Genomic DNA, 144,179 nt, shown 5'->3' on the forward strand with positions numbered 1-144,179 from the left:
ACTAAAGGAAATGGTGCCTGCAAAAAGAAAATTGACAAAATTTTGCAGAGCGCTGTTACAAAATGAATGGTTTGTATTGTGTTGCCCCTGCTACTTATCTAGACATCTGTACTGATGTTTTAGGACAAGCAAGTAAGCATAGTTCCAGGGTGCCTGCTAACCCGAGTAGGTGCATCTACCACCTTCACAGCTATAGCTTATGCATGTATTTTCAGAAATATGCCCAACTGAGGTTAGTGGTGCTTTCTTATGCATGCATAGGATTATGTCCTTCACCTGTCCCATCTGCAAGAGCCTTGAGGTTCATGGCCAATATTCTTGAGATTATATTTGGACAATAGCAAAGAGTCTTCCAACCCTTTGCTAGAAATGGGGTATTTTACTACTCCTGACCTTGGATACACTGGCTAAAGGAAACTGGTACTTGGAGAAAGGTGCTGGTGATTTCTCTGGAGGGACAGGGCCGTAGGAATTCACAAGTTCTTAAGCTCTGAAGTTCTCTTATAATAATTTCCCCTGAGTTTGCTATAGTTGGAGGCAGAAGTAATTGTCAGGAAATCCCCCCCTCCAAAAAACTAGCAGTGTAATCTTCAATGAAAATGGTGAGCAAGCTTTAGAGTTACCCAGAACTCTTCATCAAGCTGAATGTTAAGTATAATACAAAAAAAGTAGGGGGAAGATTCTTGGATAGAATGGAAAAGAATCTCTGCCTGTGATCAATAGATGAGACCCTGAAAATCAAGCCATGATAGGTGCAAAAAAAAAAAAGTCGTTTTGTTGCCCCTAGGCAACTGGAACAGAGAAACAATGGCAAGTCCCCGTTTCAAAAATGTCCCAAACAGCTGCATTAAATGCTGCCTTTGTAATGATTTGGACCAGTTGTCAAATAGCATGATGTCATTCCCTCCCAATCATAACCTGTTTTCAGTGAGCAGAAGGTTGACTCTCTGGGGAAGTATCCAGTGAATGACAGCAGCATCCCATGCAGCAGTTGCTAGGCAACAGAGCCAGCTTTCGACAAGACCTAATTTTAACGGGTTTAACTCTAGAAGAGCCAGGACTGATAGGGCCTGGAATTCTTTCTGGCCTTTCCTCATGGGTATTCTAATATTTTGAAGGGTTGATTTGAGAAAAGAATATGGATAATCTTCCAGTATTATACTGCAAGCTAGAAAAATGTTTGTCATTATATTCAGTAGGGGGATTACTGAGAGTACTGTTGCATGGACTCCTAGAAAAGCTCAGAATCTCTCTGGATTCTGCACTCTCCTTTGGAGTATCCTGGTGAATGAATACACTGGCTCAGAGGGTAGGAGGCAGGGGCCCAATTTACGCCCTTCCAGTCCCCTCACCATAGCACTTTATTGCTTCCCATAGGAGTAAATGGGAGCTGTTTACTTCTATGCAGGCATGCAGGCACAGATCAAAAACCAGTGGAAGGTTAATAGACCCACTTTCTGTAACTTTATTTTTTCAAATTTTCAGTTTTCCTTGAATACAAATAACCATGAAACAAGAAACAAACCTTGGAACAGTCAGAAACAACAATGCAGTCAATATAACAAAGTACAAGCTCCGTGCAAAGGGTCTAACAAACAAAATAGACTCATAATATAGCTAAGAAACTAAAGGTATTCATATCATTATTAGGTATTTGGTTAGTGTCATATAAAAAGTTCAAAAGCAGCCATTGTGTAAAGAATGACAATTGATATTGAGGCGTATCGATAGAATGAAGATGGTCTGCAATTTTTTCCATGGTGAAAATATCTCATACCTTCCGAAAGGGCACTGATGCAGCTTTGGAAGTCTATCTGATTTCCAGCAGGAAGCTAGAAGCATTTTTGCTGTGGTACGTAACATAAATATTAAATTTTTTCGAACCTTTGGTATGGCAGGGTCTACCCACAGGCCAAGTAAAATTGTTTCCGGAGTCTTAGGCAGTTCATAATCCGTGATTTCTTTAATTTTTCTCGATATTAAGTCCCAGAAAGATTGGATAGACCCACTTTCTAGTGGTGGTAATCCTAATGGGGCTCACTTCTGCCCTCCTATAGTTGCTTCCTGATTTGCAGTCCATCTACTTTATTCTACATCTACTGGCAGCCATTGAAAACGAAGGTCCCCTTCTGTTTCTTGGTTATAACAAGATGACAAAAGATGGAAATAACTAGACTCCAGGAACAGATAATGTTGCATCAGAACAGTCCAGCAAAGTGAGAATGTTGTTCCCCCTGAAAAGAGAGAGAGTGAAAGCAGGAACATAGATCCCTTTTATTATTTTATTTATGTTATTTATAATCTATTTTTCTCACTGAGACTCTAAGCGGATGACACAATGTATGTAAGTCAATAGGATTGTTTTCAGAAATTTGAAAAACAAGCATAAATCCAAATACAAAGTGGAAACAAAACTAGCAATTTTTAAAAAGTATATAACCGTATTCAAGAACTCTTTGTTTATAAGATAGTTTCAGGTGAGTTGCTGTGTTATAGTACTAGAACAAACTTTTGAGTCCAGTAGCATTTGAAAGACCAACACATTTTCCAGGGTGTGTATAAGCTTTCATGAGTTAAAGTTCACTTTGTCAGAAGTATCTGATGAAGCGAGCTTTGACTTGCAAAGCTTATACCTTGGAAAATTTTGTTGGTTTTTCTGGTGTAGTGTGCTTAAGTTTTGTTTATAAGAATATTACCAAAACAGGGCCTGCTCTAGTCCTTTCCAGGGTGCTTTTCTCATGCTTCCTTCCTAGAAAAGCAGACCAGAAGAAAACACAGGAAGATTATCATTAAGACTTAACAAAAAATGCTTTTCCTTATGGGAAATGAATGCTTGTAAATAATTCAGTGGGACACACCCTCCTGATTAACCTTACAAAAATATATGCCTATAACCTAAGTGATAGGAATATAGTCAATGACTCATCTGTGTGCATAATATCTCACACGTAGACCTTATTGACTCGCTGCTGAATCAAGGGGGGAGGGTTCATAGCTCAATGACAGACTCACAGGCTGAAAGTTCTGGGATCAGTTCCTGTAGTGGTGGTGAGGATAATAATAACTGTGCTTATATACTGCTCTTCTAGGCAGATTAGAGCCCCACTTAGAGTGGTGAATAAAGTCTAGGGAGCTGGGGCTGAGAGGAGTGGATTACCCAGGGCCACCTACTGAGCTCATGGCAGTCGTGGGATTTGAACCAGTAGAGTGCAGATATGCATTCCAACCACTTAACCGGTATGCTACAGCAGCAGCTCTCATGATAACATTTACATTTACAATTTGGAGACATTTACTTACATTTATTTACATTTTACAGTGTTAAGGAACTGGTCGTTTGTGGACTTGATCATATGACTGTCTAGAAGAAGGCTTAAAGATTGCTGTACAAGTTGTTTCAGTTGCTGTTTGTACTAAAGCTGTTTTAAGCCCTTCTGGATCCAGAAATATTACCTTGAAAAGACACCTAGGTTGGAGTTGACTGCACTCAACTGGATGGACTAATGGTGACTATAAAAGGCAGCTTCATATGAATGTGTGACATGCCTCCACAGAGCAGTATTGTGCTTGAGGTGATACTAAATCTTGCTTGGTGCTAGATCTACAATGGCCCATTCACACAAGGAAGCCAATAATAAACATAGTGTGAGAATTGACGGAGAGAGTTTGCATTAAAAGGAGTGATATATGTGAGCTTTTTCAGTGGACCTCTTGTTCAGTATTCGAACTTGAGGGCATCTAATGAAAGTGATAGACAAAAGGAAGTCCTTCCATAATTAACTTCACTGCCATGCACTGCAGTGCTGGCCACTAGCTTAGATGGCTTCAAAAGGGAATTAGACACATTCAGAGAGGATAAGCCAGTCAGTGGCTATTAGCTTGGAAGAGGTATCCATGTTCAGAAGCAGTGTACTTCTAAGTATCAGTTGCTGAGGGGTGGGGGGAGTGACGAGGGGAGCCTTTGGCCTCTGTGCCTACCGTGGGCCTTCCAAGTATCTCCGGATTGGGCAAGAGGATTCATTGGTCTGATCCAACAGGGCTCTTTTTATGTTCTTCAGATGATAAGATGGACCAACAAGTTGTTGACACCTGTTTTAGCCACATTAAGAGCTTGGATCCTAAACCTTGCCTCCATTTGGGCAGCACCCATTGCCAACACAGAGGCCACAGCAGGCATTTTGAGCAGGCAAAAAGTGCACAGTGCTGAACAGACACAGCCCACAGTGGAAGGCCATCTCTGCAATAGATGTAGAGGAGCATAAGGAGAATGAAGGCATAGTATCCAAGCCAAGCCTTTTGTGGCAAGAAAGGAAATGGGTTGAGCTTCTGTTTCTTCTCTCTCGTGAGTATTTAGCCTGGGCATGGGCAGAGATACCAGCCTCTGGCATGGGCTGAAGGACAAGAGCCAAGCAGCCCTTGCCCATGGCTTGCATGCTTTGGGTCTGAGTGAGCTGGCCCAGTGAATTGAAGTCCAGCCCAGGAGTGGGAATTCTTTTTTTTTCTCTAAATTATATTTGTCTGTGTCCCTGTAAACCACTTTGAGTCCCCAGTGGGGAGAAATGCAGGATGGAAATGCCTCAAAAAAAAAAAAGAGTAAAATTTGAAATATTAGAAATGGGCTTGCACTGCAACATACTGATGTCCAGAAACACTTTTCTGTCAATGAATCTTGTGGCTGTACTCTTTCTTATGACGCAGACATACCAATATTTCCTGCAGCTAATGCACAAAAGTACAGTGATATGGCCACTGGGTTCAGGTAGCTGACTCAAGGTTGACTCAGCCTTCCATCCTTTCGAGGTCGGTAAAATGAGTACCCAGTTTCCTGGGGGTAAAGTGTAGATGACTGGGGAAGGCAATGGCAAACCACCTCGTAACAAAAGTCTGCCAAGAAAACATCGTGATGCAACATCCCCCCATGGGTCAGTAATGACTTGGTGCTTGCATGGGGAGTGCCTTTACCTTTTTTAATGGCCACTATGGTCACATACCCATCCAAAGTTCCTAGGTGCACAGTGGATGTTTACACTGATAGGTTCTCCGCAATGAATACCCCTCCATAAAGGTAAAGGTAAAGGTAGTCCCCTGTGCAAACACCGAGTCATTACTGACCCATGGGGGGACGTCACATCACGATGTTTTCTTGGCAGACTTTTTACGGTGTGGTTTGCCATTGCCTTCCCCAGTCATCTACACTTTACCCCCAGGAAACTGGGTACTCATTTTACCAACCTCGTAAGGATGGAAGGCTGAGTCAACCTTGAGCTGGATACCTGAACCCAGCTTCCGCCGGGATCAAACTCAGGTCATGAGCAGAGCTTGGTTTGCAGTACTGCTGTTTACCACTCTGTGCCACGGGGCTCATGAACCCTCCATACCGCCCCCCAAATCTCTGCACACAGAAAATGAATGTCAGTGAAAAGGACTAATAAAAGTAATTCTCCTTGACACTTTTGTTTTCTATGGGTGAATCATTTTTTTCCAATGGATAGACAATCCTATCCTGTGAGTTCCCACAGCTGCAGTCTGATGTAGCACAGTCAGTCCAGAAATTGGTTTACAAAAGCATTTTCTGTTTGTAAGAACTAGCCTTCAACTTTTGTTGTACTGAGAACCATTATTCTGGCTTGCTTGTTCCTTGTGGACTGACTTTTTTTTACCTTATAGCCAACTATACAGGAGAATGTTGGAAAGGCTTTCTGATTTAGCTGCCTCAAGAATTTTGTGAATGAGCGATATAAATATTTTAAGTCAACAATAAATAAAACTTAGCTACAACAATGGTTCTCTTGTTAACAAAGCTGTACACAGCACTGGGGATGAAGAACTGTGTGCATGCAACACGTTGACATTTCTGTTGTACCTGCTTGCACTGTTAAGGAGGCAAGTTGCTTTTCACTTCCAATGTTAACATTTGCAGGAAATTGGCTTTCCTCTTCAGTATGTGAGGGGAAATCTCAAAAAGCCACCTCTGGCTTTTCAGCCTTTTCCTGCACAATTTTTGTTATAGCCTTGAAGCCTCAATCAAATTACAATTAAAATGAATGTGAAAAAATTAAAATTGGTATCTAGGGTACTGGGAGTTGAAATGATCCCAGCATAGTAAAACAAAACTAAACAATGTTTAACACCACAGCAGCTACTTTATGCTGTTGTTTGTGCTGGTTGCACTAATTATGATGAGGGAATGCTAACCCATATCATTTTATATTATTTATACTTCCTTGAAGTTTTTAGCTGAAAGAAAAAGTGCATGAGGCTGTGAAACCCATGAAGCCATCCATGCATAGTTGTGCCTTTGTATATAAACAATAACCCTACGTACATTTTCATATTTTTACATTAGATTCTTTGTCAAATACTTGTTTTCAGAAAAATGTGATGTAATTGGGATATCAGATTAGTTAAGTGCTTTTTACAAGCGTACAAGAATGTTAAAAGAAGCTTGGAAATGGACCTGTAGAACAGATAATACATTTGCCGTACCCAAGATATTGCTGACACAACATCAGCACATGGTGCTCTGATACCGCTATAATGTTTATCGATTATAACTGAAATGGTGCAACCAAGCACACGGCTACTTGTTCTGCTCCCATCCCCCTTCCTTCCAAGTACTTGGCCTGGTTTTGCAAGGGAAAAAAAATAACTAGGTTTGGAGAGATTAAAAAAGGCACTGCCCTACAAATGAGATTTGTCAGAACCATCATGGGAAAGCACGTACGTTTTCCTGTTCAACCTTGCTGTTGCTATGATAACAGAAACCAAACAGCAGTTCAGAACACTGCAATATCAGCATCTGTGGACATAGTTTTGGCTTTGCTGGGTGACTTTTGATGACTCACAATGGTTTGTTCCCAAAGATTTCTTAATATTTTTTTCAGTTTACAGAAACCTGCCGGTTGGGCTATCTCTAGAAATGTAAACATGACTGGCAAAAGAAAGCATTTCTTCACACAGCAGACAATGTATAGGAATTACCACAAAATGTGGTGGTCTTTAAAAAAATGAGATTGATTCACATGGGATAAGTTTCTCAGTAGCTATTAAATGATCATTAATTTGTACCTCCATGTACAGAGGCAATTAACCCTTATATTTGAGATGGTGGAAACAAACAGCAAAACGTCCATCAGTTTTTTAATGTGCTTGTGAGAGCCTTCCAGAGGCATCTTCCTGGCTGCTGTTAGGAACAGAATGTTTGACCTTTGGTCTGATCCAGCAGGACAACACTTACATGGCAGCAGCAAAATTGGTGGCTTATGCAGTGTGTGGAAAAATCATGAATTGCGCAAATATTATGCTTGAATAGGTACTTGTCTGTTTCTTGAGTACGGTTTCCTCCTTCCTTTCTATGATTTTGCTAAGCATGTGACTTTTCACCAACGAATATCAATTTATTTCTAGTTCGTTCAGAAACAGTCAACACTCAGAGCATGGAATGGCTTAAAGAGATAGACAGGGAACCCTCTTCCCCACCCAGGGGCAGCATTTTGTGCTGCAGCAGGAGGGGAAGGGAGAAAGTCATGCTCCTTTGATGGAAGTTCATGGAAAAGCGCATGGAAAAGATGGGCTGAACCCAACCCAACACTCATAATTTGTTGGTTTCTAACATAGTCATAGCAATCCTCTCTATTAAACAGGACCGCATGGATGACAACAGAGTGAAAATGGGGCAAAGAAGGCAGAACCAACAAACACCTTTCATATCAAGACAGTCCTGCCCTTGTGTGGCTGTCCTTTCAAATTGCCACACTTATAACAACAGTGTGCTTTAAAAACACACACACAAATCCTGAAAAAGCATGCCAGGGCTTTATCTAATGTGTGGCTTCACAGAAGTGTATGAGGATTTTGGTAGAATGTAATGTGATACAATAGAGGGGATCTGTTGGGTTTGGTGCTCTGGGCAAGGAGAGGCAAGGCAAAATTTTATCCCTCTCCTCCCCATAGACCAGCACCATGGCTCTGTTCTTAATCTGGCCTTGTGTGGGGTTTAACAAGTGGACATTATCCTCAAGGAAAATGGGTGACAGCTCCCCATTGTGTATTTATCTCTGTTATTCTCACAGTGGGTGAACAATACAACCACATCTTAAAGTCTTCCGGGCATGAATAATGTCAAAGGTAGGCCAGATAAATGTGTATTATCAGCACAGTCTGTCTGGCAAATGCTGTAGTGCTTTCTACTGTGGTGGCTTCTATGATAGTAAAAGGAACATGATGAACAGCTGCTCCTGATGTTGGTGTGCTGGGGATTAAGTTTCTAATTCCTCTAAGTATTATGTATTGGCTCTCCCATTCAATCCATTAGTAATTCTGTTGGGTTATTTGAAAACCAATGTGATTAGGAGACACAGTGAACTGGATGGAACTGTTTTGCATGCTGCCTTTCTGGCAAAAGACTGGTAAATTAAGCTAGTTCCTAATAAGAACATACTGTAAGAGACCTACTGAAGGCCAGTGGTCCAATCTAGTTCAGCATCCTGGCACTGATATTCAGAGGTTTGCTGCCTCTGAATGTGGAGGTTCTCTAATTTAGTCACCATAGCTAGAGTAGCCACTGACAAACCTATCCTCCATTAAACTGTCTGATCTCCTTTTAAAGCTGTCTATCCCTACAGTCATCAGTACATTTCCATATCTTAATCACTATGTGAAGAAGTGTTTTCTTTCGTCCATCCTGAATCTATTGCCCATCAGCTTCATTGGATGCGCTTGAGTTTTAGTATTTTGGGAGATAAAGTTCTGTCTTGTGCATAATTTTATAAACATCTATCATGTCCCCTCTTAGTAATCTCTTTTCTAAACTGGTTGTTTTATTTTCAGTCCCTTTTTTTAATAATCTCCAGCACAGTTTGCCATTTCCACTGTTGCAACACATTAGGCATTGGTTACAGTTTAAAGATGCTAGTTTCAGGTAGGCAGCTGTGTTGGTCTGCAGTAGAACAGAAGGATTCGAGTCCAGCAGCACCTTGGATATCAACAAGATTTCAGATACGAAGATTTCAGATATGGAGCTTTGATTCTTGAACGTGTATAACTTGAAAATCTTGATGATCTCTAAGGTGCCTCTGGACTCAAATCCTGCAGTTTAAAGATGAATGGTTGTTGTGACCCTGATTCCTCTAAAGTTGTGACTAAATACTACTGAAGGGAATTTACTTTAAGATCTCTCATATTTTTGTATTGGTTTCAAACCAACTACTGTAAATATGTTAAAAAAATGCCCCACAATCTAAGCCAAACATGACTTCCAAAACACTGGATGAGGGCCTCCGTTGGCCTTTATATCTTTATGCAGTTTCAGGAAAGTTTTATTCTATTCAGGAGAGATGACACTCTAAATGCAGATAAAAAGCTCCCCCTTGTGTATTTCAGAAGCAAATACACATACAAACAAGAGTTTCAATGTGACTTAAGTGACCAGAAACTTTTAAAAGTACAACTGAGAATTCAGAGACATCTGAAATGTCAATGTTTTAAGTCCTACACCAGCAACTTACACATTTCCATCTCTGTTGTATGCTTGTACACCATACTGTAATTTTCTCTCTTTTGTGATATTATTTACTTAAATTTATATTTTTCTCCCCTTTGAGGACCCAAATTGGCTTACAGTGTCCTCCCTTCCTCCATTTTATCATCACAACAATCCTGTGAGGTAGGTTAGGCTGAAAGTATGTGACTGGTCCAAGGTCAGCCTGCAAGTTTCTATGGCCGACTAGGTATTTGATCTTGTCAGATCCTAGTCTGACACTCTAACAACTACAGTGCGCTAGCTCTCTTTAAAAATGTACTGCTTCCTTCAGCTGTGCCACAGTTTCTCCTGCTTCTACATTTTCTGTCTCCTGTATTAGCAAAAAAAAAAAGAAATGCAATGGTTATTAAAATAAGTATTGCCCGATGGATGCTATTTACAAAATTCTGTTAACATGCCATTGTAAATTGTATATTGTTTTCATGAGAAACAGGTGTTAACAAATGATGGCACCTAATATTTTTTGACAAGTAGAAATCGTTAAATCTCCTATTGTCTCTTAGCTTGGCTGCCACTGTTCCTGTTAATCCTAAGAAACTGGATTTAGGATTGCATCCTCTGTTGTGTGTTTTTTAACACAAACCCTTACTTGTAGCTTGGCTGCTACTGCTCCCAACATGCCTTGTCTGTTCCTTTTACCCCTCCTCAGCCATAATTGCAGGACTCAGTCAGCTTTGGAAAAATCTGACTGACAGGGGACAGGTGGATATACGCTTGAAAAAGCGTAATGTAGTATTCGAATTGCATTCATGCACTTTAAATGGAAGTGGGAATCCTGACCCCTGACTGAAGAATGATTTCAATGCGATGATAACAGCTCCTTGTTCATATTTGTAAATTAACCCCCAGTTCTACTGGGTAAATATTTTACAGTTCTTTAAAAAAAAATCAGTGTATTATGTCTAGGTCTGAGGTTAGCTCTTTGTTATGGTGATAACAACCAAGGCTGCCCTGTATTTATTTATAAATTATGGCACTTTTGTCATAGTATTAAAAGAGTGTAAGAAACTGTTATGATTTGATTTTATGGAAACAATGAGAAAACGTAGTCATCAAAATATTTAATCCCATAAACTGAAAAATTACTGTGCCCCCAAAGCAAATTTGTCAAAGTCTATGAGAAAAGCCAGATTTTCATTTGAAAATGATCACATACATGGAATTTTAATTTCTAGCAGTCAAGTTTGTTGCAGCAAAAACAAGTCTTGTAGCACATAAAACATACGTTTAACAGGGCATAACCTTTTCGTAAGAGCCCCTAATTGCATTTGTTTGCACACTGTTCATTGACAATATTTTACTGTCTCAGATGCTCAGGGTAGGTAACACTATTCTAATTTTAAAAAGAAAAATGGTATTTGTCATTCACATACCTGACCAGTTAACTTATATGAATATATTTAACTTATCTGCCTTATAACAAGTCAGACCATTGGTCCATCTAGCTCAGCACTATTATACTCTTACTAGCTATCTAGTCCCAGGCATAGAACTGTCTTTCTCCACACCTATTTTAAGATCCTTTAACTAGAGATGGTAGGATTCAATCTGGGACCCTGAACATGCATTCTGTTACTGAATCTTGGGCCACAATGTTTGGGCTAGAGGTACAGAGAGCACTCCAAGGAACAGGAGCTGCTACTGCTGTCACCTCTGAAGGTATGACTGATGTTCAGACAGGGCACTAACAGCACTGTTTCCACAGTGCACTCAACCAATCAGAGACTGCAGTGAGATATGTGGGACGACCAAAAGGTGCCTATCAAGAATATTTACTACAGGTTACTTCCTTTTCCATTTTGCTATGGTCACAAATACAGCCATTATAGATCAGAATACTGATTTGAATGATTTTTCTTCCTTTTATATACTTATGAGTAAAGTTGGGGGTTATACTTGCATTAAAAACCAAGTCAAGAACCACAAGACATTTATTTCCTATTTTTAATACCCAACACCAAGGCATGAACTTTAGTACAGTGTTACTCTTAAGAAATTCCTTTATGAAAGACAGAAATCAGTGTTATTCATGTGTAAACTATAATATATTGTGTGTAAACAGGTACTTCCTTTGTGGTATAACTGTAAAGTGAAGTTGCAGTTGTCTACTTAGCAAATGTGTTACAGAGTTTTACATAAATATAAAATAATCTCACATTATGACCTACTAATAAAAAAATAAAGGCAGAACTGTTTTTCATAAAGGAATTTTGGAATGTGTGGGGTAGACCACTCCCTAAAGCTGTAAGCAGTCCAGAAAATATAAAACCAGCATCTAATTCTAGGTGTCACCAAATGTGTGACTTTGACCTACCTTGTTGTGGTATGTCTGGCATGAAAACTTTGCCCTCTCCCAAAAGTAGCTGTGTGTGTGGGGAGAATTAATTAAAAGCATTTAGAATTGATTTGATACTGCTGGTAGCAAAGAGCATTAGTAAAACTGTCTATCAGGGTTGCTCCTTCAATAACAATTACAACAGGGTGCTTATATACTGTCCTTCTGGACAGATGAGTGCCACACTTGGAGCAGTGAACAAAGTCAGTGTTATTATCCCCACAATACACTGGTGAACTGGGGCTGAAAGGAGTGGCTTACCCAAGGCCACCTGCAGAGTTCATGACAGTAGTGAAGTCAAACTAGCAGAGTGCCAATTTGCAACCCAGCCACTTAACCACTACGCCACAACAGCTCTCTAGAAGCTTAATGTATGAAAATTGGTAGTTGAAGCTTTTTATGGCAGAGGTAAACATCACCTGATAAACAATATCCCATTAAACGTCTGTTAAAAGCGTAAGACTTTATCTTCAAATTGTTAGCAACCATATTGCTTACAGATGGTTAGGTATCCTGCAGATCTGAAACATGCACAGCTCATCCTTATGCATGGTCTCAGAAGCAAGATTCAGTGTATTCAATGGGTTTACTCTTAATTTAGTGCGCATAAAATTGCACCCTTAGCTAATTGCTTAATAGGTCAAAAGCCTTCTTGTTGACTTAAAAAGCACTTCTAATTAATCAAGGGTTTTTTAAAAAAAAAAACTGCTAATTATTCATAAAAAAGGCAAAACTCGGTCTAACAGTGGAGTAGGAAGATATTTCAATTTAAACATCAAACCTATAAAACAACAGATCCATAATAAAAGAGGGTGGGTGGGAGGAGAACCGACCACATTGCAAAATTATTTGAATACATAGTCGAACTCAAACGGAGCCCAACGCAGGCGTGAATTTATGGGCTAGTCAGCCGAAACCTCCAGCGATTGATCGGTGAAAGCGCCTCTAATTTAGCCGCCCAGGGCGCTACGCGTCTCGAGGAAAGGAGCCGGGCCAGGGCTCCAAGGGGCTTCGCACAGCCACGCTAAAGCTACGGCGTGGCACTTTCAAAGCTGAGGCAACCCCTCCTGCTAGTCCGCGGGAAGCCCCGTAGCCACCCTCTCCGAAAAGAGACCGGCGAAGAACAGTTGGCTCAGAGGGTGTCGGTTACCACGGCAACGGCAGCGCCCGAGGGCCCAGTCAGAGAGAGTCACGTGTCTACCTCCGACTTCCGCCAAGAACGAGGAAGGGGACGTTATGAAGCACGCCCCCTCTTCCGTGTAAAGCTAGTTCCTTTGCTCCACAAGCTTTCTTATGGCCTCTCACCTTGCAGAATTCAAGATGGCGGCCTGGTTCCTACGGCCAGAGTGAGGCTGCGCGGCCACGCCAGCTCCGCCCAAACCCGGAAGTGCGTTTTTGCTGTGGGTTGAGCCGCGGTGCGGCCGCTCTCCAGATAGCGGGCTTTATACGCTGTGGGCTACCATGGCGGCAACCGCCGAGCTGCAGGGGAAATACCAGAAGCTGGCGCAGGAGTATTCCAAGGTATCGACTCACTCCGCTCCCCTTCTGCGTCGATGCCCCGCTCGTAGCGCTTCGCTCAAGTCATCTTCCGCCTCTACGCCGAGGGACCCTTCTTGGGGCAGTTTCCTTGTGTACGGAAGCCCCACGGGGTCAGGTATCGCGACCTGCTCAGTAGCGCCAGTGCTGTCTCAGCTGGTCCTCGGTTTGTGCCTGCTGCGAGAGGTCTCGCGTGTGGAGGCGCTTCCCTTTCTAGCCGGTGTTGCCGCCCACTGGAGCCTCATAGGGGTCCCTTAATTCTTGATCATAATAATTAAAAAAAATACGTCATTGTGGATTCCTTTCCTCCACCCTTTGTGGCTGAAGCTTTGGGCTGTCAAACCGACCTCAGGCATGCTTTTGTCTACTGTCTTGATGTCTTTAGTGTATTCACTGTATGTATCACCATTTTAACTTGGCGATTTCTAGTCAATGGAATGAAACGATACCTTGAAAATCAAATGGTGGCAAGCTAAAAACAGTAACTATAAAAATAAAAACAAAAAGGACGCTCGCAAAGTATCTTTCATGCACACATGTATTATCTCCAAGAGGTTTACATGGCAGCTGGAAGGAACTAGCTCAGAGCCTACTGGAGGTTTCTGAACCAAAACTGCCTTTTTGAGAGGGGCTGATACTCAGTGAAAGAGCCTCTGCTTTGCTTGAAGAGAAGGTCCCAGGTTTGGTCCCAAGGCTCTCCAGTTTGAAAGGACCAGGTACTAGGTGATGTGAAAGGCCTCTGTCCAAGACCCTGGAGAGCTGCTGCCTATCCGAGTAAACAATTGTGATCTATATGGACTGATGGTCTGATTCAGCATCTTCATTTGTGTTCATATGATGGGTAACACCTCTGCTCCCTTTTTTCAGTTGATAACACATTGGAAAGTGCTGGTTGAGGCACTGGTGTGTCTTCTATAGGAAATTTTAAAAAATTGCTAAAGCGCTATTTCTCCATCTTTTTTTCCATGGAGGCATCCCTAAATTATTTTTTTCAAAACCCCACAATTTGACAGTATTTACAGGCCAGAAAAGGTTGATGGTGCAGAGCGCAATTCAATTACTGCTGAGTTATTGCTAAGAAAATTTATTTGTAAAGAGCTGTGCTATAAGTGTGTGTGTGAGCTACATTGCCTTAATAAATGCAGTAATTTGAGGCATATTTGGAACTTTTCATGGTATTTTAGATCATTTCTTTATTCCATGATTTGTGTCAAGAACCCCTGATGATGTCCTGAGGAACCCTAGGGTTCCATGAAACCTTGGTTTGGGAACACTGTGCTAAAAGGGGAGTAGTACACCTGTAGTACATGCCTGTTTTATCATATTTGTTCTGGTAAGTATCCTGGGATTGGGGGCAGGGTCTTCCTTTGTTTCTGTTTGTGCATTTGAGTATTTGACCAGATGTACAGGATTCTGCTGTTCAGTAGTTTCTGGCAACATGTTCCAGTTCTGTTAGTAGGGATGCTAATGCTTCCTAAGAAGCAAAAATGTTCATAATAACTTGCCGGTTTTGATGTTCCCAGTAGCTTTGTTACACTAAACTAGCAGCTTCATCTGCTTTTAATAGTTAAAATCAATTGTTATCTCAGCTGTGGTTCCAGTACTTACTTTGATATATGTGCAAACACTGCAAGAGTTATGGCTTCTCTTTGAATTCTGACACCATTACTGTGTCCCTGTCACATAAACAACTACAATATTAATGCATTACATGCTATCATATCATTCTTACGGGATTTCTGTTAAGTGCTTTGAAAAAGAGCGAGAGCACCACACACACCTTTAGATATTAATACTTGTGTGAGATAACTGTCTCCGGTAAAATGCATGAGTACTGGAACCAGTGCTAATCCTCTGCTTTAGGGAAACAGTATATCTTTGAAAAGCTTCCCATCTATTTAATCAAATCCCCCTTCCCTATCCCTGATACTAGCATCTCATATGAATACTTATTCTGCCATATCAGTTCCTGCTATGCTGCTGCTGATTCAGCTATCATATTTCCCTTTCCTTGCTTCCCTCAGTCCACTAATATATGTAAAGCAGTATCACAGCATAGGGGAGAATGTATAATTACAATTTTATGTATGCAAAGTTGCATTTTTTTTCTTAATTTGCTTCCATTTGTTTCCAAGTGTCTAATCACAAATTAGAACTTCTTTGTTCTTTGAAAGGGTGGAAGATCTCCCAACCTTAAGTTTCCTCTTTGCCCTTGACAGTGATACAACCCCTCTTCTTTCAAGTGGTTCAGGAACTGAGACTTACCCATTGGAAGCTTTTGAGTCTCCTGTACTGAGATCCTAACTCATCTTGTGACATTGCCACTGACTGTTCAGTTGTTCTCTGTGTTTATCTCTGATTCTAGTGTTTGACCTGGTTCTGCCTTTGATCATGATACTCACTGTTTTTCGCACCCCCCCCCCCTTAGTTCTGATTTACTTCTAAATGTCCAGTTAATGTTTCTCTTATAGAACCCTTCAGAATCATGGCAGTGGACAGACAAAGAGAGATCAATAATGGCAGTGGTCTTAAGGTGCTTAATGAGAAGTGGTGGGGCTCAAGTCTGTCTGGAATTGGACTTTCTTCCTTGAGTATCCCAATTTGAAGTGTGTGCAGACTGGCTTCGGCTAGTCAATGATGAACACTCATCAGTACAGGGGATAACAAGCTACTTGCAGCAACATGTGACAGTACTTTCAAGGTGTTAAATTGTGCTAAGCTGTGTAGTAAGGAATAAAATAAAAACTATTACTAGTAAAAAGAAAATAATTGCTGGCTTGTTGCAGCCGATAGCCCTAGAACAAACAGTTGCAGTTGAAGAGCTTTGATGTCAGTACCATTAAAATCTTGCACTTGCAGGTCTGTCATTCTTAGCCCTTCTACCAATTGCACGTTGTACTAAATAGCTTGAAGCAGGACTTGGCTTTTCTTTTCTTGTCCTGCCCAGAAGGAGAGAGAATGCTTTCTTAAACGGCAGGGGCAGCTTGTTTAATGTAGATAAAGATGATGTTGGGTAAGATTTTAAATCCATAACTTCCCCCCTTCTGTGGAGTTGAAAATTCATTACACTGGTATCTTTCAAGCTTTCTACCCTTAACATGAACTTGCCTGCTGTAAAGTTTGAGACCTATGCTAGGGTGCACGCTTGGGCCATGTGTGGCACAGGTCAGGCCTGTTGAGCCTTGTGTGAATGTGTCTGAGGGTATTGCCCCAAATTTTCCCAGTGTTCTCCTGCATTTACTTGTTTCAGAGGAAGATCAGTAGTGTTGGGACAGCTATTTTTCAGCAGGGCATGTCTACTATTACTGATCTCATTGAGTATTTGGAACCTGAAATAAACATCTGACGAACCACACGGTTTCATGGAGTACGGTGAGAATATCTTAGGTTAGCTGGTTAATATTTTTGAGTCCGATAAGTCAAAAATACCCTTTTAATATAAAAATCACTGCATCACCAAGACTTTCTCTGGACAATACTGCCAAATTCTCAGTGAGGGTAAGAAAGAGGTTTTGCAAAAAAAAAAACCCCTAAAAAGTGTTTTACCAGCCACAATTGGGTTTGCGGTAGAACTGTGTTTCAGCTCAGCCATGTTCTTTCTCTTGTAGCTAACTCAATTGAATTTCCCAACACGTGAATTTAATTTACATTCTATGCTATATACTTATAATGGAACATTTATTATATTTTACAGGCTTATCTTGCTCTGGTGTCATAAAATTGTTAAATTTTTTCCTGAAGAGAGAGGCAGGGTTTTGTAGGTGACTAATTACCAGTTTGAAATCTTCATTTTTTCACAACTTATTTAATGATTTATCTGTCTCTTTTTCCCCTCAGCTTCGAGCTCAGAACCAGGTATTAAAAAAGGGTGTTGTGGATGAACAAGCAAACTCAACATCCCTGAAGGTGTGTCTTTAACATATGAAAGCGAAATAGAATTTGATCTTGACGTTGGTTCCTTGACTAGATCATGCATTTTGGTACGAGCCAGTACTATGCTTGCTTGGCAACATTTCCTTACTGAGTTTGTGTTCGGTGGTAAAATTCGTGCTGTGTCACTCCATAATGTCTAAAACAGTTGTTCATTTAGAAGTTATACACAGCATGCTTTTGGTGAAACCTTAAAATGAAATATCAGCTGCATATTTAGGTGCACTATATTTCTTGTCTGTTGCATTCTTACTGAATTGGAAACAAAGGTGGGGTATAAATGAAGTGTGTACTTTTCTGTGTGTACTTATAGACTACTGCTTCCCCCCTTACTTCCTCAGCCAGGTGCATTCTGCCTGGGTGGTCCAAGTACACTGCAAGAAGTGGCAGCACTGTGAAGGGTGTGTGTGTTGGGTTAGGACCGATATTTGGAACTGCCTGTTTTGTATAACTTGGTCCATGCCAGAGTCCAGTGTGTTAAAGCTTCTAATATTAAACTCAGGAACAGCTGAAGATGAAGGACCAATCACTCAGAAAACTGCAACAGGAAATGGACAGTTTGGCCTTTAGAAATCAACAGTTGGCCAAGAGGGTAGAGTTGCTTCAAGATGAACTTGCATTAAGTGAATTGAAAGGCAAGAAGAACAAGGTATGTATTAAGGTGAAACAATACCTGTAAACTTTTCTGTAAAGCAACAGTTCACAAGCTTCTGCTAGCTGAGATACTGTTTTTCTTGAATTATGATTGGATAATATTCACATTTTACTCTTATACCTTGAAGAAAGGTTACTTTCTGAGTTTCTGTGTGACCTATTGCTCTGGGCATGCCTCCTTGATAGAAGAAAAGACAGCAACTCATGCAGAGATATAATGGGCAACCTTTTCTGAAGGCAGGTTATTCCTCTGCATTCTGCATTGCATTGAATTCTGCGTTGGGAATGATGGATTGATGTAATAACACTTCATGCAGATATATGGTACAGTGATCAATGTAGATTGCAAAGAGATTAAATCAGAGCACTAAATCGTAAAGAGATGCAGCAGGCAGCTTCTGTGGCAAAGTAGATTGGGTTCCCAGGAAGGTTCAGTTAATTTTTCCCATGGTGCATTAGCATACAGCATACAGGTCTTAAAATATAAATTGCACAGACATGTTATCTACTTCTTGTTCTTTCAGTTACTGATTAAGAAATATTTCTTTTCTGGTGTTTGCATTTGTAGTCTCTGAAATTTTTCCTTTTGGGGTGTGTGCAGTGAAGGATATAAATTGTTCATCTTCAGTAAGATCTAAAATGCACTATTATAGCTGTATCCCGCTCTTTCTCTGATAGGATCTTGTCTATGTTTTGCTCATGGTCTCCATCCAGCTAGTGTCCAGGGCCAGACTCTTCTCTCTCCTCCTAGCCTAAGCAGCAAAACAGCATGGTGTGTTTTCTGTCCAGTCATTGAAATATTTAAAAAGTGATTCATTGCTTGCCAGGTTGGCTGGGGCTGGTCTGTACCACATTTGCTGCTGTTCAGAATGTTGCTCTTGTTGTCACGTTGCATAGAACCAGTGGATAACAAGTGAAAGAGGAAGTAGCTTCTCACTGCTGTATAATTCAGGAAGTGAAGTATGCGCAAGATCCTGACTTTGGTGAACCGAGGTTGAAGTATTTGAGGGAGCAATGCAGAGAGTGGAGTAAGAGGGAGCTTCTTCCTAATAACAGTGCCAGCTCTGATGCACAAGTGGGATTCGAGATCTGGGTTTAGATCTTTGTCGAATGAAGCTCAGTGGGAGGGGCTTGGGCAAATTATTCTTTCATCCTAACCTGCAGCACAGTTATGAAGATTAAAGGGATATCCCCCAACCCAAGATCATTTGAAGAAGTGTCAGGATACAAATGGGATGAATGAAAGATAAATAAATCTTGTCAGACTTCAGTAGAATTGTTGACATGATACAATAGGGTTCCCCAACATGGTGCCTACCAGTATGTTCCCCTGGTGTTCGCCAAGCTGTTCAGAAAGTAGGCATGACCTTTGTAAAGCAAGGCTTGTTATTGGCTGCCATCATTCTGATGAAAGGTTTTTCCATGACTGCAATACCAGCCACAGCCAGTGGACGATCATCCTCTCTTGTGGTTCCATTCCCCCTTCAGGCTTTCCTTCTTTTTATTCCCCTTCCCCTTTCTTGCGTCCTTCCTATGTGCTTTCCTTCATTCCACTTATTTCCCCTTCTTTTGCAAGTATTTGGCTCTGCCTCCTGTAACTGCAGTTTTGGGGTGGCGCTCACAACTTTCTCTCCAAATTTCAAATGTGCCTGCAGGCTCCAAAGGGTTGGGGACCCCTGCTACAATAGCATAGTCATGTGCTACTTCTATATAAGGTTGACTAACTGCCTGGGGGGGGCGGGGCGGGAATGTCCTGTCCCCTTAACAGAAGTTTACTGTGCTGTTGTTTATCAGGTGATATTATTTTCCTCCATGCCATGAAAAGTGTTTCCATGTATTAAGCCTTTATTAAAGCGTCTGGACATTTTTCTCCAGGCCTTTGGCTGTCTTGCTTTTGTGGGGCTTGAGAGAGCCTACATTTGGACTTTAGTTGGTATTTATGTAGGACTTTTGAGTGTTTGCATATATTATCTCTTTAAACATTACATCAGTCCTATAAAAGTGGTTACTGTTATCTCAGGAGATTAGATTGGAGGTGGGGAACTGAAGATGAGAGAATAACGGCTTGTCTAGTAATTTTATGGGTATGGTGAGATTTGAACTGGAGGACTGCACCAGCTCTGGAGTCTAAACTAGTAGCATTAACTATACATGATATCCAGTTATGAGAAGTGTAAGCAGATCTGATACTTGATTCTAACACTGACCCCCAGATGCTGCAGAACTGAAAACCCTCTAAGTGCATTTGTTTTATTACTAATAACCTGCTTTGTGCAGGTCTCTGGAGAGGTGTTGTAGGCAGACTGGACTGGCTCCAAGCCATGTGTAAGATAGGGTTGCACAGCAGGATGGGAGGCAGTTGCTGGCCCATGACACCTTCCACAAACTTTGCAGGCAGCAGGTGGCACGTAAACAACTTAGAGCATCTGGCTTGAGATATGGCATTGGCCAGATGATGCTCTTGTAGAGTTACTTCTTGCCATCCTTCGCACCTGCCAGTCCCGTGCCGCCTCCTTACTCTGGCTACCCCAGATTCCTCTGCACAACCCCATTTAGGGCCCTGCTCAACATCTGGACCCTCCTCTTTGGCTGGGGCCCACCCCTTGTTTGGTATTCCATGGCATGCTGCAGCCCTAAAAGAACGCTTTCTTCCCCATTAATAAATGCTGCTGTCAACCAGCCTCTCCTAACGGTGGTAGTCCTGCATTTCACCTGACCCACTGGCCTCCTCTGTGGTGCTAGTTCTGCAGCCCTGGTGTGCAGGTGGATGTTGGGCCACTCCCTGATTGGTTCCTCCATGCCTTGCTGTCCTTCTGGGCTGCCAATGGGCCAGGAGCTTGGCAGCAGCAGCCCTTCCTGGCCACAGGTGGCACTCACATTTTCTAAATTATAATAGCAAAAATGCTTTTCTTTTCTGCTAGAAAAGTGGTGAAGCTTCATCTCAGCTGAGTCAAGAACAGAAGAACGTATTTGATGAAGACCTTCAAAAGAAGATAGAAGAGAATGAACGACTGCATATTCAGGTGTGGGTTTTGCAGTGCTTGAATTTGGATAAGGCATAATATGCTTGGCAGGTGCTAACATTCCATGACTCAGATTTGGAAGGCTTGGAAATAACTTTCTGTGGGGATCTTGTCTAGAATGGCCCAGCTGGAACAGTTAGCCAGTGCTACTACCTTTGGCACAAGCAAATTTTTTCTATCACAGTGAACTTGGGTAGTCTGCAGGCAGCAGTGCTGTCTAGCATTGTGTAACTTCCAAGAAACATTAAACAGTTGAATGACCCATCTGTCTTTTGCCAGAGCACCTTTGGAATTTTGTTGTTGTTCTGACAATTTTCCAGATAATCAGCTTTTTGATCTTACAAATGCCAACCTGGGTGTAAGTTAATGGAAAACACGTGGTGGCTCAGAACTAGAGTGGATTCTATTGGTTGCCCAAGGCAATGGTCTTCTCTTCTGGACTTTTGAAATATCCTGGAAGAGAGGGAGAGAGTGAAGAAGATAACTACACTGTGTTGATAAGAAAGGAAAAGGGGAGCAATTTTGCCCATGTCTCCTCTATCCTGAGTTGTATGGCTGTTAGTCCATATGGGTCCTCTTGTCCTGGGCTTAACTTTCATGGAGTTGCAAAAGACTGCCATGGAGAGGGATAAGAGGGAAAGATCTATGATCCTTGTGTCTCTGGATTGTGGGATCCAGCTCTCTGTTTTCATGACCAGACATATTTACAGCCAATCTGGCCTTTCTTGTTTCTTCTGTTATAGCAGAAATTTTTCTGAAGTTGCTGTTCAGGAATCACTGTGCATTTGTATACTCTGTTTTGAGAATTCAAAGAGAGAACCATTGAACTCAAGAAAAAGAAAGAAAAGCAAGTCTCCCACACTTCATGGCTAAGACTACAGATAAACATAAATGTTGCAGGAGGGGGTGCATCTGGTGCCCTCTCTTCCTCAAACACACTTTTCTTTTTTGCTTCTGGCTATGATCAGACCAATTGTTCAGGTTTTCACTTAGCTTCAAGCTGAACCAGGGAAAACTGAGAAGGAATGTGAAAGCTGGTTGAAAAGTGTATCTAGTTCCTATTGCAGGCATCTAGAGGGTACTACTTTTGGCTTTAGTGGAGCTAGGAAATCTGCCCAGCCAGTAGTTCTGCCACTATTTTAAAGGTAGTTGTAGAGTGATTAGCGCGCACATACCTTTTGTAAAAGTAGGAAGAAAAAGAACAAAGTTAATTTCTTCTTGCCATTTTAGTTTATTGGGTTGGATCCTATGGTACTGTTACTGGCAAAGCCTTCCTCCAGCATAGCTCTGCTGGAGAGAGGCTCCTTATGCAGGGAGACAGTTCCACCATTAGCATTACGGAATCACTGGGCTCTGGACTAACTTTTCCAATCACACAAGGCACGCCTGTCAGTGGAACAGAAACTTGCTGCCCTCCCTACTGCAGTTCACTGATCTCCCCAAAATGCTGCTCCTGGTGTAATGGACTGATTTATCTATTTCTCATTAAAGCTTCCCAACTGTCTAGTTTGGAGATTATCTCTCAAATTCTGCATAAGCTCAGGAAGCTTCAGATAAGGTCTGAAAGCAGAAATCTCTCTCGTAGAGAACCTGCCTCTCTGTACAGATTTTGTGTGAGTTCCTGTTTAACTCTTTCCATCAAGGCATACACAGACATCCTTTAAACGTTATTCTTTATCTTTTTTATTAAGCAGGATACAAAAATATTAACATGAATCCAACAATTGATGAGCATATCCATGTAATAACATTTAAATCTTGTAACATTTCTCAGTTAAAACTATGAATGATCAAAATCAGACCATACGCAGTCTACTATGAAATACATACAGGTACATATATTTCTCACCTAACTAAATCTTCTGCATGAGATTTCCATGATTAAAATTCTAGTTTCTTATCTAGGTGAGATCTTTTATACTAATTGACATGTGCTGTCTGTAAAGAAGTCTCTAAGATCTTTTTACATGTTAACAATAAAATAAAAATACTATTGTCTGAGATTTAGCTGATTCTTCAGATTTTCAATCATGTGACATTTTGCTAAAGCCAAGTGTGACGTTTAAAAGTTGTCAAAAGCTAGATGAGCAGATTATTAGTAGTCCATTCTAACAATTAAGGAATCATTAATCTTTGTCCAACTACTTTTAATTAGTTGTCAAAAGGTAAAAGGAACACTTGTGCTTTTACACAGCCTTCTAACAAACTACATTAGAGGTCACACAAAGTTCACTAGAATGCAAGTGTATGATTAGGATATATGTGATTAAATTCATCTCTCTGTTCTTCTGGGGTTCAGGGGACCCTCAGGAATAGCATGAGAGGCCAATCAAGAGTCTACAGAAGGAAGAGGGAATTGGTAGAAATCACCCCCACCCCTTTTATAAGCAGAAAATTCAGTCTAGATTGAACCATTATTTATTAAATATAGGTAACAAAATTAAGAGTTTGACTTCTCATGACTGGGTGGATAACCGTACCCAAAGAGTATTTGTCAGTGGCATTACGTCTGATTGGAGGGAGGTATCCAGTAGAGTGTCACAGGGCTCGGTTCTGGGCTCAGTGCTTTTCAATATTTTTATGAATGATCTTGATGAGGGTGTGAAGGGATTACTCATTAAATTTGTGGATGATACCAAACTAGGAGAAGTAGCATTGAAGATAGGGATAGCATTCAATGGGATCTGAAAACACTGGGAAAGAGAGCAGATTTGAATAAGAAGCTATTTAACATGGATAAGTGCCAGGTATTCCACCTGGGTAGCAAAAATGCAAAGCATGCATTCTGAATGAGGGATATACTTCAGGGTAGCAGTGTGTATGAACAAGATATTGGGATACGGGTGGATGGGAACCTAAATATGAGCAGTCAGAGTGATGCAGTAGCAAAAAAGGCAAACTCAGTCTTGGGGGGTATATCAACAAAGGCATAGCATCTAAATCACAGGATGTCTTTGTCCCGCTGTATACCGCATTGGTCAGGCCCTACCTGTAGTATTGTGTGCAGTTCTGGAGGCCTCACTTCAAAAAGGATGTGGACAAATTGGAAGGGATGTGAGAGCAACCAAGATGGTCAGGGACCTGGAGACCAAGCCCTGCCAGGAAAGACTGAGGGACCTGGGAATGTTCAGTTGGGAGAAGAGGAGACCGAGAGGAGACATGATTGCTCTCTTAATGTACTTAAAAGGCTGTCACTTAGAGGAGGGAAAGGAGCTGTTCCTGTTAGCAACAGAGGAGAGGACTCAAAACAATGGGTTTAAATTACAGGAGGGATTGGCTGGTCATTTGGAAAAACTCCTTTACATTAAGAGTAATTCACCAGTGGAATCAGCTACCTAGAGATGTGGTGGTGGGTTCTCCCTCATTGGCAGTCTTCAAGGTGCGGCTGGACGAATACTTGTCAGGAATGTTTTTGGTTGTTCCTGCATTGGGAAGGGCATTGGACTAGATGGTCTGTAAGGCCCCTTCCAACTCTATGATTCTAAGACTTTTCTCTGTTTCAGAGCTGTGTTGACTCAGTTTTTTGCATTCAGGATAAAAAGTGCAACGTGTTAACAAAGCTGACTACCTGTGATGTGCAAAATTCAAATCCAGTAGCTCCTTAAAGACCAACAAGATTTCCAGAGTATAAGCTCCCTTTGTCCACTATTGGTTACTTATGTGCTACTTGGGCTGCTACTTGTGCTCTGCTGTATGCAAAGTCGCAGGATGGCTATCAAGGACCAATGTGCTCCTCAGTCTGGGTGGGAGCTTTTCAGGACTTGTTCTTCTCGTTTCAGTTCTTTGAGGCTGATGAGAAGCACAAGCGTTTGGAGTCAGAACTGCGGAGCAGACTGGAGGTCTTGGAGATGGAGACTGCACAACACCAGGCTGTAGTGGATGGCCTGACGCGGAAGTACATGGAAACAATAGAAAAACTGCAGAATGACAAAGCCAAATTAGAAGTAAGGTTTAGAGCTGGGCTTTCCCTATACTCTGCCCGCTGTCGCTATTCTTGTCCCTTAAATTGCTGGCCTGTCCCAGTGTTTGCTACCTGAGATACTGTGGGCTGCAACTGGTGATGCATGGGTGAAAAGTAAAATGTGCTTTACGCAGTTCTGCTTATGTAAGCAACAGTGTAGAGGCTTCAGCAATACATGGTGCATCAGTATAATTTTTACCGAAATAATCAAGTGCGTTCCCAGCAATGGAATGCAGACGGGTTGTGTGATTTTATTTTATTTGCTTGTGCTATGTTCCGTGCGCTCAGAAAAGATCGTGGGGGTGTAGCCTTTTTCACTTTGGTGCAAGTAAAAGGTGAGGAGTAACTTTAGTGCTTCTGCAGGGACTGTTGCACATATGGAAATCTTCTGTGGGATCCAGAGGTGCCAAGGGTTGAACCTGGAACATCCCTCATGCAAACCATATGCTCCACCATCGAATTATGGCCACTTCCCCAAACCCTGTTTTTTCAGCAAACGTTCCCTGCAGGTTGATTGAATGGTTTAATTGTGGATTGATTAAGTTTTGGGTTCTGGATTCTTTTTTTCTGGTTGTGTTAATACTTAGTGTTTTATTATTTGAATGGTGATGCTAGCTGACCTATTGGCATTTTTAGTTTTATGTATTGCTTTAGGTGACATTTTTGGTAGGACTGTTCTTAAAAATTATTATGGTGCTGTACAAATTGTTATTGAGAGTGTCCTCTTCTCCCTCTGTCTCTTTTTTTAAAGATCAAATCTCAAACTCTAGAGAGGGAAGCCAAGGATTGCAGGGTTCGAACAGAAGAATGGTACGCTTTGTTCACTTCTTTAAAAATGGAATTTGTTTCATTTTATTGACGTCTACCTGGTGAAAATATGGAATTTTAATCCTTACAAACTTTTTTCTTCTTTGTAAACTATCAGCTTATGATCTTCTAAGCTAGCAGGAAGAGCTACCTTATGCTGAGTCAGACCATGTTGCGGAGTAAAGTACTCTCTAGGTGTACAAGCCATGCAGAAATGTGTAGAAATAGTTCAGTACTTGGGTTCCTGGATGCATTAAGGATTTAGTGTGATGCAATACACCAATGTGTACATGCTACACTTAAAAAGATACTTTTACTGTATATCTATAGGGCATTATAACTGTTCCAGGTCCCCCTGCTGTGTATGCAGACTTGGAGGAAATTTTTGGTGCAGTTAACACACAGCGTTGTTGTAAGGTTCTCTTGCTTTTATTGCAGTCAGTTTGTAGGTTTTCAGGAAAAATTAGAATGAGAAAATATTTCCAGATTTATTTATTTTTTAGAACTCTGTCACATGCTTTAAATAGAGTATGAACTTATGTAGTATGGTTATTTTTATTTATCTAAAATTCATTTTTTTAAGTAACTCATTTTAATTTATGTCCCAATAGCAACAAATAATTGAACCAAAATATTTGGAAGAAAAAAAACAAATCAGGTGTGGTTTTAAATGTTATAGTAAAAGAAACTAAAAACTTGGAGATTATTTTATTGGAATAATGTTAAAATTTAAAGACAATAAAACGTGTACTTCTCTTATATTGTATAAACTGAAGGCACTGAAAAACTGCTGATACGCTAATTTTAGCACATCCAAGAAGAAGTATACATGGCATACCATGGCGTGAATGTGGTTGTTCACTCTTCTATTCCAACATCTTAACTTCATAATTCCTAGGGACAATCTCCTGAGAAACAATTATTATACTTTGAAACTGCCAAACTTGCCTAATTATGTTTTGGCAATGGCATCTATTCATTGCCTATGATATATTTCAGAAATAATTTTGATGCATTGTCTTGGCAATTGATATGTCATTAATACAAGTGGCTTAATACTGTTCTTGAACAGTATTCTTGAACATTCCAACTTCTGAGTTCATTTAGAACTTCGATGGTCATTATAGCAGTTGTGTAGTAATCAGTGTGGCATTGCTAGAATACAGTGCTAATAAAGCATTTCTACTGTAGACTGTTCTTACTCTTTGACCGTTCTGGTATCATGGAACTGCATGGCTGTATTGTTTAATGAGAACCATCTGCCTCTGGTGTTCTGGTTTTACATTTCTCAACACCCCTTACTCCAACAATAGTTAATTTGTTGTCTTTTCTTATGCAGCCAGCAGCAGCTAAAGAATCTCCATTCTGACTTGGGTAGCAAGTTGGATGAATCTCTACACATCATCCGTGAAAAAGTACCTTTCAATGACACAAGTAGGTATTGCCTCAATACTTTTGCTGTTACTAAAGTGAGGAAAAGTAAAACTGACTATCAGGGCAGTCTTCCTCTCCTTGATAGGCCTGGGATTAATAACTTTACTGTTTCGGGAACTTGAAGTGCAACAATGAATAATGATGTAGGTTAAGCCAATAGCACACTTGGGTTGTCTTTCTATTAGCTTTGGTTTAAGGGGCATTCTGTGTATTGCATAAGATTGAAAGGTTGCATTCCGCTAAGAGTGAAAGGTACTGTGATGCGGAGTGCTTTCTCTCAAGGAGCCTTGCTTGGGTGGAACAGGCATGTTCTTCTTGCAGAAGGCTCCTTGTTCATAGTTCTAAATTGCATGACATTCACTGCAAGTTTGCAGTGTGCTTGTTGCGTATCATGCACTTGTGTCTAGTTTCTGTTGCTTGCTTATCCACAGTGAAGCACTGAGAACAATAAAAAGTGCAACATAAACTCAAATTGGTAGTGTTTAAAGTGCCATCCCTTACTGACATATGCATCTACCACTTTCGTTTTTTTGCATTTGGGTTTGTAGGCTGTGCTATCTTGAGGGCTCAGGATGGGTAACAGTAGTTTTTCTTTAGTTCTGCCGAGAGCCAGTGCGGTGTGGTGAGAGCCCATGTAGTGGTGAGAACGTCAGACTAGGATCTGGGAGACCCAAGTTTGAATCCCTACACTGCTACGGAAGCTTGCTGGGTGACCTTGACCAGTTACACAGCCTAACCTACCTTACAGAACTGTTGTGAGAATAAAATGATGGAAGCTACTTTTGGTCCCCGTTGGGGAAAAGTCCGGATATAACTGAAGTAAATAAATACATTTTAAAAAGATATTTGCCTGTTATTAAATGTGAATTTATTAATTTAGTAAAAGAGGCGTGGTCCAGAGCAGAAAATGTTTTTTGTGATATTAAGGATGCTTTTTTCCTTTTATAGGATCTAGCCAGTTCAATGCTCTGAATGTGCCATTACACAACAGACGACGCCAGGTAAGAGAGCGACACTGTGAGAATCTGCAGCTCTAGGAGATTTCCCTGTTGATATGGCCAGCGCTTCTGTTGATTCCTTGGTTGACCTCTAGAATGAGACAATTACCTTGGTGGTTGACACAAGCACTCCCAGGTGCCCTCACCGAAGTGTTAGTGCCCAGGTAGCCCCTTGGTTTACTGGAGGGCTGCAGGTGATGAAAAGACGAGGTGGCTAAAGCAACAGGGGAGGAAGACTTGGGATGGCTCTGATAAGACACAGGCAAAAACTCATTTTAAAGCCTTTTCCGTGATGGTGATCATTTGGTGATCATGTTAAAGCATATTCCTGTTGCCTTTGCATCAGCGCAGTGTAAGCCAGCGGAGCTATTAAAAGTGGTCAGAGGCCTGTCCTGTCGGAGGAGGTTGACTGTTCGGTGGCCCGCTTTGACTGTTTTGCTCAGTAGCTTGCAGATAAAACCTTGCATCCATTGGACTCTTCATTAGCAGTGACAGGATCAGGTGGTGCCAAGGTGTCAGCTTGTCCAACTGTTTTTCCTCTCTGAGGATTTGGTCAGGATTCTTGGAGGTTTGAGGCCTACTACCTGGCTAATTAAATCTGTTAGGGGTGGTGGTGGTGGATGACTGGGTTCAAACGGTAGTTAATGTTCCCTTCAGAGAGGGAGTGGTTTCCACCCCAGCCTTGAATCAAGCTGTGTTGCATCTGCTTCTAAAAAAGCCTACTCTAGAAAAAGGAGATTTCGGTAACTATTGGCCAGTCTCAAGCATTCCATTCTTGAGTAAAGGGATTGAACAGTTGGTGGCTAGATGATTTCAAGCTTTCCTGGTTGAGATGAATTGCTGAGATCCTTTCCAACCTGGTCTGAGGCCTGGTTATGGGACTGAAGCAACCTTGGTCACACTGGTGAACGGCCTGTGCCAGAAGATGGACATAATGAGAGCAAATGTGTTGGTTCTCATGGACATCTAAGGGGCTTTCAATACCATCGATCACAGTATTCTTCTAGACTGCCTTTCTGGGTCAGGACTGGGAGGCACAGTTTTGTAGTGGTTCCAGTCCTACCCAGAGGGTGGGTTTCAGAAGGGGGTGTTGGGAGAGTGCTGCTCAGCCCCTTGGTATTTGGTCTGCACAGTCCCTCAAAGTTCCATCTTGTTCCTTATGCTCTTTAACCATCTACATGAAATCACTCGATGAGGTCATCCAGAAGTTTGGGTTGGGTTGTCACCAGTATGCTGATGATAGCTCTGTTTAGTACTTAACGGCTGATCCCGGGGAGCCTGTAGAAACCCTGAAACAGTGGCAGTTTTGGATGCAGGCTAATAAATGGAAGCTTAAACCTAACAAGATGGGAGTGCTACTGGTGAGTGGAAAGCCTGACCCAGGATTTCAGGTGCCACCCTTTCTGGCTGGGGTTGCACTCCCCTTGAAGGAACAGATCCGTTGTCTGGGGTGCTCTTGGACCCAGGCCTACTGCTGGAGAAGCAGGTGGCAGTTGTGGCTAGGGGTGCCTTTTACCAGCTTCAACTGGCTGGCCAGCTGTGGCCTTTCCTGGGCAGAGAAGATCTGACCACTGTGGTGCATACCCTGGCTATATTTAGATTAGATTACTGCAATGCGCTCTTCATGGGGCTGTCCTTGAAAAGTGTTGAGAACTTTCAGTTGGTGCAGAATGCTGCAGCCAGGTTGTTGACTGAAGTGTGTCATAGGGACTGTATGCACTGCAGTCTTGGTCCATCTGTAATGGCTCCCAGTCTTTTCTGGGCACAATTCAGAGTGCTGGTGCTGACCTTTAAAAGTCTGTATGATGGGGCTCAACATATCTGTGAAGTGTATTTCCCTGTAAGCAACAAAAAGATCTTTCTTCCTTTCATAAAATCCATTGTGGTTCTGCCATTGGAATGATATATAGGAAACTGCAAATTCCCTTTGCCACACTTGCGTTGCAGTGACTGAATGCTGCTCTTCTAGTAGTAGAGCCTTTATAATAGGGAGGGTGTCTGTTGTGTTCTTATTTTCTGTTTACTTAGGAACAGGGTTGTTGAAAGGCCTCCAGTAAAACAGTTTGCACTTTGTCATAAGAATGAGCCCGTCATGGTTCTTTGTCCCTTGCAGTTGAAGCTTCGTGACCTTGTTGGCCAGGCGCTGGCCTTTATTCAAGATCTGGTCATGGCACTTTTGAATTTCCACACCTACACAGAGCAGCGAGTCCAGATATTTCCAGTTGATTCTGCCACAGACACTATATCACCGTTAAACCAGAAGGTAAGCTGACTTGGGCTGAACTTACGAAGCATGGTAATGAAAGCGTGATCCAGTGTGCCATGTGCCAGCATGCCATGGCTCTTTACAGAGGAGGGAATGCTGCTGTGAAAACAACGTTTTGGTGCTTATGCAAAGCAACGTGGTACAGAATGGACTGAAACGTGTCCCAACAGATGTTTCTGTTCTGCTGTTGGAATAGCAATGGTTGCTTGGAAGCCTTCTCTGCCCACTTCTTACAAATACATTTATGAAGTGGTTTGAAATGTTCAAAATGCTTCTTGTATATTAGTGAAATCCTTGCATCGGCCTTGTTCAGTTTTATCGGCATATTGCTGATGGGTTTGGTTTGGGGAGTAGCTTGCTAAGAGCTATCTGGTGAATCCATGGCAGAAGAGAGATTTGAAGCAGGGACTTTCTGATTTGCACCTTGCCACTTTGCAGCTCACCGTGTAATGGGTTGGATCCAGCCAGCTTTTTCACTCAGTCACATCCAGTCTTTCTCCTTCCCACAGCCCCCGTTCTCCATGGCGTTTGGACATGTAGGCCTCATGGTTCGCAGCATGGCCACCTTAGATGGTCAGACGGCAACCTTCTTCCTTTTTTCTCCAGCAGAAAAATTGATTGGATCCAACTTTGTGTAAAACTTCTATAATGCTCATAGCTCTTGGTAGTACAGACTTTTAAGCCTGCACAGCACATTACTTTTATGCCTGGTGCTGAGGGGTAGAGTATGCCTTTCCCTCCCACCCCATTAATAATTGACTGGCGGTCTGAATGCCAAACCTTTTGCATTGACGCGGTTGCAGTTTTTTGCCAGCAGTGCTGGTTAGAGTCACTAACTGCTCTTTCTGCATTCAGTTCTCGCAGTATCTCCATGAAAATGCATCCTATGTTCGCCCTCTGGAGGAAGGCATGCTGCACTTCTTTGAGAGCATCACAGAGGACACTGTCACAGTGCTGGTAACATACTTACCTTCTTACCACGCTCCCCCTCCAAGACAGGCTAGTACAAAATACCTCAAAATACAGCTTATGCTGTTTTCTTTCTCTCCTTGTTTTGTAAGGAAACCACTGCGAAATTGAAATCCTTTTCTGACTACCTAAAGGCTTACGTCCACTTTCTCAGGAAGATTCTTCCTTACCAATTGAAAAGGTATTTTATTTTTTTAACCCGCCACCTGGGAACTGTAATTCAGTGTGCAGCTTATCACTTACATTGGATTTTTGAGCTGTTGGGCAACGTGCCTCTTCGCTCTTGAGTACTTTTCATAATGATTTCTGGCAATGTACATGTCTGGAACTGGGGGTTCTCGGTTTCACCACAGCAGCTGTCAGCTCTGGTGTTCCCCCTTAACATGAACCAGGAACTTTCTTATGCTTCAAGTGTATATGATGATCAGGTCTTATGGGTTGTATGAACACGTCTGAAGCTGCCTTATACTGAATCAGACCATTGGTCCATTAAGGTCAATATTGCCTACTTACACTGGCACCAGCTCTCCAGAGCCCCAGGTTGAGTTGGTTCACGTCACCTACTGGCTGCTCCTTTCAGCTGGAGATGCGAGGGGTTGAACCTGGGACTTTCTGCATGCCTTTGCAGAGAGGAGCCTTAAGCTCTGAGGAGGCTTGGCTTGGCTTCCTGGCCCTTCCCTGCCCACTTATTGCAGCCAAACAGTAGTAGTTGAGCTGCAGTTGTAGTGAGATTTTGCTGATACCCCAGCAGCGCAAGAGTTTGGGATAGACTCTGAGGATTCTAATGGGAGGCAGGAAAGGAGACTCACAGCAGACTGACTGGAGGCTACTATAGCCAGTGTTGTGCAGTGGTTAGACTGTTATGTTGGACTAGGACCAGGAAGATCTAGGTTCAAGTCCCAGTTTGCCATGAAACTTCCTCAGTTACTTTGGGCCATGGACTCTGTATCAACTTAGCCTACCTCACAGGGTTGTTGTGAGGTTAAAGTAGAGAAGGGAAGAACCATATACCAGTGCCCAAGCTCTTTGATGAAAGGCTGGGATAAAAATGTACTATATAAATAAAGTCAGCGTACTATGGACTAACCAGGAATTGTGCAACAAGTTGAGGTTTCAACAACCATTGTTTATCATGACATCTGAACAGAGCTAGGAAGATAGTAGCATCTGCTTCATGTTTGTGTGTATGTGTTTTTTTAAAAAATTGGTGCTTATCAGCCCTGAAGAATTCCCCCTCAAACTTCTCTTGCATAACTTTTTCAGATATTCAGGGAAGTGCCCTAAAATGTGTTTCTCATTTTTTTCTGAAAAACATGTCATTTAAACAAACAAACAAAATCACTATACTCACTCTTAAAAACATAAATTCATATGTTCCTAGTTTGGAAGAAGAGTGTGAATCTTCTCTTTGCACAGCTGCGTTAAGAGCCAGGAACATGGAGCTCCAACACGACATGAAGAGGCTGACGGCTGTCTTTGAGAAGCTGCACACGTATGTTAGTCTTCTTGCCTTACCAAGTAAGTATCTGATGGCAACTGCTGGGGAAGCATTTTAAGATGTTAAAACTTCAGGTTTCAGTGTTACCTTATCCAAGTACAGATTGAAGCTTTTTGCAGGGCAGAAGGCAGATGTTAAACTGTACACATGTCATTGGCGCTGTTACTGAATGAGAGAAACTAGATGCCTGGAGATGTGAAGGTCATGGGGAGGGGGTGGGGAGAGAGGGGAAGGAATGCATCTGTTATTCAGGCACTTCCAGAAATGAAACTGGAAGTTGGAGAGAATTGAAAGGAGCAAAGCTGAAATAAAGGCTGGTGTAAAACTACTGCAGTGACTTCTGAAATGGACTTAAAAAAAAATAGAAACAATAAAGTATTTCCATAAATTACAGTGATTTGTCTTCTAAAGCTGTTACATTTCTGCTTTAAACCTAGAAGCCCTCCTCTATTTGTTTAAAAACTAAGAAATTACGGGAAATATGTTTGTGGTGACCAACTCTAAAGCTCTGTGGTGGTGTGTCAGAAACTTTTAAAATGTAAAACGTTTCCCTTTTTTAAACAAAAGCTGCCAGTTAGTACAGCCCAAACAACCCAGTTGGGAGCAAAACAATTGCGGATGCATATGCTCCTTGTCAAATAAAATGTTAGGCTAGTTGCCAGTGTCATAAAGTGTGTGCAGTACACAAATTAGTTTAATTTTTTTAATGAAAGAGTTCCAGCACCTTTATCAACCATTCCTCTGTTGCAGGCAGTGCTGGACTCTTCCAGTTTTGTGCATATAATAGTCTCACTGCAGTAATCATATATAAGAATAGAATTCCATTACTTCTTTTCCACTGTATAGCCATCATTCCCAACAAAAAAGTCTCTGGTTTCAATTCTATTTTAATCCTTAAAATCTTCTGAATCGATAGTTGTATTTATGTCCATTTTTTTTGCTTTCTTACATGTCCACCATATGTGGTAAAAGATCCTTCATGTTGAGTACATTTCCAGCATATGTTCGAAGTACCCTTGTACTTTCTAGCCAGTTTCTCAGGAGTCATATACCAATGATACATCATTTTATAAAAATTCTCCTTGACACTGGAGCTTAATGTAAATTTTAACCCTTTTAACGACATATTTTCCCATTGTTCCATTAATATATTCAAAATTTTTAGACCATTTAATCAGACATTCTTCCACTTGCTCTTCTTCTGTCTCGAATTTCAACAAGAGTATACATTTTAGCAATAACATGTTCATCATTTATACAGAAATCTACTTCAAATTTAGTCTAGTGCTCAAAATCATAGTACCTTTTGTCTACTTTAAACCTTTCCAAGATTTGCATCTACGTAAACCATTGACAAGTTAGTCACTCTGTTGATAACTCTTCTCTTGATTTCATTTTAACTTCACCTTGTGAAAATTCTAAAATATATCGCTATGTTAACCAATTAGAGATATTTGCCATTTCTCTTCTAAAATTAGTTTCTTGTGGCAATAGCTACAAGGGTATTTTTGGACTGATCCTAAGTTTGTATTTATTTCATATTCTCAGAATGGCACATCTAACATAGGGTTATTAAATTCTGCATTAACCTTAGCTTTATCAAACCACAGATAACCATGCCACCCAAATCTTAAGTCATGACCTTCTAAATCCAGTAATCTTCTGTTTTTTAACAACATTCATTCTTTCATCCATACAAAACAGCTGGCAGCAAAATATAATTTCAAATCTGGTTGGCTCAATCCACCTCTTTCCTTTGCATTTTGCAATACCTTAAATTTCTGTTTTAAAGCTCTTGACGCTTTGACATACCATGTCTTGCTTTTTATTTTCAAAATATTGATTCCTCTTGGACTGATAAGGAGGCAAGAGGGAATTAACAGATCACTTGTATCCTGGAGTAGCCAACAGTTGATTTAAAATCCAAGTGCAGATTTCTTCATGCTTGAAAAGCTGATGTGTGAAACATTCTGTGTCCATGTATGTCCATGTATCTGCTGACTGATTACAGTGTGGGTAGAGTTTTAGGCTATTGAAGACTTTCCATTTAACAAGTAGCTGCAGATAACCTGCCTTTGGTTAACGGTTCATCCTCTCTCTGCTGTGAGAGACCACTGCTCCTCCTACAAAGATGTACTGCAGCAAAGACCTTGGGAAACAATTTTGGACAATTTCCAGGCTTTTTAGAAGCAATACTTTAACTTCATTAGGGTTTTGCAGGCCATTTTTTTCCTTGAAAGATCTTTAATGTAGAGGAGCTACATTTCTTCTTTAGACTGTATTTTAAAAGTTTAAAGCCTTGTTGTTTCCAAGTGCCCCCCCACCCAGGAGTTTTACTCTTAATAACTGAATTCCTAAATATTAATTTACTTCAGTTATAGTCTTCCTCTCTTACTGAGACTGGAGGTGGATTACATCTAAAAACCAATGCTATAAGAACAGTATAATACGTAACATACTTGAAGAACACACTAAAAATGCAGTGTAATGTAGATAATAATGAAGGATTGCAAGACTGGAGAACAAGGCACGTGAACCATTATATAATGTGCAGTAAGCAGAGTAAATAAAGTTGGATTACACACTTAAAGAGCAATGGAAAAAAAACAAACACAACAAAGGCCACGTCAAGTTCCAGAGACATTAACTACGCATTTGCTCTTTGATCTGTGCTGACATTATCAATGTCTTTGGGGCTCACCCCCAATTGACAGTTGCTGTTTAATTCCAGAGCAGATATTTCATTCCTAGAGACCCATGGCCAACATATGATAGGGCCGAGAGCATATATTTATAAAATCAAGGCTGAGATATATTGAGGGCCCAATTAAAAGCGAATTATTTCAAGGAAATCTCGGTTTTGATTATAGTATTTACATTTACATTTGGTCTCATTATGAGAAGACAAGATTCTCTGGAAAAGTCAATAATGCTAGGAAAAGTAGAAGGCAGTAGGAAAAGAGGAAGACCTAAAATGAGATGGCTTGACTCAATAAAAGATGCCACGCCCTCCAATTTGCAAGATCTGAGCAAGTCTGTTAATGATAGGACGTTTTGGAGGTCTTTCATTCATAGGGTCGCCATAGGTCAGAGGCGACTTGATGTAACATAATACACAACGTAACATTTACATGCTATTTTTCCTTCAGAACTGCCTGTTTGACCAGGGAATCTGAACCTGGTCCAAACTTCAGCATTAGCTAACATACCTGGGTTTCTTTTCTGCATTTGGATTGGAGAAGTTGAAACTCCACTGAGTGCATGTTGCTCCTTGATGGCCTTTTAAAACATGCTCTATAGCCAAGCTAGCCCCATGGGTCATTTTGAAGATCATTGTTTTTAAAATTTGTTTGTCTGGCGTTGTTCAGTTCTGGGATTTAAATAATAATTAAATTTAATTTTTTTTATCCACTTTGTGTAACTTCTAGGCATGAAGCCAGACAGGCTGCTTCGGACAAACTTCAGCTCAATTTTCACACACATTGCTTCAGCTCTTCATGGATTTCATGATATCATGAAAGGTGAGACCAACTGAAGCACAAGTTGCTTTCTAAATAAAATGGCTGAACAGCTCTGTAGCCAGTATCCCAAGAGGGCTGACAGCTTGTGGACGTCTACCTAGGTGGTTGCTGAGCAGGGGCGTACTGTAAGGCTTAAATGCCCCAGGAACTAGGCACGGAACGCCCTGCAGGTCAGCTCTGCAGGGGCACTGTGGTCAGTGGCACTGATGATGGATATCAGCCACCAGGGGTGTTTGTTTATGGGAAGTGGTCCACCAGAAGCTTTCCCAGTAGGTTAAAGGACCAATTTGCCCCTGTTGTTCAGTTGACTTAACTAGCAGCTGTTTCCTGACATCCCAAATGAAAATGTCTGAGGCTTTGTGTAGTTGCCAGAGGACAGTAGCTGTGTTCAGACATAACAGCAAACTGTGGTTTGTAGTTGCAAGAACAAGCTTGGAGTTCCTCAGGCTCCACCACCCTCCTTTCATTACACAAGGCTTTGAAATTGAGGACTTCACTTGTGGGCAGGCGACAAACCATACCTCTTGGTTCAGATATAACAACAAACTGTGGCTTATTGTGAACCTGGAAATGTTCAGGGTCCAAGCCCCATATAAGGAACAGGTTGTGGCTTGTCATTAGGCTGGTGCTTGCTTTGAGTTGCATTGCCTTGAAAATAGAGGTGTTTAATTAAATATTTAAAAGGCACAAAAACACATGGTGCTGGAGGCTTCTTTTAAGGAGCCACATTGTGTGCAGTCTAGTTATTGTTCTGATGGCAGCAGCTCTCTGTCTTGGACAGAGGTCTTTTCTAGCTCTGTCCAGTGAGTTCCTTAAACAAGAGAGGCTCATGATTGAGCCTGAAGCCTTAGGTAGGTACAGCTGTTATGGCACTAGATAATGGCTGTTATGGCTGGTTCTGATGCTGTTTGGTCTAGACAAATTGGTGAGTATCTCTTGGCCTCTTAAATGAAATGCAAGCATAATATCTATTAACATCCACAATAGTAGTAGTTGTTGGCCCTGACCAGCCTAAACTGAGGATCCGTGCATTGACAGATACGGATTCCGGTGGCTCAGCAGAGCAGCATGGTTCCTGATATTACAGAAGTTTTTGGGAGACGGGAATGAGAGAATCCGTACTGTGTGTCTTTGGGCACACAATTGAAAGCTGTTGTATAAATGTATAAAGGGGACTGAAGACTTTTTATATTTGTATCCCTCTTTACTTCCAGTGAGCTCAGAGCACTATGTATTGTTACCTTCTGTCTTTTTCCCTCCCCTTTTTTTAAAATGGTCACAACAGTCCTGTCAAGTTGGCTTGGCTGAGAGATGGTGTTTGACCCAAGGTCTCCAGGGAGCTTCATGGCTGAACAGAGTTTTGAACCTGTAACACTTAGTATTACCCCATGCTGATCCTCCAGGATACAGAAAGGAGTAACTTCTTTCCTTGATGATCAGGAATCATAGGGTTGGAAGGGTTCCTCTAGGGTTATCTAGTCCAACCCCCTGCACAATTCAGGAAATACACATCTACCTCTCCTCCCCCCCACACCCCCAGTGACCCCTGCTTCATGCCCAGAAGATGGCAAAACATCGTCAGGATCCCTAGCCAAACTGGCCTGGGGAAAATTATTACCTACGCTGGGCATTTAAGAAGGGGCCACGAGAACTAAGCACTGATGTAACCCTTTCTGCCCTCAGGATCTGCCTAGGTTCACAGAATAAGCATTGTTGTCAGATGGCCATCTAGCCTCTAGGCATTTAATTGTATTTCATTATCTTTCCAGAGAGAAAAAGTGAAACTGAATAATAGGAGGGAAGAGAGAATTTTCAAACTGGGTTTGAACAAGAGGTTCAGAGGGCATGGCAAGGTTGTGAGCATGGCTGATGCAACTATTAATCCCTTCTGGTTATAGATATTTCCAAGCATTATAGTCAAAAAGCTGCCTTGGAGCATGAGCTCCCAACATCCACGCAGAAGCTTATAACCACCAACGACTGCATCTTATCATCTGTGGTGGCATTAACAAATGGAGCAGGCAAGGTAATTTTCTCATCCGAAGCAATACTGGCAGCCTGACCCAGGACTGCAAAGCTACAGCTAGCTTGCTGGTTCTCTAGAGACGCCGCCGATTTGTGAAAAAGACCTGCGTCACCAGCAGAATTGAGGAACTTCTAGAAATGCTGCTGCTTTTGCAGTGCCTTCCTTTGGGATAAAACTTGGCGGAAAAAAATTCTTCAGCCAGGAAGTGTGTTCTTAAGTGGACTGAAAAACAATTATTTTATATATGTTTACCGGACATGTTGTGTTTCCTGAAAGTTTTTTTTGGGGAGGGATTAAAGAACTAGATCCCCCCCCCATTTCTTATAGGGGTCTAAAATGGTGTAAGGAAGGAAAGGTGGAAGACATATAATATTCCATGGAGAGAATAGGAGCCTGATCTGCTACAAGTGTTAATGGAGCAGAAGCAAAGCTGGAGATAAGTGGGCTGCCTTGTTCCCCCAAGTGGGCTGGCAAATCCCTCTACTCCTGCTGCCTGTCCCTCATCATATCTTTGAGTGGATTGGAAAGGGGGCAGACTTTCTGCAGCAGCCTCCACTTGTTGATTCCTAGAGACGGAGTTGGGGCGGGAGCTAGAAAAGAGTGCAGAGTGAAGAGTTTTCACTCCTAAATTAGCACTGTTTTTGGAGCCCCCAGCAAATGTACTGTCCACAGGTTATTACTGTGCTTTTCCTTCTGTGTCCACAAGACCTAGAAACTTGAACTTTAAAATTAATAACTACCGTTTGTTCCAGAAAATGAAACCCTACTGTGCTCTTAGGATAGCTTTAATTTGTAGCTTAGGTTTGCAACATTATATTTCTGTAAGAGAGGCCTACGTAAGTGTGGATGAAACCTCTCAAACTGTATTGTGCATTGGAATTGATGATGCATTTTGTTCCATCTGTGTGTGTGTGTTTGGCACATGTGGCCTTTTTCTCTCTCTACACAGGCTCTGTTTTAAATGTTTATCTCCCTATATCTAGGTTGCTTCATTTTTTAGCAACAATTTAGACTGCTTCACTGCCTCACTGAGCTATGGGCCTAAGGGGGGAATGGAGTTTATCAACCCCCTCTCAGCCGAATGCATGCTTCAGTACAAGAAGAAAGCAGCTGCCTACATGAAATTGCTGAAGAAGGTTTGTGCCCCTTCAAGTACAATAGCCGTAGCACAGAGTAACTCTGATCCCTTGGACACGCTCTAGAAATCTTTTTCATGTGGGCTTGGTTTCTTTCCCTCCCTGAAGAGGGCCTTTGTTGCGGATAGAACCGTTTTGTTCTCTGAGTTGTATATTTCCTTGGGGTGGAGCTGGGGGAAGAAAAAGACTGCCGAGCTGGATGACTGCTGGATAAAGATGAGAGCGGTCCCAGCCTTTCAGGGCAGCAGGAGGCAGGAAAGGATTCTCTGGGCAGCCACCTGTGAATGGCTGTTTGTTTAAGAGGTGCCCTGGCTGGTTTATTATTGCATGAGTGGCTGTAGGGAAACTAGAAGTCACATTGTTGTAAACAAGTTATTCTTTAATATGTTGTAGCCTTTGGGGATGGTGGTTTTAGCTGGGAAGGGAAGACAGACGGTAGAACTTGGCAGCTGCCTGTAGTGTGCTCAGAAGGATTCTTGAATGTTAGTTAAGGTCTGCTATAATCACTGGCTCCCCCTCTCATCCGAGTCCCTTCGTCATCCTGCTCAGCCCATTACCATTCATCCCTTTGTCCTGAATTATGGGTCTTCTCTGCCCCCAGCAGTTCCCTTCAACTCTTAGTGCCCCAATGCTCTGTGATGCAATTTCAGATTATTTTTCAGCCAACAAAAATCAACTATTGGCCCATCAAACTGATATTTTCATTCAGAGTTTGTGATACAGGCTGCTCACAGGATACACAAGCCCCCCCCCCCCCCAATTTGCCCAAGGCCACTGTAAGGCTTGCTAGAACAATGCCCCAACTGCGTGTTTTCTCTTCCCTCCCTTCTGCCCCCCCACTCCACTCCTTCAATGGCAATATAAATCATGCAGATCTTTACCACTAAGGGAATGGAAAGCATCACAGAAGACTTTCACAAGCAAGGAGAGGACAGTGAGGAAATTAACATTTCCCATCTGTAATCTGACTCACTGAAGTCCGTGTGTCTTTTGGCTCCAGCCGTGCTGCGATTCTGTGCCTTATGAAGAGGCCTTGGCCAACCGCAGAATTCTTCTGAGTTCCACTGAGAGCAGAGAAGGCCTCGCACAGCAGGTATTCCCTAATTTAACATGCAGCTGTTCTGAAGTGTAATGTGCTCATTGAATTTTTTTTTAAATTTTGGTAGTCACGCTGTATTAACTTTAATTAGTGCACATGTCTAAATATTGAAATCCACAATTAAGGGAGGATTATGCTTTGATCCAGAGTTTTGCATACAAGCCAAGCTTAACCTGAATGCAAAACAAGGGGCTAAAGCAGGAAGTTTCTCTGATTATTTGGCCCCCGAAGGATGTCGGCCCTGAAAGCCAAGCAGAGCTTTGACACACAGTTCTGCTTCTGCAGAGGTGTTGACATTGTACGTGTTGTAACTCTCTTTGCTTTCAAATTTATCAGCTCTGCATGAAGACATGGAAGGTCAAGTGTGTATTCAGTTGGTCATCCCCCCCGCCCCCCTTAAGCCCTAGCACAGGCAAAAACAAACAAAAATTTTGCTTTGGCATTTGTTGTTGGACTACTTACTTTCTCAAGATTGGGGTATGGGAGGATGAGATAAAATGACTTATATGTAAATGGGACTACAGTCTGGTTCATCTGCTACCCATCATACTGAAAATGTGAAGCCAGATTTCTGTGAACTAGGAAACCAGGCCAGTGCATGCGTTGTCTCTTACAACTTGCAAAACTTTATCTAGTCTGTCACTGCAAGCATCTGTTTCCTCCATTTTGCAGATGAATTTGACTCTTGTAAGCAGCTGTGCATTTTGCCTTTATCATGTGTTTACATTCTAAAATGATTGAAACGCTGTTTACTTTTATAAAACATCTAAAATATGTCACAGCCAGTCTCACATGTGTTCTCATTTCTGTACTGTTATTTTTGTGTGTCTTTTGTTTTAGCGTAAAGAGTCTGAATATTCATGAGGGAAACTGGTAGCCATTTGGCGATGTTTGTGTAATCATGGGTGCTAGAAACTTTTGAATGCTGACTGGATTTACCACAAGCCTTCAGTCCACCTGAAAGCATGCCAGAACCATGTGTTGGTGCCCTGTGCTGTCTTTCCTGGCCCCAGGTCCAAGCCTGCTGTATCAATGACTCCATTTGCTGCAGGCTTCTTTGGGTAGTCCTGCCTCTTTCATTCTCATCTGTTCCCATCCCTTCACCTGAAAGAGTACTGTCTTTCCTTGTTCTCAAGGTACAGCAAAGTTTGGAAAAGATCGCAAAACTGGAACAGGAGAAAGAACACTGGATGCTGGAGGCCCAGCTGGCCAAAATCAGGTTGGAGAAAGAGAATATAAAGGTGGCTGAGAAACTCAAGAACTCTGGTGGTGGCCAGTTGATTGAGGCAAGCCAGGAAAGCTCCCTCTTGCTTAATGCAGCTGAACAGGAGAAGGAGAATGGAACAGAGAAAGTTCTGAGCGAACCCATTAAAATCACAAGTTTGGTAGGTGTTGTCCCTTCCTTCCTGCAGCTGGGTGAGCTGGAGAAGTTTCTAGGAGATTATACTAGGGTGGGGTAGGGGAGAGAAAAGGGAACTACCATGTAATAAAATTGCCTTTTTGTGAAATGGATTTCCCTGAATCTGATATTTGGGGTTGACGAAGTATTAGTATGCATTTTACACAAATTTTCACTGTGTGTGCACTGGAGAGAGAGTTCTGGGTGCAAATCTTTTCAAGTTAATATATGTGTGGTTCTGGCCTTTGAAGAACTGGTATGTTTACAAATGTTCTTATTTTCAGAGTTTTTGCTCTGAAAATAAGTGTAGCAAAATATAGTGGAAACTTTAAAACAGAAATGGTAGATTTGAGATTAGTTTCTTCCAAAGTCATGACTTTACTGGGAATTATGCCCATCTTTAATATATAAATTTTCATAGTGCTCTCTCAGATTATAGCATCATACCAAATATATTATTCTGAAATATTACTGCAGTTATACAGTTAAACCCTTAGTGCTTAAGTATAAGACTTGTTCAGTGGGCTGGCTGGTTTTCCAATATGCATGTGAATTATCAAAAGTGACCTACTTGAAGATATTAGCTGGTGCAGCAATATTGACTGGTACATAAATAATGTATTCTCATTGGCAGTTTATGGCAGTGAAATTTGCTCTATGTGCTCTTAGAGCACTGTCTGCCATAGCTGTCAATAGAAAATGATGTGCAGAGCTGTGAATTGGAGCCAGTGAGCACACAAACTCTTAACGTCTTTGTGAGTTGCACCCACACAGGTGTCATGTCTGTCACCTATCCATGCCATTATTTTCAGCTGATGTGTTGCTATGAACCATTGTTCTAGCTGTGCTTTGATATCATATTGCTGATGCCATAACTTGCCTTGTATTCACAGGCCTGCTTTATCTGGAGTGTCTTATCTCTTGTGCTTTGAAGCTCACTGTCTCTGACCTTGCAAACCTGCTAGTTCTCAGGGGGAAGAAGAATACCATGTTTCATTTTAATCTGTTGCCTCTCTCCTGTCTAGACGAAGCTTGTAAACTTTTTAGGGAGTTCTCAGGACTGGTTCGCGCCAAAAGTTATGTTTTCCTGTTGGGAGGGGAAATGAGTACTTGGGTGTATATGAGCCATAGTTTTACAGATTTTGTTATTCCTGTCAACCTTCTGATCAGCCTGTGGACATATCTATGAACATGATTTGATTCCTTGAATAAAGCCTTATCAACCAAGACCATGGACTGCTTGCTGTGAGGGTACAGGGATCTATCTGCCATAGCCTGTCATCCATAGACCTGACAACAGGGGCCTCTATCTGCTTTTATCATGGCAGAGTGCTTTTAGTAGGGCATTCCTTGACACTTGGACCAAAACAATGTTACTCCTGCATGGAAGGTGCACCATGTGATCCTTGCAGTAATAAAGGTGTTCAGTGAAGGGTTTAAAGCAGAGAGAATAACTGCTTGCCTAAGGTCTCCTCCTGAAATTGTGCCCAAACGGAGATTATAACTGGGGATTCCTGGCTTTTGGGGCTCACTCATGGCTAGGGCTGTGCTATTCAGGTTTCGCTTCGGGTAAAGATACCCGAAGCAGACCCAATTTGGCAAGCTTCGTTTTGGAATACCGAAGCAAAGCTTTCCGAAGCATTTGGAAATGGTCAGAAAGCTTTGGGGCTTGTTTAAAGGGCCCCACCGCTGCTTACAGGCAGCGGTGGGGGGCTTTAAACAGCAACCCTCCACCTCCCCCCACCTACCTTGTGGTGGCTCCGGGCCGGCTCCTCTGCCGCTGCCCCGCCACCGCCTGTGCCTGCGGGGTGGTGGGGAAGGCCGGAGCCGCCGCCTTTGGCCCTTCCTGCCCCTCAAATGGCTGTGGCGCGGCGGCCATTTGAGGGGCCGGAGGAGGCCGCTCCGGCCTTCCCCACCACCCCGCAGGCTCGGGCGGCGGCGGGGGTGGCGGCAGAGGAGCCGGCTGGCTCCAGGCTGCGCTGCCTTGTGCTGCTGCCACCACAGCAGCAGCGATGGTGGCGGCCCGCTGCCCAGCTGATGACCCTCCCACCGCCAGGTAAGTAGTAGGGGTTGGAGGGGTCTCCCCATGGTTGGGTGGGGGTGGAGGGGTCTCCCCAGGGGGTTGGGGGGTCGAGGGGTTGCCCCAGGGAGGATGGTGGGTGGTGGTAGGGAGTTTCCTCCCCTCGCTTCAGTATGCTCCGAATCTTCACAGAGCATACCGAAGCAATTCCCAAAGCTGCTTCGGATTTGGAGGTATTCCGAATCGGTTTCCCGCTTTGGGTAAACCCGAAGCGGGAATACCGAATCTCTCCACCCATGCACAGCCCTACTCATGGCTATTATACCAGCTAAGCTTGATCTCTGACTTGGATCATGTTATATTTAGAAATGGCTTCTTTTGTTGCTTTGTTGGCTTTCGGTGGAGAAAATGACTGCCTGGCAACAAAACTGATTCACATGACCATGTCTCACCTGTGAAAGTTGTTACTGTCCCCTCTGAAATCCTGTACAGAACCTTTGTTACAAGAAGCTTCTTTTTTCCCCTGTGGCTATTTATCTGTGGTTGGCTCAGTTGCCTGAAATGTGTGTGTGTGTTAGGAGCATTTCCACAGTTGTAATTATACACTGATGTTTATATGGCCAGATCTCTCTGCCTACTAGATATGCTCTTCCAGTCCTTCAGTTCTCTCTGTATCATCTTTAATAAACTAGATCATAAGAGCTATCAAAGGATATTAGAAACCTAATTTCAGTTTCTCCCAATGGATTCTCTGATGAAATGAGGTGGTCCTTTTGGTCCTGCTAGCTCATAAATTAGGGCATACATTCTTGTTCTGGTAACAGCAGTTGGGCTACATCACAGACAAGATACTAAGTGTTTACTTCCCCTCATTCTTTGTGTTGAGAGAGTTATGCAGATGAGGTCAATAGCCAACAGTTCTCTTACCCCTTCCATATCCAGTGGTTTGTTGTAAATTCCAAGGGTTACACTATATACTGCTGTTATTCTTTGTATGTGGTTTTGACTGAAATGCTAGACATCTGCACTTTGTATAAGTGGAAAAAGTTCACTAGCCAAAAAGGATTTAATGAGTTCCATTCTGCTAGAACAAGGCACCTAATCCTAATACCAGTTTTGGCTGGGGCATGCCATCAGAGATGCCAACAGAACAGCTTCCAAAAAACTCAGTGTGTCTGTTCATTTTTACTTATCACATTTGTGCCCTATTGTTGTGAAACTCAGAAAAGCATCCATCAAGTTACCCATTCTGTTCTAGACTGAGAGTGCCTTTCCCAAGATTATTCGATGAACTTAATGGCTGAGTAGGGATTGGAAATTCAGATTCACTATCAATGATTCTATGCTGACCCTGCTGCATTAGGCAGCATTACAGCATCACCTTATGCACTTTCCTAGCACTTTGACATTTGCAGCTTGATTGGGAGCAGATCCAATTTCCTTTCCACAAACCCCTCTCATTTTAGCAAAGCATATGTAAGCATAGTTTAAGTTCCCCTTGTTACAGGGTTAAAATGCCATTTTAATTATCTTATAAAATAATTGATAAATATCAATAAAATGTTTGGGGTCTGATTTAGAAGTTTTGCAGACTACCAGTTCAAACATGGATTATGATTAAATATTGCATTGGCAGTGACACACTTCCAAGAAGGTCTCCTTGAGTGTGATCTCTGTTTATGGAGAAAAATGTCAATGGCATAATCTAGCTAAAGTTAAGCATGTATAAGCCTCAGCAGTTCCAATGGGAAACACTTTAGCATGTGTTCAACTTTCTCAAAAATTTAATCTTGTTAAACTAATAAGGCTAATTTCCAAATAAGTTTGAGTTGGCAAATGAGCTTCTGTGATCTTATCACTTGCTTCATCTTTTTTTTTTTTAAGGTTGGAATGCTAACAATGACCGCCTGCAATGAAAAGGTATATTTTTAATATGGTAGAATCATACTGGCATATTTTATTATGGTATGAGTTAGATCCAAAGAACTGAGTGGAATTCCATAGGCCGAATAGGTCATTACCACCACCACCTCCCTTCTGCAGCAAAAAGTCAAGGCTCCTTATAAACAAAGTGGGTTGCAGTATGGATGGCTGCAGCTATAGTGGAAAACTCAGCAAAAATTCTCAGATCCCTTCTTCCAAGAGCTGAAGTCCCTTCTGCTCCCAGAAGCGTGCCTTTGGATCCAACCCCCTCGATATAAATTAAAGCAAGCCTTTTACATCCAAGCATTCTTCGCTAGAATATAATGTAAAATGAACCTGCTGTTCAGTTTTAATTTACTTAATAGGACCACATGCACATTGACCTGTTGACGATAATATGTTGCATTACAAGCTACATGCAATGATTATGGAAACTTGCAATACTCCTGGAAAATAAGCAGCATTGTTATTACTGCTCCAGTATTCCTAAACCCTGCATGTTCTCCATCTAATAATCATTTTATTTATTTAAAAATATTTATATGCCTGCCTTTCTTTTGAGCATCTCAGGGCCACATTAGCGTGTAAGTTTTCTTGATGAACTACAACAGTATCTTTCTATTCCATCTTCACTTTTCCTATTTAGTTTGTGGTGGCTTTTTCATTTTGAGGTACTTGCCTGTTTTGCTATAAATTCCCTTAGCAGGTTCCAGAAGCTGATACCCGGGAAGATTTAATAAAGAACCACTATATGACCAGGATAGTGGAGCTTACATCTCAGTTGCAGCTAGCTGACAGCAAGTCAGTGCATTTCCATGCAGAGGTGAGTGTGTCATTCAATTACCTGTTCAAAAGATGGAACACTAGACTTACTATGAACCTTAATTTTGCTCAGATGGTAGAGGACATTTGGTAATAGATGATGTCTCTGATCTGCCAGCGGGGGCAAGGCTTGCAGAAGCTTAAAATTTCTGCCCAGAAGTTGACTTTTCAGTTTTGGAAATATAGCTAAGGAAGATAGGCTAGCTGAAGGCAATGGTGAAACTTACAGTGGTGCTGTTTGTTGAGCGCTTAAAACAGATAGAAAAGGTGGAGGTTCTGATACCTGCTGGATATTAAATTTGCCACGCAGCCTTGATCTCTCATCCTTGGGCTTTCCCATCTAAAACAGTGATAGCAAAATTATCTCTCAACTTCGGCTTGTTGGGAGGATTGATGAGAGACACATGGTAAATTGCACCATGCCTTGGAAGTGTCTGCATAAAAGACCAGCTAAAATAAGCTAACTTTTGATTTTTTTTAAAAAATGAGCTTGTTTCTCTTGTTTTTGATTTGACAGTGCCGAGCACTTGCAAAGCGACTTTCTCTGGCTGAGAAATCTAAAGAATCGTCAACAGAAGAGATGAGGCTGGCTAGACAGAGCATCACCAGATTACAGGCAAGTTTGTTTGGCTTTTGATATATAGGTAACTTTTTGTTCCTGTAAATGCATACAGAGCAGTGACATCCAGAAATGAGTGGTAGCAATAACTTTCAGAGCTATAGCAGTGCATTACGCCACTGAAATTGGCTATGGAAAGATGGCATTTTCAGATTCACATCACTCAAAAGGTTCTTATTCTGGGGTTTGTTTCTCCTTAGTGTTCAGTTTTCCATCTGTACTCACTGGATTCTGAGCTTGTTGGACAGAAAAAAGTTCCACGTAAGAACTGAATGGCATCTTAAATATGGAACATACACAGTATTGTGCAATATGTCCTATATTTCATTCCTCTATAAAATGTCTAATTCTTCCTGCCGGTACTAGCATATTTCTCAGCCTTTCAGCCAAAAGGGAGGAAATGTAAAAGCTCCCTGTCATATTGAATCTCCCACTAGGGTATCCAGTGCAGCTCTGTTGACAGAGGGTAGGGAGGTGCCACACAACTGTTTCCGTAGGATAAGCTGCCCTCTGAACCAGTTCTTGCAGGGAACACAGCGTGGGGGAGGGCTCAGTCATGCTGATCACTGCCAGTTGAAGTGTTTCTTCATTACTTGTCTCACCCTTGCTAGCTAGCTTTAAAACCCTGTGAGAAAGTCTATCCCTCAGCTTAGCCTATTTCAAAGGCTGGTTATGGGCCAAACAGTGGTCTGAAGGAAGAGTGGAGCTAAAATACAGCTGCAACTAGCAAACACAAGTTTTTAAAATTATTTGTACATTTGCCTCTTTTGTTAATATGCCAGTTTTCCTCTGAGGATCTCAGTAGTCTCTCATCCAGGTACAATATAAGCATATCAGGTTCTTTCCAGACCATTTCCAGTTTAATATCAAAAGTGATAAGAGGAGGTGGTTTCCTTCTGCTGAACTGGTCATTGCTGGAATTTTTTAAAAAAGAGCTACTACAAGTGGAACTCCAAGGTCCTGATTTATTTATTGCATTTTAGCCCATTCTTCTTCCAGGAAGCACAGAGCAGTGTATGCAATTCTCCCATTTTATCTTCACAAACAGGCTAGGCTGAGAGAGGGTGAGTCAAAGCTTAATTACTGAGTTTCATGGGTATGTGTGAGGAGTTTAAACCCCAGTCTCACCCATTCCTTTTTCAACCCCTACACCACACTGGCTCAAAAAACAGCTTTTCTTCCTTCCTCTTTCTCTGCAACCTTCTGTGCTCCCAGAAAGCTGCTCCTGTAGGTTGGGGAAACTGCTGAGAAAGAGCGTTTTATGCCAGGTTGGGGATGCTACAGCTCAAGGGGAAATATACTTATGCAACGGGCGGGGGGGGGGGGCGTGTAACGAGCTTTTGCCCGTGTCTGAAACTGAGAGCCGAAACAGACGTGACGAGTTACCTAAGTTCAACCTGGGTTTCCTTACCTCAAGGCTTGACGGGAAATGTAGGCGTCATTGCAGGTGCATTGCTGCATTTCTCCTTCCCCTGCTTGCGTGGCCCGGAGCTACATAGCCCCATGTGCTCTGCCCCCCCCCCCCGGTCGCACTGAGCGTCGCTTCATCTCCCCCCCCTCGCCTGGCCCAGCCCCCACAGAGCGACACCAGGCTGCTCCGGGAGAGTGGGAGGAAAGGCTCCCGGAGCATGCTGCATCTCCCCCTCACTCGCCCGGCCCCACCAGACTCGGCCAGATGAGGGGAGGGGGGGAGATGAAGTGACGCTCAGTGCGACGGGGGGGGGGGGAAGGCTTGCGTGGCCCAGACCTACATAGCCCCACTTGCTCTGCCTAATTAACCTTCTGCCTGAAGGTTAATTTGCGTTCTTCTGCTTTAAGGCCTCATCAGTCAGTCCTCTTCGCCCCCCTCCCCAACTCTCTCTCTCTCTCTCTCTCTCTCTCTCTCTCTTTTTGACTGGGTGCAATGCAAAAGAATGCAGCTCTCTTGCAAAGGAGAGAGGGAGGGGGAGAGAAACGTCAAAGCGGGCAAAGGGGTGCTCGAGGAACGGCTGGGCAAGCAGAGCCCTTTGCAACCGGAGCGAAGAAGCGCAGCGTAGCGCGAAAAGGCCACGGCATTAAACCGCCTGGTCATCTAATGTCACCGAGAACACGGCTGTGCTGAAACGGAGGCTTGCGTGGCCCGGAGCTACATAGCCCCACGTGCTCTGCCCCCCCCGCCGCACTGAGCATCACTTCATCTCCCCCCCTCCCCTCGTCTGGCCCAGTCCCCGCAGTTCTGGGCTGCGCGGCTTCTGGTGGGAGCCGGGCGAGTGAGAGGGAGATGCAGCATGCTCCGGGAGCCTTTCCTCCCGCTCTCCCGGTGCAGCCCAGTGTCGCTCTGTGGGGGCTGGGCCAGGCGAGGGGGGGGGAGATGAAGCCACGCTCAGTGTGACGGGGGGGGCAGAGCACATGGGGCTATGTAGCTCCGGGCCACGCAAGCAGGGGAAGGAGAAATGCAGTGATGCACCTGCAAGGACGCCTACATTTCCCATCAAACCTTGAGGTAAGGAAACCAGGTTGAACTTAGGTAACTTGTCACGTCTGTTTCGGGTCTAAGCTTCTACTAGCCAAGAGAAAGCTGTATCTCTCTCCTGGAAAGCTTTCAGCAATTAGTTCTCAGACCTGTCAAACAGATAAGTTCTTTGAACCAGCTGTTTATCAGTACATTTATTTATATAGGGTTCAATATTGCTTTGCAACTCTTTATCAAACACACAGACACTTGTCTAGAGTTTATTTCACTTTATTGAAAATACACCCTAGTTTTTTAATGAAGCAAGTAATCAAAATATAAATGGCTATTAATATAAATCCTATAAAAACAGAACACAGAAAGGCAATAAGAAATAAGTTTGCTAACATTTCTTAATAAATTCCAAGTTTAACATAATCAAAGTTTCTATGAAATGCATAGGTAAAAATAAGTTCTCACCTAAATTCTCTCAAGAGATTTCTTCCATCAGAGCTCTATCATTCTATCTGTGTTTGCAATTTTATACCTCATCATATGCAAATATTTAAGGTCTATTCACATGATAGCACAAACAAACGATGATTGGTTTGACGCTTCACTGAATATTCATAATTTCTATAGTACAACCTTCCAATTAGTAAAAAATTACGCCATACTCAGATCTGCAAAACAAAACTACAAATCTCTGAGAAGTGTCAGGAAAAGTTAAGTTGAGCGATCACCATTGGTTGAATCTCTGATAGAGGAACATTAATCTCGATAGAGTCCACTATTTTAATTAACTGTCAAAGGATGAAAGCACACCTGTTAGAATTATTTAACACATAGAAAAAATACACAGACAGTTCATGCAGAGTTTAAAAGTTCATCTAGAGAATACAAGAGTTTGGCCTGGTATTACTCAGTATTGATTATTGTCATGTGCTTTTATCTATATTGGTATAACAGGGGGGGGGGGATTTTCCATGATTCCTCAATGTTTCCATGATTTCTCAATGCTCCCACAATGGCCACTTTAGCTCCCAGGCCTTTGAACTGAGAATTGTTTCATTTTCTGTGCTCATCTGTCTTGCATTGTGTGGTACCACCATGACAGTACATCTCAGTGTTTTGTAATGCTGGGCAAAATTTACAGTGCCATCTTCTTGGTCTTTCAGGATGAGTTGACGACAACCAAGAGAAGCTATGAAGATCAGTTAAGTATGATGAGCGACCACCTCTGCAGCATGAACGAAACTTTATCCAAACAACGGGAAGAAATAGATACACTAAAGCTAGCAAGTAAGGTATGTATGTAGCTTATTGGTGTGAACTGCAGTTTGGATGTCTAGTATTGCCTCCCTTTTTGGTCATGTAGTGCAGGTTACAATAAATGAAAAACAATTCAGTCCAAAGCATTAAGTCTGGTTCTATGTCTCCCTCCCATCCCCCGAGTTTTAAATGAATTCATGACTTACGGAACTTCAGACTCAAAAAGAATCTATCAAAGAAAAAAGCCCAGATTTGAAGTTAGGAGTTTCTGAAAAGCTGAAACTGTAAAATAATAATAACAACATTCGATTTATATACCGCCCTTCAGGACAACTTAACACCCACGGTTTACAAAGTATGTTATTATTATTCTCATGACAATCACCCTGTGAGGTGGGTGGGGCTGAGAGAGCTCCAAGAAGCTGTGACTGACCCAAGGTCACCCAGCTGGCTTCAAGTGGAGGAGTGGGGAATCAAACCCCGCTCTCCAGATTAGAGTCCTGCCACTCTTAACCTCTACACCAAAACTGGCTCTCAGTGATGTGTATTTTTCTCACCATCCTTTGAGTCATACACTTCTTCAAGGATCATATGTGCAGGGTTAAGTCTGAACTTCACAGAGTCACTTGCTTCATGTTCCTTCATTAACAAAATGACCATCTAGATAAAGTGGGAGAAGGGAGAGGGCAGGTGAAAAAACCAAATGTTTGGCCTGTGGACCAAGGAAGATATTCCAAAGGTGGATTTGTCTTTGCAGTAAGGATACTGTCCCTCATCATTGCTGCTTAACAATGCCCAAATTGTGCAGAGAAGGGAGAACAGACAGCAGCCGGACTCAGAAGGTTGGGAACAGTATGGGAGACTTAGCTGATGGCAAACGGTATAGAAAAGGTGTTTGTGGTTAAGAGAAGCTTTTCACATGAAAAAAAGACTGGAGCAATTGGAGGTTGCCTGATGAACTGAGCAGTTGTTTTGAGCCTGTTCAAGTGTTTTGTATTATAATGCCATTCCTCTCGAAAAGAATGGTACAGATGGTTGTTGGGAAGCTTGTCATGTAGAACAATCAATTCCTGAGGCAAGACTGGTCACATGCGACTGTTGGGGGTGGGGTGTAGAGAGAGCGGCTGTATGAAGACCTTGCCTTTGGCTAGCTGGCCCAGTTAAAGAGAACTTGACAACAAATGGCAACGTAGTAAGTGGGAGCTTTGATTCTTGGTGAGGAAGTCATGAATGAAATTATGAAAACCCTATAAAATGTCCTACCTCTGTTGTGACAGTTCTTACACCCCTCCAAGCCTCTTTACTTAACCCTTTTAATTCACACTGCCCCCCACTCTGAACTATAACCTCATTTATTTTCTTCTGTCCTTGTTATCTTTCTTTCCCATCCTCTTACTGCTTCTCCTGCTTTTAAAGTTAAGATTAAGGGCTCCTTGTTGAAACAGGGAACTGTTTGTTTGATTAAGGACCTGTCTGTTTGAGAGCCAGTGTGGTGTAGTGGTTAGGACATCAGACTAGGATCTGGGAGACCCAGGTTCTAATCTCCACACTGGCATGGGAGCTTGCTGGGTGACCCTGGGCCAGTCATATACTCTCAGCCTAGCCTACCTCACATGGTTGTTGTGATGATAAAATGGAAGTGAGGAGGATGCAAGCCACTTTGAGTCCCCACTGGGGAAAAAGGCAGAGTATAAATGAAGTAAATAAATAATGTAACTTTGCCTAGTACTATGTAAACTGATGATGGGGTGTGTGGATGTATGATATGATAAACAGTAGACTCTAGACATCTATAATCCCCATGGTACAGTATTATTAAAGAATGCATTATTGCTTTCTGTATAGTTAAGGCATACTGTTTTGCTCAGTGATCCTGAGTATGCGCTGTTGTGCATTTGATACACATTAGTGAATTGTGTGGATTCTAGTAAAAGAGAATCTGTCTGCCGATGTAAGTCCCTTGCTTGATCAGGCTGAGTTCTGCCTAATCCAGCATTCTTCACCAAAGCCACACGCACATACAAAAGCAGGTTTTCTGAAAACTGGCCAACTGCGATATACCATCCAGTCATCCGGGGTGCATTTTACTTGTTAAACCGCAGTACTGATACATGAAATTCTTGGTGAAGTTAATCGAAAGATTTTTTTAGTAGTCTCTTTAAAAATGTATTCATAATAATAGATATAATACAGGTTTCTTACAATATACTTTTAAATAAAATTTGTTTTTTGAAAAAAAAATCAATATTTGATGTTATGGAAGGCCGGGGGTTGGATCTTACGAGCATTTTCATTGGCAAAAGGAGCTGAAACTCCTTTCAGCCATCAAAAAGGTTATTCAGAAAATAATGGGCCCCATGTAGTCTAAAGTTATATGGGATTGAGACTGCAGAGAGATGAGGAACTGGGTAACTGGAAAAGCTGGTAACATCTGACCCTAAATGTATAAATTGACTAAAGTGATGCATCAGCTGCCTTCCCAGCAGTTATAGTTGTATCTGAAATCTGGTATTCTCTGAGTGTTCATTCTGACTTCTGACTTTTAACCAGGACAGCATACTTGTGGTTTCTTAAGGCTGTGGAAGCTGTAAGAATTTCTTCCATAATATCTGTTTTGTGATGAAGTGGAAAGTTTTTGTGGAACTGGCAGGCAGAAGCTTTAATCACAAACATGGAGACAGTTATATGCTTGGAGCTTATCTACACTGAAACCTCACATAGTTCACATTTTCACTGTGATGTTTAGCAGGGCTTTTTTTTAATAAAAAAAATCAGTCTTCTTCTTCAAGCACTCTTCATTAGAAAGCAAGCCCTTTGTTGTTGTCCATATTTTCATAGCTGTTTGTCTATATCCAGCCTTATCTCCTTAGACTTGAGATGGCTAACATTGCAACAATGGGTTGCAAGGATCCAGCATGCAAATTAAAAATGCAGCCAAAGTAATAAATGATTAAGAACAACTATATACTGCTGAAGATCATTGTATCATAGAGCTTTTATTGGGCGAAAGGAAATGCAGTCAAATCTGCCAAAACTCTTCACCTTCTGCCAGATGTCTTTTGGAATAAAACCATCTTGCATGCCTTTCTAAATGCAATGAGTGAAGACAGTCTCCACAGTCGCTCTGGTAGGCCAGTCCAGAGAGCTGGGCCTAGCACAGAAGAAGCCCTGTTACCATATGGACAATTCTGAGAGAGGCCACTATAAGGAGGAGGCTGTCTGAAGATCATAGCTTAAAAAAAAAGAAAAATGCCCAGAATGGCAGTAACAGCCCATAAAGATTGTTCCAGTAGTTGGACACGAAGATGATGCTGATGATCCGTTGCATTTTTCTCCTTTTATTTTAGGGAAATTCCAAGAAGAATAAGAGTCGATAGTATCAGTCAGCTGGCTGTTTGTTGGATCTTGCTGCTGCATGGCAACACAGGTGCTGGAAGTGTTCAGTTGGCAGATGCCTTTTGACTGGATGTGGCTGTAGTGGTGGACTTAGACACTTGTAATTTGGTGTTGTGTATGGATTTGAGACCACACCCAATCTGGTAGTCAGTGTAAAGCAAACCAAACTTGGTATGGTCCGCAAAGTAGGTGGGAAATATGCACTCCATGGGTAACTTACATAGGAATTAACCAAAACTTTTTACCATAGTTTGTAACTAATTTTAATTTCTGTGTACAAACTTCCAAGTTTTTGTATCTTTGAGTGGATATTTAAACATCTGGCATCACCATGGTAATGGTCATTTTCTGCCTGTGAGGTCTCCATTCCAGCCCATTCATTCCTTTCTGTAAGTGTAAAGAAAAAGTCAGAGCTATAAGTATTATCAGCCATGTGAGCTGTGCAGTTATTGTAAAGTGTACTACTGATATTCTTCTCTTATAGACTAGCTTCAAATATTGCCTGAGAAAGGCAGTTCATGCAGCTGTGACTGATGCAAAATACACCTTAACTGTAATGAACAAATAAAAAGTGTACAGTTGTTGTAGTCCCTTCAAATCAAGCATAGAAAGTTGGCCAAAGAAGGAATTTGTATAAAATCATGGTGAAGAGAGATTTTATCAGGGTTTTGTTGTTGTTGCAAGTCATCCATACCTGTTGATAGAGAAGTGGATGGCAAGATGTCAACTAGAAAAAAAAGGCTGAACATTCTTGTAGGAAGATCTTCTATGTCACAAAAGTTGGGATGGTACTCACAATGGATCCTTAGTGTCTATTTCAAATGAAGGCTGCGTAGTGAAGCAGGCTAACAAAGTACCAAATTAAACAAAGCTGTGCACATGTTTAATTAAATCTTTGATGGGCCCAGAAAATTACTTCTATGCTGTGGAGCTGGGCTTCAGAGAGTATCGTGCTCACCTGCCATGGCAATGTATGAGTTATTTGCCTGATTGCCTTGATCCTTCTTCCTCTCCTTTTTGGCAGTAGAGATTGTGCATAGGGACGTATGCACACTTCGAACATCCAGCCAGGCTTTATCTCCACATGGATTATGTATATGTTTACTCCTCGAACTCTGAGACATGCCCTGCTGCCTGTAGCTTGTTTTGGACTGTTGGATGCCTGAACTGGCCCCAGGGCCTTTTGGAATTGTCCCACTGACATCCTGATGTTCTAAGAATTATTCCCATTCACACTTTCTGTAGGAATGTTGTCTGCACTAATCTAAGGTCTTCTCAACACATTTCTGGAAGGTTTTCCACCACTGATTTGTAAGATGTTCCTTCACTGAATTACTTCTGTTGCCCCCATAACAGATAGTCCTGTGTTCAAGGATTTATTCCATTGTATCAACCATGTCAATGTGTATTATGAATATAGAATAAATATACTGCCAAGTTAAATTGTTCTGCCTCAAGAGAATTTTTGTCTGTGTTTTCGTCTTAACAGCAGATGTGATTTTGAACAAAAATTGCCTTTGGGCATGTCTGTTCCTCAAGGATGTTTCATAGTCTCTAAATTTGCATGTGGAATAATATGACTAATGTCTTTGCTGTTGGGGGGGTATGTTAAAGGGCAGTGCATTTTGAAAGATTACCTCACCCTATGATTAATTTTAACTCTTGCTTTTAAAGGCAGGACCAGTTTTAAATTGCCTCAAACCACAAAGGTATCACATGTAGAATATAAATTCATGAGGTTTATTTTGGTCTCAGGGCAAGTCAAAATACAAGCCTCCTGAGGTAATATTTAAAAACTGGCAGATTTGTGCAAGTGTGCATTCATATTGTGTTGCAGACCCCCAAAATACTTTGTCATCTCTGCTAAAAGGTTGAGACGGTGATACAGCTGGTAAAATGTGTGTGTGTGGGGGGGGGAATGGGAGAGTTAAAAGCAAAACATCTGGTAGAACAGAATTTGTGAAGAGTGTATTATGTATGGAGACAAAGATTGATTGAGTTTTAGGATATCATATACTGGTTTACATTACAAAAGGAAATGGTATATTCTCTGTAGAATGTGAATGTTTCCCCAGGGCCATCTAAGGGCACATCTGCATGACGGTTTTGAAGAAGGGAGAAGTGCATTGAGACCACATGTGCCTGCAGTTTTCTCCCAGGCTAGTTTTGGCTGATCCACACCCCAAGACGTGCCTGTGGAACTAGTACTGGCCATTCAGCCTGTTATGTTAAGAGCCGTGATCTGAATCTGCAACAGGGTAACACTTTTCCCTCTTTCAGAAGCTTGCTTTGACCTACTCAGTCTGCAAACATTGAACATGGGAAGCTTCTATCTGGAGTAGTGATGCTTACAGTGGCTGATTTGAGCGACATGCATAGGCGCATGCACAGCCAGCCACTCCTTTATCTTTCCTAATTGACCTTCTCCCCTAGCCTGTTCACTAGAGCTTGTGTGCACATCAGCCTCAGGTGGTGGCCACGTATAGCCCCTTGTTTGGGTTTTTCCTTACATTTTTAGAAAGCTGCAGATACTTATTGGATGTATTGGTGGTAGAGGAGGGAGATGACCTGGTAAGAAATTGAGTCATGAGGCCTGTTTCAAACCTTTATCTCCATGTTATGATAAAAGTCCTACTTTACTGATAAAATATGAAAAAGACTGTAGAATTTATAGACCATCAGTGAGCCTCCCTAAAACCTTAAGAAATAACAGTCAGTGTTATATAATTCAGTATGTTATCATATCACACACAGAGATGTATTCTGAGATACTGTCACTGCAAACCTTAAACACTGCTTCAGTCAGTACATGTGAATTTAAAGCTACTTCATTTTAACCACTGAGTCTGTGCTTGCTGTAGCTGCTTTGGGATGATGCATTGTCTCTTGTTTTCATGCCTTCTTTCACATACTGTTTGAAAGAAATTCTGGGATCTAAATGCTTTGCTTTCTGATGCCTCTGTGTTTCTTTTACTCGAATGAAACTGCTGCTGTAAAATTGACTGCCTTGCAACTCCTCAGAAGTGTCTGAGCTGCTCTTATCAGGCCCAGAGGAGAGGAAGTGGCTGAAAATTCTTGTGTTAGGCGTGGAATGATGTTTGGGAGAAATCCACTGAGTCAAGACCTAAACCTGGATTTTCAGAGGCTGCAAATAGAAACAGAGACATTTTGCAACCGGCTTTCCTCATACTGGTTTTCCTTTGACCACCTCTCTGGTGAGAGAGACTATTGTTCACATGAATATAAATTTAATTAAGGCTGCAAGCTTTCATTAACGGTAAGGCCAAATTTTAATTTTGTAAGATGGCAAATTAAAGACACACAGTTTGGTTATTTTTTAATAGATTACTTTGTTTCCAAGTGTTGCTGTAACAGAAGACTGAAGGGGAAAAAAAGATGACAATTCCTTTTAATAAGGGATGGCAGCTTTTGTTCCACTCTGTTACACTATATTAATTCCAGCAGAGTAGATGTGTTAACTTGTTGCTGCCAAAACAACAAAAGGTATTTTAAAGAATAACAAAATTATTGTGGGAAAACCTTTTTGAGCCAGAGAGCACCATCTAGAAATGTAAATTAAGAATGTGATAATACACCAATTGTGAATGTTAACTAATTGATAAGTTAAAAGGCAGATAACCTCAAGAACTGTCTCCTTCTAAATATGACCTAAGCTTTCAAAGAGGTATTTTTGAATACACTGGCCCCTCTGAGGACCAATGTTGGATTTAAAGACATAAATACTTTAATTATATAAACTACAACCCTCCATCTGTTGATAGCCCTAATTAAAAGATATGCACATTTGATACTATGTTGTTCCAAATGTTCTGTGGCACGAGTTCCTTCATAGACATTGTAGTTAAAAGTGTTTCCTGTAGGTAAAACATTTGAAAAACAACTGCACTAGTCAATCACTGACATGGATTTGTGATCAAGTAACTGAAGAGTATTTGCCAATCAGCATAATATGCCTAATGGTTCTTTCTTTTATGGGAAACTCGCCAGTCTGGGTTCTGAGGCAGCATTCTTGGATTAAAATGTGCAGTAAACTTTCATAATTTCCATGCAATTTGTGAATCTGTTTCCTAGGATGAAGAATTTGTGAGATATCACATGGTTTCAGTGTGTCTCTTAGATAACACAGGCAGTTTCTCAAGTACTGTAAAGATGTTTTCAGCAAACAGCAATTCCATGTCTAATATGTAGGAGGGTCACATTCTTGAATCGAGACAATTTTTACAGGGACAGGTTGGTGTCCATGAAAATTTCTGCTTCCAAGAAAAATGCCAGCAGTAGGGAAATATTTTCCATGTATTGATGGCTTCAGAAGTTGCATTTTAAATGGAAAAAGATTGATTCATCTTTATCTTTCTCCAGCAGGGACATGTCCACACGCACTTTTATTGCTATCCCTGTCCAACTTATAGCATTTTTTCAGTTTTATTCCATTAACTGAGAAAGGGCTGTGATTCACTGGTAGAGCATCTACTCCACATTCTGGAATTGCCAAGTTCAGTCCTTAGCATCTCCAGTTAAAAGGATGTAGTACTGGGTGATGTGAATGACCTCTGAGACTGGAGAACTGCTGCTAGTGAGAGTAAATACTGACCTTAATAGACCAGTGGTTTGACATGATATAAAGCAGCTTCATGTGCTGGTCTAAGAAGGGGAATCCTATTGGTTGTCCCCAAGCCTTGGTACACGCACACACACACGATCAATACAGACATACTTAGTTATCAAGTCAACATTCTAGTGCCTTTTGTTCAAGATCACAATATTAAAGTTGGACTGATGGTCTTTGGTCATGCTTTACTACATTTTCTGCAGTTGTTTTAAGGCAGCTTTACAGTAGTTGCTAAATATACCATAATTACTTTTCCTTCTCCATGGTGGGGTAGAGAGTCTTGCATTGAGATAAGATGGTGATGTCTCTATTACTCAGTCAAACTGCTAAGGGGAAAGATTGGGGCAATGATTGCCCTGAAGCATGGAGGGGGCGGGAGTCAGTAGAACAGCATCTGCTAGGCATGAAGAAGGTCCCAGGTTCAGTTCCTGGCATTTCTGGCTGAAGGGATTGTATAGTAGGTGACATGAAGACATCTGCCTGAGAACCTGGAGAGCCACTGCCAGTCTGAATGGACAATATTGACCTTAATGGACCAAGGATCTGATTCAGTAAGGCATTGTCATGTGTTCATGTGATGGCCTAGAAAACTCAGTATGATTCTCATCAACTTCCTATCGAAGAACTGTTCTCCTAGGACCTGGAGTCCATGATTATAGTCACCAGAAGTGACCATAAAAGGGACCTGAGATGCTTGGGAGAAAGGTGGGTATACAAATATTTAAATGTTTAAAAAATAATTTTAATGATCAGCTGGGTAAGTCTCTTAATATATGCCATTATAAGTCTTCTCCCAATATAAATGCACACTTCACTTTGGAACAGTGCATTACATTTCAGTTTAACACACAAGTTGCTATAATTCTGCACTAAATGAGGCTAAATTTGGGGTACACATGACATAATACTTAATCCTTTTAATTAGAGATGCTGGGGACTGAATCTTGGACCTTCTGTGTGGGGAGAAAAACAAGATGCTCACCATTTTTAACATGCTGTTCGCGAGATAAAACGATGCCTTTTCAAAATGGTGCCATGGGTTGAAGTAGAGGTTTTGTCACACATGCTCAGGTTGCTGCTGCTCCTCTGTTAAAACACCATTGCTGGGCAGCAGTATAGGAGGGCTGCACTTTGCCTCTGTGGACCAGCAAGAAAAACAAAAACGTGAGCACAGCTTGCTACTAGTAACAATAGTCGACTGCCCACTCAGTCAATATTCGTGGTTTCCAGGCTAAGATCTCCCATTTTATTAAACATCTCAGTTTTCTCTCACACATTGAGAAACGGGCAAAAGACTCTTAAAGCTCTACTTCCCATTTGGCATGTCACGCTGTTTTTATGATGTACCTCTGTTGCTCATGCCAAGACTTAGGCAAAAGGATTTTCTCAAGCGAACAGCAACAGAGTTCTCTCTCCTCCTCAGCTGCTGACTTCTGTTCAAAATATCGTGCATAGGCAAATAGAGTGAAAACCTGAGGTGCACAAAGGGAGAATTCTGATCCACATGGAGAATTTGCAACAGTCAGTGAGCACAGCCAGTATTACTATCAGTTTAAAATACTTTTTTCTTACCTAAGAAACTATATACCCTCAATGTAATTATTTTAAGTAAATGTGTGCATGTGTCTTTAAATGATTGGTGTGATATAGATGAAGGGGGGTTGAAAGAGGGATGAGTGAGTGATATGATTGGTTGATGACTGAGAGTGTGGGCGGAGTGAATGCAGTTTGAGACTGAGTGGAGAGCAAAGTTTCAGTCAAGAGAAAGCAGGCAAGCTGTGTGCAGTCTGAGTAAATTTAAGCAATTCTGAGAGAAATATTGAGTCAGGGAAAGAGAAGCTAGCTGTGTGCTGCCATAGCATGTTTAAGTATTACTGAGAGAAATATAATCTATGTGGAAACCTGATCTGAGTATGTTTGTGAAAGAACATTCAGTCAGGGAAAAGCAGGCAAGCTGTGTGTGAAGCCTTAGAAGAGATCTGTGTGAATGAGTTTAAGTGAAGTAAGAATTGAGAACTACTCTTATGAAACCGACACGCTTCTTAAAAAAATAAAAGTTTACTTTGTTTTTGTTATATCCCGGAGTATCTGTCGTTGCTATATCCCATTCCTATCCTCCATGAAGGAGCCTGACGCTTGGGCACGTTACTAAAGGGGAAATTTAAATAAAATATCTTGGAATATAATATTCCTGGTGGCAGCAATCTACCCAGAGGGTGTAAGGGAACGATTAAAGGCAAAATCTACCCAAGAGAAAGAAGGAGTCATAACACTCATTTTCCCATTAACATGCATAAAACAACTTATAATAAAAATACAGAATACAAATTAATCCTAAAAATCTAAAAACCATTTTTATATGGCTCTTGTTAAATCTGGATTGTTACTGATCAAGGGCTATAGTGTGCCCTTACTTAGAAAGCGTATCAACTTGCTTCCCTTTATGAGTAAAACCAACACCCAAGTCTAGCTTTCCTCAGTACAAAGATAAACAGACAGCACCTTATGTGTTAAAGTGAAATTTAATGTGTTATGGGCTCAAGTAACTTTCCAAAGCAAAGGGTGCATTTATTTGAAAGTAGAGGAGGGTAATACTGCTTGAAGAAATGAGTTACTTGCTGGGACTTAACCAGAATAGAACTGCACTTTTGCCCCCAAGCCTTGCATAAGTTCATAAAGCTTTAAGTGATTTGATGCTTCAGCTCTTTGAGCACTTTAATGTAAACTGGAGACAGGACAGGAAATGAAAGGAGATTAGGTTGTAACAGCAGATTAATGGCCCTGCTGCCTTTAAATTCAGAAGCCCCATTCTCTGCTTGTTTAAATATCAGAACAAGGAGTAATTGTTTGAAAGAATCTCTGGGCTGTGGGCTGTGCAAGAATACCATTATTATCTTGCACCTACAAAAGACTTGACCTTTGGAGGGGCAGTGCTGAAGAACTGTAGAAAGGGAAAAAGAGATTTGTTTCCCAAGACTGAGGGCAGAAACTACCCACTTACTCAGTTATGTCCCTCCTTTCTGTGGTACAGTGTTAGCTTGAAGAAAAAATGTCATGACATGGAAAAAAAGGTGTACACTCTCTTGCTTTTTGGAAGACAGGCTAAAATACAACTGGTAATTATATGGACTTAGTTGAGGGTTCTTTTTGGCAAGGTTTAACCAGGGACCAGTAAAAATCTTGGCACTTTGATCCAAGGTTCTACTGTGCCTCGACATCCAAACAAGAAGGTGGTTCTGGATCTAACCACACAACTGAGCCGGCAGTCAATGTCAGTTCCCGAGAGCTTTCTCCTATGCACTGCTTCTCAGGTTGGAAGTCTTGCTGAGTTCAATGACACTCACTGGTAAGGATTTATTGAGGTGGTTGAATTTTTCTTTAATCACAGAACTCAAGGTAGCATATATGATTTTACTTGAGGGTAGTAACTTCAGTGGTCAAAAAGTTTTGCAGGAATTGCTTGTCTAGGCTTCTTGCAAGATTTCCATTTCTCTTCAAGTGAAGTAACAATCTCTTTGCTAGAATTAAGCTATAAGCGAATTACAATTTGGAACAATAAATTAGTTGTAAGGTTGCTTCTCAGTTTGGTATTTGGGTTCTTGTCTCTTTAACATTTCTAAGGTGGGCAGTTAAACCTTTCCCTACTATGTTTTTATTTTTGAATACTGGTAGGTGTAAAAACAAACCTCCCTCCAATTACAAAGCTAGGAGACCAGGGAGGAAAGTTCTAGCTCTGCGCCCTTTGGTTGTGCCACTTTTCTATTTGTGGGGAATTTGTAAGGTAGAAGGGCTTGAGAACACTTACTAAATACTTCATGCTACTGGTGAGACTTCTGGGCTGTACTATGCTAGTCTACAGGTGGTCGTATGTAGGTGTGTTCCTGGCATAAAAAGCTCCCTGCCTCTACTAAACTAGCCCATCAAGTTAGGGACTGTGTTATATGTTCCTCCATGAGCTTACTGCATTTTTTTTTAACTTAGGGGGAGAATTCAAAATCTGTAAGAAACCAGGCGTCCCATTAACGTCGCTTTAAAGCAGCTTTTAGGCTAATTGAGGCGCCAAACAGAGCCTCATGGGCATGTGTCTGAAGCAAGGCGACCGGGCCGGGAAGCTTGCACTTTAGACGCGCCTCTTCTATTTGGCCATCCCTGAAGACGCTCCTCCAGCGGCAACCGAAGCGCGCCCACTTGCTTCGGCGCGGCGCATGCGCACGCCCTCGTCTCGAGCTGACTGACAGTTAAAGGAGCGGGAGGGGGCGGCTTGGAGAAGCCCTTCCACAGCAGGGCCGGCGCGGGGCTGGGCTTTCGGCGGAGCTCCATCGGGCGCGCCTGGAGTCTGCGGTAAGGCCACTTTGTGAGGCGAACTGGGAAGTCGCCGCCTCTTCCTCAGCTCTCTCGTCCGGTTCAAAGCCCCGGGGAGACCGCCTCACGCCTCGGTAAGGAGGAGGTCGCGGGAGTTCCGAGAGGCAGAAGAGCAACCGGACTCCCAGCACCGGCGGAGAGAGCAATAGGACCCACCCGCCGCCCTCTTTCTGTGAGACGGCAAAGAGAGAGCGTATCCCGCTTTCCTTTCCACCGAGAAGGGAAGTTCGGGTTTGTTGTGCGCAGCGCTTTGGCAGTGGAAAGTTGGGGCCATGCCGCGCTTGTTAGTCTGGGAGCTGCGATCCCCTTTAAGCGTGGGATCTTACTTCTGAGTAGACGCGCGTACGGTCGGGTTGCGCAGTTCCCGGCGTGTTGTCTGACTGGGGGAAAGCTACGCCCACTTGGCTACTTCTCTGCTCCCGGGATTTGCCACGTGCAGGAGGACTTCACGCTGCGCTTGATGAAGTTGGTGGAATTCTTTCTCGCAAGGTGTAGCGATGACCGATCTGTAGGTGGCTTTTCCGTTTAGAGGACGGGGTGTATCCTAGTGTCTGGCAGGCTGCTATCTTGAAACTTCCATGCTTAGAGGCGTTAAAACGGTTGGGTGCCGGGTGTTGTGGGCAGCAGTAGGGGATGGTATCTGGTTGGTTACGGTGGAAAATAGGACACTGGAACTAAAATGGATTTCTGATCTGATCCTGGGGGAGGTAGTGTTGCCCCTTATTTAATGATTAATTCAAATATATGTTCTGAACAAGCGGAAGAAGTAATGTTTAATTTTTCTTATTTTTTTTTATAACTGATGGATGTGTTTTATTTCATGACTCCCCATGATGATCAACTTTTTTTTTGCTCTGGTTAAACGACTCTAGAATAATTGTTGTCCTCTATTTTTGTTCATCTTAAAATTGCGAAAAGAGTGTACTAAAGTTCAAATTGTTTGGTATGCATGCACAGCCGAGCACTGCTGCTATGTTTTTATGGACTGAAGGTAGAAGATTCCAGCATTGTTCCTCTTAACGCTGTTTAGCCATCACTTCATCCTAATAAGGGTGGCTAAAGCGGTACATGGGTGGCACCCATTCACCACTTCATTTGGAGGAGTAGACTTCTTTAAAGTTCTCCTTTTATGAATGATGGTGGCTAGTGTGTTGGGCTAGAATCTGGCAGATCCAAGTTCAAATCCTCACTTGGTCATGAAGCTCATTGGAGGGCTTTTGGCAGTCACTCACCCTAATCTACCTCACAGAGTTATGAGAATAAAACTGAGGAAGAAAGAACCAGCTTCCCGCTGGAAGGATGGGCTCTGTAGTTTAGAGCAGTGGTGTTCCATGGCTCTTATTTACCATCAACCAAAAGAGCCACATGGCTCCTCTGTCTCTGGTGTGCCACTCCACCAAACACCCACGCACAATAATATAATTGTTAATATTAAATATATAGCTATAACCTTGCTGATTATTGAAGTATCTCTGAGCATGTAGGCTTGTCAGCTGTTGAACCTTAATCAGTCCATGTGTATCTACAGTGAGAAGACAGGCTTTCCAGTCTGCTTTCCCACCCCTTCCTCAGTATGAGGCACAGTAGCTCATGTGAGAGAATGAGATTGCTAAGGAACCCAAGGGGAGTAAGCTGGCGGTGGAGAAAAGGAGTAAAATCAGCAGCACTCCACTGTGGTAAGCTTGCTGTTCTCCTGATGGCTGCCTGGATCCTGAGATGAGAGTGCAGAGGAAAGTTTGTGGGTATTAGATGGACCCTTACATTCATTCTTGGCCCACAGCTCAGAGAAGCTTGCTGCTTACCTGTCCTCCATTCCCTGAAGGGTTCAGGTGACAACCATAATCCTTATCAGGCAAATGGGCCTTGCCCACTTTGTTGGAACATGTGGCAAGTGCCACACTGGGAAATAGTTTCAAGTGGCTACTCTTGGTGAGCAGGTTTGGGTCTAGTAGCACTTTAAAGACCAACACAAGTTTCCAGGGTATACATTTTTAAGAGTCAGGCTCCCTCTGTCAAACACAATATCTTACTAAGGGAGCTTGACTCTTGAAAACATACTTTAGAACCTCTTGTTGATCTTTAAGATGCTAGTGGACTCAAACCTTGCACATTGGGGAATGGTGTTCCATAGCATGTAAAAGAGCCATGTGTTACTCCCAAGCTATTGAGTTAGTATCACTGGTTCTTGTGTAGGTTTAGAATTTTGCTATTTTGTTTTGTGGAGGTCCTGCTTTTTCTGAGCAATGGAAGCATTGCAGTTTTGCAGTGAGTGCCTTTATTTTTTTAACTTTCTAATTAGCATAAAGATTTTGCAAGCAAGTTTGATAAATGTTTGTAGAACTAGCAAATTCTGCCTCGCTCATCTGAACAGGGCCTTCTGCAGGTGTCACCTTGCACACGGGCGAAATCAACAGCGTCATGTGCACATGCATTCTCTGTGGTGGCCCCTACCTTATGGAATATGAAGAGGTCAGAAAAGCTCCCACTCTCCTGGCTTTCCTCAAGCTATGCAAAACTGAATTCAAGAGGGTGGTTTACTCAGGTAGGAGGGCTGTACTATAAGGAAGCAGTCTCAAAGACATGCATCAGTAAAGACATAGGGGCTATATAGCCCTTACTACTATGTACTGTCAGTTGCTATTAAGTATGATCGTAATGGGTAGCTTCTGTGTTATTTAATTTGGCACAGTCTTAGAATTGTTTTTGCTCTGTTACAGCATTTCTTCAACTCTGTATTGGATTTCTGCTGGCTTTAAAGCTTTGCAAATGTGTCCTATTACATTATTTATTGAAATGTCTTTGAAACTGACTGTACTGACTCACACTGTGTAATCTGTCTTGAGCCTCAGTGAGAAAGGTGGACTATAAATGAATAAATTAAAAAACCCAAAGATTTGACCTGCTTTTTCCTTTGATGTTACCTTGACTTTCTATTAGAACTTAAGTCTAAGTCTCCTGTAAGTAGCACTGAATGGCTGCTTACTGTATGTACTCAGTGTGCTGAACTTACCAATTTGAAAAGGGCTAAGAATCAATGTGCAGGCACACAACATGTTTTAAAGCCTTTTTAAAAAGGTGTCTGTGCCAGTGTGCTGACATTGATCTTGAAGAGTTTATACCCATCCCTGAAGAGAGCTGTTGTGCATTGCATGGATGCATGCACTGTTGCTGTGCAGACCAATGGAGGAAGGATATACCATGGAGGAAGAATGGCTTATTTGGGTGCTGTTGGGTGGCTGCAGTTTATATAGTATGTGTGGACATTTGTTGATTTTTTCCAACTCCGACCCCACCTCTGCATAATTAATAGCTTGAGGTGTCACAGCTCCATCTAGTTGAGTACTCTGTTTTTGCAGTTGTCAGATAAATACAACTAGGAAAGCTTAAAAGCAAGATATGAGAACAGCATTTCCATTTTTGTCCTCAGCATCTAGTATTGAGGGGGTATACACTTAATTATTATGATTGATAGAAGGGACTCCAGTAGATAAGAGGATTGTTGTGTATTGCACTGTTGCCGTACAGACCAGTGGATGTTGTTTGGGTGGATGGAGCTGAGGCAGTGTGATGCAGAAATGGTTTGGCAGACAGGATAAGATGGACTTGCTGTCAAGTAACTGGCACTAATAAGGCTTTTTGCCAATTGCTGGCTCTGAAGAATGTTATGTTAGTTTCTCTGGCTAAATATTTTTTTCTAGGCAGCTGAGTTATAATGGATGGGCCCAGTTGGCCTTTATGGGCTGTACTTCTTCCTGTTGTCACTTAGGTATGATTTTAATTAAGCTTCCTTCCTTTCCTGATTCATAGGTTCTGTCTTCAGCAGTCGGAGGCCCATGTGGGCAGAACAGTCTAGTGCCTCGGGGAAGTAGATGAAGTGTGTGTGTAGTACGTGTCTGCCTAAACTGAGATATTTCATGCATCTGACCTATATGGTCTTCTTGGTGTTAATCTGTGTGTGATTATGCCTTGTCCACAAACCAGATAGGAATGAGCAAAATATCCTTAGTGTGTTATTGCCATTTGATTACCTCTTCTGCAATCTTCTGTCAGGAAGCAGGCGGAAGGGAGTTTAGCGGCTGTCATGTGTGGAGACTGAGTGGCGGTTTTGCTAATAAATAATTTATAATTCTGTTTTATAGGATGGACTAAGGCTGAGAAATGATACAGAGTTGCCCAGTGGCTTTCTGACTGGTCAGGGGTCTGGAATGTAGAACAATCCAACAGTGAACCCATTAGATTATTCTGACTGGAAATCTGAGGTTTATTACATCTCATATTTACGCTCACTGTGTATATCTGTTATATATTACTGTATAAGAGTTGCTTAATTACTTGGGTTTCATGTCGCTTTGTGAGAACTGTGCAAGATTGTGCCAGGATTGTGAGCCACAAAACAAACAGTTCTGTGGCTACATGAGGTCAGTTTCTGTCTGCCAAGCTAAAAAATCTCAGGGCCAAACTCGCAGCTGGCATCATGCCCCAGAATTTACAGTAGTTGGATGCCAAGTGGAAAGTTTTGTCTGAAAGCCCTTCAAGGTGGCTGTGGTATTCTCTGCAAAATACTAGGGAAGGGCTAGATATTGGAACCATAATGTCCCACTAACACATTTTGAGGCTGGGTTATAGCTCTGAGATGCTAAAGTACTTGCTCATTGTTTACAAAATACTTGACATCTGTTATGCGTACTTAAAGGGAAGAGATTCTTAGGCAGCTTGCTTATGCTAGTGCCTGTACTTTTAGTTGTCAGCATTTTCCATTGCATACTGGTATTTATGGTAATTATAATATAGTCAGAAGGGCTGGAAAGAATGAGTACTTTATTGCCTTCTGACCACTGTTATTTTGCTTAGTTAGCTTGTTTTTAAGCCAACTTCATTAATTGGCAATTTTGGATGTATACAACTAGTGATTTATCTAATTTCCCATCCTCCAATGTTAATGTTTGTGGCATCCCTGGCTGGTAATATTTAGCTTGTCTGCAACAAGTAATGTTCCTTCTTGTCAAACCCAGCCATGATGCAGAGCTTTGATGGAAGAGGAAGGCTCATCTTGTAATTTGTTTTTTGTACTTACACGCATGGCTGCTGGTGGCCTGTACAGTATGTTCAGAGGGTAATTTGTAGCCTCTATCAATGTACCTGCAGGTGAAGGCAAGTTTACCTTTTGCTCTGCTCAAACTGATGAGACATTTTAGATCTCAAGAATACTCTAAGCCAGCCTTTCATTGTGAAGCAAGGCAGTCACATTCCTATCATTTTTTCCTCTCTCTTAGCCAGGGCTGTCTGCACTCTATGCTAAATAAAATAAATCAAATTAATGTAAAGGTAATCAAAATTTTACACAAAGAAAACCTGATTACTGGACTGTATGCTGTGCAAATTAAGCAGACGTCACATACTTAGATTTGTTTATTTTTATAACTTATTCTGCTTCTGCTAGTCATGGGGAACGTTAGATTGCCATCATTATGTCTCTCCCCTTTGGCTCACTTTAGGTCTTCTGAGATTACACTAAGCGTTGGTCTCACATTTTCAACAGCTAATTTGGCTAGAAAAATTGAATTTTAAAATTGAGAATCTTGGGATGCTGAATTCTGTGTTTTCAAAGTCCTATAATTGTATAGACTCAGTCTCAAAGAGTCAAACTAGATGTGATGCTGGGGAATCTTTGAGCTATATGGATATCTATTTGTTTCTCCCCAGCAGAGCAAGCAGCAGCTCTGGGTACTGACTGAAGTTGAAAAAATAGCATGAGGAAAGAGTAATCCCTTGTATTCCTGCCACTGCCATATGCACTTAAAAAGAAAAACATGGGGGGATTTGTTCATTGATCTCCTAGTGCTGATACTAAGAGGAAACATTTTGATTATCAGCAAAAAAAAAGACATGAAACTTAAAGTGACTTCTAAAAATGTTAAGGAAATACTATTCGTGAATAAAAGTTGAAAAGCTTATATTATCAGGAGTATGAAGTTAGTGAGATGTCTGGCATTGATTTTTATTGCACTATAGTTTTAGAAGTGTGTTTCTGCTTTGTGTGTTGTGATAGAAAAGTAGTTATTATTCAGTATAAATAGTTGTGGTTAGGAAGGAGGATAAAAATAGTTTTGCCATTGCAGAGTGTAGCCAGGAGCTGAACTTAAGCAATATTTGGAATGTAAATCAAGCTAGCAGGAAATTCCAAGTTAAAAGTGGCATTTTGTCCTTACTTAACACATGTATATGAACTTGTTACCTTTTTTAGATAATAAGAGTTACATTATTTGTAGATTTTGAATAGTTAGAACCATAGTTAAAGACCCCTCACATCTTTATATGCAGAAGATGCCAAGTTCAGTCCCTAGTATCTTCCAGTACAGATCCTTAATACCAGAGAGAGAAAAAAAAATCTGTTAAAGAGTTTGGAGAGTCACTGCAGGGAAGGATATTGAAATGTCAGGCTCATGCTTCTGTATACCTGCCGGCAAACATCTGGAATCTGAATCCATTCAGAGTGCCTGTGATCTCTGCAACTTGGTCATAGGATATTGCTTGCCCATGCCTGCATCATATTGGTGAGATCACAGTTGACTTGTGCTTGCAGCATTGCTGTAGCGAGCTTGGGCGTAGGATTGTTATTATAGTGGTATCATGTATCCGTCTTGATGAGTAATAAGATGTCATACTTCTCCATATAATTGTTCAGAATGGGTGAATGGAACAAATTGTAGATTGGGGCACATTGTAAGTGTATGGCTTAGTTAATACTTCTGTATCAGAATTGTGTTGTCAGTTTGTTTGTGTGATTGAATTAAGATTTGTGCATGTAACATTAGATCTTTCCACAAGTTTTGTAGGCTGCTGGAGGGGGAGAAGACATGAAGCCCAATCCAGTGTTCTTCATATAAAATAAAATGTGCCTTCATGTCATAGAGTACTTTTGGTTGGCTCTGTGGAGTCTGTATACAAAATCTAAAGCTAAGTAATAATAACAAATTAATAAAAATAGTAAGTGGTGAAATGAGTAGCATCATTAAATCTACCGAACTAGCATTGTTCATGAGCATTGTGTGCTGGAAGCATTTTTTAAATACCTAGAGTTGATTTTTTTTCTCCACAACCAAAAATAAATGAATTAGGTATACATTTATATCTTTGTATTTTCAAATATTATTATGATCTGCAGGGTGGCCCATCTTTGGGCTGGATTTGATAGCCAAGCATTGTTTCTAACATCCATTGGGAAGGCAGTGGTGGTGGGCTATTCTTGTGCCACAGTTTCCCAGTCATTGTCCGTTGAATTGTTGGAAGGGTCACGTTGTCAGGACATTACACTACAAAACCCTGGCCACATAAGTGTTAATGTCAAAGGCTACTCCTGGGCCACTCTACTCATTGATCCCTTCTATGGCTGTGTGTTCAGTGCCAGCCTGGGGCAATACTGTCCCTCAGATGGTTTGTGTGGGTCAGAGGGAGGATTATAGATCACTTTGTCTGGCCAACGTGTGTAAAAAATCAGAACGAACCATGTTAGAATGGTCAGCGAATAGTTGATCTGATCATTGATAAATCAGTGGCATAATTATTATGACTGGGGATCAAGACATGGATCTGAATCTACAAGCGTTCAGGCATCCTTACATAAGACACGAATGCTACATTCCAGTCCATACTGCAGCCTGACACTGTTTTGAAAAACACGTTCCTGGTGTTAAAAATGTTTTATCCCTGTGGCTAAATATACTAGAAAATTTCTCTGCCAGAAATTTCCAGTTGTTGAAAATACTAGGCTGCGAGCCTGCCTTAACCATGGTTAAGACAGCAGAGAATTTTTCCTAAGAGCATCTTTGTTGCCTAAAAATGCTTAGAATTGTAGTAGTTCTTTGCTTTTCTTTCTGAGACTCAAGGCAGATTGCAAAGTATAAAAAACAATTCAATCAGTCAGCAAAGACCTCAAATAAACAATGCAGTAGGGTTAGGATTACAAAGCTAGAGCCTTTTGCCTAGGGTCAGTTTTCTCTTTTGAGTCTTCCATTGAGCTAGACGGCACCTTTTCTGGGCTTGTCTGCATCAGATAAACTAGCTATTATTCTTTGATGGCTAAAATTCTATTACATAAAATTGCCTGCTTCTGCTTTTTCTTCTGCCCTCCTTACTTCCTTTGTCCTACAGATATCCTCTGGAACACCTCCTAGATCAAGAATGGCCAGAACTTTCTGAGTTTCGCTGACAAAGTGGGCAGGTCACAGGCCAAGAGGTAGAAATTAATGTCAACAAAATGGAGGCTGAAAGGACATGGCAACATCTCACAATGGGGTGTTCAGGATAAAATGGGAAAGGGGTTATCATGTACACTGCTCTGAGCTGCTTGGGAGAAGGGTGAGATAACAATGCACTGGGTAATGTATACAGTGGTTCTAAAATGGGAGGTTTTTAGCATGGGGTATGTGTGTGACAAAAAGCATATTTGTCTGCTTATCAGTTAAGAATGTTCTCCTGGGAGAACATGGTGTAACAAGTGCAAAATTTCGCACCATGCATACATGCATGTTTATCTTTTACAATTCCTGCCCCTTATCTTCTTAAGAAGTTTCCTTATTTCAAAAGGATTTTTCTTTTGATTTTCCTAGACAAAAACTTTTAGGAATTCCTGCAATTTGTCCTTCATGGTTTAATCTCAGTTAAATAAAGTAATTTGAGAGTAATTTCTTTCAAACTTTTGCATTTGTTTTTAAAGTCCAGAAGGAAAGAGGGGACCCCACCCCCAACCCATAATGTTGAACATTAAGATGTAAACACCTGCCTTATGTCACTACAATATACACTTGCATCTGTATATTTACTATTTAAATCCATTGCAAGGTGGAACATAAGCAGCTTTGCAAGTCAAATGGGTTGAAATGTGAGGTATGGTACTTTTTACAAGAACATGTATTTGAGCAAACCTGCATTAAAACTACTGACAGGCAGCTGATTGATTCTTTTCTGCATCCCTGCCCCCAGGTTTAAAAGATCAGTATAAAGTAAATGTCTAGCGGTTTCTGTTGCTCCGTACAGTTTTAATTGGTAATCCTATACTTTCTTCAAAATATGATTACATACCATGGCCATTTTCACACTACGAACCTGCTTCTGTAACACTGCGAAACGTCTCGCAAAATATGAGGAAGATAGCGTCGTCTTGCAAGAGTTTTGCGCGATGTCGCGCAAAACTCTCGCAAGAAGATGCTATCTTCTGCGTTTTTTGCGCGACATTTTGCAGCGTTATGGAAGTAGGTTAGTGTGAAAACGGCCCATGTTAGTGCAGCAGAAGCACATATCTAGATTGTGTGAAGCATGCAAAGATTTTAGAGTCCATGGATGTGCCTTTACTTTGAATAATTGAGCATGAAGTGTTGTATTGGAAATAGCCTTAAAACCATTTTTACATCCTCTGCCTCTGACTGAATTACCTATGTTCAAAATGTTGTGCAAAGATCATCTTAGCTTTTTCGCTATTACTTGAGATGTTTACTAATGTTTTTTTAGCAGATTCATTGATGCCAGCTAGCTCTGTGCAATGGCAAGGACTACAGATTGCAGCCCTGTTCCCTCAGAATACCTCTGCTCACTGTACAAACTCTATTGTGAAGCAAGGTGCCACTATAATACTGGAGCAGCTGTTCAAAGGAAGCAGAAGGACTTTTCTTCTGTGCAATTTAAAATTGTTCTTGAAATTGTAACCTCAAAATGTGAAAATGAGTGCATATATTGAACTGGGATGACGTATGTAAATAGGCAGAATTCTGCTTTGATATGTATTGGTGCACTCACCACGTGAGCTGCATTACAAACACGTTCATTTTGTACAGAAGGGCTCCAGGAAAACGTTACTTTTCATATGTTAAAAGGTACATGCTTTCTACTACAATTTGCCTTGAGTCCTTGTGAGAAAGGTGGACTATAAATGAAAAAAGAATACTTCTGTTCAAATAAGCTCTTTGTTTTTAAGAGGTAATATGGCACCTAAATATTTAGGGTTTTCCTAATATGTTTGCTAGGTATAAAATATTGTGTTATGTCAGTTGTATGTAGTTGCTGTTATAATTCATGAGAGAGAGAGTATGATGTTCTGTGAAATAAGCTCATGGCTGAGGTAGAGGTGAACAAGGGGCTTCCTACTTAATACTCTTAGTCACTATAGTATACTGTGGCAATCTGATTTTGCTTCTGCTGCTGTTGTGCAAGTGGCTTTTAGGAATCACTTAATCTTTCTCATCCACTGGTTCTCTACTTTCGTTCTTGTTGACTGCATCCAGGCATGTCAAAACTCTATTTGTGAAAGGCACCAACGTTTGCCATATTAGCACACGCCCTCCCTCCTCCCCTCACATGTGAAAATTGGTTGGAAGCATCCTGATTAGGAGTGTGTGTTCCAGGGACGGGAACTGGTAAAAAAGCTGGATTTATGCTGATCTGGCATAATCTCGCTATGCTGGTTCCTCAGAACAAACCCCGGATCCAACTTGGGCAGCTGGACTCTGCTGGGCTGAATTATCCAGCTGTAGGTAGCTGCTGCAGCAGAGCCCATCAGCTCTGAGTGAGAGGGCAGTTGTGTAAATGGAGCCAAGCTCTGTGCTGTTGCAAGAGAGTGGTGCAATGCTTACAGTGCAAAGGAGGAGGAAGCAGGCAGGGTGGATTTCCCATCCCATTCTGTCCCTCCCCGTTCCCACAGTCCAAAAGTCCCCTTCAAGATGTTGCCTCTGGCAGTGGCCACCTTTTAAACTCCATGGCTCAAGAAGCCGCCCCCCCAAAAAGGGATTCTTGGGATTCTCAGGTTTGTCATTGGTTTCTTGCTGTAGTTTGGTTCTGTTGGGCTTTGTTGGTTTAAAGCTTTCAAGGGAGTTAATGTTGAACCAGAGAATGCCAAGCGGGGGGAGGACAAGCTGAAAACAATGTAGAGTGGCTGGGGGCAGCTTGTTCAGGGGCCCATAGAATTGGACACCAAGGTCTAGTCCTCCTGAAATTTGGGAGTTCTTTAGTGGACAGTCAGGAGTAAGTTCCCTGCAAATTTGGTGGAGTTTATTTTAAAAATGCCCCTCTCTCCAGCCCACGTGACATTTTTTTCCTATAGGAAAAAAATCTCAGTTCAGAGAATCTTACCCTGATTTCAGGGATACCAGATTTTTTTTATCCCTGAAACCCATACCTGGATTACCTGGATTTTTTTTTTTTTTGCCGCATGTCCCTAGTCCTTCATTTGCCTGGGTACCTGCATTTGAACATCATGGAAGACTGGGATTTGATTCAAGGCTTTTCAAACCAATTGTGGTCTGTTCATAAAGGAAGAGGAGAGATTGTGAGCACAACAAATAACATTCCATCTGAATGAAAGTAAAGATCTATCCATATCCTTCTATCACAGTCTGTCTGTGATTCTATAGGAGAATACAAAGTTCAACCATTGCTCATGGTTGAACTTTGAGAATGTTCATCAGTTTGAGGCTGAGCAGTTGTCCCAGCTGGCACACTTACTCTTACAATAGCAATATGGAATGGATCAGTGCTTCTGGAGATTTGCTGCTTTATTTTGCCTTTCCCTGTCCTAAATGCTGGAGAACAGCTGGTGTAAAGGATGATATTTCTGGGTTAAAAGCTTGGGATTTTCCAGCCCTGCTTTATGGTATGATAAAGCTACTGGAGGGATAGTTCTGCCTGCCTCCAGTTTAAAAACCATATTGCTATGTTGAGGGGCAAGAGGGCTAATGCCATTTGAGATCAGCGGAAATCTTTTAAGAATATTTCTAAGTTCATCCTTTTCTTATATTATGAAGAGAGTTTTCATCAGTTTGAGTTCCTTCTTTTAAAAATCAGGGGCTTCTATTACATTGTCAGGTACAGGATTAAGTGACACAACTAATTCTATTGACAGTCATATGGATTGTATTATAAGAATTTCATTAGGGAATTGCTGTGAAGAAAATTTATCCTGCTAGGTTTACTGATTAAAGTATAAGTATTTGGCAGGTCTCAAAACTGAAATTAACTGGAATGAATTATTTGAAGATTGCCTAAAGTATCTCTACTGAAATAATTGGAGCTACCTGTTAGTCATATCCTAAAGTGATTTACTAAACAGTTCCTTTAATGTATTGCATTGTGTAAAAATTGTGTTGGGTATCCTTGCCATTATGATCCCCATGGGAAGAGTCAGTATAGAGTTTTGCCTCAACCTGAAACATCTAGGCTGCTTCCCCCCCCTCCCCCTCTTGTGCTGCAGGTATTTAAAACTTGGGTATGGCTGGCCTCTTGACTCATGGCTCTTAGTCTGTGGATCACACCTGTTGGTCAGATGGATTAACCAGGTGGACATCAACCCAGTTTGGTTTTTCTTCTGTTTGTTTATAAAATAATAATAATAAAGTACTGTCAAGTCACAACTGACTTTTGATGAGCTTTTATGAGGTTTATACCATGTTGTATTTAAACTTGTTTAGGAGTGTTTTTTGTAGGCCACTTTGAGTCCCTATTGGAGAGCAAATTTGGATAAAAGTATGTATTAAACAAAGAAATACAGAGAAGGAAGCTGTAATTATGAGTACATAGATTTCATAACCAACAGCATAATCCTAAACAGAGTTGTGCACTTGTAAGTTCATTTACTTTAATGTGTTTATAAAGATATGAGTCTGCTTAGGATTGCATTTGTAAGAAGAGTTTCATGTTTCTTATGTGATATAGATATCTAGCTTCTAAAAAATTTAATCAAAAGTAAGATTAGATTCCACCCCCCCCCCCAGGGGAAAAAGAGAGGATCATCTTATTTGCATACTGGATATAACTATAACTTGTAATATTTTTAGGTGTATAGCATTTTTAAGGGGATCTTCTTACATTCAGGGTTGTATTCCTTGTGAGTAAATACAGTATTTAGGTATGTTTATATGGTCTGTGATTTCATAAAATCAAATCTCATAGGACAAAGGTCAGGGAATAGAAGGCTCTGAATGTTACTGTAGAGTTTTAGAAGCTACAGTATGAGATCCTTTGTGTATATGGATCCAGAGGAGTTAGCTGTGTTAGTCTGTAGTAGCAAAATCGAAAAGAGTCCAGTAGCATCTTTAAGACTAATCAACTTTACTGTAGCATAAGCTTTCGAGAATCACAGTTCTCTTCGTCAGATGCGTCTGACGAAGAGAACTGTGATTCTCGAAAGCTCTTATGCTATAGTAAAGTTGGTTAGTCTTAAAGGTGCTACTGGACTCTTTTAGATTTTGTGTATATGAAGGCAGTTCTGTAAAACTGGTGTTTTGTTAGCCTTAATTGTAATAACACTTATGCTTGTATCCATCTGCTTTCTTATCCTATCCCTTATTAGGGAAACTGTTATTTTTTCAGCAATACCTATATAGGCTATCCCTTTCTCATCCTGCTGATTGTTTAATATCTGATTTTTATGTAAAGGGTTTCATATCTTTTTTGGCTACTCAGAATAACTTTTCTCTTTGGGATGTTGATATTTTGCTAAGATGAGGCCCACTCATCTAGAACATGAAGGAACTGCAAAGCTTTGAAGTGTATCAGTACTGAATGCGTGATTACCCTATAAATCTAAACCAATTTCATTGTTATGGCCTCAGCTTAAAGAGTAGTAGTTTTGTGCAGGTGTTTATTCTTAAGGGTTTTCCATTCTTTTCATCAGTAATTGCCAGGCACTTGTTTAAAGATTAAATTTATAGTATAGATATGACCATGGAGAAAGAACTGGATTTCCCCCCTTACTTTGTCTTACTTTTTATATTTTGAACAGATGATTTGCAAGTGACACTTCAGCCAAGTTTCTCCAGCTTTTTGCAACAAGATGTTTACTACAAATTCTTCAAACTGGGTTACTTTTGAAGATGACTCCCTTTTCCAGTCTCCTCGGAAGGCAGGTGGAAATCATAATGCCTGCAGAGCAAATGGGCTTAATCTCATTCTGCCTAACATACATGACTCAAGTCAGTCCTCTTCCTCCAGTAACACTTCTCTGTCTTCTCCTGTAGTGGATTATTACGTTACTCCTGGACCTCCTAGTAACTCTCCACTATGCACACCTACTAAAGACTATCCAGTGAGCCCTTGCTTTCCCAAATCAGGAATTCACCTTCTTTATTCTATTCCAGAGTTTAATCTCCCAATAGCTGAGTCATCCTCTCAAAAACTACCTGGCACATCTTGGACTGAGCACAGTTCAAATACCCCTGTTCCTAAGTCAATGGATTGTTCAAATGCAGTTCAACAAGAAATCTCAAATAAGCTGGAAGATTCTACAGAATCACGAATGTTCTCCCATTACATTCAGAACGATTGTGTTTTTTCTAGTCCATTTTGGTCAGAAGATCTGCCTGGTGTGTCTTCATCCAACTCTGATGTGCACAGAAAGGATATAAACTTTGAAAAGAATATTTGTTGTCCCAAAGAAAAGGAAACATCTGATCAGAAAATTCTCAATCAGGGATCTTTTCACTACATTTGTAAGAGGCTTGAGCATTTGCAAACTAATACTTCAGACTGTGAAAAAATGCTGACAGCTATGCCATGTATGTATAGTGGAGATGGCTCCTCCTCATTCATTCCACAGAGTCTCTTCAGGAATCAAAGAAAAGATGGGTGGCCTTTCATGCTGAGGATTCCTGAAAAGAAGAATATGATGTCATCGAGGCAGTGGGGACCTATATATCTTAGGGTTTTACGTGGAGGAATCCTACAAATGTACTATGAGAAGGGACTTGAGAAACCTTTCAAAGAATTCCAGCTACAGCCATTTTGCAGACTTTCAGACCCCAAGTTGGAGAATTGCAGCATCTCTGGGAAAATCCATACAGTAAAGATAGAGCATGTATCATACATAGAGAAAAAGAAATATCATCCGAGAGCTGAAGTGGTCCATGAACCAGAGATAGAACAGATGTTGAAGCTGGGAACAGTTGATTATGATGACTTCACTGATTTCCTGGAAACAGTAGATGAAGAGTTAATGAAGCTTCCTGTCCTATCAAAGTCTAAGAGATATTATGAAGACCAAGAAATAATTCTGGAAATAGTTGACAACTTTTGGGGGAGGATCACTAGAGCAGAAGGGAAACTAGTTGAAAATGCTGTTACCACTCATATTTATTGTTTGAGTTTTGTGAATGGAAACTCAGAGTGCTTCTTGACATTGAATGACTTGGAGCTCCAAAAGAGGGATGAACGTTACTTTGAGAGGGACACAGAGAAAAAATGGATTGACATTCTTGACTATGATTTCCATAGATGTGTAAAACAAGAAGAGTTTGAACATTCAAGGATTATTAAATTTATGCCCCCAGAAGGCTGCAGAGTAGAGCTGATGCGTTTCAGAACACAGTATAATGAACCTTATCTTCCATTTTCTGTCAAAGCCTTGGTGGTGGTCCAGGGAGCATATGTTGAACTTCAGGCTTTCATAAACATGTCCCCAGCTGGTTTGGCTTCAGTTCATTCACACTCCGTGAAACACCACTGTGAAAGTATTATGGTACACTTTCCTGTTCCTCCACAATGGATCAAAAGTCTTTGGACTATGAACCTCCAAAGGCAAAAGTCACTGAAAGCAAAAATGAACAGAAGAGCATGTCTTGGCTCTCTCACAGAGACTGAATCTGACTCTGGCATACAAATCTCTGTTGGAACAGCCAAATATGAAAGTGCCTATAGAGCTGTCGTGTGGAAGATTGACAGACTTCCAGATAAAAACTCAAGTAAATATTATTCTATAAATAATTGTTTTAAATGATATAGAGTGTTGTGAAAAGAGGCATCCTAGAGATACCAAGTGAAGATACAGTGGAGGAGTGATCAGAATACATTGTGATACTAGATGTCTGGGGACAAGCACCCCAAGCGCCCCGGACTTGCCACAGACCCCTTACCTGAGGACCAATAGCACCCTGGCTGCAGGCACAGAGAGGCCAGGGGAGGTGACTCAGCTCCGGCCAGCAGAGAGTGAGGGGGGAAAGGAGCCAGCCGGGGAGGCCTGCCAGGAGCATGCTGCCCATCCAAGCCCCAAAGGGCAAGAAGCACGCATGCCTTCCTGGGGTACTGAGACCAGGACAGATAGGCTAGAAGCCCCTGCCCAAGCCCTAGGGGGAACCAGCAGCAACCTCCACCCTGAGGAACTAGCTAGAACCCAGGAGGCCAGGGCAGCACCTCGTGAGCAGAGGCAGAAGTGGCCAAGCCTCATCACCTGGAAAGGCCCTGCCTGCCCCATCCTGCAGGAAAGGATAAGAGAGCAGGGAATAAAGGGAGGAGGAACACCTGAGTGTATCACCAGCTGGGTTACATCTAGCCCCATCCTGCAAGAAAGACTAGAACAGGGAGAGACTGGGATGAGAAAGGAAACACCTGAGGGCATACCCAGCTGGAGAGCATCAGGGATAGGGCAGAGCCTGGGAGGAAGGGAGGGGGAAGTTGGGAGAAGCCCTATAAAGGGAGGCTCAGGAGGGAGCTCATGGTGGGTTGTGTAGGTGTGTGGTAGAGTTTGGGAGAGTGAGAGAGAGAAGCTGGAAGACGTAGGAGTGAGAGAGATGAAGAACAGGAGGAAGAGCAAACCCAGAGGAGGCGAGGAGGGCGGAGGCTTTGGAAGGCGAGGAGAAAGGGGAGGCAGCCAGGACTCTGTCAGGTTGAGCAGGCCTGCAAGTGGACTGAGAGGGAGTGAGGGTGATGCATACTCCCCTCCTTCCACAGAGCAAGAACCTGCACTGTCCCTGATGGCTTCCTTGAACCAAGGTCAGGCGTGCATAGTGGCGCCCATGGTAGAACCTGACACTAGATTTGAATATACTTTGGTCATTCTGCATATAGTTGCTCTGACATGTTGGAATGGGAAGGATAATTTTTCCAGATCTCACACTCCTGTGCTCTAGAAACATCCTTGTCTTAATACATCAACCTGGTGAACGAACTTCACTAGATGCTATGTTAAAAGGAAATGCTATGTTAAAGGAAAGGGCCTATTAAGCTTGCTTTGTACATCTCACTTTGAGTGAATGTGGCCTTTCTGATAGGTATATCTATGTCAGAAGACCATTGACTGTTTTATTTATATTCTGGTCAAAAGATTCCCTTCTTTCTCCTCCATTATTAATGATGGGTGAGGAACTTGCACAGTAAGAATCTAGAAATTGTCCTGGAGTCTGTATTCTCTTTCCATCGGGGACTTGCATATAGATTTGACATCCTATTTCCAGATGTCAGGTGCACTTAGGAATGCAAAGGTCTGCAAAAAGTGGATGATGAATATATCAGCTTGCAGGAAGTAATGATGAGGTTCTTGGAAGCAGAAATAAAGAGTTGGTTTTCTCCCTACTGTTTTTTTCTTTTATTTTTTAGGAAGGGTGACCAGATGCAAGTACATGGCAACCCATGCTTGCTGTCATGCTTTATAACTTGGGTTTTTTATATAATGCGCTAAAAGTAATACAGTGCCCAGAAAAGGTATATTTTGCATTTGCATTTAATTTGGCTGTTTAATTCTGCTTTTGTTAATCATGGAGAACAGGCAAAGAGCTATGCATAGCAATGAACCCCCTGATATTTTTAGGATGCTGTGCTCTATACTTAATGCTTTCTCAACTGTATTGCCAAAGCATGGAATTTCATTTGCCTGGTTATATTTGCCACATTCTCTAGTTTCCCATTTTTAATCCACGTTTAGTAATCAAGAACTTTAAATTAGGACTTTGTTTTTATCATAGCCTTGTGAATTACCAAGTATCAGTGGTATAGCCAATAACAGTGGAAGCTATTTCCCGTTAACTGCAGAAAATAACATGCATGCAGATTTTGGCACAATATATATTCCTGAGAAGTCTATCTTGTAGTATCGTAAAGATCAATCACTTTATCATATTATGACATTTTTCAAGATGGAAGCCTATTTCTGTTGTTGTCTGGAAACTGGGTGAGTTGCATTTTGTAAAGTTATATCTAATTCTGAACACTGGTTCCTGGAATATGGATTAAAAATCCACATAATGGGACTAGGGACAAATCGGAGATTTTTCTAGAAACTCAAGGACAAGAAAGCTGAAGGCTTGGAGAGGCAGCTAAAGGTAATAGAAAAGGTAGTTGTACGGGAGAGGAAGAGGGAAACAGGAAAAGGGAAGAAGCTACAGAAGGTGGTTGTGAGGGAGAGGGATATAATAGGGAGATGAGGTGCCCCCATGAAGCCTTGCAGATCTCCATTTTGTGTGTATAACAAAAGCTGCTACAGTTCAGTTAATTGATTTTATTTAAGAAGTCATTTCATAATAAGTACATGGTCATGTGTTGTGGGATTCATTGTTTATTTTGTTGCAGAGTAACACAGCTAGCCTTCTAAAAATAGGTGCCTTTTCCAAATAAAGAACAAGTTTCTAACTTTCTGTATAAAGAGCCAATTCCCTATGTCCCACAAAATCTCCAAAGGACAAGTACAAAGTGGTGGAATTCTTAGTAGTTTCTTCAGTTTGTGGATAAGTTATTTATTTATTTATTACTTTCGACTTTTATTCTGCCCTCCCCACACAGACAGGCTGAGGGCGGATTACATCCAGTAAAAAATATTTATAATAAAACTTACACCTTAAAACAGTTTAAAATCAACAACAGCACAGCAATACCATATACGTTTTAAAATGTACAAGATAGCAGCAATCAGCTAATCAGAGGCAATCAATCTGCCACTTAAAATTCCTACTTAAAAACTGGATGGTGGATGCCTCTAGTACACTTCCTTATCCATGTGAACAGACCTTCAGATCTTGTGAATAACATTTCAGTGCCAAATGCAAGACCTCCCCTCTAGATTTTGAAGATTTGCTTTAAAATATATAGCTGGTTTGGTGACAAACCTCTGCCTTGTTGCCTTCATAGTCTACAGCAGAATTGGGCTTAACAGTTAGGCTAAGAATGATATTTGCACCTTCTTAGATACACCTGATCTTTGTTTGAGACCTTTTGTCTTGATTCATAGGATGATTTGAAGGTTGGAGATGGTCCTTTAGTCCCTTTGAACTTTCAAATATAGGGCCCTGGCTGTGTGATATATTTGTGTGGAAAGTCTACTCCTGTCTTGCCTACTTTAGATGGAGACTTTAAAATTCTAATTCTCCCAGATATAAGAAATGCAATTGCTGTTCATCTTCATGGCTTCTGTGCAATCCCTCATTAGGATTGCGCACAGGCAGGCCAGCCACAGCAAAGATTTGTAGAGCTTTCTAGCGGACTAGGAGCACCTCTCCTCCCTTTGATGCATTCTTGCTAAAACTATTACATGACCAGAGGAGGAGTGCTGTTTTCTAAGTTCTCTTTTTGCCACCATGGAGAGAGGCTCTCCATTGCTCTCCACCATTTCCTCACCTCATCCTTGAGGCTGAAGAGACTTATTTCTCTTAAAAGTTTTGTTTTACCATCAATAGTCATTCTAGTAAAGAAAAAAACTGCATTAAAGAATAAAGTTTCTGTTTTTCCCTTCATCATTATGGCACAAGAGGAATCTCTTCAAGATTGTGCTGGCTGTGCCTTTAAACTGACCCTAAAAATGTCCATTTTCATTTGAGATGAGATATCCTGTCACACTTTGGTACTCCTCTTCCCATTATCCTAGAAGGCAGGAATTAGATTGCTTTTTCTGCCCCTGATGGAGAGGTAAGTTCCCACCCTTCTTAGTTATTTTTCTGCTTCCTTAGTGAAGGCACAGATTCTTCGAGCTCTGTTGGGATGCTGGTTTCTCACAGAATGGCAAGATTGTGTGCATCTTTCCTTTTTGTGTGTGAAACCTTCTTTATCTTTGTGTGTGTGTGTGTGTGTGTTTAAAGTTCTGTCTGCTAATCACTTGTTTCCCCCACTGTTTGGCTTTGTAGCTGAAGAAGAGCTGTTTGTGTTGTCCTCTCTGTCTTGCCCCTTCTGCCCCCCCCCCATCCCCTCTTAGCAGATTATGTCTTCAGTTGACTCAGCTGCTGAAATCTCAGATGAGGCGGCTCCCTAGGCAGCAAAGCAGGAGGGCCCCGTATAATCACTTGCCACAACCCTTTACCAAGGTAGAGCTCCAGGGTGGATCCATTAACTGAAATGCTGCAAACCAGCAAGGGAGATGAGCACATTGGCGTGCAAATCCCAGCTTTATATTGAGTGCAGCAGGGAAATCCCAACTCACTAGAACAGGCCTCTGTGGCCAGGGAAACCACTCCTGGAGGGGTGGGCAGGAAGCCTCATCTCCTGTGGAGGGATCTCAAGTAGAAAATGAACCAATTTGCATCCCTCCCTCCTTCCGATCTTGGTTGGAGGAATTTGTTAACACTCAAGTGTAGAAACAGGAATAAACTGGTCTAAGCAGACCTCCAGGAAAGAGGCACAATGAGGATAGTCAGCAAGCTCCCCTGCTCCCCCCCACCCAAAAGGTGTGCCACTCTGACTACAGGAATACTAGGCACCAGCAAAGATACCGCCTGCCCCACCAAAGCAGCACACAAGGAACTGCCCTCTGCTTCAAGAAGATGCACTGTCTCTCCCTCATACAAATCAGAGGAATGATTGTCACTCACAGATTCTTAGATCTCTGATAACTAATCTGATAGAATAACCAGAGGATGAAGCTCCTCACCAGTGCCAGCAGTCTAAAAGGCTGTTTACACAGGAGGAGTTACTCCCCACTACTCTACAAGGCTCTCACAATTCTACAGCTTCATCTCCCTAAAATATAACCACCTGAGGAGGAGGAGGAAGGGGCCTCTGAAGCTTTGTGTAATCCCAGGGAGCTAGGATGTGCCTTTTTCCTTTCCCAGGTTTTTAAAGCAGGAAATCGAGGAGAGGGCCTCTCCTGCAGATCAGCGCTCGCATGTGGGACAAGCTAAAGAATGTATGCCTTCTCTCCCAAATTATCTAACCTCCTAAAAGATTCAACAGTGGATGTGTCTGTTGCTAGCCTGGCATCTAGAATAGCACTCCCCAACGGAAGAGAGGGCAAACTAAAGGATGTCACTGCCAAGAGGAATGAAGTGGTTCTGTACAAATTGCATGAGGCCATGGCTGTCTATCAGAGCAGTAGCTGAAAATTACTTTATGGTCAGGCATCTATAATTTGGCTCTGAAAACTACTCAAGAGTTCCTGGACTTGAACAAGGAGGTTTTAGTTTACTCTAAAAGGCTGGAGAGAGCAGCTTTTATGACTGATGTCAGCCTGGACTCCATGAAATCCTCAGGAAGGGCTATGACATCCAATGTGGTGGTGTGTAGGCACCTGTGGCTGAAGTCCTGGGCAGTGGATACACTTTCTAAATCGAATGTGACCATATGGCTATTCCTTGGAGGCAAGCGGTTTGAGGACAGCCTGGATGACATCCTCATAGAATCATAGTCTCTCAACAGGGCAGACCATTCTTATCTCCAGAAAGGGCACAGAAGATCATGAAGGAAGTAAAAACAGTTCAGATGGTAAAGAAAATGGACCTCATGAAATTAGCCCAATTAACAGGGCTCAATGATTGCACTGATTGATTCTGTGCCATGGGCCAGGGCCCACACTTGAGAATTATAGAGGCTGATATCTTATCAAAGACATACTGCCCTTCAACAATCAGACTGAACATACCCAGCCCATTGAAGAAGAATTTGACTTGATGGATGATCAACAACAGTCTCTCCAGAGGAAAGCCACTTAACTGGTCAACAGACATATAGATGCAAGCCTGATAGGTTGTGGAACCTATTGCCCTCTGAGATGTGCACAGTCATATTCCAAAATGGAATCCAGACACAGCATAAACTTTCTGGAGTTGAGTAATCCGCCTAGCCCTACAGCATTTTCAAAAGGAAATGAATGTCTGCATAAGAACAGACAACAGCGCAGCCAAAGCACATATAAATGAACAAGGAGTGACAAAATTGAGATCACTACAGGAAAGCATCACACATAATGATGTGGGCCGAAACCCACATAACCACCATAACAGCAGAACACATTCAGGGATCTCTAAACATACAGGCAGACTGTCTAAGCAGAAGCCAGCTAGACCCAGGAGTGTGGGTACTAAACCTAGACCTATTTCAACAGATAGTGACTTTGGTCACCCACAAGTAGACCTGTTCGCATTAAGGGAGAACACCAAGGTAGCAAGTAGCTTCTGGTGGCAATCGCTTCAGCAAGAAGACTATTTGAATTCTGGCTGGGGATTGTAAGAGAGCTGCCTGCTGTTTCTGCCTCAAATTTACCCTGAAAGCATGATCTGACACAGCCTTCTCAGAATAGCTCTTGCTTAAAGGCTTTACTTTGTGCCAGCCTGATTAAAGGCACCTGCCCCCTTGCTTCAAAATGGGAGAAGCCTGGAGGTGAGGTGTGACATAGCCCTCAGATCCCAGGCTGAAAGGCCTGAGAGGTCGTAACTTCACCATTTCAGGCAGAAGCTCTCTTTAATAGGATACCTTTTTAAAATGAACATTGTTGTAAAATATTTTGTTGTATACACACAGTTTATCTTCAGTCATACAGTGAGGATCCTTGTGCTTTGTTGGCAGCTGCTGTCAAAAGCTATGATTTTTCAATCTGCGCAGCCAATCAGATCTCCAGTGGCCAGTTAAGAAGCCCTGCTGGGCAAAAGCCCCATCTGGCCCCACCGTCTGAAAACACTTGGCAGGGGCTTGGAAATGTGCCAGCACCAGACTACTGATCTATGGCTTATATTTTAAGAAACTTTTGCCTCTTATTTCTAAATGCTTATAGCTAATTTTACCATTTAGGTGGCGACAAACGTTTTTAGATTGTTTAATTTTATCAATCTTTACAGAATCATCAAAATTTAAGTTAAGCAAAAGTTAAGCAGTAAGATCATTATGTACTTTCTTATTTACGCCAAACCTGGGGAAAATATATAATAGTCTTAGTTTTTTGGGGTTCCACGGAATTTTCTAGCTGCAATGCCGGATTCATTAGTGAAGGTAATATTTGAAGTCTCAGTGTCTAAGTAATGGGAGTTAATGGTTCTAGATGACTTTTCTACTGGATTTTTTTCTGTTAGTGCTTGCAAATAATGTTGCCTCAATCCACTTTCTTGGCAGCCAGTCCTCAGCTTCGTGGACTAGTAAACAAACTGTACTGCAAAAATCTGCTCTAATGCATTTTTGGGCGCACATCAGATGGCTGTCACTTGCTTTAAAATATTAGTAAGTCTCATGAGGTTTAATTAATTTAAATCTGTGTCTCGAGTTAAAAACTAAGTATGCTTTTATCTTCAGATGATGATATTCTCTCCTGTGCAAGAGAAAAAGGGAAATACCTTTTCTGAGGTAGTATTTTCTACTTTTTGTATTAAAATTGTAATTACTAAATGTCATCCTCATCAGTGTCATAAATGATGGATTATAAAATACACACACCCCCTGGATCCAAACTACGTTGCATTCAAATTCATGTATTCAAGACTCAGAGACTAGAGAGGGGCAATTTGAAGTTAGGGATGTGAGACTTTGTAGTTAACATTTCTATTAGATTAAAAACAATTGCATCCTTCTGCCAGAAGATTTAGACAGTGCATTTTCCCCTCCCTCTCCTCAGTTCTGGGGTAGGTTATACTGGCAGAAGGCTGACTGACTCAAGATCACCAAAGGAGTTACATGTCAGTAGTCCAATGCTGTAAACACTACATCACAATGGTTCCCTACCCACCCCTTCATCTACACTCCAGTGAGTCTAGTCCTGAAACCTTTTCATTACAAGCAGCAGCAGTTGGGGATTCAATGGCCTGTGATGGTGTGTAATGTATAGTTAATTTAATCTCTGACAAATAGGTTGGCTGGCTGTGTGCTAGAATGGGCGGGGCGCTTGTGCTGCCATAGTGAATGATCTCATGTGGTGCATACTTCAGTGTGTGAATGTGAATTATAAAACGGTTTCCAGTCTTCAAGTTATAAAGACCAGTTTTGAAACTATGGAGCAAATGTCTTTGTAAGATTCCATTTACCTTGGAATGGTGCTTTTTTAGCCTCAACAGGCAGTCAGCCCTCTCATTTGTTTAGGGACCCCACATATGATGGGATTGCTTTTTTAAAAAAATTAAACTTTTCTATAACATTTCTTCTTCTCTCTCCCCCTCCCCACAAAGGTCCAGATCATCCACACAGTTTGTTTTACAAACTAGAACTTGGGTCTGATCAGGAAATCCCTTCAGACTGGTATCCCTTTGCCACAGTGCAGTTTGTTGTGCCTGATGCATGTGCTTCTGGAACTGAAGTGAAATCTCTGGGCATTGAGAGTGACATTCAACCCCAGAAACATGTGGTTCAGAAAACATGTTACAATTGCCAGGTAATGTTTTCTTCCTGTTTGTGTGTATTTTGGGTGTTGCAAACAAGCATGACTAACTAAATTCCTTTGGTTTTATACAACAGGTTGAAATTGAGAAGAAGTGGATTAGGCTTGATGGAGAAGATCCTGATAAGGCTGGGAGCTGTCAAATACAGTAGAAAGGTTTGGAGAGAAGATGACTCAGATGCGCTGTTAGGGCTTGTTACCTATGTCAGTATGGAAAACGCCAGTATATTAAAGAAAAACTGTTGCTAACAAGAGAAACTGAAATGTATCAAGACAACAGAATCTTTCAATTCATGATGTTGGATAGTATGTACTGCTGGAAGTTTTTATTCCTAACACATAAGTAGCCCTCTGTAAAAGTAGTATTGTAAATTGATCTTCATACTATCTTGAAAACTAATGGAACAGGATATGAATTTTTTGTATATCGACTGTACAGCACATGGTGTTAAAACATCAAAATATTTCAGCTTTTGGGTATGTTCTGGAAAGGTAAATTATAGATTTGAAATTATTTATCATTTATTCACGTAATATTATATATTCTTTCCCCCTGTGTCAGCAAATAGCAGAAGCCCCAAATATACTTTTAAGGATTGTTTAGCAATAAGCTTATAACATTTTTAATTGCTCAATGAGTTGGATCATTTTGTAGCTTTGGGATGGTTCAAATATGTTTTCCTCCAAAAAAGAATATCCATGCGGAAAATGTTATGCTAGAGTGCAAAAACAATGTTGCTTTTTCCCGGAGTAGTTCATTTGGCAACAACTGGCAGGCGGCAGAGTCCTTGCTTGGATCTTTTTCCTGTGAAATCCACACATCTTGCACTTCACTGAAACACCGTCCTCACACATCTTCCCTCTTAAACTAGCATAAGTTGCCCAGCAGTGCTCCTTGGTGGTCTTAGAACCAGCACAAGTTGTATGGAAATGCTCTTCCTTTGGCCTCTCATTTGTATTTGCAGACAAAACTGCTTGCAAGTTCACTATGCCTGAGCTTCAGCTAAAAAAACCCCAAAAATCTGGGGGGAGTAAAAACTCTTGTTCTGCACAGATGAGGCAAAGTTTTCATTTTGGAACAGGAAGGAGTTTTTTTAAATAGGTTGCTGGATTTTATGACCTATTTTGGATCCATCAAGAACATATGTTGCATTTGGAACAAAACTGTCCTGAATCTGTAGTTAGAGAGTTGCAAGATCCTGAGAACCCCAGATAAATCTGGAACACGAGATGTTCCTTACTGCTGCCAGCTGAACTAGAGTTTGTTTTGGGGGGTGGTCAGATCTCTTTGCCCTCTTGAGGTGAGGGCATTTTTTTTTCATGCCTGTGCTATATGCTCTGGAAGCCAGAGAATTGTCTGTCTCTATGTTTAATTTGTTTTGGTGGCCTTCTTTACTGCAGCTGCTCTAGATGTTTATATTTGTTGTAAGTAAGTCTTTTTGGAATAAAACTATAACACTTCATCTCGCTCTAATATTTGTCCCTCTTGCAGGTATTAAATATGGACCTTAACACTCCAGTTAAATGTGCCCCAAAGAAAAAATGATTTAGAATGAGTTGAGTTTTATTTAATCTGGAAAAACAGTCTATATTATAATTCCAATTCAGCACACAATGGCTATGGTTATTAAGTTACTCACTCTAAATTATCTATGTAGCTTTGTCCAAACAGTTAATCTTAATGATGCCTCAGTTTTTTAAATCCAATTTGCTGGTAAAATGATCTTGAAATGTCAGAGGAGCCTTGGGGAGGAGAGGATGAGGGAGAATTGAAGGGGAAGTTGGATCTTGCTTTAGATAGTATTGGGGAATCAAATATTAACATATTTGTCTTTTACAGAAAGGCTGTCATTAAACTCTTCTGATGGCGTTGTTCAACTAGATTCTTTTGAACTGTGGTATGGGAAGCATTATCCTTTCCAGATTGTATGTACCATAAGAGACAAGCAGCTGAAAGCACACAGAACTCAAATAGGAAAACATGATACTTTTGTTCTTGGATCCAAAGCTTGATCATGCTTGAAGCAACCTCTAGTGGTCGTCTCCAGTGCAGCATTCTGGAGGCTCAACTATTAACTTAGGTTGTGGGCCATCTTGTTTCCCATTTCCCTTTGTTTAAAAACAACAATAACAACTTTATGGCAAAATAATGCTAGTCTAAGGGCATCTTATCTGGGTTTTGAAGCACAAGGAATCTGGATGTGTGTCATATTTGCAAAGATTAAGTAATGGGCATGCATGCATGCCTATTTTCTAAAGTGTTCTGAAAATACTTGTTTTTTCCAGCTTCCCCTCCCTTCCAGCAGTTCTTTTCTGGCCTTTGGAAAGCCATGGATCATGGGATCTTTATGAACTGACTACTGCTCAGCTTAGGCTGTAGTGAGGAGGGGGAGGGGTGATATTGCCCTTCCTCCTTGTCAGAGGAGTGGTGCTTACAGAAGAAGAGGGTTATTTCATCCTGTCTCCATTCCAGCCCTTTTACCTTGGGTGGCTGTCAGTCCTTTTGAATCATGGTACCCTGCAAATAGGCTTTCCCAGAATCTGAAGCCCAGATCTTTCCCAGTGCAATGAATGAGTGATATTGTGAAAAGGGGCTGAAAGATGAGTAGACTTTGTTATCCAAATGGGATAAATATGTAGAGCCCTTCACTTTGGAGCATACCTCTTATAGGCTGGTAAGGACACATGCACTTCTGGGCAATGTGTATTTAGGATCACTGTTTGATGTATTCTGGTGTCCCAACTTGAGCAGGGCCTTTGTTAACAAGCAGGGGGGAAATTAGCAAAGGACGGGAAGGAAAATACAAATTCACCTTTATTGGAAAAGTGCAGAACAGAAAGACAGCAAGAAATGAAATGAATGCCAAATGTAGTGTATGCTTACACACAGCTGATAACTAAGCGATTACAACCTACTATTTAAGATACTTTGAGTTCTAGAATGGGAATGATAGGAAGCAAAAAGAGAGGAAGAAACCATACAAGCCTGATCCTGATAGGAGGAGTCTGGTAGGCTCTGACTGAAGCAGATGACAGACATGCAATAACACTGAGTGTTGGTGATCCCTTCAGGTGATGTGGAGTTCAGAAGTTGAAGGAAGAAAAGTAGTGCAGAGACTCAGGTCTACTCCCAAGTCTCTGTTGGGGTTCCTGTGTAATATCAGGGGTAGTAGGTGAGTGGTCTTACTACAATGTTACTGGGGGAACTGGGACTACTTTTATGGACACACAACCCTATTTTTAGCAGTTTCACTCTTAGGCTTGCCATCCCTCAACCCCTGCCCTCCACATGCCATCCCCTCGCTGGTGGCAGTGAGGAATGGGGTGGGGAGCATGTTCCCATGCTCCTGTGTCACACTGGCAATGGAGGAATCTCTGTGCATGCTGAAATGAAGCTGAGTAAAAACCTTCCTTCATCGCACTCCTTTTCCAATGCAATGAAGGAAGGAGTCGTGGTGTGTGTACACTGAAGATGAGCTGGGTGAAAATTGCCTCTGAAGGCATGGTTTTCACTCAGCTCCGTTTCAGCACTCACTGAGATCCCTCTGTCATGTCCTTTTCAGGCACAATGGGGGCATGGAGAGCTGGAGCATGTGTGCGTGCAGCACATACACTGGAGATTTGTACCCTACTATTTCCCACCTACCAACTCCCCTGCACCCCCCGCTTGGACCCCCGAGAACCCTGGCAACCCTATTCACACCTCTCTGTGTCAGGATTGGACAGCAGGGAAAAGTTTGAATTTTGTTCGACAGTTTAGAAATAACTTGCAAAATTCAGGTGGGAAAATCTGGAATATTACAGCAATTTGGGTGGACTTGCTCCATTGGAAGAGGTTTCACAGGCTGTGTTTGGGGATTAATGATTCAGTCTGGGGTGGGTGATGCGATTTTTGCCTTGAGCATATGCCTTGCATATCCATTGGAGTATTATGTCTGTTACTATTGCCAGTCTTGGAGACACCTCTGTGTTTCTGGATGGAAAATTTGCAATGGCACGGAAAGGGGCATTGCTTTTTAAAATGAACCAAACGAACCAGCAGACCGCTTTGGAAGTTCGTGGAAACGAGCAAGGGTAGGAGTTTTGTGTCTTCCTGTATTGTTACCTATGTCCCAAAGTAAAAAAAAATAAATTTCTTCAACTCAAAATATGATGGAAATCTGTCATTCAATACTTATCGTGGAGTAACACTGGGGGAAGGCTATTGCTTTTGTGCCGTGCTCATGGGTTTCTCAGGAGCATTTGATTGACCAGCTGGGAGGGACTAGATGGTCATTTGGTCTCAACCAGCTGGGAACTTATGTGTTACAAAGAAGTATGCAGACATCACAGTAGCTAACCCAGCCATATTGATGGTATGATCCTAAGATGACTCCAGTTTGAAAGTGTTTTTAAAGTGTTCCTCTGACAATGTAGAAAGCCAGCATTGTAGCAGGTTACTTGGATTGTTGCATACTTCAATAAAATAATCAAGTACTGTGTTAGTAGGCTTCAGCATATAACTGCTTACTTAGCTACTGAAACTGGTAGTTGATTGCTGTCACTTTGAGATATTTCACACTCAAGGGTTAATGCGCCATTTCCAAGTAGTTGCCATGATCACAACAGATTCGGCTCGGCACCTGCACGTTTCACACTGTCCAAGGAGTTTTGAATTGGTGTCCTGCATTTTGTTTCACAAGCCCAGTTTTGTTGCGTGCTTTGTGGGCTTTGGAATTCACGTCACCTTTTAAAACAACAAAAAAAGTTTGTGCATGCGTTGTAACTTTGTGCTGTCACCACTTGAAACCCCACCCCTCCCTATGCACATCAATGCTGCATCTCTGTGTTGCCAGTTTCGCACCCTAGCTTTTCACATTTGAAAATAGTGCTGAGGGGTGTTGAGAGCTGATTGTCCCTGCCCAGCAAATTTTCCGGCCACCATTGGTTTCACGCAATCACATGAACCCTGAATAGATGGGGTGTGGTGGTCTTTTTGGAGAAAGACTCCCCATGTTAGTTTGAATGCCATTTTAATACTGTCCTTTAGAAATATAAAAAAAAATTACAGAAAAAGCTGATGGGGTGCTGAGGACGGTGGGTTTTATTAGACCTACACAGATTAATCAGCTTAAGGAAAAGGAGAGGGTGGTGTGAAGAAGCAAAAAGCTCAAATGTGATGAGGAAGCTTAAGAAGAAGCCGTAGCAGCTGGGCAGAGGGGGACGCAAGGATAGGAGCCAGAAGAGAGGCTGAGCAGAGGCCTTGCCGGAGGAAAAGTCTCCCACACCCCTTGCTCATTCCCAGCCTTCTGCCCTCCTTTGCTCCAGGCTGCACATAATCCCCGGTTCATAAACTCACCAGTACTGGCAAGGGCAAGAGACAGCTGAGCGAAGATTAAAGTCGGCTCAGCCCCAGACCGCACACCAAGCACCTTGTGTTTTGCACAGCTGAAGCTCCCCCCCCCTCCCCACCGCCAGGGCTGCCTGCTAAGCCAAGCCTGAGTTCTTTGGGGGCACTGCTCGGACAGAGGCTCCAGGGTACAAAGGGCGAGCATGTGCACTTGCACCCCACGACCCTGGCTCTGCCCACCTCCCTCCTGTGCTCTGCTTTCTTTGTTCTGGCCAGGCCAGGTGGGTGCCTGGCTCCCTCCTGCCAGCCAGCCAGGCGGGCCAGGACGTTTCGCCACACAGCCACCAAATGCTGAAACGGCTCCCAAGGAAAAGGGGAGGGGAGGGGGGGGGAGAGAAGCAAAAAGAGGACAAAAGTCTTCACACTGGCATTAATTGGGCCAGCTGCGAGTCGGCAGTGGGTTCAAAATAACTTTGCGATATGTCTGCAGGGGGATACCACGGACTAAAAGTGGCACTGCATCCCATGACTAGGTTGTAAGTGTGAAACCTCTGCAGACATGGGACATGAAACAGGTGCGGAAACGCTGTAAAGTACGAGTGTGAAAAGTCTCTTTGAGAAGTATTGATTCAGAACTTTAATAACGCCTAATATAAGAAGCCTTCTGTGTAAATTTTAAACTGACTAAAGCATTAATCTTGTAACACTTTTATAGATTCTGCGGAAAGAAAAAAAATAAAGTTGTCTAGTAAAGTATTGTTCTATGTTGCTTTTTCCCAGTGAAATGTTTTCAGCGAAAATACTTGCATGTAGTAAATACATTGGCGATAGCAATGCCCCAAAACAGAGGCCCTATTACTCTGCAGATTTTGGGGTCTCCTAAAAATTCCTACTTGCTAATTATGAAGCATAGTGGTGGTTTGGGCTTCTGCATCAGTTGTATATATGGAGAGCCTGAGGCCTTGGCAAGAGCAGTTCACCCCGTCTGAGGAAGCACTTTGCTGAGAGACAGTAAATTTAGCCTTCTGTTATGGTGAGTGATATTCCCTTTGATTCTTTCTTGAGTGTGTGTCAAAGGTAGGACTAATGGGAAATCAGAGTGTATACTTGCTTATCTATAGTATGTAACATGCGGAGTTGCCTTATACTGAGTCAGACCACTGGTCTATCAAGTTCAGTATTCTGTACTCTGACTGGCAGAAGCTCTCCAGGATCTCAGCTAGAAGTTTTTCACATCAACTACTACCAGATCCTTTAAACAAAAGGTGCCAATTATCAATGCCAAACGTGCTCCTTAAGAGCACAATCTTCAGCAGCTAATAGAATATTTATTTACTTACTTTATAGTCTGCCTTATTCACTGAACAGGAGGCCAGGCAAATAGCCTTTGGCTGGGGATCCAAAATTGTGGTGGTGCTATTGAAAAGATGTTCTTGTGAAGGCGTGCATAGAAGGACTTTGAAAGGTGACCTCACTGCCTGGGTAGGGGCATAATTTTTACATCAATGATAAGCCCTATTCACATCAACTGGACATACTGAACCTGCAATGATACAATCCCCAATAACTTACACCACAAATCATCTGATGTACTGAAATTTCATCAGTGCTGGGCAAAGCAAATTGTAATACATATTGGCAACCTGCATTTATTTATTTATTTATATTCCGCCTTTCTCACTGAGACTCAAGACGGATTACATAGTGTGAGATTAGTACAATCAGTGGCAAGGGCAGGCATTTCCATACAGTGTCAAGAACGTTTCCATAAACGATGTCATGGGGTAAATGAATATAAGTTTACAAACACAGTATTAGCAAGGATACAGTATGGGGTTGAGAAATTGCTGAAACAGAACATAATCAATTCTAGGACTTATATTAAACAACATAAAGCACAGGTAGTATATAGGAGTGCATATTTAAAGCAACAGATAATATGTAAGGCAACATAATGATGAAATCTATGGTTTCTAATTCATTAGCGAAACATCTGGGAGTGGGATATTTTGAATGGCCTCATTCCTTCTGTCCTATATAATCTGCCATTTCCCCCATTCAGAATCTTCCTATTCCAGTTACTCCTCTCTGTGGAAGTAACTGACGGAAGGCTGATCATAAAATGGCTGGTAGGAAAGGATTAAGCACTTCTTCCCCTACACTGCTCCTTAGTTTAGGATTACTCTCTTCTAAAGCTTTTTTTAAAAAAGTGGATTTCATTGCATACGTTAGCTTTGCTCCTGTGATGGTACAGTTATGGATTACACTGTCTGCACCAACAGGTGAGGAAGTCATACCTTCTGAATGCTTCCAGCATATACAACCCCCCCCCCAGCACATACAGGGAAGAGGTTTTAGCATTCTCCTTGGTGTATGGCTTTATTACAAAGAGGTTTCTGATTTCCATCTGCATGAGGTAGGTCAGAATTCTGCAACCATGATGGTGAAACTGCAGTTTCTGTAGGAGACCAGATCTTTCAGAGGTTAATAATAAGGCTCAGGTCTCCTCTATGGCACATAGTGCCTTTTATCAGCTCCAGCTGAAAAGCGTAATTTGGCCACAGATCCATGCTCTGACCACATTAAAGTTACTGTAATGTGCTCTACATGGGGCTGCCTTTTCAAATGGTTCAGAAATTTCAATTAGTCCAAAATGTGGTGACCTGGCTACTGGCAGCGGTTGATCACAGGCATCATATTGGAAGATTTGTACTTGCTACCCATCTGTTTCTTGGCATAGTCCAAAGTGCTGGTTCTTATCTTTAAAGCCCTGAATGGCTTGCAGGACTATCTCCTCTCATACTATCCAACCTGGTGTTCAATATCTGCCTCTCAAGCCCTGCTCTTTATAGTCCTGCCTTCAAAGGTGAGACAGGGCATTTTCTGTGGTGGCACCTTGCATATGGAACACACTCGTCCTTGAGGGTCACCTGGCATCTACTTTACTTTCTTCTAAGTGCCAGGCTTTTAATTAGAGATTTATTCAATCAGCTTTTTAATGGTCTGCTCTTTAATGGTTTTTATGCAGTTTATGTCTAACAGTTTTTTTTAAATGGCTTGCATTTTATAATGTATTTTTTACTTGTAAGCCACCTCAACCAGGACTGTGAAGACGCAACATAGAAATATTCTAAACAAAGTAGATGTGAGAGAGGGAATTCAGACAGGCGCTGCAGTGCTGAAGGTTAGCCCTCCCTCCCAGGTATTTGCCTAAAGATACAGTATGGGGACTTATCTCTCCCTCCTGCCCCCAGTAATGTGACTAATAACAGCTTTGGGAAAGAGGGAGACTTCTGCTGGGGAACAGCCTAGGGAAAGAATTAGCCCTCTACTCTGAATACCACTTCTCTGAGGCAGGTTTCTACCTTTAAAATAGAAAATCCCCTAATGGGAATTGAAATGTTAATGTTTCTGCTAAAAGAATTTGGTACGGTAGTGGGTTTTAACATCAATAAACAGAAGACTAAAATGTTAACAAAAATATAAAAATAAAGGATTAATTGAAACTGGAAAATAAAACAGGGATTAAAATGGAGAAAAGTTTAAATATTTGGGAACTATATTGACAAATATGAATTGTATGTTATTTCAAAACAATTACATTAAGATTTGGAATGAAATTAAAAGACTTGGTAAATTGGGATAAAATTCAATTATCACTTTTGGGAAGAATACGATTAAAATGAATGTTATTTTTATTCCAGACAATTCAGGTTTTGACAATGGAGGCACCATTCAAACAATGGCAGAAAGATACATCGATTTATATGGCAAGGAAAAAAAACAAGGGTTAAATTTAAGATATTGCAGGATGCAAAGGAAAGAGGAGGATTGGGCTTACCTGATGTGAAATTATATTTTGCTGACAGCTGTTTTGTATGAATGAAAGAATAGATTTTTGGGAAAGATGGAGACTTCTGTTGGGGAACAGCTTAGGGCAAGAGTTAGCCCTCTGCTCCAAATACCCCCTCTCCAATGCTGGTTTCTACCTTTAAAATAGAAGTTTGAAGGTCCATGCACAAGGTCCAACATAAGATGTAGCTGGACTATCGTTTCGTGTAATGTGAACATCTATAGTAATTCACCAGGCCTGAGACAGAGAATGTTTCAGGAGACCCTGAAAGGCACTAGCATTTAACATCACCAATCATATCAGAGTAGAAACACCCTCTGTACCTTTCCTGCATATAAACCAGAGAAAGGACTTCACCTATGTGCTTCTCAAAATAGGATGGCAGGCCCCAGCTGTGTCTGCTGCTGTAACCATTGTCCTGCATGGCCTCTAGATTCAAACCTCTCAGTGGGATGTGAGGGAGGGGGGCCTAGGGAGAGCTTCTGAGGGAAGGAGCTTAATAGACACTGCTCTTCCTGTGTCTTATCCTTTGAATAAAGCAGGGAACTAGGCTTATCTGCAACATTTGGGTTTCTAGAAACTGGATTCCTATAATCTGAGTTTGCCAGAGTCTACTCCCAACGCTTGCCATTATTTGTTAATGTAGTGATTGCTCAGCTCTTATTGTCTGCTGATTGACAAAGCTGGCACAACGAATGCCTGTCACTGACATTTGCAATTGCATGATTGCATGTTTTCATTCAGTCCTACATAAAGACTATAATCTTTCTGTCCTATTATTGTCATGGTACATACTATATGATACTGATAGGTTCCGATACATAAATACAGGACTGCAAGGAGGAATAAACTGAATGTAATACAAGTTAGATGGAGAGTTTCCTGATGGAGATCCACATGCCTCAGGGACCTCCTCTCCCTGGATAAACCCACTTGTCAGCTACTTGTGTTACCCTCTAGGGTAATCAGAAGGGTTTCAGTCCACTCCTGGCTGGGCCTTTTCATTAGTGGCCCCAATCATATGGAACGACCCCCCAATAGAGAATAGAGGCTTGGATACCTTGGAAACTTTTAGAAAGGCCTCTAATGCTGTTCTTTATGAGAGGCCTTTTAATTGGTTGCTCGTATTTTATATATTATTTGTAAATGATAAATCATTCTATGATTGCCACAGGCATAGACAGCTTTTAAGGGAACTGGACAGATTTATGGAGGGTAGGTCTATCAGTGGCTACTAGCCATGGTGACTATTGGAGGCAGTAAACCTGAATACTAGCACCTGGAGGCAACTTCAGGTGATGGCCTTGTACTCTACACCGTGTTGTTGGCCTTCCATAGTAACTGGTTGGCCATATGAGATAGGATGCTGGACTAGATGGACCACTGGTCTGATCCTGTCAAGGCTCTGGTTGACCTCTAGAACGAGGAACTGACCTGGGCAATTGATGTGATTGTATCTATGCACCCTCTCCCCTACCTAAGATCCCAGGCAACTCAAGAAAGGGACTTCTCTGTCATGGCACCAAAACTTTGTAACACCCTCCCCAAGGAGATTTGTCTAACCTCCTCTATTGCTGTCTTCTGCCAGCAGGTGAAGACTTGTTTTGGCTGTTATTGGCTCTCATCCCAGTTTTCTGTGTTCTGTTTTTTGTGTTGTGTGTTTGCATGTGTGTGTTTATGAAATTGTTTGTTATACTGTTTTAAATATTGACCATTTCCACACATCTTAAAAATAGCACCACACTCACTGAACACTGGCGGCTTCTTCGCTCAATTTTTGACGTCACCATTTCCAAAATTTATTTATTTATTACATTTCTAGACTATCCTCCCCGTTGGATGGGCTCAGGGTGGTATAACAGCATACAATTTGTAACATACAGTTTAAAACTGTAAAAACATTATAAACATTTAAAAACATTATCCCTGTGCAATAAAATTTCTCAGATGGTGGATATAAGTATGTCACGCTTTATGAGATCCTGCATGGGTGGTGGATAGTCTTCAGTGGTATGACCAACAAGAGGACAGCCTAGCCCCCACCAAATGCCTGGCGGAACATCTCCGTCTTGCAGGCCCGGCGGAAAGATAACAAATCCCGCTGGGCACTAGTCCCTCAAGGGGCACCACACATCCACTGGTGTGTGGTGCCCCTTGAGGGACACCACACACCAGTGGATGGCGGGATGACAACTTCTCCCCCAGTGCCACCCTCTGTCCCCGACTGTGGAGAAAAGAGGCAAACCACTGCAAGGCCATCCCTTGTATCCCCACATCGGCAAGGTGGTGGGTCAACAGGATGCAGGCAGTTATGATTCCGTTTTCGTGGCATGAAGAAGCTGCTAGCATTCGGCAAGTGTGGCACTATTTTTAAGATGAGTGGAAACGGCCACTGTTTTAATTTTAAATGGTTTAAAACTGTTGTTTAAAACTCGTTTTTAGAGTGTTAATGTTTGCCATCTTGGAGACCTTATTTTGGATAGTAAGGCAGCCTATAAATACCTCAAAGAAATAAATACTGGGGACCTTGTTTTATAAGCATCAGTTACCTTACTCATTTGTTCCATATCTGGTAGGTGAATAAAGTGTCCTTTCCACCTTGTGAGAGGAGACATACAGTGCAAATTTTAGCTTTGCTTATTTGGATAATGGGCAGTGCAATCCTGAGGTCTGCGGAAGTGGTGGCAGCCACACACTGATGCAACTGTGGTGGCACCAGTCTGCTTCCTAAGGACTTTGGTGCGAGAGCTTCCCTGGTGGGCAAGCACAACAAGGCACAGCCACTGCAGAGAGCACCCACCCTGCTGTTCCCCTGGCAGCTCTGCCAGCGTTCGCCAATGGCTACGCTGCTCCCATGACAGATCCGTGTGTGGCAAGGAGTGGCAAGTAATGATGCAGCCGATGTGCAGGCCATGATCCTCACTACCTGCCAACATTTCAATTTGCCCACCCCTGCCAAGAAGCAGGCAGCCGAGGACTGCGCCCCCACTGTCATGACACCTGTATCAAGGGGCCTGCCTGGGGGTAGCTGTCCAGTCAAGTGGCAGGCAGGGTGTGGCCCTCATTAAAGGTGCAACCCACAGTGTAGAGGGAGGGATCTGCCGAGGGGGTTGGCTGGGGCAGCCCCAGTGTGATGTCATTGTATTATCCCACTAAGGCGCAGCCAGAAGAGAGTACTCCCTAGTTGCCCTGGCAATGCTGGCAGAATCTACCAATTGCCGGGTAGTTGACAGTGCTATGAGTGGCAGAGGAAGGTGTAGTCAGTCGGTGAGCTGGTCCACATTCACTGTCACCAGCTGCCAATGCCTCCCCCATTCTGCAGAGAAGGCGCACAGAACGGAAAGACCCCTGTGATTGGGCTTGCTGCACCTCAGCAGAAGTACCTGCCTCAAGAGAGGCCCTGCCCCTTGGGAGGGAGGCACACCAAATGTACAGACAGGGTGCCACCCACCTGCTTGCCCAACCCCCATATCTGTCAAGGGCCAGGTGGGCAGCTGAAGAATGGCCCACTTGCAAACTCCTCCCATCCACTGCTGCCGCTCTGAGAGGCATGCATCCCCTCCATGAAAAGTTAGACCAGAAAGGCAGCGGGATTTGGTGATGGTAACACTCGCAGCCCCCGGCATGCAAGATCAACCACCCAAATCTTGGAGGCAAGTGGGGGGGAGGTCTGGAACAAATGACAAAAATGCATATTGGAAACAATGGGATAGGCCAGAAGGCCCATTGGATATGATGGGAAACTCAAATTCCCATTGACGTGCACCTCAGTGCCTGCAATGAATTTGAATTGGTGAGGGAACCTGGGCAGGGCTGGATCCTCTGAAGTTGCACTGGATGCCTGCTCTTAAAATCACAGAATCATAGGTCTGGAAGGGATCTCCACGGTCATCTAGTCCAACCCCTTGTATAATGCAGAAAGTTCACAACTGGACTTCCGGTTTGGGATTCATGGAGGTCTGACGCAGCTCCATTCGCGGAGCTGACCGGACTGCCGTTTTAAGCGGCCGGCGGGGGAAAAATAGCCCGCGGCCGACTGCTCTCAGGCGGAGAGCAGGCAAAGAACGCTCAAGACCCTAGGGTGTGTTAGATCTCGGACGAGGGGGGGCTCTGCACAACGGGTCCCCTCCCGATCCTTGAGGTCCCACCCTGCGACAGGTCGGCTACAATCTCTGCGGCAGTTCTGGGGCCAATTCGGCTGGCATAAGACCTACATACCCAAGCTTCGATTGGGGGAAGAAACGGAGAGGAGAAGTTAAAATCGAAACAGCGATTACAACCCGAGAAAAGTGAATGAGAAGGTAAAGATCACTATCTTCTGATACGGGACAGATTGATAAAAGTAGAGAGGAATAAAAGTAGATTTTCAAACTGCAACAGGCTAATGATAAAGAGGGGAAGACTCGGCAAGAGTTGTATTTGAAAAGAGACTAAGTTTAAAGAAGTTATTAAAGGAATTGGACTATTGTTTTGAATACTTGCGGTTATGGAGCTGTGAGAAAAAGATACCATCGCGAGACCTACTGTGGGAAGTTGGGAGACAGGAAGTGCGTAATAACAATAGAGTTGCTGGAGAGAAGCGGCCCTTGCTGGAGGGCAGGAAGAAGGGAATCGCCATCTTTGAAAGGGGAAGGGTCGCGGCCTCAGCGGAAAAGGAAGTAGGCCATCTTGGATTACAAAATCATAGAGAAACCATAGAGAAAAGACACCCGACATTTTGGACTCTTTAAAATTTAATTTCTGCAAGAAGACCGGGACATTTGAAATAAAAAGACATTAAATCTTACGCCACGGAGCTAAGGAAGAGAGCGGACTCGTGGGAGCGAGCCAAAGCAAGCCCCACGATGTTGAAAAAAGAGTGGCAATCGGCAATAGAAAACCTGGACAAAAAACTTTTAGAAGTGATTAAAGAACTTAAGGACACGAAATTGGAGTTGATTAAAGAGGTTAAACAGACAGTAAAATCGGAGCTGTCAGAGGTGAAGAAAGGTATGGAAACAATACAAAATGAATTACAAGGAACGCAGCAGAGAGTTAAAGCAGTAGAAGGCGCGATGGAGAATTTAGCAGACACGCAACAAACAGAGATGAGACTGATGAGGGGAAGAATGGCGGTTGCGGAAAGTAGACACATGGAGAAGCAGCTGAGATTTCGCGGCTTGCCGGAAGTGGAAGGAAAGACAGCGCAAGAACAGATGACTGAGGTGTTAGCTGAATACCTGGGGAAGGAGGAGGAGGAAGTTGTGGCTATCCTTGATGTGGCATATCGCGTAAACTCGAGAATTGCAACCCAGAGGAAATTACCAAGAGATGTGATTGTGCAGTTTATGACACGAAATATGAAAGAGAAGATTGTGACTAAACAGTTTCAAGATCCATTGGAGATTGATGGTAAGACAATTATCATAATGAAGGAATTACCTAGATCAGTGTTACTAGATCGGAAAAAATATAAAGTGCTAATCCAGATGTTGAAGGACATGAAAATCAGGTACAGATGGGAGCTTCCAGAAGGTGTGTCCTTTGAATTTGGAGGGGCCAAAAAGCGCATTAGATCTGAGCGAGAGATGGAGCGATTTATAAGGGACAATGAAAAAGACTTACCAACAAGATTATGAGTATGGAGTGTAAAGTTTTATCTTGGAATGTAAATGGACTAAACTCACCGAATAAGAGAAAAAATATTTTCCACTGGCTATTAAAACAAAAATGTGACATTGTTTGTTTGCAAGAGACCCATATTCGAAAGCAGGATGTAAAATATTTAAAATTGGGAAAATTGGGCAAGGAATTTGTAGCGGCCTCCAACAAGAAAAAAAGAGGAGTGGTGTTGTACATAAAAGAGGAGCTACAGCCAAAATTTGTAATGAAAGATGTGGAAGCCAGATTTATAGCAGTGGAATGTACCTGGGACTTAAAGAGAGTGTTGGTAGTCGGAGTTTATGCACCTAACGGTGCAAAAGAAAGCTTCTTTGAGGATTTGAGGAAGCAACTAGATGATCTTTCATACGACCAGATAATTCTTGCTGGAGACTTCAATGGAGTGACAAATTTGGAATTAGATAAAAAGACAACAACGGCACAAAAGAAAAGAGGACTATTACCAAAGCTCTTTTTTGAGTTGATACAACAGGAGACTCTAGAAGATGTATGGAGAAGAGAACATCCTAAAAGTAGACAATTTACTTTTTACTCTGCAAGGCACTGTACACTATCAAGAATTGATATGATCTGGGCCTCAAAAGACTTAGCGTTATGGACTAAGGAGGTAGAAATAATGCCAATGGTAGGCTCAGATCACAATCCAATTATGTGGAAATTAGGGAAAAGGAGAAAAAGGAAAGCATGGAGAATAAATGAGGACTTGCTACAGGAAGGAGAGAATATGGAGATGTTGAGAAGAGAGACAAAGTTCTTCATACAATACAACGTAAATAAAGAAGTACCAACTGACAAAGTTTGGGATGCTTATAAGGCGGTTATAAGGGGCATACTAATGGACTTAAATGGTAGAGCAAGAAAAAAGAAAGAGGAGAAAAGACAAGAGATCGAGGAGAAAATAAAAGCCAAAGAAATACAGTTAAAAAAGAGACCAGGGAAAAAGAAATTATATCAGGAAATTAAAATACTTCAAGAACAGTTAACAGCAATGAATAATAAAGAATTGGAGTGGAACCTTAAAAGATTGAATCAGAAAGCGTTTGAAGGTGCAAATAAACCTGGGAAGTATTTGGCATGGCAACTGAAGAAGAGAAGGGAAAAGAAAATAATAAATAAAATTTGCGAAGACAATAAAACGTATTTGGAACAGACTACCATTAGTAGAGCCTTTTACAAATTCTACGCTAAGTTGTACAATAAGAAAGAGGTAAATAAAGAGTCAATAGCGTTATATTTGGAGAAAATGAAACTTCCAGTAATTTCGGAAGCTTGGAGAAATAAACTGAACAGTGAAGTAACGGATGAGGAACTAAGCAAGGCAATACAATCTGCAAATCTAGGAAAGGCGCCAGGGCCAGATGGACTTACGGCTAAATTTTATAAGACAATGGCCAATGAACTGACACCATTCCTAAAAGAGGTGATCAATGGAGTTTTAAGGGATCAAAGGATTCCGGATACCTGGAGTGAAGCGAATATATCATTGATCCCCAAAGAGGGCCAAGACTTGACTAATGTGAAAAATTATAGACCCATATCGTTACTTAACAACGATTATAAAATCTTTGCGAAGATACTGGCAGAGAGACTGAAGGGGTGGCTTTCGGAAGTTATTGAGGAGGAACAAGCAGGCTTTTTGCCAGACAGACAAATCAGAGACAATTTAAGGACAGTGATTAATGCTATTGAATATTATGATAAGCGTTGTGATAAAGAGGTTGGTTTCTTCTTTGTTGATGCTGAAAAGGCGTTTGACAATTTAAACTGGGACTTTATGTTTGCCACTATGGAAAAGCTACAATTGGGAGAAAGATTCATTAGAGCAATTAAGAAAATTTACAGAGACCAGACTGCAGCAATTGTGGTGAATGATGAAGCGACTAAGAAATTGATTATAAGTAAAGGAACAAGACAAGGTTGCCCGTTGTCTCCACTGCTGTTCATTTTGGTATTGGAGATCCTGATGATACAAATACGACAAGATGAAGAAATTCGAGGAATTAAAATAAAGGACTATTCATACAAGGTCAGAGCATTTGCGGATGACATAATGTTAATTGTAGAGGACCCATTGGAGAACATGCCAAAAGTGATAGATAAGATTAAGGAGTTTGGAGACTTGGCAGGTTTTTATATTAATAAAAAGAAGTCAAAGATATTATGTAAAAACATGACTAAGCAGAAACAACAATTGTTAACGGAAATAACGGATTGTGAAGTAACAAGTAAGGTGAAATATTTGGGAATCGAACTGACTGCTAAGAATATAGACTTATTTAAAAACAACTATGAAAAATTATGGACTCAGATAGAGAGAGATTTGATTAAATGGAACAGACTAAATTTGTCATGGTTGGGAAGGATTGCAGCAGTTAAGATGAATGTGTTACCAAGAGTAATGTTTTTGCTACAGACAATACCAATCATCAGTGACTCTAAGCAATTTGAAAAATGGCAGAGGAAAATATCAGACTTTGTATGGGCAGGCAAGAAGCCTCGAGTGAAAATGAAAGTTTTACAAGATGCAAAAGAAAGAGGCGGAATGCAACTGCCCAATCTAAGACTTTACCATGACGCAATTTGCTTGGTGTGGTTGAAAGAGTGGATGACGTTAAAGAACAAGAAACTACTAGCCCTAGAGGGATATAAAAAAATATTTGGATGGCACGCATACCTATGGCACGATAAAGTAAAGGCGAACTCGATGTTCCTGCATCACTATATACGGAGAAGTTTATATATAATCTGGAAGAAGTATAGAATCTATTTACAAGAAGGAACCCCTTTGTGGGTAGTTCCATATGAGGTGATAGATCCGAGAGCTGTTGATAATGAGCAACAATGCTTAACTTACAAAGAAATAACTAGAACTGAAGCATCTAATCTCAGAATAAAGACTCAGGAGGAACTATTACCTTATTACGATTGGTTCCAGTATAGACAGATAAGAGATTTATATAATTCGGACTCTGTAAAGGGAGGTATACGATCAGAGAATTCGGAACTAGAGCAGACCCTTCTTAAAGAGGACAAGAAAAGAATATCCAAGGTATACCAAGTACTGTTGAAATGGTATACTGAGGATGAAATAGTTAAAGTACAAATGGTGAAATGGGCCATAAACTTCAACAAAGAAATAACAATGGAGGCATGGGAATACTTGTGGAAGACTACAATGAAGACAACGATATGCACCAGCATTAAAGAGAACATTTACAAAATGATTTATCGTTGGTACATGACACCAAAGAAGATGGCGCTAGGGAATTTGAACACCTCTAATAAATGCTGGAAATGCAGGAAGCACGAGGGCTCCCTCTACCATATGTGGTGGACGTGTGAGGTAGCTAGGCAGTACTGGGGGGAAATAATAAGAGAAATGAGTGAGATTTTACAATTTCAAGTAAATAAGAACCCAGAACTCCTGCTACTAAACTTGGGAATGGAGGGAATTCCAGCCCATCATAGGACGTTGATATTTTACATGACGGCAGCAGCTAGACTTTTGTATGCGCAAAAATGGAAAGTACAAGAAGTGCCAACTATTGAAGATTGGATTTACAAATTGCTGTATATGGCAGAAATGGACAAAATGACAAGAAAACTGAGAAATCTGGACCCAGGACAGTTTAACACAGACTGGGAGAAGCTGAAACAATATTTGGAGAAGAAATGGGAGGTGGGAGGAGAACTGTGGCAGTTTGAGAACTATTGAAGTATAATACATTGCAGAGGGGGGGTGACTTTACCGGGGGGGAGAGGAGGTAAAAGTGAATCTCTAAGCAGCTATGTTATTAGATTGATATATATAGAATAATAAATAGAATATTGATAGAAAATAATTAATCATAAGGGTTAATTATAAGGATTGACTAACCAATAATATTTTCTTTCTGATTTTGTACAATGTACCAAACTGAATATGTTTATCTGAAGGTATATATGAGTCAAATTGATTGATATTATATATAGATGTATGATTGAAGGGAATAGAAATATTAATGTAAACAAATATAACTAAAACAGAAAGAAGAAGATAGAATGAATAATATACAGAGTATAAGTTAAGCTGGTTGATTTAAATGAATGTATGGCTTATATAGTTTACGTTATACAGAAATATTTGAAAATGGAATTATGGGATAAATTGTTTATCCATTATGGAAAAAGGGACTCATAGTTAAGGGTACAGAGTATTAAAAATAGTTAAAGAAGTATTGCTTAGAATAAAGGGAGAATATACATTTGTAAGATAGAGGTATATATAAAGAGTAAGGGAAAAGGGACAAAGGGTTGGAAAACTGTTGGAAGTCAACAAAAAAGGGGGGGAAAGGGAGGGGGTTAGAAATTGGGAAATGGGAAAATTGATTGTAATGTTTAAATATTTGATTCTAACCCAATAAAAATTTTCTCAAAAAAAAAAAAAAGTTCACAACTACCTTCCCCTCTTGTTGGCAGCAGGAGCGACACAAAGACCTGGAGGCACCTGGAACCTCTTTGGGGCCACCCCATCCATATCAGTCCAGATCCAGAGGCCACCCTCCAGCACGTGTAAAAGAGCAGCACTAGGGGGAAGTGGGGGGGGCGGCGGGAACTACTGTCATCTCAGGCAAGGAAACAGACAGAGAAGGAGTAGTTGTCCGACCCAGACATTATTGAACTGCCAAAAGTAAAGAGGATATCTGGATGCGTGTTGCCAATTTCTCTTGCCCGGAAAGGTTGCTAAGCCTGTTTTCTCAGTAGTTGGAGCCATGAGATCCATTCCTCATGCTGCCTTTTCAGGAGCGAGATGTAGATGCGGGTAACTCTTAGTTGGCTCCTTAAGCGCTTTCGGCCCCTCAGGATTGCACTACAAATGCATTTGTGCCTTTATTCCCCCATCCCTGGTTTACTGATTAATAAAATATACATGTATTCTGTTACACAATTTCTAGGGATAACCCTCTTGAAAAAAACAATTACAACTTTGAAACTGCTAAGCTTGTTTGGTGCCAGTTTGGTGTAGTGGTTAAGAGCACGGGACTCTAATCTGGAGAGCTGGGTTTGATTCCCCACTCCTCCACTTGAAGCCAGCTGGGTGACCTTGGGCTAGTCAGAGCTCTCTCAGCCCCACCCACCTCACAGGGTGTTTTGTTGTGGGGATAATAATAACATACTTTGTAAACTGCTCTGAGTGGGCATTAAGTTGTCCTGAAGGGCAGTATACAAATCGAATATTATTATTGTTAGTTATATGAAACAATGAATCTTTAGAAATGGAAGATTATCCACAGGAAAAATTAAGCACTAGAAAGTTTTCTGGAATTTTTTTCACCTCATATATCTGGAGAGAGAAGGTGGCTTACAAATGGTCTTAAAAATAAATGTAAAAGGATCATGATTCAACCCCAGTGTCTCCTGTTAAAGGAATTCAAGTAGCATTAGAAAGACCTTGTCCTGAGACCTTAAGAGAGTTAAGTAGACATTGGACTGGTACAGCAGATAGACCAGTGTTCTGATGTAATGTAATGCAATTCCATGTATTCAGAAGCGTAGACCAGCCCTCAGCTTCTCCAGAAACACATGGGTCAGGCTGTCTGAAAGGTTTAAAATCAAGCTGATTATTTATGAAATGAGCTTTTGCCAGAATTCTCTATCTCAGGCAATTCTTGGTTAAAATGTAAGAGGGCATTAAGTACCTATTGTGAATGGCTTTTTAAAATGGATTACAGGCCTTAAAAGCAGTAAAATCTATCATTTAAGAAATCTTACATGAACAGCACAGTAGAAACATAAATAATTAAAAGGGAGCAACCAATGACTGAAGTTTCTCTCCCACCCACCTACCGGCACCTTTATTACGTTCAACCTCATATTTAAGTAAAGGATATTTTGCAATCTGCTTATTATTGAGTTAGCACAAGCAAATGAGTGATAGCTTGCTTTGCTGCTGCATCCCCCCCGCCCCCCCCACCATGTGAGGCACCGCTGGAGTGGGGATGTTGCTTTCAGTCAAAATGGCTGCATTCTTGTAGGCATGCCTAAGCTAAGGGGAGACATAATAGAAGTTTATAGATTTTTGTATGTTGTGAGAAAGTGGACAAAGATCTTTTTCCTCCCTGTTCCATAATACTAAAATTTGGGGGTACTCAATGAAATTGATGGGAAATAGGTTTAGGAAAGGAAATACTTCTTTACTCAACAAGTAATTAAATGGTGGAATTCACTGCTAGTAGAGGTAGTGATGATCAGTGTAAAGTTTTGCCATGTAAATTAAGTTTATTTCTGTGAATTAAAGTGGGTTTTGAATACATGTTTACTGTGGTTTACTGTGTTAAATATTAACACAGCCTCAGTGACAATAGATGGAAAGTCTAGTTCAGTCAGGCAGTGTGTGTGAAAGCTTGAGAGAATCTGTGTCTGAGTGGGAGAGAGAATTATTCAAACTCAGGGAGCCAATTCAGTGGCTCACCTTAGTCCTTCCCAAATTCCCAGGCTTGCATTGAAGGACATGCCTGCATATAGCCCTTCCTGACCTTTACATCAGGTTTCCTCAGTGCAGCTCACCAATCCACATGTCTTAAGAAAGAGTGACTGAAGACAGTCTCTGCATACAGAGGAAACAAACCTCTGAATAGGATGCGGGGGGCAGCATCAGAGGAGGTCCTCAGCCTCTGTGCATTCTATATGGGTCCTGCAACCCTGGGAATCCACTTCCTTGGGGTCGGAAATGGCTGCGATGGAACACGGAGAGCAAGATCCACAATCCTTGCACGAGTAAGGTTGTCAGCAGGATTGGAGAATATGTCCTATCAACAGAGGCTTAATATGTGGAAATGGGCAGCTGAAGGTTTCATGGCATACAAATAAAAACATAACCTGGTAAATAATATCCTATTAAGCCTGTATTAAAGGGAGGCCGTTGACAACCCTATGCATGAGTAGACTGCTAGATTCAACCCACTGACTGGCCCAAAGGCACCCACTGAGCTTCATGGCAGAGACGGTCCCTCTCAAGTTGTAGTCCTACACTCTAATCACTACACTAAACTGCCTTTTTCTCATACCATATGAAGCTCCACTTTAACCACTGACTTCTGAGACGTTAGCCAGTGTTGCCCAAATGCTTTCACGAATATGTTCATAACCATAAGGACTGGAAACTGTTATAAAGCAAGCTGAGACACTGAGGAAGGTGAATTTCTCCACCTGCCGCCACATTCTGCGCTCTCATAGAGCACAAAAATGAAACTCTGGCTATTTCCACACAGCTTATCTGCCCAGAATTCAATGCTTTTGGGGAGGGTTCCCCCCTTCTTTCCCAAAGCATTGTAGTGCATTCGTGTACCTCTGGGGTTTTCGCCATCTTTCCTCCGATATTTCTCATGCCTGCTTTGCTCCAAAGTTTTAGGAAATATTGCAGTCTAGCCTGGATAGTTGCTATGTGGGTAGGAAAATTTGGATTTTCTGTCCCATATGGCAGCCATTTGCCCTAATCCTTCCCCATGATACCCATTTCCTCCCCTGTGCCACTGGGTGCTTTTTTAAAAAGTCAGCAGAATAGTGTTAAATGGATATACCATTGTAACAATAGGTCTAGCAAGGTCCCAACTTCCATGTCTTAAAAATGTACATTTCTAGCCCCTCCCCCTGCAAAAGATATAAGAGGGGAACATATCTTTGCATAGGAGGGGGCTAAAGACTTTTTTTTAAAAAATGAAAGTTGGGAATTGAAAGTTGAGAAATGCTATCCCTATTGTTACAACGATATTGATATAATGATATCCTAGTACTAATTTTTAAAGATTGCAAAAATCTTGGTGGCCAAAGGAAAGAGGAGTGGCTATTTCTGGGGTATCAGGGCTGGGAAACGTCAAGGATATCTGCCATGTGGAAGCCCTGTTGTTGCTGTGCTTTATCTGCACCTGCTCCAGCAACAGAGAAACCACAAAATCCTATCCCCGTATGGAAGCCACCTCGAAGACAACGGAGTCTCTCTCTTTCAAACTAGGAAACACTGTTTAGTCTTAGTAATTCCCCAGTGGTCCTTGCAGGCTTGAAATCGGAGGTCAACCATCTCAACTTTTTTTTCTGCCAAACACCTTTTGCGGCATTTAAGGCCTTGTAAGGTCCCACATACTGTGGGCCCTTGTTGCTGCATTACATTTTCATTGTGCACAAAACACTCATTTGCAAGAATATGTATATTTTGTGGCGATGAGCGCTTTCCCAGATGGTTCCCAGGAAGAGCTTTCTAATGATCCCCATGCTTTTAAATTGGGTTTCAATAGCTCTACGCACACAACTCTCTTGTACTGATGGAAAGTACACACAGCTGAATAAGCTCATACCGTTGCATTTGGTGTGTTGACAGTGTCATTATGCATATTTGATTGCAATGCAGAACTGCTTTAGGAGAAAATTGCCTTTGCTCTTTGTCTCATTTGTGAGGTTTCGGTTTGTGATATTATTATGGATGCTACTGCCTTGTGTACATGGAGGTGTTAGCCTAGCTATATAATTACGTGACTGTCAGGGTTTTCATTAAAAATCCCTTCTTTTTAAAAGATGTGCAACTCAGCTTAAATCAACCACTGAACACAGCTATTGCTTTGCATGGGAGAAGTGTATTGCCTGTTGTAGCAGGCAGAGGGCACCATAGCACTGATAGCTGCAAGCATGAGCAGAACACTCACACAACCGGAGTGTAACCAAAAGGATACATCAGTGAAATGTGATGGCTATCTTTTGTTGAACTGGGTAGCTTCCTGCTAATGAGCCCTGATAAGTGCAGCAGCTTAATTTTAAAAAACATTTCCCTGGCTACATATTAGAGATGGTCCTTGTTTGCATTTGGAAATTTGCAGATCATCCGGGGGAGACTCTTGCACTGCCCAGATGGAGCGGAGAAACATGAAACTGCCTTATACAGAGCCAGACTGGTCGTCTGTCAAAGTCAGTATGGTGAGTTCTGACAGGCAGGACTGCAGAAGCACCAGACAACTACAGTTTTTCCCCAGCCCCTCTCTCCAAACTTTTTACATGCTTTACTTTCATTTCTTTCTTTCTTTTATACCTCTCCTTTCTTCCCATTGGGGGCCTATCATTCTCCTCTCCTCGTTTTTATCCTCTCAACAACCCTGTGAGGAAGGCTGGGCTGAGAGTGTTTTTGTGGCCCAAGGTCACCCAGCAAGCTTCCATGGCTGGTTGAAGCAGCTTACGAAATAAAACTTAATGAAATCATAACACAGAAATAAAAATAATTATATAAAACATAAAATAATTACAATTAGCCACCATATAAAACCCAGCCACCATTGGTGGAAATGGTGACAGAACCCCTGATGAAATGGTTCCATATGAAACAAGTGTATTGTAACCGGTCACCTTGTCGGGTTCTAAACAGGACCAGCTCCTGTCCTTTCCGGATCCGCCTATAAGAAGAAAAAAGTTTCGCATTGGAGAATCTGATACTCAAGACAGTAGTTTTTGACCTTTTACTTACCTGTGAAAGCTATACATACCTTCTCAGGAACACCCTGGATCCACACAACTAGAAGAAAAAGAAAGACACATCAGAAGGTGTAGTTGGGACTTATCTATATGAATTTGATTGCCTTTGCCCATATTTGAATAAATGTATAGGAAACATTTTTGAATTGGGATTTGAATATTGTATATAGTCTATACAAGATATTTATTGTTATTGTTACAGCGTATTTATTGAGCACTTGTTCATTTTATTTCAATAGAAGTTATTTGTTTTATACTATTGTGTATAATAATTTTCTTTTCCTGAATTGTGGGGTTCCACTTTAGCTGTTTAGTTCTGTATTCGGGGAGGCTTGTCTGCTACAGCTGAATGTAACACTGGCAGGGTAAAAGAGTTCACCAAGCCATGTGACTTTGCCCACACCCAGCATCTTTTAAAAACTGGACTGCTAAGCACGCAAAACGGCTACCTGTGCAACAGCAGCACAAGTCCAACACCCAGGTTATGGACCTCTGGCATTCTAACATTGCACTTGAGGCACCCAAGGACCCAGTTTAAATGCGTGTCAAAGTTGCACAGGTTAAGCTCTTTTTGTCTTGTTAAGTTCTTTTATCCTGTCTCTGAGCTGGTTTTATACATACAAGATCACCATCTGTACAGGCACACATGGCTCCCGCTTTTGGATTGTAAAGCCATATAAACCTCTGTGTGATTGCCTCCAAGAGCTCAGAATGAAGATGTGAATACCATCCAAACTGATTTGAAAGGGCAACTTCTCTCTTAGTCCACCCAAGTCTGTTCTAGATAAACTTAGAGAACAGGAAAGTATCAAATGGTGTAAAGGATGCATACAAGAAGTTTTAGAAGATGCAGCTAGCCAAATAGGTGAACTGATTTTTAATCAAGGTGATTTAAATCAGCAGTTGAAACCACCAAGAAAACATTCAGTTTGCACCATTGCTTTAAATCAAGTTCCCTATTTTTGTAATTTGCACATTTCCTATCCAAGAATGCACACTATCTGGTTGCTATAGCAATTTTAAAAAGGTTATTCGCAGTTAAACAAAATCTTCCCATTTATACTACTTAGGAGCATGATGTAACTTTGCTTATGCAGACTGGGCATGCTAATTATTTACCCACTACCTAGTTCCCTGTTGGCTACCTATTTGGCATGGCAGAGGTAGTCTTACAGTACAATCCTAAACCGAGTTACTCCTCTCTAAACACATTCAAGTCAATAGGCTTAAACTGGAGTAACTCTGCTTAGGACTGCACTGTTAGGCTCAGTGCTGGAGACACCTAAATTGATTGTTCTCATTGAATTCAACATTCATGCTGACAATACCTTGTCTGGGCCAACTCAGGATTTTGTAGCCTCTTTGTCCACTACAAGTCTTTCTCAGGTTGTGACAGGCTCTATGTATAACAAAAAAACAACGTTTCAAACTAAGTTTTTGGTAGAAGGTTTGGATTGGAGGCTGGAGGTTCAGCCTGTACCATCGTCTGATGGATGTCTCCTCATGGCACAGGTGAATGTGGTACTGACACTCTGCTGAGGTGGGTGGCCAGTCAAAACGGTCCACCCATGGTGAATTAGGGGTCTGATTGATTTCTGGAATACCCTCAAATGACAGCTCTGGAATGAGAAGCTCCTGTAAACTATTGACATGGTTGCCCCCCTGTTGACTTCTCACACAATGAAGATTGAATCTAGCTCCTTGGTTTACTATAGAGCTGGCTCATTTCAAGAGGTCCAGATGTCTAGAATGGCATTTACAGAAGACATGAACTGAATCTGACAAGAGTGTGCTACAGAGTTCATTGGAAGCCCTATGAGGCAGTAGTACTAAAGAAATCCCATTTCTCTTTTTCTATTGCATCAGCTACTCTACGTGCAGCTCAGTTGTTTTGGCATTTACTGATTCAAAAGTCTGAGTTTTAAAATTATCAGGTACAGATGATTAGTTGTGACAGTTTTGCAAAGTTTTTTTTGCTGAAATAATCTCCCAAACATGTTCCAATTTGAATGCTGGTTGTAATATAGCTGAAATACTAGAAATTTGCAGACCCCTGTATACTATCTGGACTGTTTATGGATCATTTCAATCAGGTTACCGCAATGAATGTTGACAGGACCTTGTGATCTGTGAAGGCCACAACTTCTACTCTGGATCATTATCTATCCTGGTTGCTGAAATCATGTAAGGATCACATGAATGGATCCTTGATATCCATCATATAACAACCACTGACTCAACACACTACTCTTTAGTCAATAAAACAGGTGGTCATTTTGTACTACTTTAAAAAAATCCCTAGAGAAGAATGAATGATGTGGGCAATTAACACCCAGTGTCTAACTTTTTATTTCTGGGCAAGATGATAGAGTGGTGGCCGAACAACACCAGGTTGTCCAGGATGACTCATCCTTTTCAGTCTGGTTTCAGCCCAGGTTATGGGAAGAAGATGGTACTGGTGGCTATAGCAGATTATCTCCATTTGAGGGGAGGGCCATGCTTCTTTGTTATTCTTACTGGATTTATCAGCAGCCTTTGATAGTGTGGACCATGCCATCTTGTTGAGGTCTTTGGAAGTAAAATTAGGGATCAAAGGATGTGTTTTGGATTGGTTTAAATAATTGCTTATGGATAATACAGTTCAAGATACTGATTAATGGCCTTGGATACACACCTGGAGGACCACCTCTCCTGCTGTGCTTCACCATGACAGTGCCACTCATCTAACTGAAGACCTCTGAAGTGCCACCCTGCAAAGGGGTAAGATCAGCAACCGCCTGTTCATATGCATTCTCCATTGTGGCTCCCAGCTTGCAGAAAAGTCTGCCTGAAGTCAGAAAGGCTTGCACATACTTCTGTTATTTCACAGAACATGCGAAACAGAAATGCTCAGGAGGATAGTTTCATAAATTGATTAGAATGATAGTGGAGGTCGTGTTTATAAGGAAATAGGACTGTAGTCTACTGCAATATTTATTGCATCTCCTTGTTTTTACTGCATTATCTTCTAACTGCAATCTATTTTCTGCATTGTTTACAACATCCTAGTTTGTTGTTTGCATTGTCTTCTTATTCTGTAATCCTAATCCTATTGCATTGTTCCTTGGATGTTTTATGCTAATTACATTGTTTTTTATATTTTGTAATCCCCGCCTTGTGTCTCAGTGAGAAAAACAGGCTATAAATAAACTAAGTAAGTAAATAAATATTGCCCCTCAGACTGCTTAGAGATAGTAAGGAAAACTTATTTTATTTATTTATTTACTTTATTTACAGTCTGCCTTTCTCACCAAGACTCAAGGTAGGTTACACAATGTGAGTTAGTACAGTCAATTTCAGAGACATTTTAATAAACATGTAATAGATACATGCAAACGTGCAAAGATTTAAAAATAGCAGAAATCCAATAGAGTTGAAGAAATACTGAAACAGAGTGCAAGCAATTCTAAGACTGACATATTAAACAACAACACAGGAACTACCCAGTGGGATCATACTTAGAGCTATAGTAGTAGCGTCTATGGTCTATCATACTTACACCTACACTAGTCTGTGTTTCCTCTTATCCTTCTACAGTATAGCCCTCCTATCTTATTCAAGATATTATTCAAGAAGCCCACCTTGAATAATTCAGTTTTGCATAGCTTGCAGAAAGCCAGGAAAGTGGGAGCTTTCTTAACCCTTTCAGGTAGAGTCGACTATTCCAAAAAGCGGGGGCCACCACAGAGAATGCACATGTATGGGCAGCTGTTGATTTTGCCCATGTGCAAGGTGGCACCTGCAGAAGACCTTGTTCACGTGAGCAAAGCTGCCGTGGTGGAACTTAGGGAAGAGGCAGTCCCGGGGCTCTGTAATCACATGCAATGATACAAAGCAAAGATCATTTACTCAAAGGCAAGGGCCATAATCCAGTAGAGTTAGGTCTGGTGAATTACAGACCAAATATCCAGAACTTTAAGGATACATAAGTGGTAACGACAAGGCAATCAGTGTTTCTCCATGAGACAAGATAAATATTTATTTTCTTTGGTTGATCATTATTAGTAATTCACTTTTTGTCATGCTAATAAACGTATTGTATCTTATTCATAATGCTTGCCTCAGTCAGAAGTCAAGTATTTTCTTTTACATCAAAAGCAAACTTTAATTCCACGTGGTTGATAAGCAGTCAAAAATGGAATTTTCAGAGGTAAATATAGAACTGAAGATGGTTGCACTGCATTTCAACAAGCCAGCATACCCTATCTGGATGGATGTAGGCAAGGGAAACGCCAGCTCAAAGCCCTGCTTAGCCACTAATGTTACTCAATCAGTCTTGTCATGGACTCTCTGCTCAACCCTGCCTCACAGGGTTGCTGTGAGGATAAAAGGGAGAGAGGGATATATGTACTCTGTCCTGGCATGCTTTGAAGGAAGGGCAGAGTAAAAAAATGTAATAAATGCACTTTGTTTGAGTAAGAAGTGCTTTACGTTGTCCACTAGTCTCAGGTCAAACTGACAGACTACATAGTGTCAGGGAGACAGAAAGGTCAGGTCCTTTCCATCCTTTCCCACTCTGATCTGGAATTATCCCTTGGAAGGGATACTCTTAGGGCTTGTCTTTCTTTGCATCACATCTTTCTATCCTCTCTCCATCTTGCCAGCCATGAAGGCAGGACACACCTCCTACCTCTCTTGGCATCCTAAACGAGACAGATAGAACTGAATGCTATCTCTACTCAATTCCTATCTTTACTGGAGTTCCTATAATATAGAACTCATATTACTTTCCTAAAGCTTAAAGTCTGTTCCTCTGCATGGACTTTGCACTCAAGTGTACGCACGCACATGTGTTTTACTGTACCTACTATACAACAGGCTTAAATTGTCACTTTTAAAAAGCAACATTGATTATATATACATCTGATGAACGTTTTTAAAAAATCCTTTTTTTAACAATTTTTTTATCAAACTAATTTCCCAAGTGTCATGCTACAAAGGTCAGAAAATATTCAGAAAATTCTTCTAACCCCCCATTATACTTGACCATTCTAACTATAAACATCACCCACCCAATTACAATACCATGGTCTCCCCCCCCCCCCCATAGCACTGCATAGTATTGTTACTGACAGAAGGGATGCCAACTTTTGGACTGGCCTGTGCCTGGTGCCTTTAACAGCCACGTGACAAACAGACATATAGCAGGTGAAACTTTTCCTGCTGTAATTATGACAGGGGGAAGAAATTAGGCAGACAGAGCTCTCCCCCGCCCCACCAGATTTCTGGTTTTCACGTGGCTGTTAAAGGCCAGGCCCAAAGTCGGCAACACTGGGTGACAAGAGTAGGGAGAAATAGTTTCCAAACCCCACCTCACCCTACAGGCTGTAGTTGCAGGGGAAATCATTAGCCAGAGACTAGAATGCTATCACACTTACCCGGGCGTACATCCCAATGAACTCCAGAAGAATTTATTTCATATAAAACTATTTCGACTTAAATTGCAATCTCAAAGCACGCCTGCTCCGCCGCGGACGCCGCTGAGCGCAGCGGAACTTGCCTATTTCTGCAAAAAGGCGCATCCGATCCGGATATTAGGGTGTAATCCTAGGGTACAATATGGGACTAATTCTCCCTCGACTCAGTGGAGTTTAATTCCTAATAAGTATGCATCGAAGTCAGACCACAGCAAACAAGCCAGCAGCACGGAAACGGTAGCTGCTCCACAAGAGAAGCCACGTCCTAGTTCTCCTCCGTTTAAACTTGCAGCTGCAGAGAACAGCCATAATCTGTAAAGCCAGATCTGCTTAAGTCTGCATAGGACCGGACTCAAATACGATGCCGCCCCGTTGCATTGTTCGTCCCTGTCCCCCCCCCCCCGCCCCCGAGGCAGCGCCCGCACGTCCCCTGCGAAAACACTCTGCACGTGTTCAGAGTTCCATTAAGAGGGGGGCGGGCGGTTTTCTTGAACTCCTCCCCAAGGAGGAAAGGAGGGCGGCTAAAGGAACTGCGGGGCTGCTCGGCAGTTGCCTCCGAAACCGTCAGGGGGCGCGCGAGGACGCGCGTTGGGCGCTGCGGTTGAAACGCCGAATTCGGGAGCTGCTGCGAGAGCGAGAGGAGGGAGGCGGGTCGCGATGGCTCATGGCAACCCGGTGGTGAGGGAGGGAAGCAGGCCGAGGGCAGGCGGCGGAGGACGGAGCCCAGCCTGGAATGAGGAGGGGGAGAGTGGGCTGCTGCGCCTCTGGAGCGACCTGGCTTCTAGATGCCTTTGCGTTGCCCGCTCTGGGGCGGCCCGTCTACTTCCACCCATTTCCGACGTCCCCTCGCCCTTGGGTAGACTGGGCTGTAATAACAAAGCATAATTTGTTCTGTTGCTGCTGTTGCAGGTGGAGAACGTTTGAAGGAGTGTATGTTTATAATGGGATGTACGCAGGGCAAGTTCTGAAAGGCCCAAAGTCTGCTCTAAAGCATCTTCTGGAGTGGTGCACTGGTGTACGATGTTAGCAGAAAATAATTTATGCGTGATTAAAAATCTCTTAACACGCTCACATGTATAAGTGCTAGCTAAAGCTAACACTCAGTTGCTGTATTGTACTTCTTGAGCGCTTAGAGCGCATCCTATATGTGGTCTCTGGCTATCTCCAGACTTAAAGGGCTGTGAGGTGGAATTCACACATGGTGGTTGAAGTGTTTTTCTGCTTTCTCCTGTAGATGTACATGCATGAAAAATGGCTTTTTAGAAAATGTGCTTATCTGAATCTATTACATTTCATCCTTTCTGCACTGTATAATGTTCCTGTAATTTCAGTTACAGCAGGTTCTCTAAAGCCACCTTAATAAGTTTATGGTAGTGTGATGTGAAACAGACATTTTCTGCTCAAACCTCTGGCCCTTTTGCCATGGCCGTTCAAAAGCCCTGACAAAAATATCTGATGCCATACAACTCAAGACGCTTGCCTGCTAGGAAAAGAAATGTCTAGCTTCAGTAAGTCAAAAGGTAGTTTGAAAGCTTTTGTTATTAGAAGAGGTGTTTGTGGGTGACTGCTGAAAAAGCATCACATTAAGCTCCTGTTGAAATAGTTTTGGGTCCTTTCAGAGTAAATAATAGTTTGAAGAAAAATCTCTTTAATTTTTTTAAAAAAATGAGATTTCATGTGTGCCAAGGAGGGTGCAAAAGGCTTGTATTTAAAACACATTCAAAGTAAAAACAGGACTAATGGGGTCAAGAGAGTAAGGCTGTTTCCAAATGTCCTTAAAGGGACAGCTCATTCACGGAACGCTGCCAGCTTTTCCCCTTCACTCCACACATCTCTGATTTCAAAACAATAACAGGCTGTTTAGTTTCTGTTTTTTCTGTGCCTTTTCTGAGAATGCACTTTCCTGCGTCCCCAAAAAGGTGCCAACAAAACAGAAGCCAAACAGCCGGCTGCTACTGTTTTGAAGCCAGAGAGGTGTTGATTGACGGGGAAAAGCTGGCAGTGTTTGGTGAGTGGGCTGTCTCTTTAAGGATGTGTGGAAATGGCTTCAGAGACCACCCTTATTGTCTGAAAAATATCACCTTAAAGTATAGTTTGCAGCCCTTGCCTTGTTCTTAACTTGTGTATTTCTAATTAAGATTAAAGATTAAAACTAAGTCCCTTCTGTATCAATAGGGGTGTTAAAGAGAAATTTATTCAGCCACTTTTCAGCTTCTAAGATTTCAGTAGTCATGGTCCACATGCGTTTTGACGCATATACATGCCCATGCTTATGGGATTTTTAAAAAACTGATATTCTCTGGAAGCAAAATTTTACTCACTGTGTTTTTTGCTCCCCACCCCCTGGAATCAGAGCATTTGCTTGTAACACTCTTTTTTCTTTTTCTTTTTGCAATTAAAATACATTGCACAGCCTAAGTTCTACAAATCAGTTATTGATGATGTGATCGAAGGCGTCCGAGATGTCTTTGCTGAAGAAGGTGTCGATGAACAGGTCTTGAAAGAGCTGAAGCGGGTTTGTGGAATGGCTGTTCAGGCTGTGGTGTGGGAGGCTTGTGTTGTGCTCTCTGGCTCTTGAGCTTCGGTTGCACCTTGCCAGGAAGGGTAGTATGGATGTCCATCATCTGTAGTGCCGGCCAGATGCTGACCTTGGTCTTAAAGGTGTTTAGGTCTTATTTAGGGAGCTCTTCTTTGTGTTACAGCCGATGAACCTAGAAGCTAGCAATGCCCATTTCAATATGCAACGAGGAGCAGAAACCTGCCCTGCATTTTTTAAAAAAGAAATCAATGTTTGCAATTTGCAGCTGCCAACCCATTCAGTGTAGCTAAAATCCTCAAGCTTACAATTGCAGCCCTGCAAATCACCTTTGGTTCAGACCTTATGAGGTTTGTTCCAGGAAGAGATGCTTCTTTCACAGTTAGGTTCTGCCCACTTTCTGCTTTCTTTGGTTGAGGGAGAGCGCTAGCTTATGATATCTTTATAATATGTATCTGTGCACATATACAGAAGCAAGTAGGCAGTACAACTTCTGTAAGCATAACTGTTAACCCTGAACCAAAGCACAGCTGCTGCCTCCAGGTTGTTATGCTAACTATAGATAGAAAGCTTAGCACATTGAAGGCTTCGTGTTTTGGGAGTTCTATGTATGAAGCTCCCAGTGTTTTAAACTCATCAGGCATGCAGGGCTCCTGTTTGGATCAGGGCCAGAGCTTGAAGGGCTTTTAAGCCTTCCTCCCCCTCACTCTGCTGCTTTTCTAATAAAAAATGGCCTCAGGGAAGCACTACTGGGGCAAACAGCACTTTCCCAGAGGCAGTTTTTGATTGGCAAAATGGTGGAGGATGAGGCTTAAAACCCCCGTCTCCTTGCTGCTGGGTCTCAATTAAGATCGGGGAAGCAAGTTTTTAAAAAACTCTGGGAGTTCAATACACAGAATAGCCAACATATTGCGTATTTAGGCCCTCTCTCTGTCCAGATTCAACCTTCCTTTCTTCCTGTAGAGCACTAGTGTCTTGTATCCAACTCAGTTGTCCATCAAGGAATCATGAAGTCCCTTTTTAAAGTCCCTGGGGGAGGACTCTGATCAGCCACACTAAGACCTGTTCAGGATACCTGAGGCAGTCAGACTTGCTTTGGCATAAAAATTAGAAGACTGCTTTTTATATCCTCCTTTTCTTGCAGCGGTGGGAAACCAAAGTGATGCAGTCCAAAGCGACAGAAGGCTTCTTCAGACGCAGCCACCTTTCACCCCAGTTCACGTTGCACCTGCCTCATAACCTTCCTCAAGCTCTGCAAACGTCCACAGGTTGATGGCTAGTCTTTTGCAGCAATACTTTGGGAGCAGAGAATGATCTTTGCCTTTTCTGTGGGGGTCTGAGAATGTTAGTGCAGCTCTGTCCTATATGTTTGGCATAGGGCTACAATCAGGGACATGCTGATGGCTAAGGGTTAAAGCCTCTCGAATTAAAATTTTGGGTCCTGCATTAGTCCAGGGGGAGGGGAGGGGGAGCCATTCGCATTAGGGATGTCGTCCGGGACAGTAAAAAATCCAGGTCTTGCAGGTCCAGTTGTAAACTAATAAGCACGACTGGCTCTTAGAATCCAAAGAGCTCCTTGAACGTACCTATCAAATTCTATTTTCCCAGTGAACCCTAGGAGCTGTAATTCAGTGAAAGTTGGTGGACTAACACTATTTAACAAATCGTTAGCATCCTAACAAAACCACCATTTTCAGGATTCTTTGGGGGGAGGCTGAAATAGTTAAACTGCTACCAAGCTGCTGTCCATTTTCATAAGAACGAACTTGGCCTCCTGGTGGCCTAATATGACAGGAGTTTTACTCCTTCAGCTCCAGTATTCTTCATTCCCCCTTAGCAGAGGAAAAGGCTTCCACCCACAACCAGAAGGGGAGGATTTTGTTTCTTTGCCACTGGTGGCTTGCATATGACAGCATTTATGTTTTTGATTTTTCTTTCATCTCTCCTCCAATAAATCTAGAGTAGCATACATAGTTATTTCCCCCCTCCCATCTTTTTATTATCACAATAACCCTGTAAAGTAGACCTGGCCCAAAGTGACTTCATGATAGAGTGGAGGTTCATATACAGACCTGCACAGACCTGCGAGCTGAGTCCTGGCAAATACCTGAGGTGCTGGCACCACCACTTGGCTTTCTTCCAGTGTATCTGGCTAAATACAACCTTCATCTCTCTCTCCCTCTCCTGTTTTTTGGGATGCCATCTTCACAGTTTTTCTCCCCCAGCTCTTGGGGCAAAAACATTTCCTACCCCATTCTAGTCTATGACTCATGCTGATTTGATGAATGGGAAAGTTACTTTGGCTGACCTCTTAACACAAAGTGCACTTTCCAGCAGCAACCAGTCTTGTCTGTTGCCCATTTGGCACTGACAAAACCATCTATATGCAATGGGAATCAGCATCTAAGATCTGTATTGATTTCCTTGACAGGAAAACAGAAGTACATTTAATAATATTTGTTTAGGTGTGGCTGCTGGCAGAGGTATTCAGCAGTTTACTGCGACAACAACGACAACAACAACGGCTGAACTGGTATGTGGCTGCAATCTTATAATGTTTATGACATAAAATGCAAAAAATGTCAAGCATGATTGGTATTCACTTTTTTGTCAGCTCAGCCATTTTCACCATCTATACATACCTCTGCGAAACATCAGTTATAATCAAGAAACAAGCATTCATGTTGTTAACACCAATAATAGTAAAGGCAGTGCAGTGGGCAGTTCAGTAAAAGTTTAACATCTGTTCTGGTCTAGTGGCCTTTAGGATACTTTGGCTGCTCTCTCCATTGTTTATTTTATTGAAAAATTTCTGGGAGGCTGGATATAGCACTATGAATTCTAGAACTGGTAAGACAACAAGATAAAGGATAAAAATGGCAACAGAAACACAGAAAATGCAATGTGACAATTTAAAACAGCAGTGAATATAAAATCCTAAAATCACCAATATGAAGCCAAGAAAGGCATATTAAAGGAACCATAGGATAAAAGCAACACAAAACTGTTCAAGGGAGAGTATATCTGATTTCTATTTTGCTACACCTTACCCAAATAGGATGCTCAAAAAGATTCACAGAAAGGGTGATCTAAAAGTCCTGACCTCCTCCTATGCATTATATATTCTGAAAAGATGCTATTCATTATATGTTCTGAATTCTGTATTTTACATGGACGTTGGAGAGGCTCATCGTGTTAGAAATGCTGACCGCCCTCTCTCTTCCTTTTATGTTTTAATGCTGTATTTACATGATTGCTACCAGTGTTTTAAATTGTTTTTATATATGTATTTATATGTTGTTAATCGACTCTGAGCCCGCTTGCGGGGAGAGCAGATTATAAATTAAATAAATACATTCTTAATATTGTGGATATAAACTCTTTGCAGCATGGTTAATGATCAGGAGAGTCCACGCTGCTCTGTTATCTTGTTGTGAGATGGGGTGTCATTTACAATTTCTTAATATTCAGCCTAATACATTATATGACTCCAGTGCTGGGCATGTCAAGGTGATTCGAGAGCCCCTGTTGAAATGAGTGATATTTGGGCAGGTGTGTGGCTCTTTCTCTGGGCTTGCTTGACATTTTTATTTGTATAATGGAACTGTAACTCGAAATATAAGTTTGATGACTGCTGCTCAGTGACTGAAGGTCTCTTTCAAGGACCTGTAAAATACAGAATGGTATGCACAGGGCTGCATGTATTCCATCATTCTAAAACCAAACTGCCCAGGTGACATTGGGAGTGGGATGGAATTTGACAACTGAAGATGTCAGTTTGAAGTTAACACACACACACACACCCCAGCTACTTTTAGCTCTATTTTGAATTTTACATGTATCCATGTAAGTAACATGATTTTTATAGTGCAGATAATGGTGGCTCTCCAGGGCCATTTGAAGGTACAAAAACAGCAGAGGGGGCAGGCTAGAGCTACTTCTTTCTGGTTGCGAACAGAAAAGAGCCAGTGTGTGACTGGGAGGCGAAAACTCCCATCACAAGCATGTAATGCAAAGTTTTCATCTTGTTCCTCAACAAACATGAGGGCTTTATAATGTATGGATGGAGCTTCATATACATTGATTTTAGATAGCTTTTTGTTTCCCCTTGTCTAGCAGAGGCAGAAAGCATTGTTCAACTTGCCTTAGATTTTTGTTTTGCCCTTCCTCCAAGGAGCTCAGGGCAACATGCATGGTTCTCCATTTCTTGATTTATCCTCACAACCACATTATGATGTAGATTAGGCGGAGAGAGAGTGATTGGCTCAGTTCTAGTCTATTACATAATTTTGGTTCCAGTAAGATATGCTCCTGTTTGTAGAATTGCAAGATGCTGTTTCGGTGTTCAGAGTGCTTTGGAAACATTATCCTTGTAATCTTTGCAACAGCCCTAGAAGGTAGACCAATATTATCATCCCATATTGTTGTTGGGAGACTGACAGTGCAGTCCTGTGCAGAGTTACTTCAGCCTAAGCCCATTGAAATGCGTAGGATTGTACTGTACTCCATCATGGCTTTGGCAAAGACAACAGTGTGAGGGAGGGTGGCTTGCCGAACACCACCTTGTGAGCTGAGCTGAGACAACTTCCCAGATCACAGGTAATTTTTTGGAGTGGTGAGCTATACCAACCTCCCCCTTGTTCCTTAAAGTGCCTATTACATACAATTGCTGGCATGGCAAATAATGTTCTTCATGGGCTTCCTGTCATTCTAGGCCACTTCTAGGGCTGGTGGTGCAATCCTGACTCTTCCTTCAGGACTTGCTTATCCTATCCAGATTCCTGCTGGAGTGACTCTGCAGACAGCATCAGGTAAGATTGATTGGTTGTTTATGTAGCACAGAGCTGACTCAAGCTACTCAGCCTCCCCAAGCAGTTGTGTGGGGAGAGAACTCTCCCTGTGTGTTCTGACAAGGTGGTTGGTGCCCTTTGAGGAGACACAAGGAAGTACAGAATCTTGTATTTGAGTACATTATGATCCTGGGCCTGTAGGCCTGAAGGAAGCCTCTCTTTGACAAAGGCCTGTGGCTGTGTGTAAATTTTGCAATAAGCCTACATTTCCTAGGCTCCCTCTAAGCTTCAGGATTGAACTGAGTGAAAACAGACACAAATCACTGTAAAGGAGGCAGAACTCTAATAGAGCATATAAGGAGGCCCTGCACAGAGAGGGAGGGTGTTCACTTCCGGAGCTGAGCAGCACTGGGGTAGCATTTGGAGGGAGTTGGTCCCTCGCCCTATGGTGGCATATTGAAATTAAGTAGGGACTAAGTTTTTGGGCTGGCTTCTTTCTTTGTGAGTTTTGTCCTGTATTAATTCTGCCACATTTTTATCTTTTCCCCTGTTTACTTACTTGCTGGAATATTTGTTTAATAAACTATTCCTTGTACAGTCTGCCTGGGTTCCCCACACCTCAAGTTTGGTCATCCATCAAGGCACACTCTGACTAAAGGGGTGGGGGGTTGCCTTGGGACAGAGAGGGTGCCCTGGGCCCTCTCTAGTAAAGCCCTACAACCAAAGTGGTGGCAGTGAGTTAAGGCTCTTGCCTGCTGCAAGCCTGAAAGGGGCAGAAGGAAAGGAGGAAGTGTGCGGGGAGAGAGATCCTTGTAAAGCGCATCCTGCCTGTGGCAAATCTGCATGGCCCTGACTCCATTCCATGACAGAGAGAGACACACACACATACACCTCTCTCCCCCCCCCCCAATTCCTAATGAGCTTAGGTAACAGAAGAGGTGAACAAGATTTGATTGGCAAGTAGCTGCTCCTGGGGAACAGCAACTTTGTACTAGAAATGGGTTAGACTAACTAATGGATATATGCACGCTTCTTGTTCATGAACTGCCTCATCACACCTTTTCGAGGTCATCTTGTTTGTTCTCCTCTCAGGCCCAAGATTAAATTGGTCATAGGACAGAGTTTGGCTGAAGGAAAGAGGCAAAGGGGTGGTTTGATCTTAAGTGGGTCAGTGCAGGGAGCTTGCCTGCTTCTTGCAGCCCTGATTGCCTCCTGAGTTTTCACTCGCCATTTCTTGTTTCTTTCAGGGCAGTTGTATAAAGTCAGCATGCCCATGGTGGTCACCCAGGCCCCAGGAGGTGGAACTGTTCTCCAGAATCCTGTTCAGAAAATATTCCAGCAGCTTGGGCAGCAGCCCTCGGCACCTCAGACCACTCCTGCTGGTGCCACCCAAGTGAACACCATTTCGGTTCAAGTATCTGGGAATGAAAGCCTGTGGGTTCAGAAGCCTGTTGCACCCCAGCAAATGGGGCCAGAAGAGAAAACCTTGCCTAGCACTGCTGTTCGAAAGGAGGCTACTGGGCATCAGAAGGAAGGCAGCGAGATTAGCCAGCAGCCATCTGGCTTGTTGGAGACTCCCCATCATGCTGATGGCCAAGCAGCTGTTCCTGTGTCAAAGTCATCGGAAGTAGACTGTGCCAGAACGGCTGCAGAAATGGCACCCAGCCACTCTCCCAATGGGGGAGAATTGCCTATGAATCCCGAACACCCACTAGATGCCGATGATATAATTGAGCTGATAATTATGGGCAATGAATTGGATGACAGTGTCCTCCTGCAAGACGAAGCCACCCTCTCCTTTGCTGAAGAGGTAATTCCAGCATGTATTTTCTGTTTATTAAATTTGCCCCTTTCCAACAGCTCTCTCATTGTGGGGTCTTCTACACAGGTTATCTGCCCTGAGTTCAGTGCTTTTGGAAGCAGGCTTTTCCCTGCTTCCCCACTCCATCGTAATGCTCTGCAGGGGTTTCACTAGGTTTTCTCTGACCTGTCTCAAACCTAATTTGCTCTGAAGTTTTTAGAAAATAACAGTCAAGCCTGGAGGGCTGCTGTTGCAGGTGGGTAGGTTTGGATTTTCCTACCCACGTGGCAGCCATTTTACCTAATACTGTCCCCAAGGCAGTGATTTCCTCTTCTCTGCCACGGGGGAGCTTTTAATTTTTTTAATTGGTATTTTATTTATTTATTTATTTATTTACGATCCCCCTTTCTCACTGAGACTCAGGCGGATTACACAGGATGAGATTAGTACAACCAGTATTAAGTACACTTCAATACAGTATCAAGAACATTCCCATAAACAATGCCGTAGGGTAAATAGATACAAGTTTAAAAGACATAGTATTAGCAAGAATCTAATACTGAGTAGAAAAAATACTGAAACAGAACATAATCAATTCTAGGACTGACATTAGACAACATGGACCACAGGTGGTCCATAGGAGTACATATTTAAAGCAGCAGATAATATGTAAGGCAATATAGTGATGAAGTCTCTACGGTTTTTAACTCATTAGCAAAGCATCTGAGACCCCATCCCTACAATACAGCCCTCCCATTTTATATTGTAGCTTGCTGTTTTAATGTATTTTATATTTTTAATTTGTATATTATTTGATGCTGTTGTAACCTGCCCTGAACCTGCTTGCAGGGAGGATGGACTTTGAATTGAATGAATGAATAAAACATTGGCACAGGAATATAATTATATCCAGAGGTCATTTCCTAGGAAAAAAAACTGCAGGAACTCATTAACATAACTCATTAGCATATGCCACACCCCCTGACATCACCGGAAGTGTGTCAGAAGGCAACATCCACCCCTCAGGCCCCTTTCCACAAAAATCTCCAGGTATTTCCTTAAAGCAGAATGAACTCAAAGCAGCTTACCTTCCTCTGGAGAGCCAGCCCTGCTTGCACCCATGCACTCACTCTCTCTCACAAGTCACAAATGAAAATAAAGCAGCATGAATTCCAAGCAGCTTACGTTCCTTTGGAGCCCAGCACCACTCGGCTTGCACTCATTCACTTATTTTCTCTCTCTCTCTCCCCCACCCTCTCTCCCGAGTCACAAATGAAAGTAAAGCAGCAGAGCAGAATGAATCCAAGCAGCTTACGTTCCTTTGGAGCCCAGCACCACTCTGCTTGCACTCATTCGCTCATTTTCTCTCTCTCTCCCCTCCACTCATGAGTCACAAATGAAAGTAAAGCAGCAGAACAGAATGAATCCAAGCAGCTTACGTTCCTTTGGAGCCCAGCACCGCTCGGCTTGCACTCGGAGGAAAAGGAATCACGTGGGCGGGGCCAAAAACCCACGTGACCTCTTTTCAGATCTACTGGAAACCGTTCCTGTGCGTTCCGCCTCCAAATGAGCCGTGATTATATCAGTGTACCACTGTAACAATAGGTGTAGCAGGTGCTTTGAATCCCTGGCTTTCATTTTTTAGAAAAGTCTCTAGGCCCTTCTTTTGCAGAGCTATAAGGAAAAAGACATATCTTCACAAGAGAAGGGGCTTTTTTAAAAATGAAGGCCAGGAATTCAGAGAACCAGCGACACCTATTGTTACAGTGGTATATTATTATAATCATGGCTTTGTTTGAGGTGGAATAACCCGGAACTGCGTTCTGGCACCTCTTTAAAATACCCATGTGACTGGTGTCACGTGCATATTTTTAAGATGGCCCATATAGGGCCCGAAACAGCCCAGATAGGGGCCGAAACAGCCAGGATCAGGCTGGTGCTGAGCGGGGAAGGGCTCCCCCGCCTGGCAGCGGCACGTTCCAGGCTGTTTTGGCCCCGATCCAGGCCGTTTTGGCCATTTGGGGCCCATTTCAGGCCCAAAACAGCCAGGATTAGGGCCGAAATAGCCCAGATCAGGGCTGAGACAGCCAGGATTGGGCTGATGCCAGACGGGGGAGGCCATTTTGGCCTCAATCCAGGCTGTTTCAGGGCCGTTTTGGCAATTTCAGGCTGATTTAGGGCCCAAAATGGCCAGGATCGGGCCCCTACCAGGTGGGGGAAGACTTCCCTGCCTGGCAGTGGCCCGATCCTGGTGATTTTGGGCCCCTTTCGGCCATTTTGGGCCCCACTGGGCCATTTGGGGCCAGGCGGGGGAAGACTCTCCCACCTGACAGCAGCCCAATCCTGGACAGGATCAGGCCCAAAATGGCCAGGATTGGGCCTGTGCCAGGCAGAGGAACACTCCCCTGCCTGGTAGTGGCCTGATCCTGGCCATTTTGGGCCCCTTTCAGCCATTCTGGGCCCAATTCAGGCCCAAAGTGGCCAGGATCTGGCCCGAAACGGCCAGGATTGGGCCCAAAATGGCCAGGATCAGGCTGCTGCCTGGTGGAGGAGTGCTCTCCCGTGTGGCAGCAGCCTGTTCCAGGCTGATCCGGGCAGTTTGGGGCCCATTTTGGGCCCAATATGGCCTGGATCAGGCCCTAAACGGCCAATTTTGGGCCGCTGTTGGGTGGGGGAACACTGTCCTGTGCGGGTAGCAGCCTGTTCCAGGCTGATTTGGGCCATTTTGCACCTGTTTTGGCCGAATTTTGGCCACTGCTGGGCGGGGGATTGCTCCCTCATGGCAGAGCAGCCTGCTGTGGGCCGATTCAGGCCCAATCCGGGCTGAATTTAACGTTATCCGGGCCAATTCAGACCCCACCCCCACGGAGCACAGGAGCACTCCGGGGGCAGCCACGGCCTGCATGATGACATCACTTCCTGGAAATGATGTCATTGTGCTGTCCCGGGAGCAAGCGCGCATGCACGCCCACACACACATAATGAGAGGCGCACTACCTCCTCCCAGGAGATGCCCTGGGTGAGAGTTCCCCACCTCTTTCCCCAGAAAAAAAGCCCATAATGATATTCTTGTGCTGATTTTAAAAAAAATTGCTAAAGCTCTTGCGGCTCAGGAAAGGGAGGGTGGTCACTTCTAGGGTATTGGGCAGGGAAACTGTGCTGAAGCCTGTTGTGTGGCCCTCTTGCTGGTGTCTTTATCTGCAGCTGTGTCAGCAATAGGGAAATGACAAGATCCCGTCCCCATGTGGAATGCACCAGTGTTTGGGACAGTTTAAAAATGTAAATTAAAAACACTGCAAAATCTGCCATACTTATAAACAATTAACACTTCAGCCAAGCAGCAGCTGCAAATCCTATCAGAACTAGAGCCAATGAGACCCTCCAGTACTGATATTCACAGGGTTCAGCACAGTTGGGGGAACTACCCAGGTATGCATAAAAATATTAGTCTATAAATATCTTTGAATGATCCCCTCCCAATGGCCTGATGTGGAGAAAGAAAGCATGTCCCATTACCCTGGAATGTTGAGAGAAGACTTCTGTTCATAGAATCTTGGTAGGTCTTGTTTTCAGATTTAGCATTGGAAGGTTGATGTAGACAGGTGCTGGAGTGCATCACTTCCATGAACAAATTCATGTTTGAATTGATCTTGAAAGTCTCTCCCAGTGGGTGGGAGGATGGTGTCACAGAGATAGCAAGTTGTAGAATTTGTGTAGGAAGGAGAGCTCTTGTGTTTGCCAGGTCTTGCAAAGCTATCTTTTCCTATCCAGCTAGATACAAGCATGCAGTTGGAGTCTAATCAGAGGACTCAAAAGGATATTGCCAGTGACCTTGAGGAGATCATTCAGCTGGATGGAACAAGTGACATTTCTCCCAAGGCAGACATAGAATGTCCCAAAGAGGGGGAAGATGAGGAGATTGTTGGCATCGTTGATGCAGAAGAGCTGAAAGTTCTGGATGAGGAAGAGGAAGAAGAAGCTGAAAACAGCGCCTCGGACAATCCGTCCCTTAGCAGCACTAGTGACACTGATGAACAGTCTGTTGACATCACTGAGGAGGTAAAATTTTTGATCCTCTTGAAAATGATGTCTTCATGTTGGTTGCTTAGGCCTTCAGAAACTAAAATCTGTACTCTGCTGTGCATTGTGTTTTATTTCTCATATGGGTAACCTGGGATCTGAAGGCTTCAGGCTGATGATATCAATGGCCTGCATAGAGTAGAGGTCGTTGGGGAAAAGGTAGCTGTGAATCTCCTGCATTGTGCAGGAGGTTGGACTAGATGACCCTAGGTACCGTCGATTTCTGCTTCTCTTTGTTTTGATTACCTTCTTGTGTTGGAACAGTCCACCTTCATAGGTGACTTCTGAAGATCCTGTTTTGGGACACCTGGTAATATATCCCTTGATTGCAGTAAGAGAAGCAGCCTAGGAAGCAAAATTTTATTTATTTATTTTATTCGACTTATACCCCGCCCTTCCCACAAGCAGGCTCAGGGCGGCTTCCAACAAATATATATTACTAAAATACAATTAAGCATTATTACAAATATAATAAAAACAATATTAAAACACAATTATTCCAGCAGCATAAAAATCCAGGTGCCACCAAACAAATCTGGCCACTAAAAATAAGGATGCGAGAAGGAAAATCTCTCCATTTTTTTTTTTTACATGGTATCATCTTTATTGTTCTTCTGGTTGGTTTTGTAGCATCCTAAATCTGCATAGAGGTGGTTTGCATTGTGAGATTATATGACTTGCTTTGCAAATATGTGTATCTAATGATTTTCCATATTCACATCTTTCCATCATGAAAAAATACAGTATGCCCCATGGAACTTTCACCTCTGTTGTAAATGCCAGAACTGAAGATATGGCCTGTGTCTATATAGTGGGACTGGTGAAGGTTGGCCATCTAAGTTCTTGGTGGATGTGTTGCAGTAAAGGGCATTGGTTTGATCTTCAGCTTAAAACCAAAAAACTCAAAACAGTGGTTTCTTGTCTTTTGTTTCTAGGACCCTTTAAATTCTGGAGATGATGTCAGCGAGCAAGAAACACCAGATGTGTTTGATACTGATAATATAATTGTATGCCAGTACGACAAGGTAGAGTAGAGAATATTATCTAGGCAAGGTAGAGCAGAGACTATTATCTAGGCTTGTTTAAATCAGCCCTCTCTGAAAGTAAAACATGCTGTCTCATCAGCAGGCATTACACAGAGGCAAATTTGGGTCTGCCGGAGAGTGTACGCTCAGCAGGAAGCTGCAGCCACTTGCAGCTCCCTGATTGGTGTTCCTGTGTAATGCTGTACCTTTTTTAGTGGTACATTGAAAAGGTAACAGGAAGTGGCTATAAAATTAGCTCAGAATGGGTTTTAGATATCCTTTGCCAACTGACCCTTTAATTTGGGCTCATTAAGTTATATTTCGATGTTCAATAGGTTAGCTAGAGGCTGCAGTATGCAGAAAGTGAAAGAGTCCCATGTGAATTAGGGGCTCTTGGTTCTCATTTCTCACTCCTGTGTGATGATTGCGAAGGAGCAACATGGTTAATATTTCTGGTACACTGAGCTCTATCAGTTTCAGACATTAGTGCAAGAAAACAGTGACATGATGTGGCTAAATCCTGGGATTCCTAGTATTATGTAAGACAGGCGTATTGATTTAGAAAGTCCTATCAAATTAGTGTTCCTTGGGAAAACTGTCTTCAATCAACAGTCTCAGGCATTTCTGATTAAAATATGATCATGGCTTTAGGTGAAAATGTTGCTTGGTTACAACCAGGAAAGCTTTGAAGGATGTATTAATAGAAAAGATTTATTAATAGAAAACCGAGTTGCTTCTAAAGCCCAGGAGTTCTGTGAATAGAGCTCACAGCATTTCCCCCCCTTTAGAAGTCATGCTTCTTCCATTCCATTCAGAGCCCGTTTTGGGGAGGGTGATTATGCATTCCCCTCCATGTTGTTTTCCCAAACTGAAACGGCCCTAAGGAGTTGCTTTTGAGGCAAATGGCAGCTAGATCCCTGGGGCAATTTCAGACTGGAAAAATGATACGGAGGGAAATGCTGGATTCTACCCTACCCTCACATTTCAGTTGGATTGGGCAAGGGCTTGATTTTTAAAGAGAAAAAAACAGTGGGAATGCCATTCACAGGACTCACTTGTGTGTGGGGCTTAAGACCCGATTCTCGTACCATAATCTAGAGCAAAAAGCTTCTTTGCTATTGATGGAAATACTGGAAGTTTGAGGAGGGGTCATGTCTCAGTGGCAGAGAGCATGTTTTCTGTGCAAAGTGTCCCATCTTCAGTCTTTGGCATTTCCCGTAGAAAGGATTTCAGGTTGCAGGTGCTGAGGAAAGCCCTTTATCTGCTGAGACCCTGGAGAGTCATTGCCAGACAGTACTGAGCTTGGGAGACCAGTGGTCAGATAATGCAGTTTCATATTGTCAGATGACTGATGACATTAGGGAAGGTAGAAGGTTGCTCCTCAGAGGTACCCTTCTAAGACAAGCTGGGAAGATTTAGTCCCCTAATAATGCCTAGACTCCTCCTAGAGCATATCTGTATTATATTTATTTATTTATTTATTTGACTTTTAGCCTGCCCTCCCCGCAAGCGGGCTCAGGGCGGGTCACAAGGATAAAACAGTAAATATAAATATTAAATACATTTACAGCAATAAAACCACATCAGTTTGGTGTAGTGGTTAAGAGTGTGGGACTCTAATCTGGAGTGCCGGGTTTGATTCCCGTCTCCTCCACTTGAAACCAGCTGGGTGACCTTGGGCTAGTCACAGTTCTCTGGAGCTCTCTCAGCCCCACCCACCTCACAGGGTGTTTTATTGTGGGGATAATAGTGGCATGCTTTGTAAACTGCTCTGAGTAGGCATTAAGTTGTCCTGAAGGGCGGTATATAAATCGAATGTTGTTATTATTATCAAACTACAGTACGCCCCGATTTGCAGCTCATTCAGTTTATCCCTGCCAAAAAACCATGCAGAGGATGGGGCTTCAGCTGTTCTGGTCAGATCTTCTCATAAGGGTTGTGTGTGAGGTAAGTATGCAACCCGCCCCCCCCACAGGAGATCAGTAGGGAGGCTTATCAAATGGATACCAGGCCAGCCTCAGCCATACACCTGGTGGAACATCTCCGTCTTACAGGCTCGCCGAAAAGATAAAAGATCTTGGCGGGCCTGAGTATCGACAGACAGAGCATTCCACCAGGTTGAGGCGAGGACCAAAAAGGCCCTGGCCATGGGCAAGGCCAGTTGAGCCTCCCTGGGGCCAGGGATTACCAGTAGTATCTGCTGATCTAAGTGCTCTCCGGGGTACATACAGCGAGAGGCGGTCCCGCAGGTATGCTGGTCCCAGTCTGTTAAGGGCTTTATAGGTCAAAACCAAAACTTTGAACCTGATCTGGAATTCCATGAGGAGCCAGTGTAGCTGCTGCAGAATAGGAGTAATATGTGCCCTGATGGGGTACCCGTGAAGACATGTGCAGCAGCGTTCTAGACCCGCTGTAATTTCCGGGTCAGACCCAAGGGAAGCCCAGCATAGAGCGAGTTACAGTAATCAAACCTGGAGGTGACCGTTGCATGGATCACTGTCATTTGGGTCGAAAGGTAGGGAGCAAGCTGCCCGACCTGCTGAAGATGGAAAAAAGCAAACTTGGAAACTGCTGTGACCTGGCCCTCCATTTGTAAGGAGGTATCTAACATAACCCCTAGACTCCTGACCAATATTTTGGGTGCAAGTGGTGCCCCATTGAAGGCCGGAAGCTGGATTCTTGACCCCAACAGCCCACAACCCAAGTACAGGACCTCCGTCTTCATAGGATTCAACTTCAGCCTTAGACAGTTCATAGGGTGAACTAGGAATCTTTAACTGAGAATTATCTACAGTTCCAACAAACTACAGTTTCCGGAAGACTTTTGGAAAAGCCACAGCATTTAAGCGGGCATAAAGCCATTACTGGCTGTATCCTGTGAATGTCATGTTGGCAGGCAGTTCTCAGATAAGTCCCTTTCTCCTAATCCAAGCACTATCCTGTGACCACTAAAAAGGCGTTGCCAGGGGATGCTTGCAGACAAAAAGCCATGAATGGGAAGATGAGATTGCCCCTCCTCTCTCTTCCATCAATGGACTATCTATAGAATGCAGCCTTGTCTGTCTGCAGTGTGTACATGTCCTTATGTGCCTGCTTTGAAATCTGAATTCTATATTGGCCATCACTCACAAAGGAAAGCAGCACTGCTTTAGTGGGGGATATTTTAATCTACATGAATTTAAAGTCCTGAAAAGTCAGGATAAGAGGGTTTGTCTCTGACTTTTTACCAGGTTCAGCGCAGTAAGAACAGATGGAAGTTCTACCTGAAAGACGGAGTGATGTGTTTTGGGGGGAAGGACTATGTCTTCTCAAAAGCCATTGGAGATGCAGAATGGTGAAGCTGACAGAGAACCAACAGTATTCTTATTTTAAAAATACACTGTGTGTTGTACCTTTGGTAAGAATATATTGAAGTTTGTGTTCTAAAATCTGGAAGTTTAATGATATGAAATCAAACTTCACATGAGCAAAATGTGTAGATATGTAGAAAAGACATCCTCTGTCAACAAAGACTGTACATTGATAAACATACTGTGTTCGCTTACTTTGTTTGTTTAGGTTTTAAAACCTATCTCATTTATCTGAAATTCTTTCTATCTCTGTTAGAAACCCTTGATGTAGGAGTGTTATGGAGTGATCTCTCTACTGTGAGGGAAGCATTACTTTTAAAGCAGACATGTGGAAACAAAAAAGTTTATAATTATAATAATATTTAATTCATATACCGTCCTTCAGGACAACTTAATGCCCACTCAGAGCAGTTTACAAAGTTTATCTTTATTATCCCCACAACAATCACCCTGTGAGGTGGGCAGGGCTGTGACTGACCAAGGTTACTCAGCTGGCTTCAAGTGGAGGAGTGGGGAATCAAACCTGGTTCTCCAGATTAGAGTCCTGCTGCTCTTAACTACTACACTTTGTTTTAGAGCAATGCTCTAACCACTAAACCACACAGCTATATTTAAAATAGCTGTTCTTTTCCACAGCTTATCTCTTACAGGCTAATAGCCTTCTGACTGGGAGTCAGAAGATAACAGAAGATAATAAAATATATGCATCCGTATCATAATCCCTTATCCTATATATCTTAGATCTAATAGATAAAATGTAAATTTAAGAATCTCAAAGATTCTTAAATTTAATGTAAATCTAATATAAATTTAAGAATCTCAAAGATTAGATAGACTCATGCAACTCAAGTTAGAGAGATTCAGGAGTCTTTTGGGTGTGGCTATCTAATAATAGGCTCAATGATGAGAAATCCACATGACCATATTAATATCCTTTCATTTGTCGCTCTCCTGTGGCCAGAGGTGAGTTTCTCATGGATTACATGCAACAAACTTTGGACTTGTTCAGAACAAACTGATGAGATTAATCTGAGCATCGTTTCAGCCATTTCCCCTTATATTCTTCAAAGATATACTGCAGAAACTTGAGCAGAGAAAAACAGGCCTTGCAAACATGAAAATGAAGCAATTGTCAAACACGCTTTCCTTTTGTTCAGCCAATATTTTGTTTCAGCTGGGGAAAGTGAGTAACAGCCCCCTCCCATCCTAAGCTAATAGAAGATTGCACGTGTACGCCAACATCTTACCATTGGCTCTCCCAGTTGTGAAACGTGTTTCTTGTGTTTTTATTATGCCCTTCAGAGCACTCAAGGTGATGTACCTGGGCCTCGCATCTGCTACTTAATCCTCAAAATATTCTTGTGAGGTAGGTTAGGCGAAAGTGTGTGATTGGTTAAAGTTCATTCAGTAAGCTTCATGGCTGAATGGTGATTTGAACACAGGCCTTCACAGTCCTAGTCTGACACTCTAACCGCTGTTTTGTTTGACTTATTTAGTGCATTTTTATCCTGCCCTTCTTTCAAGGCCCTTAGGCCAGGGTACAGGTATTTTATTCTCACAACAATTCTGTCAAGGCAGGTTAGGGTTAGAGAGAATGATTGGCCCAAAGTCACACAATAAATGTCATGGCAAATGAGAACTTAAACTCAGTCCTATGCCAGCACCATCCCTAGGTGAACACAGAAGATGGAGTTGTTCAGAGTGGAGGAAGGAGGGCCATTTTCAGCAACATCTCAACAGAAACCATACTTTGCCTGACTCCTTTTTAAAAGGATTATACAATTTCACAGAAAACAAGTCTCTCAATGGCTGGTAGCCATAAGGACTATAAAGGACCTACAAAAGGAATTTTCTTCTGAATATCAGACCATGGAGGCAAACAAAAATCTCACTCTACTTTTGAGCTGTCTGCAGCCAGCTGATTGACCACTGTTGAAGAAATTAAGTTGGACTAAAGGGCTCTTTGTTCTAATCTAGTAAGGCCTATTCTTGGTTGTTAGCTTGGCCTTCACCTGGTAATGATCAGTCCACAACAAAAGCATCATAGTGACCTCCTCTGCAGTCAAGAGCACCTGTTTCCAGGTAAGTACAAAGCAACAAATCTGGCAACTCCAAAATCCTGAACAGCAACTGAGAAGGGGCCTGGAACTTCCAAATCCCTCAGTTGTGGAAAACCTCGCTGTCTGCTCCCAGATCTACAGCCCACAGCTGATGATTTTTCAGGCCTTTTGTGTTTGTTAATCTGGAGCTTACATTGTATGCAACATTTTTTAAAATAATGGAAAACTAGCCAGCAAGCTCAGAGATGGGTGAATTAGGAACCCTTCTGCTAGGCTGCCCCTGTGCAGACTCACTGCTGCTGTCCTTTTGTCATGTTGCAAGATCTGGGTCATTTGTACAGCACAGAGGCTCTCCTCTTGCCCCAGCCAGATGCCTGTCTTCTACAAGGTCTAAGTAAGCAGGATTACTCATGTTACTCTAGCAAATAGGCTGAACGGTGGCTGATTTGGGGAGGGGGGGAAGAAGAACTGAGCCCATTTTTGTTTCATATCTGAAAAGATGCATTGTCCACAAATGAGTAACGAAGAGTCTTATGGCACCTTAAAAGGCTATCAAATGGATTTCACCTTTAGCCTGAACCCACTGTGTCAGGCTTCAACATTTATGTCACAATGCATTATTCCTTTAAGGTTCAAGGCTGGCTTGTTTCTGCTGAGTACAGCTACAGCTTTGGACTTTGACAGAGTCTGACCTGTATGGGCTCACTTTCTTTGCTATCTCAGCTTCTTTCATTTATTTTCATTCTGAACAGATGATGTAGTTTTGTGAATTAAAAAAGTACAACAAAATAAGAGTGCAATTGTCAGGCAATCTATCCCAAAGGGCTGTTAACCACTGAGGCTAGCTTAATTAGTCTGGCAAGATGTTTGGCCACTTGTGGTTGACGGCTGCCCATCTGGCTGTCTTGCTGCTGCACTGCTGTTCTTATGGGTGCTATGGGCACAGAAACAGCTTGCTCATCAGTGTGAAGAGATTCCTTTGGAAAGCCCTTGTGAAAAATCTTCAATAGCAATGGCGTTTGGAGATAGAACAAAAGTAGCACCAAACTCTATGATGCCTCAAGAGGACAAATAACAGCTCCCTGAGGCCATTTCAGATTGGGAAAACAGCATGGAACTGTTAAGGCTGTCCCCTCGTGTCTTGGCCCTAGTCCAAATTGAGCCCTGCTTGCCTCAGAATTGAGTTGAGTATGGAGCCTGCAGCATATACATAAGAAATGTTTGTGTTGGACAAGAGAAGGATGTGAGGTAACATATAATTAGGCCTTTAGAGTCACAGCCCCAGTGAGAGGAATTTTGAAAGAAGCTGAGATGGCAGAAGAGATCGAGTGCATGCAGGTGAAATCAGTGAAGAACAGAATCCTGGTGTCTGTCCTTATGCCTGCTGCTTCCTGAGTTTTGAACATCTGACCAGACTTAATGTAAGTAGCATGAAAGATGTGCAAATCTGTTGCATTCGGCCCTAAAATGTGTCATATGAATGCCTGCCCTGAAGAGTTTTCTGTGTTCATTGGCATACAAATTCTGATCATGTTGATTGCTGATGCTAACAAGCCACTGCTATAAGAGGGAAGAATAACCCCCACCCCCACCCCACCCCCCACTTTGTGATCTAGACTATATCTTAAGTACACTTTCATTCCATGCACACAGCATAGGCGAGGCCATGCCTCCTCCCTTTAAAATGATCACAGCTGGTAGTGGGTGATTGGGTGATTTGAATACAAATCTTCCATTTCAACTGCATGCTGACCTGCTGGCCTAGTGAGAAAATAGCAGGCATGAGCTGCTGCCTAGATAGACTGGTAGGTAGTCTATCTAGATTGAAAACAAAATGGTTTTGTATAGATGCATGGTGTGGCCACATTTGGAATACTGGATGCTGTTCTGGTCGCTTTATCAAAGGATATTGTAGAGCTAGAAAAGGTGCAGAAAACAGCTATCAAAACTAGCATTTTGCTCCCTTTATGAGACTTGTACTATATTGCCTCTCTACCTTTCTTGCTGCTACCAAAGGCTCTTGCTTTATTTCTCTCTCCCACCCACAGTATAGGAGGGCTTAGTTATGTTTGGTAGATTGACAACAGTCAGCATGTTGGAGTGGCTATGTGGTAAAAGCATCTTCTAGATAAAACATGTTTTGCTTAAACAAAAATAGAATTTATTTGTAAGTACATATATTTAATGGTTTCAGAGTAGTTTGTAAGTGTAATAGCTTCAAGATGGGTACAGATCTCCAAATGTTTCTAAATGATCACGGTCACAAAGACTTATTTTTCCTTAGTTGCCACAGGCTAATAATGTCCACAAATAAAAGAGCACACCGACTTCCCTCAGATTACAGCACTTCACCCTTCCTCCCTCTTTTCCTAGAACAGCTTGGATCAACACTAGAATGACACATTGAACTTTTTCCCTCAGAACATCTCTGACGAAACTGCAGTTCACTCCTTAAGGTACAGCTACCATCCAATCATAACACACTTCACTCACGCATCTGCCCCTCCTCCTCCTCTTAGAAGCCTGCATTTTAAACCACAGTAAACATACCTTCAAAACCCCACGTTAATTTGGGGCTCTTTTTTTTTAATAAGGAGGCGCGTGAGAGATTTAAAATGTTATGCATGGTATAGATACATTAGAAAGTCCTCCTCCCCCCAACACTCGTTCATATTGCTAAATCTTAGGGTCACCCAATGAAATGTGTTGACAGTGGCCCAGGACAGGCAAAAGAAACGAAGAAAGTACTTCCTTACATAACGTATGATTAAAGTATGAAATTGGTTTTCACCAGATGTAGCTGAGATGGCTAGACAAATTCAAGGAGAAAATGTCTAAGAATGGCCATACTAATATCACTAAATAAAGTTCAGAGACAATGTACCATTGGAGTTATGGGGGGGGAGGATAAAAGCAGCAGCAGACTATTTGCCTTCCCTGTTTGTGGGCTTCCCAGAGGCACCTGGTGAACCTCCCAGAGAAATTAGATGCTGGACTTTGGTCTGACTCCGTAGGGCTCTTCCTCTAAGATCTTACCATAATATATTATAGAAGAACAGCTCAGTCAAATGGATGGTGAGGAACTTGCAGCTCCTCAGCCACTGCCTGCTTGCAGACTGATGCACGGTTTGCAGATTAGGGCGCTGTAGATACTCAGCATCAAGTAAAAGACCCTGGAGAAATCAGCAAAGGACAGACACCTATTGAATTGCCTTGCACTGAGTCAGGCTCTCGGCCTGGCTTTGTCTGACAGGCTAAAGCCCTCCAGGGTCTCAGGCAGAGAAAAGGTTTCTCTTAACACTTGCTGCCTGGAATCCTGTACATGGAGATGTCAAGGCTTGAGCCTGAGATTTCCAGAGAGGGCTATATAGTAACTAAGTTTTCAGTGATCATTAAGATGTTTATTAAGTATTGTGATTAACAGCTCATAACAGCAACTTTATTGAAGACTGGAAGCGCACAGACAGACCAGGCTCAACAGGAGCCAATTTATACATAAGAAAACCGCATCCCTTTTTAACAATAACCAATACAAAACAAGTAGTTAGAATCCTTCGTTTGCATAAACCATATACATAGTAACTTATTTCCAGTATGGTGATTGGTCTTTATTATACAGCTCTGATTGGCCACTGCTAGCATGAAACAACCAATAGTAACGAAGGCTTAGCTCAGCCTGAAACTGTGCTAATACATAACAACGATAATAAACCAGATTTGGATGTAGAGGAAGTTTTAGCCTTGTCTTCACATTAAGTGCATCTGACAACGGAGTGCATTTCACCATCCCTTCAGCCTGTTAAAATAAAACAAAGTTGCAGCAAGACAATAGTGGATACATTCAAAATGCACTTGAAGATCTATGTGACCAGCAAGCAAGTTCACCGTGCCACATTTAATTAATAATGTGGAGAAATGTATCCTCTCACCATAGAACCAGTTTGGATCAGTTTGAATACATGATGATGAATATGTTCAAATACACTTTTATAAAATTTACTGCAACAACATGATAGATGGGGCAGGAAATAACCTCTCATCTTGTAATACAGATACCTACTTCCAAGGTCAGATTCACTACAGCGATTATGAACATGCTTCAGCATTAATGGATTAGCCTTTTGAATTGGATGTTTTGTATATAATTGCTTTTGGAGTGTATGCCACATTTAAAATCATTTTCCTCTAATATTTTATTTTGCTAAGTAAGAGTAGAAATTGGTCACAAGTGATGTTCTTTCTAGTTGACAATATATTTTTTAAAAGTCTCAATAGCTTGTGAAACTTGAATTCTACTTATTTTTAGCATTGGTGCTAGTAGTGAAAACCTTAAAGGTTTATTCAGGATACAGTACACAAAAAAGGAACTTGGGAAGTGGGAAAAGAGAAAGAGAGGAAGAAACGGGAGATCAGTATTGTGCATAAGCTATGGTGCCCTTCTCATGCCACATTCATCTCATCAGCCAGACAGCATGAGAGCTCATGAGGACTACTGCCATGCAAAACTCTTGCCAACTAGAGGAAGAATCATACAGGAAGAAGGAAGAGCAAGTAGAATGAAAGAGTACAGGCAGCCCTTCTGTTCCCCCTTCCCTCAAATACACAGGACAGGGTATCAAATGCTATTTTTGTGTCACCAAAACTATGGAACTCCCTCCCCAAGAAGATTCGTATGTCCTCTATCGTTATCTTCTGCCAAGGGGTGTAGACATTTCTGTTTTGTTGGTGTTCCTTCAGTGACTCTCCTTCCTGTTTATGTGTGTTTTTAATTTTTATATAAATAAATTTATTTTTAAAACTGGTTTTGATGTTTTTGATGACCGCGTTGGGAGCCATAGTTGGGTGGAAAAGCAGCTCTAAAATGTTTTTAAAAATACTTTCTGATTGCTTCAACTGTGTTTGAACAGCAACTCTCTCCCCACCTGCCACTGGTCAGATAAAGCAAAACTGGTTTTAAAACTCCCCATTACTTTGAAAGATGCTTGCTCTTTGTATGGGGTTCTGTTCAAGCCACACAAGTCCAAAGTTCTCTCGGGAATGAGTATGGTTGGTCAAAAGAGCCAAATCTTGGGCCAAAATGAAATATTACCTGTGACTCATGGCTACCACTGAAATCAGCAGCTTTGCTCCTCTTGCCACATGTAAGTAACATTTACAAAAATGACGTGGTGTGATGTCAACAATTTTGAGTATTCCAGCCCCTGCTGTTCTTCAATGGCTGTTCCTTGTGAGGTGTGGGAAAACTCAAGAGTGTGGTGAGGTCATGGCATGTTTTGTTGTACTACAGAGGACTAAGAAAGAGAGGCGGGATTGGTTATTTCAGCAGAATTCCTGCATATCTACTCATATCACATTCTTCTTCTTTATTAGGGCCCAACAGATTAGATGCTGTGAGATTCATGTGATCTCCCAAACATTTCACACCGATAAATAGTAGCTCTGGGGGACTGCAGTTCAGATTCTGTCCATAGGAGAAACAATTTGCCTGTTTGTTACTTCTCTGTTTCTCCTAATTTGGTAAATAGCACCAGCAGGCCTTTGGAAGCTGGTACAAAATAGACTTGCTAGTCCCTTGGTACCAGTCCCTCCGCCACCACTCCCGCCATCTCTCCTCTGACTGGTGGGTGGCCAGGGAGTGGGAGTTGTGCAGGGCATGCACTGTATGCGCTTGTGCTCTGAAGCATCCCTCATTACATCGGGAATGGCGTCATTCCTGGCACAATGTGGAAGTAGGTTGCACTGGGGGGCAATTGAGTAAAAATTGGCCCCCAATTTAGTGTTTGGGACAAATTTTTACTCAGCAGCCCCCGTTGTGGCCCATTATTTCCTTGTCACACCAGAAATGACATCATTCCCAGTGTGATGAGGGATGCTCTGGAGCATGAGTGCATACAGTGCACACACAACTGCCTCCCTGCATGACTCCCCCCTGTACCCCTCCCATCCCCTGCTTTTGACCCCCAGGGAGCTGGTAACCCAAGTACAATAGCATAGGGGAGGCTATTGTGGCAGCCATTTACCATTTAGTCAGTGTTGTGTAGTGGTTAGAATGTTGAACTAGGTATGGAGACACAGGTTCAAATCCCCCCTCTGCCACAGAAACTTTGTTGGGTGATATTGGGCCAGTCACATACACACAACCAAATCTAACTCACACGGATGTTGTGAGGATAAATGGAGGAGAGGCAAATTATGTAAACCTCTTTGAGTTCCCATTGGGGAGAAAGGCAGAGTAAAACTGAATTAAATAACCAATTAAAATCCTTGGGAGTTCCAGTCCCAGATCTCCCTGCGTCTTTCCCAGTTTTTCCCTTAGTACTAGCGACTGCAGCTACAGCCCCAGTACAAGGGATGAGTCCAGGTTCCAACAGCACAAAACCCAGTGACAGAAGCTGGGCTCTGCCACTATACTCAAGCACAAATTTAGCTCAGCTGATATATGCAAATATGTTCCTATCTTCTGAGTGCAGAATTTGTTCCCTCTTGGTACAGAATTTTGATTTATTTTCAAAGACTAGACAACCTCCATGCTCTGGAGCTTAGAATCATTATTCCTGCACTGTGGCAAGTTATCGCAAACAGGAGGCTGATCTTATTGGCAGCTTCTTAACTGTGGCATTAAAACTTTGAAGTTCCTAGTTGAGAAATCAATGGAGGAATAATTAACTCTGATTTACGTTGCAAAAGGCATTTGTATTCCTGCATGGAGGACATGTTCCATTATGTTATCTACAGAAGTGTCAATTTGTTCTTCGGCAAGTCCACGCAAAGCGTCTTGCTAATTTTCGCTCTCCTCTCATCATAAACTCTGAGCATATCAGCGCTATGTAT

At 42.2% G+C, this 144,179-nt stretch overlaps 3 protein-coding genes across 4 annotated transcripts; all 3 read left to right on the forward strand.

Moving 5' to 3' along the window:
• The first annotated feature begins 13,203 nt into the window (after positions 1-13,203).
• PPP1R21 (protein phosphatase 1 regulatory subunit 21) lies at positions 13,204-56,048 on the forward strand. Of its 2 annotated transcripts, none has more exons than XM_054985839.1 (22): positions 13,204-13,397; positions 17,250-17,318; positions 17,845-17,991; positions 20,918-21,019; positions 24,799-24,963; positions 25,732-25,790; positions 27,127-27,221; positions 28,170-28,222; positions 30,333-30,482; positions 31,341-31,442; positions 31,547-31,635; positions 32,836-32,972; positions 36,381-36,473; positions 38,372-38,499; positions 39,483-39,635; positions 40,636-40,728; positions 41,871-42,119; positions 46,038-46,073; positions 46,780-46,899; positions 47,416-47,514; positions 51,127-51,255; positions 54,568-56,048. In XM_054985839.1, exons 1-22 carry the CDS (start codon positions 13,338-13,340, stop codon positions 54,595-54,597), a joined length of 2,358 nt encoding a protein of 785 aa, XP_054841814.1. In that variant the 5' UTR covers positions 13,204-13,337; the 3' UTR covers positions 54,598-56,048. The 2 variants fall into 2 exon arrangements, with proteins under 2 accessions (XP_054841814.1, XP_054841820.1); XM_054985845.1 differs by having other exon boundaries at positions 46,783-46,899.
• A 7,661-nt stretch (positions 56,049-63,709) lies between these two features.
• Positions 63,710-89,389, forward strand: STON1 (stonin 1). Its single transcript, XM_054985856.1, has 4 exons — positions 63,710-64,116; positions 77,377-79,330; positions 87,707-87,909; positions 87,993-89,389. Exons 2-4 carry the CDS (start codon positions 77,428-77,430, stop codon positions 88,065-88,067), a joined length of 2,181 nt encoding a protein of 726 aa, XP_054841831.1. The 5' UTR covers positions 63,710-64,116; positions 77,377-77,427; the 3' UTR covers positions 88,068-89,389.
• A 28,974-nt stretch (positions 89,390-118,363) lies between these two features.
• Positions 118,364-135,276, forward strand: GTF2A1L (general transcription factor IIA subunit 1 like). The gene is made up of 9 exons (XM_054985866.1): positions 118,364-118,384; positions 120,120-120,221; positions 121,387-121,510; positions 122,708-122,775; positions 124,957-125,053; positions 126,280-126,842; positions 130,605-130,892; positions 131,849-131,938; positions 135,169-135,276. The coding sequence occupies exons 1-9, from the start codon at positions 118,364-118,366 to the stop codon at positions 135,274-135,276; spliced, it is 1,461 nt and encodes a 486-aa protein (XP_054841841.1).
• Positions 135,277-144,179: the final 8,903 nt, after the last annotated feature.

The sequence above is a fragment of the Eublepharis macularius genome, chromosome 1 (assembly GCF_028583425.1).
Source record: "Eublepharis macularius isolate TG4126 chromosome 1, MPM_Emac_v1.0, whole genome shotgun sequence".
NCBI lineage: Eukaryota > Metazoa > Chordata > Lepidosauria > Squamata > Eublepharidae > Eublepharis > Eublepharis macularius.

Excerpts from the sequence above, each read along its gene's own strand:
- PPP1R21 (XM_054985839.1), top strand. The coding sequence starts at position 13,338 with ATGGCGGCAACCGCCGAGCTGCAGGGGAAATACCAGAAGCTGGCGCAG. Across the intron at positions 17,992-20,917 it reads TGAAAGGCAAGAAGAACAAG|AAAAGTGGTGAAGCTTCATC; the intron begins GTATGTATTAAG and ends CTTTTCTGCTAG. Across the intron at positions 31,443-31,546 it reads AGGACACTGTCACAGTGCTG|GAAACCACTGCGAAATTGAA; the intron begins GTAACATACTTA and ends TTGTTTTGTAAG.
- GTF2A1L (XM_054985866.1), top strand. The coding sequence starts at position 118,364 with ATGGCTCATGGCAACCCGGTG. Across the intron at positions 118,385-120,119 it reads TGGCTCATGGCAACCCGGTG|CCTAAGTTCTACAAATCAGT; the intron begins GTGAGGGAGGGA and ends TACATTGCACAG. Across the intron at positions 131,939-135,168 it reads TTGTATGCCAGTACGACAAG|GTTCAGCGCAGTAAGAACAG; the intron begins GTAGAGTAGAGA and ends ACTTTTTACCAG.
- STON1 (XM_054985856.1), top strand. The coding sequence starts at position 77,428 with ATGTTTACTACAAATTCTTCAAACTGGGTTACTTTTGAAGATGACTCC. Across the intron at positions 79,331-87,706 it reads ACTTCCAGATAAAAACTCAA|GTCCAGATCATCCACACAGT; the intron begins GTAAATATTATT and ends CTCCCCACAAAG. Across the intron at positions 87,910-87,992 it reads AAACATGTTACAATTGCCAG|GTTGAAATTGAGAAGAAGTG; the intron begins GTAATGTTTTCT and ends TTTATACAACAG.